Genomic DNA, 144,179 nt, shown 5'->3' with positions numbered 1-144,179 from the left:
GGTTGGCACACGTTTTCTTCTTGACTCTCCGGTAGAAACTTTGGGGCACTCTTTGAAGTTCTTTGTGTTGGTTGAATAGACGAATCTGAGATTGTGTGATGCATATCGTATCATCATACCCACGCATACTTGAGGTGACATTGGAGTATCTAGGTGACATTAGGGTTTTGGTTGATGTATGTCTTAAGGTGTTATTTTACTACGAACTCTAGGGCTGTTTGTGACACTTATAGGAATAACCCAATGGATTGATCAGAAAGAATAACTTTGAGGTGGTTTCGTAACCTACAATAATATCTTCGTTTGTTCTACGCTATTAGTGACTTTGGAGTGACTCTTTGTTGCACGTTGACGGATTGTTATATGATCCAATTATGTTATTATTGTTGAGAGAACTTGCACTAGTGAAAGTATGAACCCCAGGCCTTGTTTCCTAGCATTGCAATACCGCCTACGCTCACTTTTACCACTTGCTACCTTGCTGTTTTTATATTTTTAGATTACAAAAACCTATATCCACCATCCATATTGCACTTGTATCACCATATCTTCGCCGAACTAGTGCACCTATACAATTTACCATTGTATTGGGTGTGTTGGGGACACAAGAGACTCTTTGTTATTTGGTTGCAGGGTTGCTTGAGAGATACCATCTTCATCATATGCCTCCCTTGGATTGATAAACCTTAGGTCATCCACTTGAGGGAAATTTGCTACTGTCCTACAAACCTCTGCACTTGGAGGCCCAACAACGTCTACAAGAAGAAGTTTGTGTAGTAGACATCAATGATCTCTGCTTCCACATAATTTCTTCCTTAATTAGGAGCTCATCCATTTCTGATAGAATTTTCTTACTCTCCATGGACCAGCAGGATATTGAAATGCATATTAAATGGAGGGGGCTCATTGTAAACAAATTTGTGTATGACTTGAGCCAATACGTACCATGGGGCCCATGGCAGGAGGTGCATATGTTTGCCTACGATAAGGATTCTGATGAGGAATGCAGACTGGTTAGCACTAAGAAATTGAGAAGCCATTTAATTGACCATATGTGGGGAGAGGAAGAAAAAGTGAAGATGCTAGTTGAGGTGCATACAAAACCTGCAAAGAAATCCGTCACAAAGAGAGCTAACAAGCCTACTAAGGAACCAACTACTAAGAAACCTAAGAAGGCACTTGTTGAGAAGGCACCTAAAATCCTAAAATCGGCTATGGATGATGTACTATGTAGTGCTACATCATCTGTGGTTGTGGACAATGCCAATGAAAGAACTTGAGGTTGTTCAATCAATGGCAAGTCAAACAAGTGCTTTGTTACAATGATATTAACTTCCCAACATGTGATGTTGTTCAACCAAATATGCCATCGATTTCTGACATTGCTGAAAGCAATGAGCAATGTGGGTCTTCCGTAGTGTTCGATATAGAACCACCAATTGATTGGAGCCTAATTGAGAGTGCTCCTCCAAATGACGATGAAGTAGATGTTCCAGCTACATAGGGGAATATGCGTGATTTTCTAGGTACTAAGGAGGACGAGACAGATTTTGCCACCTAGTAAAGATGTGTATCTCACCGATGAGGAGGACCAACAACTATTGACCGAGGCTGGTATTCTTGTTCGTGACAAGATAGCTCGGGAGGAGGAGGTTGCATAAAGAGAACCCTCATATGTATGTAGGTGCCTTGCTTCCTTCAATGGAATATTTCTGGATGGCAATAAAAAAATATGCCATTAACAATGAAATTGACATATGGGGATCTAAAACAGACAAAAAAAAAGATATCTCGGACAATGCAGAGGCATCAAGTGTCCAGGGAGAATAACTGCTCATTTAAGGGCTGATGAGAAAACAATAAGGGTACTAATAACTTTCTTGCTAACAATAACTTTTGTTTCAAGTACTCCAATTCATATTACTTGTCGGGACTTTAGTACAAGTAATATGGATCGGAGGGAGTGATTAATTTTCTTTTATTGAATGTAGTACTATTTCTCATAGGTCATTTGTTTTGTATGGATGCAGGTCACTAAGATGAGTAAGAAACACAAGTGTTCTTCGAGTAGCAGAGTAAAAAACCACCATGGCAACACAAGGTTGGTGAAGGAAATATGCCCTAGAGGCAATAATATTATTATTATTTTATTTCCTTATATCATGATAAATGTTTATTATTCATGCTAGAATTGTATTATCCAGAAACATAATACTTGTGTGAATACATAGACAAACTAAACGTCACTAGTATGCCTCTACTTGACTAGCTCGTTAATCAAAGATGGTTATGTTTCCTAACCATAGACATGTGTTGTCATTTGATTAACGGGATCACATTATTAGGAGAATGATGTGATTGACATGACCCATTCCATTAGCTTAGCACCCGATCGTTTAGTATGTTTCTATTGCTTTCTTCATGACTTATACATGTTCCTATGACTATGAGATTATGCAACTCCCGTTTGCCAGAGGAACACTTTGTGTGCTACCAAGCGTCACAACATAACTGGGTGATTATAAAGGAGCTCTACAGGTGTCTCCAAAGGTAAATGTTGGGTTGGCATATTTCGAGATTAGGATTTGTCACTCCGATTGTCGGAGAGGTATCTCTGGGCCCTCTCGGTAATGCACATCACATAAGCCTTGCAAGCATTGCAACTAATGAGTTAGTTGCAAGATGATGTATTACGAAACGAGTAAAGAGACTTGCCGGTAACGAGATTGAACTAGGTATTGAGATACCGACGATCGAACCTCGGGCAAGTAATATACCGATGACAAAGGGAACAACGTATGTTGTTATGCGGTCTGGACGATAAAGATCTTCGTAGAATATGTAGGAGCCAATATGAGCATCCAGGTTCCGCTATTGGTTATTGACCGAAGCCGTTTCTCGGTCCTGTTTACATTGTTCTCGAACCCGTAGGGTCTGCACGCTTAAGGTTTCGATGACAGTTATATTATGAGTTTATGAGTTTTGATGTACCGAAATTAGTTCAGAGTCCCGGATGCGATCACGAACATGACGAGGAGTCTCGAAATGGTCGAGACATAAAGATTGATATATTGGACGGCTATATTCGGACACCGGAAGTGTTTCGGGTGATTTCGGAGAAAACTGGAGAGCCGGAGGGTTACCGGAAACCCCCCGGGAGAAGTAATGGGCCATATGGGCCTTAGTGGAGAGAGAGAAGGGCAGCCAGGGTGGGCCGCGCGCCTCCTCCCCCTGGTCCGAATTGGACTAGGAGAGGGGGGCGGCGCCCCCCTTTCCTTCTCCCTCCCCACTTCCTTCCCCCTACTCCTACTAGGAGGAGGACTCCTCCTTGGCGCGCCATAGGGCCGGCCGGCCTTCTCCCCTTGCTCCTTTATATACAGGGGCAGGGGGCACCCCTAGACACACAAGTTGATCCACGTGATCGTTTTCTTAGCCGTGTGCGGTGCCCCCTTCCACCATAATCCTCGATAATATTGTAGTGGTGCTTAGGCGAAGCCCTGCGACAGTTTAGCATCAAGATCGTCACCACGCCGTCGTGCTGACGGAACTCTTCCCCGACACTTTGCTGGATCGGAGTCCGGGGATCGTCATCGAACTGAACGTGTGCTAGAACTCGGAGGTGCCATACGTTCGGTACTTGGATCATTCGGATCGGGAAGACGTATGACTACTTCCTCTACGTTGTGTCAACACTTCCGTTGCCGGTCTACGTGGGTACGTAGACAACACTCTCCCCTCTCGTTGCTATACATCACCATGATCTTGTGTGTGCGTAGGATTTTTTTTGAAATTACTACATTACCCAACAGTGGTATCAGAGCCTAGGTTTTATGTGTTGATGTTATATGCATGAGTGGAACACAAGTGAGTTGTGGGTGATATAAGTCATACTGCTTACCAGCATGTCATACTTTGGTTCGGCGGTATTGTTGGACGAAGCGGCCCGGACGGACATTACGCGTACGCTTACGCGAGACCGGTTCTCCCGACGTGCTTTGCACAAAGGTGGCTAGAGGGTGACAGTTTCTCCAACTTTAGTTGAACCGAGTGTGACTACGCCTGGTCCTTGCGAAGGTTAAAACAGCACCAACTTGACAAACTATCATTGTGGTTTTGATGCGTAGGTAAGATTGGTTCTTGCTTAAGCCCGTAGCAGCCACGTAAAACTTGCAACAACAAAGTAGAGGACGTCTAACTTGTTTTTGCAGGGCATGTTGTGATGTGATATGGTCAATACATTATGCTAAATTTTATTGTATGAGACGATCATGTTTTGTAACCAAGTTCGGCAACTGGCAGGAGCCATATGGTTGTCACTTTATTGTATGCAATGCAATTGCGCTGTAATGCTTTACTTTATCACTAAGCAGTAGCGATAGTCGTGGAAGCATAAGATTGGCGAGACGACAACGATGCTACGATGGTGATCAAGGTGTCGCACCGGTGACGATGGTGATCACCACGGTGCTTCGAAGATGGAGATCACAAGCACAAGATGATGATGGCCATATCATATCACTTATATTGATTGCATGTGATGTTTATCTTTTATGCATCTTATCTTGCTTTGATTGACGGTAGCATTTTAAGATGATCTCTCACTAATTATCAAGAAGTGTTCTCCCTGAGTATGCACCGTTGCGAAAGTTCTTCGTGCTGAGACACCACGTGATGATCGGGTGTGATAGGCTCTACGTTCAAATACAACGGGTACAAAACAGTTGCACACACAGAATACTCAGGTTATACTTGACGATCCAAGCATATACAGATATGGCCTCGGAACACGGAGACCGAAAGGTCGAGCGTGAATCATATAGTAGATCTGATCAACATAGTGATGTTCACCAATGAAAGTACTCCATCTCACGTGATGATCGGACATGGTTTAGTTGATTTGGATCACGTAATCACTTAGAGGATTAGAGGGATGTCTATCTAAGTGGGAGTTCTTTAGTAATATGATTAATTGAACTTAAATTTATCATGAACTTAGTACCTGATAGTATCTTGCTTGTTTATGTTTGATTGTAGATAGATGTCCCGTGCTGTTGTTCCGTTGAATTTTAATGCGTTCCTTGAGAAAGAAAAGTTAAAAGATGATGGTAGCAATTACACGTACTGGGTCCGTAACTTGAGGATTATCCTCATTGCTGCATAGAAGAATTACGTCCTGGAAGCACCGCTGGGTGCCAGGCCTGCTACTGGAGCAACACTAGATGTTATGAACGTCTAGCAGAGCAAAGCTGATGACTACTCGATAGTTCAGTGTGCCATGCTTTACGGCTTAGAATCAGGACTTCAACTACGTTTTGAACGTCATGGAGCATATGAGATGTTTCAGGAGTTGAAGTTAATATTTTAAGCAGATGCCCGGATTGAGAGATATGATGTCTTCAATAAGTTCTATAGCTGCAAGATGGAGGAGAATAGTTCTGTCAGTGAGCATATACTCAAAATGTCTGGGTACAATAATCACTTGATTCAATTGGGAGTTAATCTTCCAGATGATTGTGTCATTGACAGAATTCTCCAATCACTGCCACCAAGCTACAAGAGCTTCGTGATGAACTATAATATGCAAGGGATGAATAAGACTATTCCCGAGCTCTTCGCAATGCTGAAAGTTGCGGAGGTAGAAATCAAGAAGGAGCATCAAGTGTTGATGGTCAACAAGACCACTAGTTTCAAGAAAAAGGGCAAAGGGAAGAAAAAGGGAACTTCAAAAAGAACAGCAAGCAAGTTGCTACTCAAGAGAAGAAACCCAAACCTGGACCTAAGCCTGAAACTGAGTGCTTCTACTGCAAGCAGACTGGTCATTGGAAGCGGAACTGCCCCAAGTATTTGGCGGATAAGAAGGATGGCAAGGTGAACAAAGGTATATGTGATATACATGTTATTGATGTGTACCTTACTAATGCTCGCAGTAGCACCTGGGTATTTGATACTGGTTCTATTGCTAACATTTGCAACTCGAAACAGCGACTACGGATTAAGCGAAGATTGGCTAAGGACGAGGTAACGATGCACATGGGAAATGGTTCCAAAGTCGATGTGATCGCGGTCGGCACGCTACCTCTACATCTATCTTCAGGATTAGTATTAGACCTAAATAATTGTTATTTGGTGCCAGCGTTAAGCATGAACATTATATCTGGATCTTGTTCGATGCGAGACGGTTATTCATTTAAATCAGAGAATAATGGTTGTTCTATTTATATGAGTAATATCTTTTATGGTCATGCACCCTTAAAGAGTGGTCTATTCATATTAAATCTCGATAGTAGTGATACACATATTCATAATGTTGAAGCCAAAATATGCAGAGTTGATAATGATAGTGCAACTTATTTGTGGCACTGCCGTTTGGGTCATATCGGTGTAAAGCGCATGAAGAAACTCCATACTAATGGACTTTTGGAACCACTTGATTATGAATCGCTTGGTACTTGCGAACCGTGCCTTATGGGTAAGATGACAAAAACACCGTTCTCCGGTACTATGGAGAGAGCAACAGATTTGTTGGAAATCATACATACAGATGTATGTGGTCCAATGAATGTTGAGCCTCGTGGCGGATATCGTTATTTCCTCACCTTCACAGATGACTTAAGCAGATATGGGTATATCTACTTAATGAAACATAAGTCTGAAACGTTTGAAAAGTTCAAAGAATTTCAGAGTGAAGTGGAAAATCATCGTAACAAGAAAATAAAATTCCTACGATCTGATCGTGGAGGAGAATATTTGAGTTACGAGTTTGGTGTACATTTGAAACAATGCGGAATAGTTTCGCAACTCACGCCACCCGGAACACCACAGCGTAATGGTGTGTCCGAACGTCGTAATCGTACTTTATTTGATATGGTGCGATCTATGATGTCTCTTACTGATTTATCGCTATCATTTTGGGGTTATGCTCTAGAGATGGCCGCATTCACGTTAAATAGGGCACCATCAAAATCCGTTGAGACGACGCCTTATGAACTATGGTTTGGCAAGAAACGAAAGTTGTCATTTCTGAATGTTTGGGGTTGCGATGCTTATGTGAAAAAGCTTCAACCTGATAAGCTCGAACCCAAATCGGAGAAATGTGTCTTCATAGGATATCCAAAGGAAACTATTGGATACACCTTCTATCACAGATCCGAAGGCAAGACTTTTGTTGCTAAATTCAGAAACTTTCTAGAGAAGGAGTTTCTCTCGAAAGAAGTGAGTGGGAGGAAAGTAGAACTTGATGAGGTAACTGTACCTGCTCCCTTATTGGAAAGTAGTACATCACAGAAACCAGTTTCTATGACACGTACACCAATTAGTGAGGAAGCTAATGATGATGATCATGAAACTTCAGAACAAGATACTAATGAACCTCGTAGATCAACCAGAGTAAGATCCGCACCAGAGTGGTATGGTAATCCTGTTCTGGAAGTCATGCTACTAGATCATGATGAACCTACGAACTATGGAGAAGCGATGGTGAGCCCAGATTCCGCAAAATGGCTTGAAGCCATGAAAGCTGAGATGGGATCCATGTATGGGAACAAAGTATGGACTTTGGTTGACTTGCCCAATGATCGACAAACAATTGAGAATAAATGGATGTTCAAGAAGAAGACTGACGCTGACGGTAATGTTACTATCTACAAAGCTCGACTTGTCGCAAAAGGTTTTTGACAAATTCAAGGGATTGACTACGATGAGACCTTCTCACCCGTAGTGATGCTTAAGTCTGTCCGAATCATGTTAGCAATTGCCGCATTTTATGATTATGAAATTTGGCAAATGGATGTCAAAACTGCATTCCTGAATGGATTTCTGAAAGAAGAGTTGTATATGATGTAGCCGGAAGGTTTTGTCGATCCAAAGGGAGCTAACAAAGTGTGCAAGCTCCAGCGATCCATTTATGGACTGGTGCAAGCCTCTCGGAGTTGGAATAAACGCTTTGATAGTGTAACCAAAGCATTTGGTTTTGTACAGACTTTGGAGAAGCCTGTATTTTCAAGAAAGTGAGTGGGAGCTCTGTAGCATTTCTGATATTATATGTAGATGACATATCACTAATCGGAAATGATATAGAATTTCTAGATAGCATAAAGGGATACTTGAATAAGAGTTTTTCAATGAAAGACCTCGATGAAGCTGCTTACATATTGGGCATTAAGATCTATAGAGACAGATCAAGATGCTTAATTGGACTTTCACAAAGCACATACCTTGACAAAGTTTTCAAAAAGTTCAAAATGGATCAAGCAAAGAAAGGATTCTTGCATGTGTTACAAGGTGTGAAATTGAGTAAGACTCAATGCCCGACCAATGCAGAAGATAGAGAGAAAATGAAAGATGTTCCCTATGCTTCAGCCATAGGCTCTATCATGTATGCAATGTTGTGTACCAGACCTGATGTGTGTCTTGCTATAAGTCTAGCAGGGAGGTACCAAAGTAATCCAGGAGTGGATCATTGGACAGCGGTCAAGAACATCCTGAAATACCTGAAAAGGACTAAGGATATGTTTCTCATATATGGAGGTGACAAAGAGATCATCATAAATGGTTATGTTGATGCAAGCTTTGACACTGATCCAGACGATTCTAAATCGCAAACCGGATACGTGTTTACATTAAACGGTGGAGCTGTCAGTTGGTGCAGTTCTAAACAAAGCATTGTGGCGGGATCTACATGTGAAGTGGAGTACATAGCTGCTTTGGAAGCAGCAAACGAAGGAGTCTGGATGAAGGAGTTCATATCCGATCTAGGTGTCATACCTAGTGCATCGGGTCCAATGAATTTTTTTTGTGACAATACTGGTGCAATTGCCTTGGCAAAGGAATCCAGATTTCACAAGAGAACCAAGCACATCAAGAGATGCTTCAATTCCATCCGGGATCTAGTCCAGGTGGGAGACATAGAGATTTGCAAGATACATACGGATCTGAATGTTGCAGGCCCATTGACTAAGCCTCTTCCACGAGCAAAACATGATCAGCACCAAAGCTCCATGGGTGTTAGAATCATTACCGTGTAATCTAGATTATTGACTCTAGTGCAAGTGGGAGACTGATGGAAATATGCCCTAGAGGCAATAATAACATTATTATTTTATTTCTTTATATCATGATAAATGTTTATTATTCATGCTAGAATTGTATTATACGGAAAAATAATACTTGTGTGAATACATAGACAAACTAAACGTCACTAGTATGCCTCTACTTGACTAGCACGTTAATTAAAGATGGTTATGTTTCCTAACCATAGACATGTGTTGTCATTTGATTAACGGGATCACATTATTAGGAGAATGATGTGATTGACATGACCCATTCCATTAGCTTAGCACCCGATCGTTTAGTATGTTGCTATTGCTTTCTTCTTGACTTATACATGTTCCTATGACAATGAGATTATGCAACTCCTGTTTGCCAGAGGAACACTTTGTGTGCTACCAAACGTAACAACGTAACTGGGTGATTATAAAGGAGCTCTACAGGTGTCTCCAAAGGTAAATGTTGGGTTGGCGTATTTCGAGATTAGGATTTGTCACTCTGATTGTCGGAGAGGTATCTCTGGGCCCTCTCGGTAATGCACATCACATAAGCCTTGCAAGCATTGCAAGTAAAGAGTTAGTTGCGAGATGATGTATTACAAAACGAGTAAAGAGACTTGCCGGTAACGAGATTGAACTAGGTATTGAGATACCGACGATCGAATCTCGGGAAAGTAATATACCGATGACAAAGGGAACAACGTATGTTGTTATGCGGTCTGACCGATAAAGATCTTCGTAGAATATGTAGGAGACAATATGAGCATCCAGTTTCCGCTATTGGTTATTGACCGAAGACGTGTCTCGGTCATGTCTACATTGTTCTCGAACCCGTAGGGTCTACACGCTTAAGGTTTCGATGACAGTTATATTATGAGTTTATGAGTTTTGATGTACCGAAGTTAGTTCAGAGTCCCGGATGCGATCATGGACATGACAAGGAGTCTCGAAATGGTCGAGACATAAAGGTTGATATATTGGACGGCTATATTCGGACACCGGAAGTGTTCCGGGTGATTTCGGAGAAAACCGGAGAGCCGGAGGGTTGCCGGAACCCCCCCCCCCCCCCCCGGGAGAAGTAATGGGCCATATGGGCCTTAGTGGAGAGAGAGAAGGGCAACCAGGGTGGGCCGCGCGCCTCCTAACCCCTGGTAGGAATTGGACTAGGAGAGGGGGGGCGGCACCCCCCTTTCCTTCTCCCTCCCCACTTCCTTCCCCCTCCTAGTAGGAGTCCTACTCCTACTAGGAGGAGGACTCCTCCTTGGCGCGCCATAGGGCCGGCCGGCCTCCTCCCCTTGCTCCTTTATATACGGGGGCAGGGGGCACCCCTAGACACACAAGTTGATCCACGTGATCGTTTTCTTAGCTGTGTGCGGTGCCCCCTTCCACCTTAATCCTCGATAATATTGTAGTGGTGCTTAGGCGAAGCCCTGCGACAGTTGAGCATCAAGATCGTCACCACGCCGTCGTGCTGACGGAACTCTTCCCCGACACTTTGCTGGATCGGAGTCCGGGGATCGTCATCGAGCTGAATGTGTGCTAGAACTCGGAGGTTCCGTACGTTCGGTACTTGGATCGGTCGGATCGGGAAGACGTATGAATACTTCCTCTACGTTGTGTCAACACTTCCGTTGCCGGTCTACGAGGGTGCATAGACAACACTCTCCCCTCTCGTTGCTATGCATCACCATGATCTTGTGTGTGCGTAGGAAATTTTTTGAAATTACTACGTTACCCAACAGTTGGGTTGCAGCCAAGGCAATGAGTATACTCCAGAATGATCCTACCATAGGATGTAAAGAACTACAAGAAAAACTCCAAGAAAATTATGAGATCACCATTTGTTATCATACTGTTTGGACAGGTAAATCTAGAGCCGAAAAAAAGAGTTATGACACTTTGAAGCAGAGTTTTCAGAATTTGCATAACTTCAAAGCAGAAGTTGAGAAGAGATCTCCGTGGAGAATCGTAGAGGTTGATACCAAGGTAGTAGATGGTAAAGTCCACTTTCATAGATTCTTTATGGCTCTTAAACCTTCCATAGATGGTTTTCTCGCTGGTTGTAGACCATATCTTAGCATAGACTCTACGGCATTGAATGGTAGATGGAGAGGACACTTCACTGGTACAACGACGTGCTATACAAATGGTTTTAACCCCTTTCCGCGATAGCGTTTGGAACCGTCACCAAGTGAGTGTGGGCGATAGGGGGGTCCTTCCCAAATGACCCAAAAACCGTTGGGGATAGACCCTCCTAGCTCACAGGCTGGCTCGTCTGCGACCTGGTGGTGCATCGAAACCCAATTGTTTCCGTTCGTATGTACATCCCACACGATGAATCCCAAAAAATCGTTCTCATTCATATGTATATCACACACAGTTCTTTGTGTGGAAACCTTTGAGCAAGGTTGGCTAACGCAAACAGTTCACTGCCAGAAGCTGTGTGTGATTGTCAGTTGATCGAACACGCCTACTTTCTAGAGACCATGCGGGTTGTTTGAGTTCATCACCCACGGTGATGTCTGAGTAACCGTATGTAATAGAAAACCCCAATAAGCAGGGTAATTAGCCTATTATTGATAATCCATGTACTAATAAAATTGATATTTCTTATAAAACACACCAAATATTTCATATCCGTATAACATCAACCAGGATTTCATAATCGAATTACATATGATAGCTTCGGCACTCAGTTACGCCATTACATAGCAGCACCAAGTTTCACATGCAACATCAAAAACCTTTGGAAAGTAGCATCATACACGGTAAATAGACAGATGAATGTCATCTGGGAAACTATAGAAGCGGAAGGAAAATATTGAGCCTTCAGTGATGTTGAATGTCCTTGCAAGTTTAGGCCAGTGGCTATGGATAATTGCCCTCCCAACCTTTGTCCTCTTCAGCAAGACTTCAATATTGTACTGTGGGTGTTGAATGAATACCTTCCTCGCCTCTTGACCATGCAGGTGGTTTGAGAGGTAATCGTCGGTGAACTACTTTGAAAAGTACTGAAAAAAAAAGATATGCATAAATCGCTGTTATAAATTTCGAAATGGCGCAAGGGGTAAAAAGAAGGTAAAAGAGTTAGTACCATCCTATAGTTGACTGATGTCTTCTTCATTGTGCAAACAAAGATCTTGCTGTTATTCGCCGCAAGTTTCTTCATCCTAACAATCTTTCTGAGTTTCTTGGCTTGACTGGTATTCATGGACATCTCATTTCCCCATATGCAAAATGGGTCGAACAGTGGGTCTACGCCTCTGACAGCAGGACCTACATGTGCAAGACCAAATTGTAAGAAACATAAATATCAGAATGATTCCTGCAACTGGACAATAATGTGCTATTAGCCAAAGGACCATCCTTGAACAAACCTCGATGGTAAACCACGGTGTCTCCCATTGTTTCCCTGCAACACACATAAGGAAGATCTTGATCAGGTTAACTGAGAGTTGCCATACTATCAGTAGAATATGTATTGAGTACAACCAAATTCGATTGGTGTCACATGCATAACAATACAAAATTGTACCCACAGCAAATGACAATCAAATTGCAGAACTGAACCAAACAGTTAAATGGACATCAGACCAAATGAACCAAAATAGTTAACTGAGCACGAAATTGCAGAATAGAAATATGTGCTAGAAGATAAGACAGTTAACAAAACAAAGAATGGTTGAGGACAGTACTACGAAATGTAGCAATTGTTGGACCAAAGTGTTAACTGAACATTACATTTCAGAGGACGAAACTATTAACTAAACATTAGATTGCATATTAACATTATAGAGGACAAATCACTACAAGGCACTAGCAGTGGCCTCGAGAAAATAGCACGAACTGTATTTTAAAGTAGACAACCGCGTGGCGGTGTCGACAGTGGCCTCAAAGACAAGGTGCTCCACCAAGATCTGGCGGTCGACACGCATGGCGGCCATAGCAACCTCGTGCGCACGTGCGGCCGCATGCTACTGAGCTCCACGTTATACTACATGCAAAATGGCTGTGGGCGGCGCTTAATTGGAGGAGGGGGCATTGATTTCAGCGAAAGGTGTAGCGCCGTTGTTTTGGGGCATGTGGGACGGGAAAGGAGGAGGATGATGTGGGTGGGGTGTGCATTACCTGAACATATCAACTAGGCCGCACAGCAAGAAGAAGGGCAGGTGGGAGGAGGCCGCGCAGCAAGAAGAAGGGTCGCCGGCGAGGAGGCGGCGCTACAAGAAGAAGGATCACCGGTGAGGAGGCAGCGCTGAAAGAAGAAGGGTCACCGGCGAAGAGGCTAAGCTACCAGTAAGCAGCAGTGAAGGTTTGAACTTGGAAAGCAAGGAGGAATAGTGGAAATGTGTCTTTTGGTGGGAGGGAGGGGCAGGGAGATAGATATTTCCGCGGTGGAAAAAAATTTCGCTCGGTGCCGTGAGAAACTGGCGTGCAAGTGTGCTTCAAGCAGGGGCGGTGGATTGTAGACGAGGAAGCTTCCTACGTAAGCCAGACAAGACGGTGCGCCAAGATATTTTATATCGCATCCCACATGATTCTTTCTAGTAAACTATTTGTGGTATACCTAATTTTTTTCATTATGTTTTGTAAGACAAAATGGTGTTACGGAGGGAAAGGATGGTGTTTGAATTGCTAGAATATTTATGTACAGTGAACATGCAACTAGTACATGATTGTCGTGTTTAAATTTGGAATTATTACGGGTTCATTTGGCATTTTTATGCATTAATTAAGTTTCTGGGCATTTAATGTGCATAATTCAAATTTGAACTACAAGCACATGCTCCAATTCACCAAAGTTTGTTGAAAAATCACATGTGTGTCTTTGGGTGAATTTATAGGTCCAATGCAAGAAATGGGAATGAAATTCAAACATCTGGGCGTCGTGGCTCGGCCAAAAAGATTGAGAAACTTGGTTTTTTAATTCTTGTAAATCCAAAACACGCCTGAAAATCATGAAACTTGGCATGGTGTCATGACATGGCACCAACACGCCGCGGTAAAAATTTTAGGCCGAATTGAGACAAGCTTTGGTGTAAGCTTCTTGCAAACCGGAGCTTCCCTGAAGAAGGCTCGTGGTTCCGAGAGGGAACGTGTCACCTCCGTGTGCGAAACAACATACGTACATTGCCTTCTCCCGCCTTAATTTTTTTTACACAGGCAGATTAGACAAAATAGAAGTATCATGCTAAATTTTGGAATTTTTCCAGGTTCTTTAGGCCTTTTTTACACATTAATTGAGTCTTTGGGCATTTAATGTGCATAATTCAAATTTGTACTACAAGCACATGCTCTAGTGCACCAAAGTTGGCTGAAAAATCACATGTGTGTCCTTGGGGTGAATTTCTAGGTCCAATGCAAGAAATGTGATGGAAATTCAAACATTTGAGAGTCGTGCCTCAGCTGTAAAGATTGAGAAACTTGGTTTTTTAATTCCTGTAAATCCAAAACACGCCTGAAAATGATGAAACTTGGCGCGGTGTCATGACATGGGACAAACATGCTATAGTAATTTTTTTGGCCGGATTGGGACAAGCTTTGGTGTAAGCTTCTTGCGAACTGGAGCTTCCCTCAAGAAGGCTCGTGGTTTCGAGAGGGAATGTGTCACCTCCTTGTGCGAAACAACATACATACACTACCTTCTCCCGCCTTAATTTTTTTACACAGACCGATTAGACCAAATAGAAGTATCGTGCTAAATTTTGGAATTATTCCGGGTTCGTTTGGCCTTTTTTTATACATTAATTCAGTTTCTGGGCATTTGATGTGCATAATTCAAATTTGCACTACAAGCACATGCTCCAGCGCACCAAAGTTGGTTGAAAAATCACATGTGTGTCCTTGGGTGAATTTCTAGGTCATGTTTAAGAAATGGCAATGAAATTCAAAGATCTGGGCGTCGTGGCTCGGCCGGAAAGATTGGGAAACTTGGTTTTTTAATTCCTGTAAATCCAAAACATGCCTGAAAATCATGAAACTTGGCATGGTGTCATGACATGGCACCAACATCCTGTGGTAATTTTTCTGTCCGATTTGCGAAGACGCACACATTAACAATCAACAAAGTCATTTTTGAACAAGTGTTGTCACGTTACGAATCGGAAACACAAGTATTATTGAAACTGTGGGCATTCTACTTACCAATTATGTGCTGCCACGCGTTCCCTTTTCTATTGGCTAGGAGGTGACGTGTGGGGTAGCTATTTGAGTACGGGAGGCGTTCGATCAGACCCCTGTGCGTGCTCATCGGGAGGAGAGCCCTTTAACCACTACCCGCCGCGCACCTCCCTCCCAACGTGTCCATTAATGGCGCCCGAGCCCCTGTTCTACAACGTGGCTATATGTCTCACTAGACTAAGATTTAAGAGAGAAAAATGAAAATCTGAAAAAGAAAGTTTTGCATGGATCTTGATGTATGATCCGACGGACCTATATAGCATCGACTGCGACTTATAGCAAGCATGATGAATATAAGGACGATGATAGTGGATAATAATTGTTTTACATATTTATTAACATAATTAAAAAAGCCACATGCGGCAATGCCCGAAATACACAAGGGCAAAAGAAGAAGGAAGACAATGATCTAGCTCACTGATCTCTACTTTCTTGATGCGTTCTTGCAGGCCGCGGGAACTAGTCTCCGCGGCGATGAGCTCTTTCTTGTCATCAAGATGCTGCTTGAGAGCATCCATCAATTCCTCCACCAGCCTCATGCGCTCGATGCGTAGCATGGCATTCTCATCCATAAGTTTCTCGACGATGACGCCGGTCCTCTTCAACAAGGCAGTGGTCTCCTCCTGCTGCTTCGCACTTCCGACAATCTTCGCCCTCAGTAGGTCGCACTTGCCCAGGAGCTTTGCATTGCTCTCATTTAGTTGCTAGATAACGTCGGTAGCCTGTTCAAAATAGGCTTTCATGTCGTCCTGCAACCTCGCCCAGCCAGAGATCTGATCCATCTCGCTATGGACGATCGCATGCATGCGCCTGTAAGAGTCCTCGCCTGCCCACGAGAAATTTTCCCAGGCCGCTGTGACACGGGAGGACTTCTTTGTTGCATTCGTGGCACAGTGGGACATCTCTTCTGCTTCTGCGGTGCGGCCGGACCAGTCTGCTGCATCGGCGGTACAGCGGGACCTCTGTGCTGCTTCGGCGGCGTGGCGGGACCTCGGTGCTGCCGCGGCCGCACGGAGGGACATGCCGGCTGCGTTCGTAGCGAGGCGGGACATCTCTCGTGCTTCCGCTTCCATGCTCACATCTCCCTGGTGGCAATCTCTCGACCTAGAACTCACGCTGGCCATGGCAGAAGCAAGGGAACAATGATGAATGACTTGTTTGTTTTTGTGTATGAGGAGTTGAGGAGGAATGTGCAGTCATCTTAGAGTAGTAGTTTTTATAACCGAGTACTAATACGCTCCTAAGTGGGAAACCGTTTAGGTTTTGATCGATGTCAACAGGTTTGCAATTTGGAATGTGACAGGACGTAAGCTCAAAATTTATTGATGGTTATAAGTGCGGCACTATTCCCAGAAGACGTAACGTGGGCGGGTACGCCTCCTCAGCCGCGTACGTGGCGTTTGCACCATAGGGGTACACTGCAATAGGCAATGTCAGCACACGTCTTGTTCCAACAACCATGCGCACTCGTTATTACCATCGCACATGCTTCTTTTAATTAGAATGTGTGTGCCCGTCTAGCGCACACACGTTGATCTATCTAACTGTTTGAGTTTGTTGTGGCTAATCGCAAACAGTTCATCTGTGTGAAGTGTATGCCATCAATCCAAGACACTTTGATCTGGCTAACCCATTTCTGTTATGTTGCCTAATCGCAAACAGTTAATGCTTCTAAACGTATGCCCTCAATCGCACACACACTTTATCTAGATGCCTATTTCAATTGTTCCTCCTCATTAGAAACATTTCATCCGAGTAAACCGTATGCTGTATATCGCACACGCCTTCATCTGGCTGCCCGTTTCTTTTGTTCTGCCTTATGGCAAATAGTTCACTGAACTGAACTGTATGCCCTGCATCGCACACGCAGCTAAAATCTGAATCGTGTTTGATGGCTCCGCCATCGCAAACGTTTTGCACCTTTTTGACGGTTATTTTACACCACCGTTTGTGATTATTGCATCGCACATAGTTTCGTCGAAGGGTCTCTGATCGTAGTGTCACGTTAGCAGCATCCTACAGTAGTGCTTGGCAGCTTGTACAACATTAGTGGTCATAACTGGATGTTTCCTGTTGCAATTGGGTTCATTGATGGGGAGACCGAGGAAAACTATACTTGGTTCATGTCACAACTCAATAGAGCTTTAGGTTCATTCCCTAACTTAGATATATGTACAGATGCATGCAAAGGTTTAGAAAATGTTGTCAAAAAGGTTTTTCCTCATGTGGAGTGATACGTCCATTTTGCATCATGCTTTTATATTGATATTTATTGCATTATGGGCTGTTATTGCACATTATGTCACAATACTTATGCCTATTCTCTCTTATTTTACAAGGTTTACATGAAGAGGGAGAATGCCGGCAGCTGGAATTCTGGGCTGGAAAAGGAGCAAATATTAGAGACCTATTATGCACAACTCCAAAAGTCCTGAAACTTCACGGGAGCACGTTTTAGAATATATAAAAAAATTGGGTGAAAGAAGTACCAGAGGGGGGCCACCCACCGTCCACGAGGGTGGGGGCGCGCCCTACCCCCCTGGAAGCGCCCCCTGCCTCGTGGACACCCTGGTGGCCCTCTGGTGCTCATCTTTGGCTATATGGAGTCTTTTGTTGAGGAAAAAATCATAAGCAAGCTTACGAGAGGAAACTCTGCCGCCACGAGGCAGAACCTTGGCGGAACCAATCTAGGGCTCAGGCGAAGCTGTTCTGCTGGGGAAACTTCCCTCCGAGAGGGGGAAATCATCACCATCGTCATCACCAATGATCCTCTCATCGGGAGGGGGTCAATCTCCATCAACATCTTCACCAGCACCATCTCATCTCAAACCCTAGTTCTTCTCTTGTATCCAATCTTTGTCCCAAAGCCTCAGATTGGTACCTCTGGGTTGCTAGTAGTGGTGATTACTCCTTGTAGTTGATGCTAGTTGGTTTACTTGGTGGAAGATCATATGTTCAGATCCATTTTGCATATTAATACCCCTATGATTATGAACATGAATAAGATTTGTGAGTAGTTACGTTTGTTCCTGAGGACATGGGAGAAGTCTTGCTATAAGTAGTCATGTGAATATGGTATTCGTTCGATATTTTGATGAGATGTATGTTGTCTTTCCTCTAGTGGTATCATGTGAACATCGACTACATGACACTTCACCATTGTTTGGGCCTAGAGGAAGGCATTGCGAAGTAATAAGTAGATGATGGGTTGCTAGAGTGATAGAAGCTTAAACCCTAGTTTATACGTTGCTTCGTAAGGGGCTGATTTGGATCCATATGTTTCATGCTATAGTTAGGATTACCTTAATGCTTCTGTTGGAGTTGCGGATGCTTGCAATAGGGGTTAATCATAAGTGGGATGCTTGTCCAAGGAAAGACAGTACCCAAGCACCGGTCCACCCACATATCAAATTATCAAAGTACCAAACAAGAATCATATGAACATGATGAAAACTAGCTTGACGATAATTCCAATGTGTCCTCGGGAGCGCTTTCCTTTATATAAGAATTTGTCCAGGCTTGTCCTTTGCTACAAAAAGTATTGGGCCATCTTGTTGCACCTTATTTACTTTTACTATTTGTTACCCGTTACCAATTACCTTATCACAAACTATCTGTTACCGATATTTTCAGTGCTTGCAGAAAATACCTTGCTGAAAACCGCTTATCATTTCCTTCTGCTCCTCGTTGGGTTCGACACACTTACTTATCGAAAAGGCTATGGTAGACCCCCTACACTTGTGGGTCATCAAGACTCTTTTCTGGTGTCGTTGCCGGTGTCGGGTGGTTGGTGCGACATATGACAATGGATGGCTTATCATTGTGGGAGCCAATAAAACATCGCCAGTGCCTGGAAACAGGATAAGGCGAAGACATGCACGCCGGCGAATCTTACCCAGCTTCAGGGCTCTCCGTGGAGATAACACCCCTAATGCTGCTCTGCGGGGTCTCCGCATGATCACTAGCTCGATGGGTAGCTACAGAATGCTCCTTGAGCTGTTCGGTGAAAGGATGAAGGAGGGCCAGGCCAGCCCGCTCCTCTTCTCCTTGTGGTGTATAAAATCTATCCAAAGAGTGATCTCCCCTGCATGGGAACCCTGGCGGGCTTACATAGGCCTACCCCTAGGGGTACAATGGTAATTCGGCCGGGCGTGGGCCCTGACCGTCTGAGTCTACGCCCGCCGGCTTCTCCTCCGACTGGTGGGGCCTGCCGACTGGTGGGACTGCCGGCTGCCGACCCTTTGGTTGACAGGCCGGCCCCACCGCTCGGGGGTCTTGTCGGGGGCTGGTTACTGTTACCTTGCCCCTGGTGACGATGGCTTTGTCGTGGTAAGCATGGCTACAGTGCCGCTGCGAGGCGGCTCATCACTGTAGCCTTACCTTCTCTTGTCTCCTTAATGAAGCACCTCCTTGGAGGGAGAGAGCTGGTCGGCTGTTGGAAGCCGGCCATACCCTTGGCCGACTGTGGGAAGCCTGGCCGCCTTTGGGATCTCCCTGACCGAGGGGGCCCGCCACCCACGGGGCATACTGACCGCTCGCCATGGGTGACGTCACGATCATCGTGGCAACAGTGCAGCGCCGGACGGGGATGGCTGCCCCGTACGGTGCACTGTGGCCATGCGTGCGCCGGGATTCGGGGGTGGCAGGCTTTACTGTAGCCACGCCCCGTCTTGTCGCTGTTATGTGGGTGCAGACTCTGAGGGCAAGATCTTAGCCGCCTGCTGAGGGGCCGGCTCCTGGGAGTCGGCCCTTCTATGGCCAGCTTTTGGAAGTCGGCCTTCTCGTGGTCTTGTTTCCCAAGGATTTTAGGGCTGGGCCGCCTTTGCGCAGCCGGCTTGAGAGGTAGCCGGCTAGGGGAAGCTGGCCCCGTGTCTTGGACGCTTGGAGGCTTGTTTGGCCTGTAATTTTTCTAATGTGCCAGCGGAAGCCGGCTAGGCTACCTGTGGTCATTTACTCCGACAGTAGTCCCCGAAGCTGGTTGGGCTCCGAGGCAGAAAAAAAGTCGAGGAGCTCATTCAGCTTCCTATCTTGAGGTGCCGGAACTAGGGGCCGGCTTCGACTAGGCGCTCCGTCTCCTAGAGATCTCGAAGCTTGAAGGCGGGTGCCAGTCGGCGCGCGAGTCTGGCTGTGAGCTGACCCTCGTTGTCTACGCGCCACGTGGCATCCTCCGGCTAGAGGGGCCTGCCAGCCCACGCGCGCGACGGGACGCCACCGCAGTTTGGGGCCCGCCACTACAGGGCCTCGGCCCACGCGTGGATCTTCTGCGGCCTGGACGGACCGCGCGTGCCCCAGCGGCTGTTTCCCCATGCTGTAATGGCGCAATAATCACGGGGCGTGGGGGAGTGGGTGTAGTTAATCCCACACCCCCCACGTCCTGCCTCCTCGGCTTCGCCGCACGAGACTATAAGTAGGGGGAGAGGAGGGGAGCGCCAAACGCTCGCGTGCCCTCCCTCGCTCCACCCCTTCTTCTTCCTCCTCTCGTCAAGACAGCTACCTACCACCGCTCGGCCTTCCTGCCAATCTTCTTGTCTCGCCGTCGCTTTATCGCAGGTGGGTTGTGCGCCCTCCTTTCGCCGCACCCTTCTCGCCACCGCGCTGTCCCCATGGCGTTGTCGAGCTCTTGGGATGGCTCCAACGTCCACGATGACCACGTCGACTTTATCCGTCGGACGCGGCGGCTGCCGGGCGCGGATCTCGTGTGGGTCCGCCTCGCGCCGGACAAGGAGATCTCACCGGCGCCAGAAGAGGACGAGCGGGTAATCTTCCGCTCGCACCGCCTGCGCGGCTTCGGTCTGCCGGCGAGCGGGTTCCTCCGCTCATTCCTTGAATTTTATCATCTCCAGCCGCATCACCTCACTCCCAACGTGGTGATGCTGCTGTCATCCTTCGTCACCCTGTGCGAGGGTTTTCTTGGCGTCCTCCCCACTCTTGAACTGTGGGGAGAGTTCTTTCAGTGCAAGCTCGGCACCGTCGTTGTGGGCGTGCCCGCCCCATGCGGTTCCTTCATCGCCATGCGGAGGGCGAGCGACAACAACCAGGTTTCCGCTCATCCCGCTCATCCAGTCGGTGAAGCTCTGGCAGAAGTCCTACTTCTACGTGAAGAATATTGCTCTGCAAGGCAACTTTGTCAACCTGCCGGCTTACATGGCGGGCCCGCCGGCTGGGAGGCAGCCTTCATGGTCCTTCCGGTCCAGGTCGCTGTCTTTGGGCGCGTCCGCCTCCGTTGCCCGGCTCCGGGTGATGATCCGGTCAGAGGGTCTGTCCGGGGCCGACCTAGTGGCCTCCTTCGTGGAGCACCGGGTGCTCCCGCTCTAGGGCCGACCTCATATGATCTGCCAGACGAGTGGCCGCTTCGACCCGTGCCGGCTAAGCTCAGCGAGGACTGGCAGTATGGCAAGGTGTCGTACTCTCACGCCAATCCTCCGCCGGTGGTAAGTTTCTCTTCCTCTTTATCTTTGCTTGTTGCCGATTTCATGGTGGCCGACTCCTGACCAGCCGGCCTTTCTTTGGCAGAACCCCATGCTTCCGCTAGCAGCCAAGGCCGCAGGGGTGGAACGCCAGTTCCTCCCCGACCGTACGATGGACGATGTAGACGACCCAGACCTGGGGGCGGCCGCCATGGAAGACGATGTCGCGGGGGAAGGCAGCGACGCAGGTGGGTCTGGGCTCGGGGCCGGCTTCGAGGACTAGACAGATGACGACGAGGCTTAAGTCATTGCGCGCCGCCGACCGGCGCCCGATCACCATGGTGCGGGCCCATCCGCCGGGCCGACTGCCCAGGGCAGCGCGCAGAAGCGCCGGGCCGCGTCGACCCACTTCGGTAGTCGGCCGAAGAAGCCCAAGAGTACCGCAGCGGCGACCAAGCGGGACGAGGCGGCAGCGAAGGCAGCCCGCTTCCGCAAGGTGGTGAAGCAGCCGCAGGCGGTCTCAGCGTAAGTGTCGCTGTTCTCACGCCTTTCTTTTTTCTTCTTCTTCGATTGATGTTTTTCCAAACCCTTTTTCTCAATTTATCAAACAGGGCCCCTCTTTCCCTTGGGCGAGTCCTGGCCTCCTCCATAGTCGGAGCCGTAGGAGGGTCTTCAAGCTCGCGCCGGGTAGATCCCCGCGCCGACCTCTTAGAGGCGACGGAGCGGAACGCGCGGGAAGTGCGGGAGGAGTGGGAGGCGGAGGAGCAGAGGGTGGCTCGAAAGGCGGACCAGAAGTCGGCGGAGGCACGAGCCGTCGTGGCCGCCAAGGCCCAGGAGGAGGCCGCAGACATGGAGAGGGAGGCGGAGGCCCTGCAGAACCAGCATCCGCAGTTCGTCATTCCCCTCCGCGCCGCGGCTCCCGACACCCTGTGCCCCTGTTGGAGGACGCCGGCCGCGGCCTGCCGAAGATGGAGAGGGAGGCGGCGCCATCGCCGCTGGCTGGAGCGGGCCAAGGATGCCGGCCTGAAGTGCCGCTAGCACAGCCGGCTGGGGGCGAGCCGACCGTGGGAGGGGATCTTGTGATCTCGTCGCCGCTTCGTCGGCGTGCGGGGAAGGCGACTTCAGTGCCGGACGCGCAGAAGACCGTGGACGCCGGCTCGTCGGCCCAGGACCTAGAAGCGGCCAGCGACAGCTCGTCCGGGTGGACGCCGGGCGGCGGGACAGCCATGCTGAATGTGGCGGCACAGGACGTCCGGAACCGGCTTCAGGCCCAAGCCACCGCGCTGAAGCAGTATACCCAGGAGTTTCTCACAACACGGTCAATTATTCGGGTGAGTCCTCCTGCTCCTTGTTGATTGCTTTTAATTTCTTCCGTGGGGGCGCGTCAGCGCACCCCCTGGGTGTAGTCCTCGAGTTCTGAGCCGGCTGCTGAGCAGGCGGCTTGGAACTTATTGGAAAGCTAGACTACCATATTGTTCTTACTCACGTCCCTTCTCTTCTCTGCAGGAGTACCACAACCTCCGCGCGGTCGCCTTCAACTCCCAGGCCCAGGTGTTGAATCAGAAAGCCACTGATCTGACCGAGAGCCGGAGTAAGCGCTTTGTTTTTCTTTTAAGTGGGGGCGCGTCAGCGCACCCACTGGGTGTAGTCCCCGAGATTCGGGCCGACTACCGAGTAGTCAGGTCGGATCTTTTCCTGGCGACTTCTTTCTTTGTATTGCAGCGACCAATGTCGACTTGAGGAGCCAGCTGAGTGGAGCCCAGACCGCCCTTCGTGCCAAGGAGGCCGAGTGCACCACCCTGGCTCAAGAGCGTGACCGCCTGGCCAAGAGGTTGGCCGACCAGGAGGAGAGCCACAAGGCGGCCCTGAAGGCGACGCAGGACAGCGAGGCCGCCCTCAAAGCCGAGTATGAGACCGAGGCGGCAAACTGGGCCGAGATGAGGCAGGCGCTGACCCAAGGCTACAGCCGGGTGGAAGACTTGACTGACGCTAGGCCGCCTTCTTCTTTGCTTCCTTGCCTGCCTTCTACTATCTGATTCATTTTTTGATTTTTGTGTCACTGCTTTCCTCTTTGTGCAGATTACTTCCCTGGCTACTCAGCCGCCGCCACCCAAGCCATCGAGGCCTACCGCGACGCACGACGGCAGGCGGGGGCCGAGATTGCGCCGAATGCCAGCCGGTCACATGAGGAGCAGCTTCTTGGGCTTCAAGCCTGTCGGGACACCGATCCTATGTCACACCAATCTAGCATGTAACACTTCATATCACTTTGCGGCCTCACGCACGGTATTCCCACGGGTGCCACCTTACCTGGCCCGGGACCATTTGTGCCTTTCGGCTCACATATATGATAGTGTCGCTAGCATCCATATGATAGAGAACCCAGGCCGACATGACTAGTCGTGAACCGAAAGTGGCACTAACTTACAGGGACAGGCATACATGAATCAACCACGAGCATGTCGGTCAACAGCGTATGAATCCGGGCTGTAGCACTGGGCTAACAGGACACCGGGAACCCGGGCTGTAGCAGGCTAGGCAAGACTCCGGATGTCACCGCGTGACATTTCCCTAAAGGGACAGACACAAGAACGAAGTGAATCACATGCCGGCCAGCCCAGTGTTCCGGAGCAGTAGTGCTGGGCTAGCAGGACTCCGGTGAACCGGGCTGTAGCAGACTACTATGGCACATTAAAGCACAAGACCACATTTCCCCATAAGAAAGGCTACCAGAGGTAAACAACTAGGTTGACGGATCCCACACATAGAAATACACGTTACACATACGCATAACATGCAAGTATGTGCTGTACAACATGGCATCACAACATAACTCAAACTCATATAGATAAAGGCCCAGAAGAGCCACATAGTATTCAATACAAACAAGGGTCTCATGACCCATCATTCAGAGCATACAAGCAACAGAAGCATTACATGTCTGAGTACAGACAACTACAAAGGAAAAGACTAAGAAGCCTGACTAAACACGAACCTCCCAAGGGTACAAGATCGTAGCTGGGATGCAAGCTACTCGTCGAAGTCACTAGCGTAACCAACTGCAAAACATAAATAAGCAAACGTGAGTACAAAGGTACTCAGCAAGTCTTACATCAGAACTATCTACATATGCAACATTATCAACAAGGGGGTGGTGGAGTTTTAACAGCAGCAAACCAGCTTTGACTCAGTGGCTAATCTATACTACGAGTATCAGAAACTTCTTTGAGGTGAGAAGACGCACACGAGTCCACATATTCACCATAACAATACCCCACTATGGATCCGTTCTCGTCTCCCTACGAGAAGGCCATCCATAGCACTCAGCTTATCTTGCGGATTTTAGGGTATCCACTTCAAGTTGTCTATGTACTACATAAGTTCTCTAAGTTTCCATATCCGAGGAAAACGGCTATTGGAATAGATAATATTGACCCTGCAGGGGTGTACTTCGTCACACACGCTCTCGCCACTTATAGCCCTGTACACGTCATGTACCTCGGCAACCTTCAAGCGGAAGCCGGGCGAGGGTGTCGGCCACGACCTGACTAACCACACAAGTCTCTCGTCCAGGTTTATCGCCTATTCGGGTTCCATCCGCAAGGAGATCCAGATGGGGTGTCGCTCACGGCCCCAAACGATGTGTGCAGGGTTCCCAAGCCCACCATCCGGGTGCCACTTGGTACACCGTGCCACGGTGCCTAGTCTGTCCCAAGCCCGTCCCGTCAGACACCACCTGGTAGACAAGTAGCACTACCTACAAACGCCAAAAACTAGTTGCAACTCATGGACAGAGATCAAGTGGATTAATAAGTCGAGAGGGGCCGGATGACCGGAACCCAATGTGTGGTAGTAACTGGACTTGGATAACATACACAGAACTTAGTGCTTAGGGACGGTTCCAATGAGACAACCCACCATGTACTCCTACATGGCCTCTCATCGCTACCTTTACCAAAACGTGTTCACACACTTAGCCTTTATTGGTAGGACATGTTCACCACTCCGATTCATTCCCGATGAATCAGACCTGGCACAACTCTAAGCATAGCTGGTATAAAGAAAAACAAGCATGGATGAGAAGGCACATCAAGGCTCAACAAACTCCTACTCATGCTAGTGGGTTTCAAATATTTACTGTGGCAATGACAAGTCATGCAGAGGAATGGGTTCAGCTACCGCAGCAGAAAGTAGCCGTTTGAATCGTTGTTGTCCTAATGCAGTAAAAGGAGTAGGAGCGAGAGAGTGGGATTTATCGAGACGCTCAAGGGGGTTTGCTTGCCTGATAGATCCACGAAGAAGCACTGCTCCCCAGACAGGTACTCGGGACACCTTCCGGAGTAGAACCTATCGAGAGGGAATGGTGCCGGCAATCAATAAACAACCATATGCAACAATATGATGCATGAAGATGACATTTCAAAGATGCTATGATTTTCCCTAATGCATGTAGCATCAATTTGGTTGAAGTCCATATAATCAAGGGTTCATATGTAAACCCCAAATTAAGTATATATCATGCCATTATTATTTTTTCATTTATACAGCAAGTATAAGTTGGTTTTTCATGCATGAAACTGGCATAAATGGATTCCTTGCATTTTTCTGATGATTTTTCGTATATAAATTATTTCATTCTGAGCTACGGTTTAAATTCTATGAATTTTTGAAGTTTATATCATTTTCTGGAATTTCCTAATTTATTTTAAATCCAGAAAATAGCTTATTGCATCAGCGTGATGTCACAGAGGCATCAGCAGGGCTGACCAGGTCAAACCTGACGTGTGGGGACCACACGTCAGTGACACTGGGGTTAACCCCGGGTCAAACCCGCACTGACCAGGGTTGACTTGGCTCTGGGGCCCACTGTCAGCGGCTGGTGGGGTGGCTAATGGTGGGGATTAGCGCTAATTAAGCCGCCACGTCAGCCTCGCCGGAGTTCAGCCGGCGACGACCAAACCGCGCGGCGGTGCTTCGCCGGAATGGGCTACAGGCGGCGGAAGAGCGCGCGGAGACCACCAGGGCGTAGCCCGTCGTCGTCCGCATCCAGTGGAGCATGTGGGATGAGCTGGGGAGGCCGGAGCTCACCAGAATGGAGCTCCCGGCGGCTGCCGGAGTTCGGGGCTGGTGCAGGTTAGCACTGTGGTGTGCTAACGAGCGAGGCGAAGGTCTGGCGGGGCGCTACGCGTTGCGGGGAGCTGCGCCAACGACGAGCTCAAGCGGCGGCGGCTACGGTCGTCAAGGGGGCGACGTCTACGGCTCGAAATCGAAGGGGAGAAAGGAGCGGATCCACGTAGGAGCTCACATCGGTTCGTTCGGTGGCCTCAGCGAGCTCGGGGAAGCGTCGGAGCGGGCGCATGGTCACCGGTGATCTCGGTGGCCCAAGGTTGAAGAAGACAGCGGTGAGGGCGTCCGGCAGCGTCCGGCATCGCTTGGCATGGCGAGGAGGTCGAGAATGAGGTAGCGGAGCTACTGGGCACGTCGAGGGGTCGAGGGGGGCGCTCTGGGTGCGGCAACGGTGAGCGGCGCGGCGGCTGCGTTCCGTGCGTGCGAGGGAGAGAGCCAGGGGAGAGGATAGGGACGAGAGAGAGCGAGAGAGAGTCGGGGGATCGCGTGGCGTCCTCAGGGCGACGGGGAGACATGTAGGGAGGCAGGAGGTGGCCGGCGCGCGGCGAGCACGCGCCCCTGCCTTCTGGCGCGAGGATGGAGATGACTGGCGTGGCCAGTCAGCAGGGCCGGCTTGTTGGGCCAGAGCAGGTGGGCCGCCAGGTGAGGCGAGATACGATTCCCTTTCTCTCTTTAATTTGTTTTTGTTTTCTATTTTCTGACATTTGTTTTGTATCTAAAAGAAATGTTAAAACATTTCCATAAATGCTGAAAATAATTGTGGCATCTAGATATAATATTGTAGAGGCCCTCACCAATTCCCAACATTTTTGGAGCCATTAAAATATTTATATAATTTAAACAGCTCCAAATCAAATATTTATGCATTGATTCAAAAATCCAAAATGTGTAGCAAAAATGTGCATCACCTCTGGTAGTTGTTCCCAACATTATCCAAAGAGCATGAACATTTTTGGAGAGCATTTTGGGTTCATTGAAAATCCATTTTAAAGTTGAACCTATTGGAAAAAAACTCTGGTGCTAGGGTTTGCAACTATCCCCATTTCAAATTCATTTGAAATTTGAACATGATGCACAAAGCAAGCCTAGGATCATACCAGAACTAGGGATGTGACAAAGCCCGCCTGCAGCCGGCCCATCGCATGCTCCGCCGTCTTCAGCGCGCCAGACCGCAAGTGGTGGCCGCCCTCTGGCCTGGCGAGGTGATTCCGCGCACCCCAAGTCGGACCGCCGACTGGCTGGAGGTCGTAGTCGGCCGCTTCGAGGCTTGGAAGGCGTCAGCGGCCCGCTCCGGCGCTGGGCGGGCTCTAGAGTTCGTTCGGGCTTGGTATCCTGGGCTGAACTTGGACCAGCTGAGAACCTGGCTGCAGGAGGCTAACGAGGAGCTGGAGGCGGTGCGGCTGGCTATCATCCAGCGCGCCTCGGCGATTGCCGAGTATATCGATACCAGCGCCTTTGCTCCTGAGGTGGATGACGCCGGCGTCGCTCAGCCGGACGAGTGGTTCGGGCTGAACCCGGCCGAAGGTGAGGACTCGGCGGAGGAGATTGCCTCCAGTGACGAGGGCGAAGAGGAAGAGGGAGAGGATGACGAAGACGCTGCGCCGGATGGTGAAGCGACCAGCCCGCCTCAGCCCGATCGTGCTTCTAGCAACGATGCTGAGACTCGCCAGCCGGTCACTCCTCCAGCCGGCACCGCCGACTCCGCCAACCTGCCCAACTCGCCTGTTGTTCCCCTGGCTTAATCTGCCGTCCTAGCTTTCCTCCTTGTTACTTCTTTGAACAATCTTTAAATTTGCGCAGTTCCACCCACTGGGGGTGTATTCGGACTATGTTGAATGCTGACCTTCCGAACGTCTTTTGTGTAAATATTATGCATGTGTTTGGCTTCCGTTTATGTTTTCTTTTTATCCTTTGGCTTTTTCCTCTGCCGCCTTCCCTTGGTCGCCGCCTTCGCAGCCGGACAGCTTCTTTGCAGTCTGTGGCCGGAGAAGGACTTGGTCGTTTTGGGAAGGCAAGTACTTGAGCTTTCTTAGATTTCAGCAAGGTGAGCAGGAAGCCGGCCAGCCGACTGCTCTGGTAGTCGGCTGGCGGGGTGGGAGGCCGGCTCGTGTTATATAAGTTCGTTAGTCCTTAGCCATTTTTCGCGTGGGCATCCTTTCCTGCCCTTGGCTCTTGCCAGTCGGACAGTCGTTTCTTCGAGCTGCGACCTTTGGCAAGAGGGGGCTTGGGTGCCGGCACACTACTTGTCTGGCTGCAGGTGGAACTTCAGATATAACTTGAGGCAGCGAGTCCCCGGGCCGACTGGTCGAACCCGGTGCTGGACGAAGAAAGCAAGTGTAGCAACATAATCATATGCGTGATATTCATCTTTCATAGATAAAAGAGGGTAGTCCCCGAGTACTCCTCGGGGCACCCCTTGTCTCGTACTTAGTACAAAAGGTAGCGTGCTACGTACTGCTTTTTAACTGTAAAATCTTCGGAGGAGATTGAAGTTCCACGGTCGGTCCGACTCCTTGCCGGAATCGTCTCTCTTGCGTGCCTTCGGCTTCTGCGCGTCGATTAGGTAGTAGGAGTCATTGCCTAAAGCTCTGCTGATGATGAAGGGGCCCTCCAAAGGGGCCGAGAGCTTGTGCTGGCCGGCTGTTCGCTGGATCAGCCGGAGCACAAGATCGCCCTCTTGGAAAGATCTTGGCTTGACCTTCCGGCTGTGGTAGCGGCGCAGACCCTGCTGATAGATGGTGGACCGACTGAGAGCTAACAGCCGGCCCTCCTCCAGCAGGTCAATGACGTCTTCTCGTGCTTCCTTGGCTTCCGCCTCCGTGTACATGGTGACCCGAGGCGAGTCGAACTCGATGTCAGTTGGGATGATGGCCTCAACACCATATACAAGGAAAAAAGGGGTGAAGCCAGTCGATTTGTATGGGGTAGTGCGCAAACTCCAAAGGACGGCCAGCAGCTCATCGAGCCAGCAGCTGGCCGAATGCTCCAGTGGCACGACCAGTCGGGGCTTGATGCCGGAGAGGATGAGGCCGTTTGCTCGCTCAACCTGGCCGTTTGACTGCGGGTGGGCAACGGACGCTAGGTCCAGCCGGATGCCGCGTGTTGCGCAGAAACGTGCTAGTGCTCCCTTTGCAAAATTGGTGCCATTGTCGGTGATGATGCTATGTGGTACGACATACCGGGTTATAATATCTACGATGAATGTGACGGCAGTCGGCCCATTCAGCTTTTTGATCGGCTTCGCCTCAATCCAGTTGGTAAATTTGTCCACAGCGACGAGCAGATGCGTCATGCCGCCGCGCGCCGTCTTTAACGGGCCCACCATGTCCAGCCCCCAGATGGCAAAGGGCCAGGTGAGGGGGATGCTCTTGAGTGCAGAAGCCGGCAGGTGTTGCTTGGAGCTGAAAACTTGGCACCCTTTGCAGTTTTTGACTAGTTCCTTGGCATCTTCCAAGGCAGTCGGCCAGAAAAATCTATGGCGAAAAGCCTTGGCGACGAGTGATCTTGAGGCTTCATGGTGGCCGGATTCGCCTTGGTGGATGTCCCTGAGGATTGCTATGCCCTTCTCTGGTTCGACGCAGTGCTGGAAGACTCCAGTGATGATGCCTAACAAGCTCTCTGTTGACGATTGTGTAGGCTCCGGCTCGGCGTTGAACTTGTCTTGCCGAGATCTCGTCGGTTGGCAGCTCTCTGTTTACTAAGAAGTTGAGGATGGGCTGGGCCCAGGATGGAGCTGTGACTTCTTCTATTGTCAGGACTGCCACTGTGAGAGGGGCGGGTGGGCTGGGTAGTGAAGAGTTGGAGTCGGAGTCGGCCATCGCGTGTTGTGTTGATGTAGTCCCCAGGCCGGCTGCAGTAGTCCCCGGGCCGAGTTCCGAATTCCCCGGGCTGGGTGCGACTATGGCAGTCCCCGGGCCGCCTGTTGGAGTCCCCGCGCCACCTGCTTGGTTTCCCAAGTCGGATCCGACTGCGTTGGGGTCAGGCAGCACGAAGATGGAATCATACTCTGGAGACGGCTTGATAGACGGCTTGAGGAGGCGGTGGAGAGAAACGCCGGCTGGTATGGCTTGCTGGGTGGATCCTACTCATGCCAGGGCATCTGCTTGCATGTTGTCGGCACGTGGTATAGGAAGGAACTCACATCCTTCAAAATATCCACAGATTTGCTGGACGAGGAAACGATAGCTTGCCATGTTTGCGTCTTTGGCGTCCCAGTCACCGGATGACTGTTGGACCACCAAATCCGAGTCGCCATAGCACAAGATCCGGCGGATGCCGAGTTCTTTGGCTAGTCGGAGCCCATGTATGAGCGCCTCGTACTCGGCCACATTGTTGGAGGCGGCAAAATGAATTTGGAATGTATACTTGAGATTGTCACCCTTGGGAGAGGTGAGGAGGATGCCGGATCCCAAGCCGGTGTGCATCTTGGACCCATCGAAGTGCATCCGCCAGTGAGTGGAGTTGGGAGCCGGTGGCAGGTATTGGGTTTCGGCCCAATCGACGAGGAAGTCGGCCAGTGCCTGGGATTTAATGGCGGTGCGGGGCTGGTAGAAGATCACGTAGGGGGCCAGCTCAATGGCCTATTTGGCCACTCGGCCGGATGCATCCCGGATGCCTATGATCTCGGCAAGCGGGGCAATACATACGACCGTAATGGGGTGCTCTTGAAAATAGGGCTTGAGCTTCTTGGCAGCGAAGTGCACACCATAGCACATCTTCTGGTAGTGTGGGTAGTTCTGCTTCGAGGTGGATAAGACTTTGCTTAAATAATACACCAGCCTCTGAACCGACTGAGCCCGGCCTTCTTCTGGGCGCTGGACTACGATGACAGTGCTGACCACCCGGCTAGTAGCGGCAATGTAAAGGAGCATGGGCTCCTTTTCAGCCGGTGCCCCCAAGACAGGCGGCGTGGTCAGCATCTTCTTTAGCTCGTGGAAGGCTTGGTCCGCCTGGTCGTTCCACTCGAAATGAGTGGACTTCTTCATGAGTCGGTAGAAGGGGAGGGCTTTCTCTCCGAGCCGGCTGATGAAGCGGTTCAGGGAAGCCAAGCATCCGGTGAACTTCTGGACATCCCGCAGCTTGGTGGGAATCTCCATTCTCTCTATGGCCTTGATCTTCATTGGGTTGCACTCGATGCCGTGTTCGGAGACCAAGAAGCCTAGGAGTTGGCCTGCTGGTACTCCAAAAACGCATTTCTTGGGGTTGAGCTTGATTTGGAATCGGCACAAGTTTTCAAATGTTTGTCTGAGGTCTTCCAACAAGGTTTCGCGCTTCTCCGTCTTCACCACAATATCGTCTACATAGACGTGAGCATTTCTGCCGAGTTGCTTGAGGAGGCATTTCTGCATGCAACACTGAAAAGTGGCACCGGCATTTGTCAAGCCGAATGTCATAGTCAGGTAGCAGAAGGCTCCGAGTGGTGTGATGAAGGCGGTTTTCAGGCGGTTAGCTAGATCTAGCTTTATCTGGTGGTAGCCTGAGTAAGCATCCAAGAAGCTCAACAGCTCGCATCCGGCTGTGGAGTCTATTACTTGATCAATCCTTGGCACGGCGAAGGGATCTTTGGGGCAGGCCTTGTTGAGGCTAGTGTAGTCTATACACATGCGCCACTTATTATTTTTTTTCAGCACGAGGACCGGGTTGGCGAGCCACTCCAGGAAGAAAACTTCCATAATGAATCCGGCTGCCAGAAGCCGGGCTATCTCTTCTCCTACAATCCTTCTCTTCTCCTCCGATAGTCGGCGGAGAGGCTGTTTGACTGGTTTCGCGCCTTCTCAGACATGTAGCTTGTGCTCGGCGAATTCCTTCGGCACACCCGACATGTCCTTGGGGGACCATGCGAAAATGTCCCGATTCTCACAAAGGAAATCGGCGAGCTCGCCTTCCTATTTGCTATCCAGGTTTGCCCCGATGGTGGCAAACCTTTCTGGGTGATCTGCGTCTAGAGGTACCCTCTTTGTTTCTTTGGCCGGCTGAAAGGAACCTTGGGCACCACAATCCTTGGGGTCGAGGGACAGGGCCGGCTGCTTGCCGGTCATGGCCACAACTCGGTCCAGTATCTTCTTCTCTTCAGCAATTACAAGGGACTCGGCGAGCCGGCTGCTGGCAGCTGTGCACTCAGAGGATTTCTTGTAGTCTCCGGCTACGGTGATGATGCCCTTGGAACTTGGTATCTTCATCTTGAGGTAGGCATAATGGGGTACAGCCATAAACTTGGCCAGGGCAGGTCGGCCAAGCAACGCGTGGTAAGGGCTCTCTAGATTCACCACTTCAAACCACACCGCCTCTCGGCGGAAATGATCCTTGTCCCCAAAGAGGACATCTATCTTAATCTTGCCGATTGGGGAGCAGGACAAGCCAGGTACGATGCCATGGAACACAGTCCGACTGGGCATGAGCTGCTTTGTCTTGATGCTCAGCTTCTCCATGGTGTCGCGCTATAGGATATTGATGCTGCTCCCACCATCTATCAGAACACGGGAGAAACGGGCGGCTTGCCTTTCCGTAGCGAGGGTGGCGTCCAGAACCAATGCGTAGGAGCCGGGAGATGGCATCACCTCTGGGTGATCTGTCCGGCTCCAGCTAATAGGCCTTTCGGACCAGTGCATGAATTCTGGGTTGTTGGAGGCGACTGCGTTGACTTCTTGGTGTTGTCGGCGCCGGCTACACCGATCTTCTGGCTGGCTGGTGAAGACGACGTAGGCGGCATGCTCGTCGGGGTACTCGTCTTGAAGTGCCCCGACCGCTGGTCGAGCGGCCGGCTGCGAAGGAGCCGGAGGCGGCTGACTAGCAGGCGGAGGCGGCGCCATCCCCTCACCCTTGGAGATCCGTGTGAGCCAATGGCATTTTCTGGTTGTGTGGTTTGAAGGCTTTGCGCCGCTGTGAAACTTGCAGGGGGCATCAAGTGCTTGCTCGTAGGAGAAAGCCGGCGTGCCGCCCTTCTGCTTCTTGGGTGCGGGCCGCCCTTCGATCGTTCGTCTTTGACTGTGGCCACCTGCCGACTGGTGGAAGGCGACAGGGGAGCCTTGTGCTTGTGGTCATTCTCGTGCGGGCGTCGGCTAGATTCTCCAGCCGGCGTCTTGGGACTCGGAGCGAGCACCTTCCCAGAGGCGTCTACTCGGAGCTCAGTCTTCATTGAGGAATTGGCCATGGCGTATTTACAGCTATGATTAGTAGCTCGTCAAGCGTAGTCGGCTCGTCGCAGAGGAGTCGATGCTTGAGGAGGGCACCTTCTCGACACCCGGCGGTGAAGTACTCTATATCTTGGACCTCGTGCACTCCCTCGCAGGAATTGCGGAGCTCGGCCCAATGCGTGAGGTAGTCGCGAGTCGATTCGTTGGGCCCTTGGACGCACAAGGACAGCTGTCGGGGCTTAGGAGCCCGCTTGTAGGTGCTGGTGAAGTTGCGTACGAAGGCTTCAGTGAAGTCTAGCCAGCTGTTGACACTGTAAGGCTTGAGGCTGTTAAGCCAGGTGCGCGTCGTGCCTTGGAGCATGAGGGGCACATATTTTACGGCAACACGCTTGTTGCCATTTGCGATGCTAACCACGGTGGAGTAGTCGATCAACCAATCTTCCGGCTTCATGGAGCCGTTGTACTTGGGCGTGTCTCTTGGGAGCGAGAACTCTTTGGGGAAGGGCTCGTCGCGGATGCGGGGGCCGAAGCAAGACGGGACGACATCATCTTCTTCTTCCCGGGCCAGGGATCGCGCAAGGCGGTTGATCTGGTGGCGGGCATCATTCTCGCCGACTCCTTCGCGACGACCCAGCTGACCACTGAGAGTCGGATGCGTGACAGGCGGTGGGGTAGGGTATCTCTCCCCACGAGGCGGAGGAGGAGGAGGGTTGCCCCGCCACTCCACGGCTCGAGGGCGGCCCTGGGCATCACGCTCGATGGAGATTCGAGCCCGGCTGTGGCAGGCAGCCGGCTCCTTTTCTTTTCTCACGCGGGTGTTGCCCGCGGTCGGTGTTCAGGACGTCACGCCGTGCTCTCGGCGCGGGGGAGGACTCTCGGCACGGACGTCGGCTTCATGCCGCTCTGTGGCCGCGTTGATAAGTCGCTGGATGCGTCTGGTCATCTAGGGGAGCTCATCAGGCCCCAGCCCATTCAACTCGTCTGCGGCCGCCTGGGCGGCGCGCAAGTTCTCGAGAGGCGTGGCATAGACTGGGCGGTCTGCTCCCAGCATGTGGGCGATAGCCGCGCCGTGTTTCTTGACGATACCGACGCGGCTCGGCCCGTCAGGAGGCGGTGTGCCGAAGGAGGCACGGTCGACCTCGCGCTGGTGAGCCTCGATGAGGCGTCTCATGGTGGCGAGCCTCTGGCCCTCTGCAACGAGGGCGAGGCAGCGCGCCTCCAATGTCTTGGCGTCCGCGTCGGCCGGGACAGGGACGGACAAGTCGTGCAGCGCCGCCTGCAGAGCGTCGTGGGCGTTTTCGCCTAAGGGGGCGCCGTGGCTGATAACTAGTACCTCGGTGATGGCACTGCCGCTGCTGTCGGCTCGAGGAAGAGGGTCGTTCATGACCACCACGTTGGTGGGGAAGGCGTCAAGGGATGCCTTGTCGGAGTCGACAAGCATCGGGTCGGTGGAGCCAACCGACTCCAAGTCCGCGGCAAGCTCGCTGGAGACGTGGAGTTGATCGAGGAGGCTAACGAGGTGGCTCTCAGGGCAGTCTGTGCCTGCGTCGGATGCGGGATCGTCAGAGATGCGAGCCTCGCCAAGAAGATCGGCGAGGCAGCTCGCCGCGCAGGCGCCCAAGACGTCTTGCAGCGCATCGGGGCAAGCGCCATCGCGCGAGCCAGGCTGGCTACGCACGTTGGGAAGGAAGAGGGTTCCCGTCCAGAGCAGGTCTCCGGACGACGGTGCACCTGGCCCCATGGTGGGCGCCAAATGTCGGGTGGTTGGTGCGACATATGCCAATGGATGGCTTATCATTGTGGGAGCCAATAAAACATCGCCGATGCCTGGAAACGGGATAAGGCGAAGACATGCATGCCGGCGAATCTTACCCAGCTTCAGGGCTCTCCGTGGAGATAACACCCCTAATGCTGCTCTGCGGGGTCTCCGCATGATCACTAGCTCGATGGGTAGCTACAGAATGCTCCTTGAGCTATTTGGTGAAAGGATGAAGGAGGGCCAGGCCAGCCCGCTCCTCTTCTCCTTGTGGTGTCTAAAATCTATCCAAAGAGTGATCTCCCCTGCATGGGAACCCTGGGGGGTTTATATAGGCCTACCCCCCAGGGGTACAATGGAAATCCGGTCGGGCATGGGCCCTGACCGTCTGTGTCTACGCCCGCCAGCTTCTCCGCCGACTAGTGGGGCCTGCCGACTGGTGGGCCCGCCGGCTGCCGACCCTTTGGTCGACAGGCCGGCCCCACCGCTCGGGAGTCTTGTCGGGGGCTGGTTATTGTTACCTTGCCCCTGGTGATAATGGCTTTGTCGTGGTAAGCATGGCTACAGTGCCGCTGCGAGGCGGCTCATCACTGTAGCCTTACCTTCTCTTGTCTCCTTAATGAAGCACCTCCTTGGAGGGAGAGAGCTGGCCGGCTGTTGGAAGCCGACCATACCCTTGGCCGACTGTGGGAAGCCTGGCCGCCTTGGGGATCTCCCTAACCGAGGGGGCCTGCCACCCACGGGTCGTACTGACCGCTCGCCGTGGGTGACGTCATGATCATAGTGGCAACAGTGCCGCGCCGGACAGGGATGGCTGCCCCGTATGGTGCACTGTGGTCATGCGTGCGCCGGGATTCGGGGGTGGCAGGCTTTACTCTAGCCACGCCCCGTCTTGTCGCCGTTATGTGGGTGCAGACTCTGAGGGCAAGATCTTAGCCACCTGCTGAGGGGCCGGCTCCTGGGAGTCGGCCCTTCTATGGCCGGCTTCTGGATGTCGGCCTTCTCGTGTTCTTGTTTCCCAAGGATTTCAGGGTTGGGCCGCCTTTGCGCAGCCGGCTTGAGAGGTAGCCAGCTAGGGGAAGGCAGCCCTGTGTCTTGGACGCTTGGTGGCTTGTTTGGCCTATAATTTTCTTGAAGTGCCAGGGGAAGCCGGCTAGGCTACCTGTGGTCATTTACTCTGACAGCCGGAGAGTGAAGCGCCTTTGGTGGGTGGAATTTGGTAAGGAAAATTTTATATATTGTGCTGAAATTTACTATCACTTGTTTCTATGGAACATAATCCTTTGAGGGGCTTGTTCGGGCTATCTTCACCCCGACCAGTAGAGCAAAGAGTTGCTCCTCAACCTACTGAACCAACTGAAAATGTTTGCTTTGAAATTCCTTTGGGTATGATAGAGAAACTGCTAGCTAATCCTTTTACAGGAGATGGAACATTGCATCCCGATTTGCACCTAATCTATGTGGATGAAGTTTGTGGATTATTTAAGCTTGCAGGTATGCACGAGGATGTTATCAAGAAGAAGGTCTTCCCTTTATCTTTGAAGGGAAAGGCATTGACATAGTTTAGGCTGTGTGATGATATGGGATCATGGAACTACAACCGATTGAAATTGGAATTTCATAAGAAGTTTTATCCTATGCATCTTGTTCATCGTGATCGTAATTATATATATAGTTTTTGGACTTGCGAACGATAATGCATCGCTCAAGCTTGGGGGAGGCTTAAGTCAATGTTATATTCATGCCCCAATCATGAGCTCTTAAAAGAAATGATTATTCAAAAAAATTATGCTCGGCTTTCTCCCGGTAATCGCTCCATCCTCGATACTTCTTGTACTGGATCTTTTATGATGAAGACTATTGAATTCAAATGGGATTTATTGGAAAGTATTAAACGCAACTCTGAAGATTGGGATCTTGACGATGGTAAGCAGTCAGGTATAACACCTAAGTTTGGTTGTGTTAAATCTTTTGTGGATACCACTGCTTTCCATGAATTTAGCACTAAATATGGACTTGACTCTGAGAAAGTAGCTTCTTTTGGTGAATCCTTTGCTACTCATGTTGATCTCCCTAAGGAGAAGTGGTTTAAATATAATCCTCCCATTGAAGTAAAAGTAGTTGCACCTATTAAATTTGAAGAAAAGACTATATATTATAATGATCCTGTTGTTCCCACTACTTATATTGAGAAACCACATTTCCCTGTTAGAATAAAGGATTATGCTAAAGCTTCAACTGTGGTTCGTAAGAGCAATACAAGAACACCTACTCCCTCTGAGAAAATTAAAGTTTAACCTAGTGTTGCTATGGTTAAAGATCTCTTGGCCGATAATATTGATGGCCATGTCATTTACTTCTGTAATGAAGCTGCTAGAATTGCTAGACTTGATACTAAAAATAAACATAGACCTGTTGTAGGCATGCCTATTAATTCTGTTAAAATTGGAGATCATTGCTATCATGGCTTATGTGATATGGGTGCTAGTGCAAGTGCAATACCTCATTCCATATATAAATAAATTATGCATGATATTGCACATGCTGAGTTAGAATAAATTGATGTTACAATTAAGCTTGCCATAGAGACACTATTTCACCCATTGGGATTGTTAGAGATGTTGAAGTATTGTGTGGGAAAGTTAAATATCCTGCTGATTTTCTTGTTCTCGGTTCCCCACAAGATGAATTTTGTCCCATTATTTTTGGTAGACCCTTCTTGAATATTGTTAATGCTAAGATAGACTGCAATAAGGATATTGTTTCTGTTGGCTTAGGGGATATGTCTCATGAGTTTAATTTTGCTAAGTTTCGTAGACAACCCCATGATAAAGAATTGCCTAGTAAAGATGAAATTATTGGTCTTGCTTCTATTGCCGTGCCTCCTAATGATCCTTTAGAGCAATATTTGTTAGACCATGAAAATGATATGTTTATGAATGAAAGAAGGGAAATAGATGAAGTATTCTTTAAACAGGGACCTATTTTGAAACACAACTTCCCTGTTGATTTCCTAGGGGATCCTCCTCCACCCAAGGGTGATCCCGTGTTTGAGCTTAAACCTTTACCTGATACTCTTAAATATGCTTATCTTGATGAGAAAGAGATATCCTGTTATTATTAGTGCTAACCTTTCAGAGCATGAAGAAAGGAAATTATTGAAAACTCTAAAGAAGCACCGTGCTGCTATTGGATATACTCTTGATGATCTTAAGGGCATTAGTCCCACTCTCTGCCAGCACAAAATAAAATTGGAGAAAGACGCAAAACCGGTTGTTGATCACCAACGACGGTTAAAACCTAAGATGAAATAAGTGGTAAGAAAAGAAATACTAAAGCTTCTGGAGGCAGGTATAATTTATCCCACTATTGATAGTCAGTGGGTAAGTCATGTCCATTGTGTCCCTAATAAGGGAGGTATTACTGCTGTTCCTAATGATAAAGATGAATTGATTCCATAAAGAATTGTCACTGGTTAGAGAATGGTAATTGATTTCCGCAAATTAAATAGAGCTGCTAAAAAGGATCATTACCCTTTACCCTTTATTGATCAAATGCTAGAGAGATTATACAAAAACACACATCTTTGCTTTCTAGATGGTTATTCTGGTTTCTCTCAAATACCTATGTTAAAAGAGCATCAAGAAAAGACAACTTTTACTTGCCCTTTCGGTACCTTTGCTTACATACGTGTGCCTTTTGGTTTATGCAATGCAACTGCTACCTTTCAAAGATGTACGACTGTTATATTCTCTGACTTTTTTAAAAAGATTGTTGAGGTTTTCATGGATGATTTCTCCATTCGCGGTACTTCTTTTGATGATTGCTTAAGCAACCTTGATCGAGATTTGCAGATATGTGAAGAAACTAATCTTGTCTTGAATTGGGAGAAGTGCCACTTTATGGTTACTGAAGGTATTGTCTTGGGGAATAAAATTTCTGAAAGAGGTATTGAAGTTGATAAAGCTAAGGTTGACGCTATTGAAAAGATGTCGTGTCCTAAGGACATTAAAGGTATAAGAAGCTTCCTTGGTCATGCCAGTTTTTATAGGAGGTTCATTAAGGACTTCTCTAAAATTTCTCGGCCTCTCACTAATCTCTTACAAAAACATGTTCCTTTTTTCTTTGATGATGACTGTGTAGAAGCATTTGAAATACTGAAGAAAGCTTAGGTTTCTGCACCTATTGTTCAGCCTCCTGATTGTAATTTACCATTTGAAATTATGTGTGATGCTAGTGATTATGTTGTAGGGGCTGTTCTACGACAAAGAGTTGATAAGAAATTAAATGTTATTCAATATGCTAGTAAGACTCTAGACAGTGCTCAGAGAAATTATGCTACTACTGGAAGAATTTTTAGCAGTTGTGTTTGCTTGTGATAAGTTCAGACCTTATATTGTTGATTCCAAAGTACCTGTTCACACTGATCATGCTGCTATTAAATATCTTATGGAAAAGAAAGATGCTAAACCTAGACTTATTAGGTGGGTTCTCTTGCTACAAGAATTTGATTTGCATATTATTGATAGAAAGGGAGCTGAGAACCCCGTTGCAGACAACTTGTCTAGGTTAGAGAATGTTCTTGATGACCCACTACCTACTGATGATAGCTTTCCTGATGAACAATTATCTGTGATAAATGCTTCTCGTACTGCTCCCTGGTATGCTTATTATGCTAATTAATTATATTGTTGCTAAGTTTATACCACCTAGTTTCACATACCAGCAAAACAAAAAGTTCTTCTATGATTTAAGACATTACTTTTGGGATGACCCACATGTTTATAAAGAAGGAGTAGATGGTGTTATTAGACGTTGTGCACCTGAGCATGAACAGGAACAGATCCTACGCAAGTGTCACTCCGAGGCTTATGGAGGACACCATGCTGGAGACAGAACTACACATAAGGTATTGCAATCCGGTTTTTATTGGCCTACTCTCTTCAAGGATGCCTGTAAGTTTGTCTTGTCTTGTGATGAATGTCAAAAAATTGGTGATATTAGTAGACATCAAGAAATGCCCATGAATTATTCACTTGTTATTGAACCATTTGATGTTTGGGGCTTTGATTATATGGGACCTTTTCCTTCCTCTAATGGGTAGACACATATTTTAGTTGATGTTGATTACTTTGCTAAGTGGGTAGTGTCAGTGTCAAAACCGGCGGATCTCGGGTAGGGGGTCCCGAACTGTGCGTCTAGGATCGATGGTAACAGGAGACAGGGGACACGATGTTTACCCAGGTTTGCACCCTCTCTATGGAGGTAATACCCTACTTCCTGCTTGATTGATCTTGATGAATATGAGTATTACAAGAGTTGATCTACCACGAGATCGTAATGACTAAACCCTAGAAGTCTAGCCTATGAATATGGTAATGAGTATATGTGGTGTCCTTTCCGGACTATCCCCTTCGGTTTATATATACACCAAGGGGATCTAGGGTTTACATGGAGTCGGTTACATAAAAGGAATCATCGGTCACCAAGCTTACCTTCCACGCCAAGTAGAGTCCAATCCGGACACCGTGCAATCTTCGGTCTTCATGTCTTCACAGCCCATCAGTCCGGCCCATGGATAACAGGCCGGATGCCCGAGGACACCTTAGTCCAGGACTCCCTTAGTAGCCCCCAAACCAGTCTTCAATAGCAAGGTGCTCGGCACGCATATTGTCTTCGGCATTGCAAGGCGGGTTCTTCCTTCAACGATCTCCAAGTAATATATTCGGCATTTGTTCCAATGTCGCCTCCTTGGCTTCTGTGCATTGAATAATCTTTGTCCTCCACATGTCGAGTGAATGTGGAAAGTCAGGGCATTTTTGCGAATAACACCCCATCCATGCAAGGAAGAGCGCCTATTTAAAGAGATTGGATCCCATATCCATTCAGCGCTACGCAGAAGAAATCCCTTGAGACTGCTCAGGAGAAACTATTCTAGCATGGCCAGTGTTCCCAGCTCCTCCGCTCGTCCCGGCCCAGAGAAAGGTGAGTGGGAGAGGTGTTCCGTGTCTCATAGTTGATTGACAAAGTTGCAAATGTAGGGATTCCTTCCCAATGCATATCTAGTCCCTGTTTGAATGGGGCTAGCTTTCTTCAATGAGTGGACTCAGGCAGAGGACTTCCCCAATCCGTCCGAGGGGGAGCGAGTGTGTTTTGTCCCCTACCTGCTAAGGGGTGTCGGATTTCCAATCCATCTGTTCCTTCGAGGGCTTCTGGAATACTGCGGCCTCCAGCTGCACAACTTCACTCCGGCCTCTATTCTGCATATTACGGGTTACGTCGCTTTATGCGAACTTTTCCCGGGCGTCGAGGCTCATTTCGAGTTGTGGAGGAAGTTGTTCTGTCTCGTCCCGCGCAATCAAGAAGGGTCGATATTGGAAGTGGGTGGAGCTGATGTATGGCGCGTCGCCGATACCGGATACCCATCCGGCACACCAAGGAAGGCACTGGATGAATGGCCCTCTGAATGGTTTTATATAGAGGACGTTGCGCTTCCTGGCCTGATTCGAAAGGGTCTCCCTGAAATTGCGCGCGTCTCGCTGAAGAAACGCCACAGTTGGTGTCCCCGGAGTCTTGAAGAGGAAGACGCCGCAGAGGTTCGTCAGCTGATGAGCAGGATAAAAGAGCTCACCCAGTCCAGACTCACAATAATCGAGGTTATGGCGATTTCCATAGCGCGAGGGGTTCAGCCACTCCAATACAGAGGGCTTCCCATGTGGCAATACAATGGGGAGGACGACGCCTCTCGCTGCGGCCGGAAAGGTCCGGATACGCTTGCCGCTTTGGCTAAGATATTAGCCAAACTGTTCAAAGGGGAGGAAAAGGAATTTCTCCATGTCAAATCTAGAGACGGGTACTCTATGTATAACCCTCCCAGCTGGGTAATGTCCAACCCCCCCATTTTTACTTCTTCCATCTCTGAATTGCCTTTGATAAATTTCTAGCTTGTTTGCATATGACAGCACTGGCGAAAGGTCACCGAGGGATTTTATAGTCCCGCCCCACAACTAGAGGACCACAACCGGGAGCTCGATCCCGGGTTCAAAGAGGGTCTGGATATATTTGTGGTGCTTGCGGAGGGGGTGTTTTACCAGACGAGCTATGACGATACAGAAGTGGCCATCATCGCCGACTACCCCGGTCTTCTCCCGGCTTCACACATAAGTGATCCGAACACACATTGTTCAAAAGAGATCTCTCCTTCCTTCTTACCCACTGCACTGCCTTGTGCTCAAAAGGGCAAGGGTTTGGCGCGCCGTACTACTCTAGGGGTACCTCCGAAGAGAGCGTCCCCCACTCCGGGCGAGCCTTCCAAGAGGAAAACAAACAAAGATACAGCCGTGCCCTCATCAAAGAGGTATGAATTCACCAACCTGCACCTGAGCAGTCACGTCCAACCGTGACCCTCCTGTTATTCATGTGTCAGGAGAAAAACGCGTTGGACCGTATCCGGAGGCTCAAGCGGTCGTACTTGTCACAGCCAGGATTCAAATCCTACCATGAGGACGGGGGCCGATATGGAGGCGAAGCCAGACTGTCCTCCGGCCGAGGACTCGGATGATGTATCCGTCACCAACTCGGAAGTGGAAAGTGCGATGAATCATCGGCGCCGCCAGGACATTTTTCAAGACCCTGGCTTTTCAGAAGAGTCTTTTAACACCTTCAACTCGGCCGATGCGTACATCCGAGCTGCTCGAGATGGGATTAACAGGGCCACAAAGCAACATTTAAAAGATGTGTAGGTAAATTTATTTTGTCTGACTGATAACCATATGCCAGTAGCCCCGAGACTTAAAGGAGTTGAAACAACTGATTTAAGGATCATTGTATGACCAGGTGCTTATAGAGAAGAACACCCAGCTAGCTCAGGAGCTGGAAAAGTGTCAGCGCCGGCTGCTTGCTGCCGATGCTAAACTGGGGAAATATAAGGCATCTCCCGGTAATGTTTCCTTCTATCGAAAATTCATAATGATACACCAATAGTGCGAATCTGGGTGCTAATACTTGTGTTCAGCCGTTTAGACCAAGTACAAGAGCAGCTGGACACCGCTCGAAGCGAAGAACGCGGATCCAAAAAGCTACAATCAGCGGGCGAGCCTGTATTGACAAAAATCGTTTAGGAGAAAAAGAAATTTCAGGACTTGTGGGGGATATTACTACTAGACGTAAACTGGCCAGGAGTAGCCGGGTTAACTTTATGAAGATTAGAAGCCCATGAAGACATAAGAATGATGGCGCTTTATGAAGGCCCAAGGCCCAAAGGCGAGTTAAGGCCTGTAGATGTAAACCGACCTTATTATGTAAATTGCATTGTAAGTTAGGGAGTATAGAGACCGAACTGGACACATTTATGATCCGGCTTGGGGACTCTGTAAACCGGGGGTGTCAACCTGTGTATATAAAGGGACGACCCGGCCACGGTTTAAGGACAGGAAACAACAACTCGAGGGCCAGTCAAAGCGGATTCGCTCCTTGGTCATCGAAACCCTAGCAATACCAATCACAACTAGACGTAGGATTTTACCTTCATCGAAGGGGACGAACTAGTATAAAATTCCCCGTGTCCGGTTTAACCTCTTTAAGCTAACCTGTTGTGATGGCTCCATGACTAAGTCCTTTCACAAGGATATCTGCCATGACAAACCCACAACAATTGGCGCCCACCGTGGGGCTATCGCATGAAGGTTTCGAGTTCTTAAAGGCAGCTTTGATGGACTCAAGGGATACGTTGTGGGCCGGATGATAAAGAGTCGTCGTGGCAAGCTCTACATCGACAACGCGGGATGGGGCCCCGAGGCCTATTTAATCGAATACGGGTACCGGGTCCCCTTTGGTGGGATTCATGTCTTCATCGGCCAGATTGGCGAACCGGGCCCTGAGCCGGACACCTGCACCGACATCATCGAGACGGCTCAGCGTGCAAGCCCTTCTCTGTTTCAGCCCGTGGCGAAGCATGTTTTCATAGGTGTCATTCATGGAGCAGAATATGAGGACGGACTGGCATCCGATGGAGAAACCGTTGTCTGCTCCGACGACGAGTCTTCTAGAGAGACCGAATCGTTCTATCAGTTGCAGGATGGTCGGATTGGTGGAGGTTCCGAGGGCAATAGTATTCCGGACTCCCCTGATCTGCCAAACTGGGCTGCTATCTTCATGGTCGGTACACAATCAGTGCCCCACTCATCAACCGCTGTAGCAATGCTCTCTGGTTCAGCGCCAACCACGCCGGCGGGGGCAGGGAGCTCTGCGCCACCTCTAGCTCAAGTTATGTCTGACTTGTTCGACGGTTTGGCACCGTTGATGGCCACAGAGGTGGATGCAGCAGCCCGGGATCAACACTGCAGAGATCGCATAGGTGAAAGATCAGATAACTCAGGCTAAGGCGGAAGTAGCGGCAGAGAACGCTAGGATGGCTACAGAATGGGCCGAGTTGGAAGCTCAGGCCTACCGGCTTAGGCTAGATCAGAACGCTTCAGAGGAAGTCATGAGAAGAAGATACCGATCACATCTCCCGCCGAGTTATGAGCCAAGAAATCTGAAAGCACAAGTGCTCCCTAGGTGGTTTTGGTAATTGATGACAACATATCTCTTGTTGGACTAATGTTTCTATCTAGTATGTTTCAGATAAGTTCAACAATGGAGTGGCATGGACTAAAGGTTGTGGGAACTCCTTCAAGATGCTAAGGACAAAGGATTGGCTAAATCTTAAAGCTCAAGACTCTTCATTTTACATTTTAGTGATCCAAGATCACATTGAGTCCATAAGAAAAGCCAATACTATCAAGGAGGGATGAGGTGTTGCTTAATGAGCCTCTTGCTCAAGTGCTTAATGATATGCTCCAAAATCCTCAGCTACTTTCCCACTTCCACATATGACCTAAACCCAAAGCCAAACTTGGACCTACCGATTCTTTCTATCCGGCGCCACCGAGTTTCACATGTCATAAGCCTCTGCCAAACCCTAATCAGTTCGGTCTCACCGATGGGATCTCGGTCTCACCGAGATGGGCTTGCAAACTCTCTGTTACCTATTGCAATATTCTCGGTCCCACCGAGATATTCAATCGGTCCCACCGAGTTCGCTTGGCCAACTATCTGTTTCACTTATTACCCAAATCGGTCCCACCGAGTTTGAGTAATCGGTCAAACCGAGTTTTGGATTTACCCTAACCCTAGCCCATCGGTCCCACCGAGTTGATCCAGTCAGTCCCACCGAAATCTCTAACGGTCACTAGGTTTACCTTTTCAGTCCGACCGAGTTTGTTGATTCGGTCCCACCGAGATTGGTAAATTGTGTGTAACGGTTGGATTTTGTGTGGAGGCTATATATACCCCTCCACCTCCTCTTCATTCGTAAAGAGAGCCATCCGACTAAGCCTACACTTCCAGCATCCTATTTCTGAGAGAGAACTACCTACTCATGTGTTGAGGCCAAGATATTCCATTCCTACCATATGAGTCTTGATCTCAAGCCTTCCCCAAGTTGCTTTCCACTCAAACCTTCTTTCCACCAGATCTAAATCCTATGAGAGAGAGTTGAGTGTTGGGGAGACTATCATTTGAAGCACAAGAGCAAGGAGTTCATTACCTACACACCATTTGTTACTTCTTGGAGAGTGGTGTCTCCTAGATTGGCTAGGTGTCCCTTGGGAGCCTCCGACAAGATCGTGGAGTTGAACCAAGGAGTTTGTAAGGGCAAGGAGATCGCCTACTTCGTGAAGATCTACCGCTAGTGAGGCAAGTCCTTCGTGGGCGATGGCCATGGTGGAATAGACAAGGTTGCTTCTTCGTGGACCCTTTGTGGGTGGAGCCCTCCGTGGACTCGCGCAACCGTTACCCTTCGTGGGTTGAAGTCTCCATCAACGTGGATGTAGGATAGCACCACCTATCCGAACCACGGGAAAAACATCCGTGTCTCCAACTACATTTGAATTCTCCAAACCCTTCCCCTTACATTCTTGCAAGTTGCATGCTTTACTTTCCGCTGCCTATACACTCTTTGCGTACTTGCTTGATATGTATTGTGAATGTTGAAATTATGCCTAAACTCCATTGAAACTGAAAAATCTTAAAAATTGCAACTTTAGCATGATGTGTCTAATCACCCCCCTCTAGACACATCTACTTCAAGGTCCTACAAGTGGTATCAGAGCTTTGGTCTCCATTGCCTTGGTTTAATCACCATTGGAGGAAGATGGATGTGTCTACTTTAGGGAGTCTTAGACATAGAGTGCCTATTCTTGATGGAGAGTATTTTCATGAGTGGAAAAATGAGATGCTTGTAATTTTCAATCAATATCATTTAAACAAGTATATTGCTAATCCTTGTGCACCTCATATTGATCCTTTGCATCCTACCCTAGATGAAGATATTGACATGATTCACAATCTTAGAACTATTGAGCTCATCATTAGAGGATTGCCCAAAAAATTGATTGCTAGTTTTCCTACTCTTAATTGTGCCTATACTATATGGAAATTTCTTGAGGAACGATTTCCCAATCATTCCTTGAAAAATTTGGATGAAATTCTCCATAAATCTATTGCCTTGAGTAAGATGAACTCTAGTGATCCTAGTTTTGGTGATTGTCTATTTGAGCTTACCAATCTCAAGCATGCTAAAGGAGATGTTGGAATCATTAGTGATATCGTATTCGAAGCTATAAGAATTCATAAAAGTGACCACTTTGATGATCATTTATCTAATGAATTACCCTCTCTAGGAAATGATGAGTCACAAGATCATGGTGAACATGGATACTATGATGATGATGATAGTGACTTCGATCTTGATGATGCAATGAGACACTTCGGTCTTACGGCAAATCTTCGAGGATATGCGTCAGGAGGAAAGGAATGGGTTCTTGATAGTGGATGTACTGATCATATGACCGGAGACGAAGAGATGTTCCATGAGCTTGCTGAAAATGACGGCCCTGAAAATATGTCACCTTTGGTGATAATTCAAAGGGTAAAGTGGTTGTCCTTGGTAAGGTGGCCACCTCACAGGATAGTTCCATTCGAAATGTCATGCTCGTTGAATCTCTCGGTTACAACTTACTTTCAGTATCTAGACTTGCTGATTTCGGTTTGAATGTCCTATTTACTGAGGTAGATTGCCAAGTATTTCGTCGAGACAACCATAAAATGGTCTTTACCGGTATGCATAGAGGTGATCTTTACATTGTCGATTTCTCTAAAAAGGCACAACCTAAAACTTGCTTTATTGCTAAATCCTCAAAAGGTTGGTTGTGGCATAGACGACTAGGTCACGTTGGCATGAGAAACCTTGACAAGCTTATAAAAGGAAATCATATCCTTGGAGTTAACGATGTCATATTTGATAAGGATAGACTTTGCAGTGCTTGTCAAGCAGGTAAACAGGTTGGAGGAAGGCATCCCGTGAAGAACATCATGACCACAAGGAGGCCACTCGAGCTACTTCATATGGATCTTTTTGGTCCCAGCGCCTACAAGAGTCTCGGTGGAAATTCTTTTGGTCTAGTTATAGTTGATGATTTTTCAAGATTTACGTGGGTGTTCTTTCTTAATGACAAGTTGCAGGTCCAGAAGATCTTCAAAATCTTCGCTAGGAAGGCCCAAAATCAGTTTGACGTGAAGATCAAGAAGGATCGGAGTGACAACGGAACTGAGTTCAAGAATGCAAATGTGGACACCTTTCTTGACGAAGAAGGGATTTCACACGAGTTCTCGGCTACGTACACACCTCAACAAAATGGAGTTGTTGAGAGGAAGAACCAGACGCTCATCGAAATGGCAAGAACGATGCTTGATGAATACAAGATGCCGAAGCACTTTTGGGCAGAAGCGGTTGAGACAGCTTGTCACGCAACAAATCGCTTGTATCTTCACAAGCTACTCGGCAAGAAGGCATACGAGCTCCTCACCGGTAACAAACCCCAAGTTGGATACTTTCGAGTATTTGGCTCAAAGTGCTACATTCTTGATAAGCATCGTCGTTCAAAGTTTGCTCCTAAATCTCATGAAGGTTTCCTACTCAGTTATGGCTCAAACTCTCACACTTACCGTGTCTACAACAATTTCACCCGAAAGGTTGAAGAGACGGTAGATGTGAAGTTTGATGAATCTAATGGCCCGCAAGTAGAGCAATTGCCAATTGATGTAGGAGACAAAAACCCTTCAGAAGCAACCCAAGACTTGTCCATTCGCAAAGTTCGTCCAACGGAGGTGAAGGAGAGTACTTCATCCGTCCAAGTGGAAGCTTCTACCTCACGACAAGGTGAACCAAGAATTGATACGGAAGCATCCACAAGTGGGACACACCAAGATGAAGAAGACGAGGAAGTACATCAAGACGAACATCAACAACCTCCTTCTCCACCACGACAAGAGAATGACAACGTGAACAATGAAGAAGGCCAAGAAGAAGAACAAGATGAAGAAGATGTTCAACAAAGACCCAAGCAAAAGCTCTCACGAGTTCGAGCAAGAATTGCCAAAGATCATCCCGTCGAGCAAATCGTCAATGATATACAAACCGGGAGAATCACTCGCTCAAAGACTCGTTTAGCTAACTTTTGTGAAAACTATTCATTCATCTCTAGCATTGAACCTATGAAGGTTGAAGAAGCATTGGAAGATCCGGATTGGATAAACGCTATGCATGAAGAGCTACACAACTTTGAGAGAAACCAAGTTTGGACATTGGTTGAGAAGCCCGACAACAACCACAACATCATTGGTACCAAATGGGTATTTCGCAACAAGAAAGATGAAGATGGACAAGTGGTCCGCAACAAAGCACGTCTCGTCGCCCAAGGGTACACACAAGTCGAAGGTATGGACTATGGTGAGACATATGCTCCCGTTGCTAGACTTGAGTCCATTCGCATCTTACTTGCCTATGCTAATCACCATAATATCACCTTGTACCAAATGGACATTAAAAGTGCTTTTCTAAATGGTGAAATAGAGGAGGAAGTTTATGTCAAACAACCTCCCAGCTTTATCAATCCTAAGAAACCAAATCATGTTTACAAACTTCACAAAGCTCTTTATGGTCTTAAACAAGCTCCTAGAGCATGGTATAAATGCTTGACCAAGTTCCTTATTGCAAGTGGTTTTGAAATTGGTAAAATTGATTCTACTCTTTTTACTAAAAGGGTTAATAGAGAACTACTTGTATGCCAAATTTATGTTGATGATATCATATTTGGTTCAACTAACCCTCTCTTTAGTGAAAAGTTTGGAAAGCTAATGTCAGAGAAGTTTGAGATGTCTATGATGAGTGAACTCAAATTCTTTCTCGGTTTGCAAATCAAGCAAACTAAGGAAGGTACATTTGTCTCTCAAACGAAGTACACCAAGGACTTATTCAAGAAGTTCAATATGCAAGAATGCAAAGGTATGTCTACACCCATGCCTAGTAGTGGACATAATGATTTGACCAAAGATGGTGAACCGGTTGATCAAAAGGTTTATCGCTCTATGATTGGTTCATTGTTATACCTATGTGCTTCACGTCCCTATATTATGCTAAGTGTGTGCATGTGTGCACGATATCAAGCTGCTCCTAAAGAATGTCATCTTAAGGCCGTGAAAAGGATAGTTAGATACTTAATTCATACACCAAACTTTGGCATTTGGTATCCTAAGAGATCTTCTTTGATCTCATTGGCTATTCCGACTCGGATTATGCCGGAGACAAGGTTGATGGAAAGTCCACTTCGGGTACTTGTCAATTTCTTGGTAGATCTCTTGTGTCTTGGTCTTCCAAGAAACAAAACTTGGTGTCCTTATCCACCGCCGAAGCGGAATACATTGCCGCTGGTTCATGTTGTGCTCAATTACATTGGATGACCCAAACTCTTAAAGATTATGGGATCTATGTGAAACATGTTCCACTGCTTTGTGACAATGAAAGTGCTATCAAAATTGGTCATAATCCCGTACAACATTCTCGAACTAAGCATATTGAAGTTCGTCATCATTTCATTCGAGACCATGTTGCTAAGGGTGACATTGATCTTAAGCATGTTCGCACAGATAAGCAATTAGCGGATATATTCACTAAACCACTTGATGAGAAAGTGTTTTGCAGGTTGAGAGGAGAATTGAACATCATTGATGCTTCGAACTTGGAGTAGGAACTCCATTGGATACATGCGAGACATGAGCTTATGACTAATCCATGATATATCTCTTATGATGACTATCTTATGCCTTGGATATATTTGTACCTTGCATGTTGTCTAACCCATGTAGGTGCTTGGTTGAATCTAATTCCATGAGATTGCGACTCACTCACATCTTGACCAATCTCTACATCACCGAGTCTCTACACAACGGTGGTTGAAGACAAGGAAGCACAAAACCATTCAAACATATCCTTTGACAAATTCTATGTTGAGCTTCATGATTGTCATTTTTGGATACACAAGTGCTCTCCCTTGCAAGAACTAACCCATGTAGGTAGATGAACTCAAACCCCAAGTGGTGCTCCCAACTCTTGATGAGCTACATCAACCTTGAGCACCCACACAAGTTCAACTACATGAGCAAGAACCACACCACCACCCAAGGTATGTTACTCCATCTTAGAGAAGCTTTACTCCAAGACATGAGTCAAAGCAACTCAACAAGATGTGAATACATCAAGATGCTTAAACGAAAAATGGTAACCCCATTTTGAGCTTAAACGATGAGTATGACCTATGATCAAGTGTTCTCACTTGACTCCTAAGTCAATATACTCTAACATAGGTGACTATGTCACCGCCCAACTCTAGATGAAGTTCTCCTATGTTCTTTCTTTGTGTTGTTGCATTTATCTCATGCTTGTTTATTTTCTTTCTCTTTTTCAAAAACAAAAAAACTTCTTCATCTAGATCTTTCAGTTTCTTCTCATTTCTTTTTGTTTTGTTCCGCATTTCCTGCATTTAATTCATTGCAAATCTTTGTGAGATCCTACATGTCTAGTGAGCTGAGGTGACAAGTGTTTTTCTCTGTGCAAACTCGGTTTCACCGACTTGTAATTTTCGGTCCAACCGAATCTTTTCGGTACCACCGAAACATGCCACTCGGTGCCACCGACTTTGCCACAGGAAAAACAGTTTGCCACTTGTTCAATATTTCTTCTAATCCAGCTCTACTCAATGAATCTTGTCCTCTACAAGCATCACAGTTTTATCCATTGCTTTGTGCTGAGTCTCAAGGACCAAACCTATACGACGGATTCCAGAAAACCCTTCTTGGAAATTGATGTCAAAGGGGGAGAGAGAGATCACATCAAAGCTTGTGGGAGAGAGAGAACACATCAAAGCTAAAGGGGGAGAGAAAGTCTCAAGGATCCCAGATGTCCCAGATAAAGTATTAAGGGGGAGAAAGAGATTTCTAGGGGGAGAGAAAATACTCAAGGATCCCAGATGCTTGATGTTCAAGAGGAGAGATGTCACATGTCTTTTTGGGGGAAAAACATGTTCGTTAGTGCTACTCATTTGTATCTTTCAGCTCTGATTTGCTGTTCCCTATCTTCTCCAAATATCCCATGTAAGATTCAGGGGGAGCAAGACACCTAAGGGAAAGAAATCAGTCAAATTCATTGCATATCTTTACTCTTGGGGACATGTTAAATTCAATGTAGTACCTAGTACTTACTCTCTACATGTCATCCCAGTCTTGGTATTCTTGTGGTTTCTTTTGTTTGCTCTGGCTAGTGGATGTACCTATGTTATCTAACTTTGTTTTTGCAGGTTCATTCTATCCTAAGCCAACTCAAAGACTACAAGGTAAGTGTATGCATCAAAATCATGAGTATGAGGAGTTCTTGCTTATGTACATACTGTTTGCAAGAAGGACTCATGAGCATGAAGGTATTTTCCTTGATAATCTTTTACTCTGATGCATATGGCCAAGATACATGTAACACCTTGCCTACTCTGTCATGATTATGCTCTCACGTGCTTCTGTATTTTATATTCATATGATTGCATACATGTAAGGGGAGCCTATGCGTGTTACATGTCCTTCCAAAGCTTTACTTGCTGTTCTTTATATCCTTATCTAAAGCTTTGATGTATGTTGCCATCAATTACCAAAAAGGGGGAGATTGAAAGCACAAGTGCTCCCTAGGTGGTTTTGGTAATTGATGACAACATATCTCTTGTTGGACTAATGTTTCTATCTAGTATGTTTCAGATAAGTTCAACAATGGAGTGGCATGGACTAAAGGTTGTGGGAACTCCTTCAAGATGCTAAGGACAAAGGATTGGCTAAAGCTTAAAGCTCAAGACTCTTCATTTTACATTTTAGTGATCCAAGATCACATTGAGTCCATAGGAAAAGCCAATACTATCAAGGAGGGATGAGGTGTTGCTTAATGAGCCTCTTGCTCAAGTGCTTAATGATATGCTCCAAAATCCTCAGCTACTTTCCCACTTCCACATATGACCTAAACCCAAAGCCAAACTCGGACCTACCGATTCTTTCTATCTGGCGCCACCACATGTCATAAGCCTCTGCCAAACCCTAATCAGTTCGGTCTCACCGATGGGATCTCGGTCTCACCGAGATGGGCTTGCAAACTCTCTGTTACCTATTGCAATATTCTCGGTCCCACCGAGATATGCAATCGGTTCCACCGAGTTCGCTTGGCCAACTCTCTGTTTCACTTATTACCCAAATCGGTCCCACCGAGTTTGAGTAATCGGTCAAACCGAGTTTTGGATTTACCCTAACCATAGCACATCGGTCCCACCGAGTTGATCCAGACGGTCCCACCGAAATCTCTAATGGTCACTAGGTTTACCTTTTCGGTCCAACCGAGTTTGTTGATTCGGTCCCACCGAGATTGGTAAATTGTATGTAACGGTTGGATTTTGTGTGGAGGCTATATATACCCCTCCACCTCCTCTTCATTCGTAAAGAGAGCCATCAGACTAAGCCTACACTTCCCGCATCCTATTTCTGAGAGAGAACTACCTACTCATGTGTTGAGGCCAAGATATTCCATTCCTACCATATGAATCTTGATCTCTAGCCTTCCCCAAGTTGCTTTCCACTCAAACCTTCTTTCCACCAGATCCAAATCCTATGAGAGAGAGTTGAGTGTTGGGGAGACTATCATTTGAAGCACAAGAGCAAGGAGTTCATTACCTACACACCATTTGTTACTTTTTGGAGAGTGGTGTCTCCTAGATTGGCTAGGTGTCACTTGGGAGCCTCCGACAAGATTGTGGAGTTGAACCAAGGAGTTTGTAAGGGCAAGGAGATCGCCTACTTCGTGAAGATCTACCGCTAGTGAGGCAAGTCCTTCATGGGCGATGGCCTAGTGGAATAGACAAGGTTGCTTCTTCGTGGACCCTTCGTGGGTGGAGCCCTCCGTGGACTCGCGCAACTGTTACCCTTCGTGGGTTGAAGTCTCCATCAACGTGGATGTAGGATAGCACCACCTATCCGAACCACGGGAAAAACATCCGTGTCTCCAACTGCGTTTGAATTCTCCAAACCCTTCCCCTTACATTCTTACAAGTTGCATGCTTTACTTTCCGCTGCCTATACACTCTTTGCGTACTTGCTTGATATGTATTGTGAATGTTCAAATTATGCCTAAACTCCACTTAAACTGAAAAAGCTAAAAAATTGCAACTTTAGCATGATGTGTCTAATCACCCCCCTCTAGACACATCTACTTCAAGGTCCTACAAAATCACTTCAATATGCCAGGAGCAGGAACGAGTAACCAGCCAATATTAAACCGGGCGGAGGTGCCAGGAACAGGAGCGCCGGTTCAGTCACGCGCGACGGACCCGCCTCATCAGAACAACATTGTGCCACAGTATGTCTCAACACCTCCCAGGCATTACTCCAACCCGTTGGACAACATTGTGGCCGCCGCTTCATGATTGGCAGCCCTCCCAACCGACGGCGAATCACCAGTTGCGATTGAGGAACGACGGGCCAGGGATCTCCTTCAAACAGCTCTAAACCAGCAGCAGGCATATTCGCACAGTCGTGAGACGATTCATTCCACCCCCCGTCCAAGCCGGAGCTACAACAGGCACGTTGAGGATGAACCGGCCGTATCGAGCAGTGCACGTCACCGTAATCCGCCGCGAGGGCACAACCCGGCACGGGGAGGTGCTAATGCGCAGGATGTGGTGGACCATGGTCGCGTGCGTCGAGAGGCCGAGTTAGCAGCTCTGCACGAAGCCCGTCAACCTACTCCGGTTCACCCTACCGCTTCAGTAGAGCCAGGTGTGGTATTCAGTTCCTTAGGGGTGCCGTGTCTTACCCCCGCTTTGCATAATGTGAGACTGCCCAACAATTTCAAAGGACCTCGTAAGGTACCCAATTATACCGCCGATCTGCAACCAGAGGCATGGGTTGAAAGCTACGAGATGGCAATGGAGATGTTAGATGTGGATGAAGCAGTATGTGCTAAATACATCACCATGATGTTGGAAGGAACAGCTCGTGCTTGGTTGAAAAATTACCAACTAACTCTGTCGGATCATGGGCTGAATTGAAGCACCGGTTTATCCAGAACTTCAAATAAACTTGTAAGCAGCCCATGTCAATTGTGGATCTGGCCGCTTGTGTCCAAGAAGATGGGGAGTCCACAACCCATTGGGTAAAGCGGGTCTCAGCTATTTTGCGTTCATCAGATCGTATCAATGCAGATACTGCAATGCTAACGTTGGAGGACAATTGCCGTTTTCTGCCGCTCAAACAGAAGTAAGGAAGGCTCAAACGTCACTTCAATGATATGTCAACGCTTATGGCCGCTTTGGTTAAATACGCCGATTCAGATAATACCAAAGTACCTGACTCAGAGGAGGACAAACCGGGGAAAGGGAAAAAGAACAACAACACCAAGGGTCAGCAGCATAATCCGGCAGGCCATGGGAACAATGGTAAGCGCAAGGTCGACAATAGTTTGGACTTTGTGCCTAACACCAATGCTCAGGAGAATGGTCAGCGCCGTAAGGGCAAGCAACCCTAGAGGGGTGGAGGTTCAGGCCCCAATTTGGAGCGCCTGTTAAATCAACCCCGTCCAAAGCATGGATCAATGGAAAAGCCAGCATCGCATCATTGGAATGATTGTTATATCATGCGAGATTTCAAGAACTCCAATATGTTTTAGTATGATAATGGCCCGCCCGGCGGTTCAGGAGGTGGTTTCCACGGTCCAGGTTATGAAGGCGGCAGCTCCGGTTTAGGATTTCAGGGCAATCAAACCGGGCACAACAATCAAGGGAACCAGGGCAACCAGGGAGGTTACAACCATCAGGGGAACCGGCAGCAGCAGCAGTCGGGTTATCAGAGCAATCCTAAGCAGTTAAATAGTGGGCAGTACCATGTCTTCACCACTAGCTTGTGTAAGCGTGATCAGAAGTTTCACAAGAGGGCAGTAAACTCTGTTGAACCGGCGGTACCTCAATACTTACGCTGGTTTGAGCAACCCATTCTGTGGAGTAGAAAGGATCACCCCCTCCAGGTTGACAATCGGGGTCACCTGGCCTTAGTGGTGGCCCCTCAAGTTGGGGGATATAAGTTCACTAAGGTACTCATGGATGGGGGAAGTAGTATCAACATCCTATATTATGATACCTTCCGTCGTATGGGGTTGACAGATAAGAATCTTAAACCATCAAATACCATTTTCCATGGTGTGGTGCCTGGTAAGTCTGCATATCCAGTGGGCAAGATAGCCTTAGAGGTGGCTTTTTGAGATGATCATGATTCAAGATTAGAAACATTGACTTTTGAGGTGGTAAAAATCAAATGTTCGTATCATGCTTTGTTTGGGCGACCGGCTTATGCTAAATTCATGGCGAGGCCGTGTTATGTTTATCTACAGCTTAAAATGCCAGGTCATAAGGGTACCATCACAGTACACGGGAGCAGGAAGATCGCTTGGAATGTGAGGAACGTGATGCGGCTTATGCTGAGTCGGTTTGTGCCACGGAGGAGCTGAAGTTTTATAAAGACCAAGTTGATCCGGCAGATATGACTTCTTTGAAAAAGCCAACTATGGAACACAATCCGGCATTGAAGTTTAAATTAGCCACAGATACTAAGATGGATGATTTTGTTCCTGGCGATACATCAAGCAGTTCAGCATCAGCGCTAGCCTGGATCCCAAATAAGAAAGCGCGCTCATCGAGTTCATCCGTGAGAACTGGGACATCTTTGCATGGAAACCTTCTGACATGCCAGGTGTACCGAGGGAACTCGCTGACCACACACTTAACATTGATCCTATGTTTAAACTGGTCCGGTAGTTTCTCCGCCGCTTCAATGAAGAAAGGCGCAAGGCTATTGGTGAAGAGGTAGCTCGGTTGTTGGCCACAGGATTTATCGTGGAGGTCTTTCACCCGGAGTGGTTGGCTAATTCGGTGCTGGTTCTTAAGAAAAACGACACTTGGCGTATGTGTGTCGATTGCACATACTTGAACAAGGCTTGCCCTGTAGATCCCTTTGCCCTCCCTCGTATTGATCAGATCATTGATGCTACGGCGGGTTGTTACCGTTTGTGTTTTCTGGATGCTTATTCTGGCTATCATCAGATCAAAATGGCAGTTAAGGACCAGGAGAAGACAACTTTCATCACTCCCTTTGGAGCCTTCTCCTATGTCTCCATGCCCTTTGGGCTTAAGAGTGCCCAGGCGACTTATCAACGCTGTGTTCAGAATTGTCTTCATAAGCAAATTGGGCATAATGTTCATGCATATGTGGATGATATTGTGATAAAATCCAGGAAGGAGGAAACATTGATAGATGATTTGAGAGAAACCTTTGACAACCTCCGGGTTTACAAGATGATGCTCAATCCGGAAAAGTGTGTCTTTGGTGTCCCAGCAGGGAAACTCTTGGGTTTTCTGGTATCAAACAGAGGTATTGAGGCTAAATCGGAAAAAATCTCATCAATTACATCTTTGGCTAAACCGGCGTGTCTCAATGACGCTCAATGTTTAGCCGTCCGGATTGCGGCTTTGAGCCGGTTTATCAGTCGTCTTGGGGAGAAGGCTATCCCTTTATATCAGATGCTGAAGAAAACAGATGATTTTGTCTGGAGCGAGGCGGCTAATAAAGCGTTTGAGGATCTGAAGAGGCAGTTAGCTGAACCGCCTGTGCTTGTAGCCCCGATCAATAAAGAGCCGTTATTGCTATATGTGGTTGCTAATGCCCGAGTTGTTAGCATGGCTATTGTGGTGGAGCGCAAGGAAGCTGGAAAGGAGTACCGGTTCAACGGCCGGTTTATTACATCAGTGAGGTGCTCATTGAATCAAAGCAGAGGTATCCACATTGGCAAAAGCTGGTGTATGGAGTGTTTATGGCAAGCTAGAATCTTAAACATTATTTTCAGGGCCATCCTATCACAGTGGTCAGTTCAGCCCCTCTAGGAGATATCATTCAAAATAGAGAAGCAACTGGCCGGATTGCCAAGTGGGGTATTGAGCTTGGACCTCACGGGCTCAAATACATACCTCGCACAGCGATCAAATCCCAAGCACTCGTGGACTACATCAATGATTGGAAGGAATTGCAGGCACCAGAGGAAAAGCTAGATAATACGTATTGGACCATTCACTTTGATGGATCCAGACAGTTGGAGGGCTCGGGGTTGGAGTCAAATTAACTTCCCCACAAGGTGATAAATTTTGTTATGTCCTTTGTACTAACAATGCAGCTGAGTATGAGGCCTTACTCCACGGTCTCCGGATGGCTAAGGAGATGAACTTAAGCCGGGTTAAGTGCTTTGGGGATTCAGATCTGGTGGCTCAACAGGTGTCTGGCACTTGGGATTCTAAAGACCCACTCATGGTTGCATATCGACGAGAGGTGGACACAGTAGATGGTCACTTCAAGGGTTATCAGGTGGACCATACAGACTGGCGAAAGAACGAAGCGGCGGACTCTTTAAGCCGCCTTGGTTCTCAGCGTAAACCAGTCCCACCAAATGTTTTTCTTGACGTGCTGCACAATCCGTCGATCAAGGTACCAACAGAGGAGGAGTTGGCTATTCCTGACCCGGAGGCTCAATTGGTGGCAGCTTTGCATGTCATACTGGATTGGACAATCCCGTACCTGGCTTACATGAACCGGGGCAGTTACCGGAAGATGAAACATCGGCCCGACAGATAATCCGGCGTTCCAAGTCAATGACCATACTCAACGGAGAGTTACATCGTTACAGCTTCTGAGGGGCAATTCAGCGTTGTGTCTCTCCTCAAGAGGGTTGTGAGATTTTGCGAGAAATCCAAGAAGGGGATTGTGGTCATCACGCCGGTTCAAAGTCTTTGGTGGCTAAAGCTTTTCGCCATGGTTTCTATTGGTTAGCAGCTCATGCTGATGCTGAGGATTTAGTTAAACGATCCGACGGTTGTCAAAAGTTTGCACGCCGTGCTCATATTCTGGTTCAGGAGTTGAGGATGGTTCCAATAACATGGCCGTTTGCGACTTGGGGTCTTAATATGGTTGGACCCTTCAAGCGATCCAAGGACAAAAAGACCCACTTGTTAGTGGCAGTTGACAAATTCACCAAATGGGTGGAAGCAGAACCAGTCAGTAAGTGTGATGCGGCCACGGCGGTTCAGTTCATCAAAAAGGTGATATTCCGGTTTGGCTTTCCACACAGTATTATAACTGATAATGGTACTAATCTGTCAAAGGGAGAGATGGTGGAATTTTTCCAACGTGAGCACATCCGGCTTGATATAGCATCGGTGGCTCACCCCCAATCTAATGGTCAAGCAGAGAGGGCAAATCAAGAAATTTTGCGAGGTATTAAACCCCGGCTTATGGTTCCTTTGAAACGGACACCGGGTTGTTGGGTTGAGGAGTTACCTTCTGTGTTATGGAGCATCAACACCACACCCAACAGATCTACGGGGTACACGCCTTTCTTCATGGTTTATGGAGCAGAGGCAGTTCTTCCTAGTGATATTCGTCACGACTCACCCCGTGTGACAGCTTACGTTGAACCTGATAATGAGAAGGCACGTCGGGATTCTCTGGACCTGTTAGATGAGGAGCGTGATCTTGCAGCAGCACGTTCGGCGATTTATCAACAAGATCCCCGACGTTATCACAGCCGCCGGGTTAAAACCAGAACTTTTCAAGAAGGCGATCTGGTGCTCCGGCTCATCCAGGATCAGACTGATATGCACAAGTTATCCCCACCTTGGGAAGGACCTTTTGTGGTCAGCAAGAATCTGCACAATGGGTCATACTACCTCATTGATGTTCGAGAGCACAAAGACTCACGTAAATCAGAGGAGGAGACCAAGCGGCCGTGGAATATAGCTCTTCTTCGGCCTTACTAGACTTGAGCCACATATTTATGACAATGTATATATTATACAATAAACCGGAGCCTCGAATAAAGCGGGGTCTCTGTTCTTTTTACATCATGTGTGTGCTTACAAGAATTTCTATTGACAAAGCGGAGTTTTGTTAAACCGGTCCCTGCAGCTTCATAGATATAAAGATAATCACTATGGGGCTTTGTCATATCTGAACCATAGCTACACCTCTTGATCGGTTTGAAACCACAAAGGGATATCACTAGGGGGCTTGGTTGTTGTCACACCGTAGCCACACCTCTTGATCGGTTTGAAATGACAAAGGGATATCACTAGGGGGCTTGGTTGATATCACACCATAGCTACACCTCTTGATAGGCGTTAAGCCAAAAGGAAATTATGTGGAGCCAAAGAGAGTTTGTTGCATTAAGCACAGCTCAAACATAGGTAACCACCGAGCACAGCTCACATATTACCTGGGGGCTCTTTGCTTCTCAAAGAACAATGAGTTTTGAACCCTTGTAATAGGCTATCAAGAAAGGCTTGGAAGCCAGGTGTATTCACCGAAAACCCTAGGTTATCCTGCCTCTTTAAGTAAGTCACTCCGTCGAGGTAAACCTGGTATGACCCATCGAACGTTTGACAAGTCAATCCCATGGACCCTGAACTGTCACAGTTAAATCTGTGATTGGTTAAAGATTGAGGTCCATCTAAAAATGGCTTTGTAAAATGGTTTAACTCAGTGGCCTGGCAGCCCATGAAAATCCTCGGTTTGGAGCCTGGCAGCTCGTAAAAAGCCTCGCATGTTCTTTTTGAGTTCTATTTGCTAAGGTTTTCGCCTTTGTTGAGGTTCATAATATCTTTTGCTAAACCGGCGTCCTTGACCCGGCTTGGCTTTCAACTACAAGTTGTCAGTACATGATCAGTCATAATCCGGCGTTCAATAACCCGATCTGGTTTTGACTAACAAGTCGCCAGTGTTATAAGGAAAACACGATGCTTATTATATCCCGGTACGGTTTATTATCATAATCCGGCAAATTAAGGATGGAGTTATCAATGCTCCGGATTGGTGTTTACACCTTTACCATACAATTAGTTGGTCAGCCAACGGGGTATGTTGCAGCCATTATTTTTTATACAAACGTTGATTGTCCATCCAAGTATTGTATATTTTTGGGCATCATGACCCGTCCAGTGGTAAACCACTAGGACACTTTCAAAGTTCCTGTATCCAGGAACACAAATCATCATGGGCTATGCATAAGTAAATCCCAAAAAGTGGAGCAAATTTCACAATATCAAAGCGCAACAAAACATGCTCAGTGGCATGACAGATAAAGGAGTTTTTGCTATCCTATTACAAGAAGCTTCAAAACGGCTCCAATTGAATAGTTGTTTTTAAGCATTGGCGCACAATAGCTGGTAAATCGGCTTCCGGTTTAAGATGCTTCGTCAGGACGGTTTGACGGTTAAGGGTCATTTGGTGCAATTACTTCTTCTTCATCCCTCCCCAGACGCTGGAAATCAACCATTGACCAATCGATTCCGGTTAAAGCTTGAAACATGGCTTCTTCATGGATAAGGCTGGAGGGGTTAATGTCAGGAGCGTAAGTATGCTTACGGATTGGAGGCACAAGTTCTTCGACTTCATGGATTTCGGCAGGCTGTCTCTTCCCTTCAGTGTCGTAAGCCGGCTGGAAATGAGATAAGTCTGTGTCTTCTGCCAGTTTGCTGGCTATTGGCCGCATCTCCTTTGTCAGCCTTCGGAGATCATCATTGCCGAAGTTTGAACTGTCCTCCTTCACACCTGGATATCCTTTTATAATATCATCCGCTTCAAGGTCCGGAATCCATGCCTTGGCCCGGATTAGCGCGGTTAATGCTCCTGCTCTTGCGGCTGCCTTCTTCAGTTCAGTAATCCGGGCTGGTAACATGGCCAACTTCTCAAGAGTTTCTTTTATCAGTGATGGCGCAGGTTTATTGTCAGCTGCAGTGCAAATAGCACGCTGGTATCCAGAGTACAGCTGTTCAATCAAGGTATAAGCCGCTTTAAGCTTCATCCACATATCCGTGCCCAGATGAGCAATACGAGTGCCTGTCATGGTTTAAAATCGGCAAACTGGTAAATGATAAGATCTCATGAATTGGATAAACTCCATAAGGAGCTACTTACCAAAAATAGCAGACGTCATGGCGTTGATTTGCTGCTTCAAACCAGTTAGTTCATCTACAACTGGCTTCAGGGCTACTTCGCCATCCTCAACTCTTTTGGTTAAACCGGCCTTCTCGGTTTCCCAATCAGCACGTTCTTTTTTAAAAGACTCCTTTAGCTTTTCCATAGCTGTGAGGGCTTTGTTCAGCTCCTCCTTGGATTTCACAGCCTCTGCTTATTGGGACTTCATGTTCTCTTGCAAATCAGCAGTTTGGGCATCTCTATTGCTTAGCTCGGCCTGTAACAGCAAAGATATGTCAACAACAGAATATGTATTTTATAAGTACAAAGCGTATAACAAGTTATGCACTTCGTACTTGGGGGCTAATGCCTACTTGTTCTGATTCACTACATCTTTTTTAAGTCTCCAGAACAATGCAAGCATTATCCTTGACACTTGGGGGCTAATGTACATCTGTTCAAAACGGACGCATGGATTAAAGACCCGGATTACCTCGCAAAGCTAAACCGGCCTTTGGGGGCTACACTGAGGAAAGCGATATAATTACATTGGTAAAGTATGGGTTTTGGTTTTCACTAAGGACCTGACATTTTGAGGGTCAGTAGGAGAGGATTAAAGTGTTACAAAGACCCGGTTTAAGATTAACATCATAAAACGTCCCTTGGGGGCTACTTGGGCTAGCATTTCAACTTTGGAATCAAGAAGTAAAGGGAGATGAAAATACCTCATAGTGTTCCTTCATCAAGTTCACCAAACCGGCTTCATAGTCACGGTTAGGGTGCAGACGGTTTAAGAAACTGGAGTGAAGTTCTTCAGCACTGAGATGGGCATAGCTTGATAAGTTAGTGCTCCATTTACCCTTTTCCCTAGCAGCACGCTCTTCTTTGGCACTATGTTGAGCCAAGATTATGGGATGGCCAAGAGAGCTGTGGCACATGCTAGTAATGATAACATCATCTCCTTGGCCTTCAGTGGTTTTTGCTGGTGATGACGGTGTATCAGTACCTCTCACCGGACTAGCCCGGTTTGGAGCTGTCGGTTCAGTGTCAGGCACAGCAGGATCTACTTCTGGTTGTTCATCAATATTCCGGTCTTGAAGGGGCAGTTCATCAAAGGTAGCATCAGGATGAGGACCCTGCGGCTCACGAGTTTGGTCCGGCTCACCTATTGGCTCTTCTTAAAAAACCGCCTGTTCTTCTGACGGATTGTTGACACGAGCTTTCTTGCTGGGTCTGGCTTTGGCCCTGAAAACAAAATTAAAAGAGGTTTAGCATCTTATTCAAGATTTGCAACGCATTTGAAGAAATGGTTTGAAAGCTTACCCAGCTATAGTTTTAAGAGGGAGTTGGTTGTTGCTGACTCGCCAGAAGATGAGGGTGGTGTCACCTGATAATTTGAATCAGACAGATTAAGAGGTTTTCTGAAATAACCTGCCTTGGGATAAGAATTGTCAGAAGTGGGAGAGACCTCAGACCGGTGCTTCCGAACCGGGGTATCAGGTAAACCGGCTGAAGTGACCTGTTGACCAGTGTGCCGGGTTGTCCGGCGAGCTTCATGCTGTTGCGTCTTCAAAATAAATGTTGGATCCAAGTAAGCAAGAGGATGACAAAAGCTTACTTCCCAGACTTCTTGACAGGTTTTTTGTGTTGGCATAGAGTCTAAACCTTAGGAAAGGGTAATTACCTCTACAACATTAGCCTGGCTGCCTTCTACATCCTCCTGATAAAGATCATTGTTAATGAGGTGCATGAAAAGGGAGCCAAGTGAGTCAAGTTCTACCTCAACTTCCGGATCATATGCATCTTCATCAAGTTCAATCCTGATTCGGTCAGCCGTTTTCCGCTTTGAGGTACGCTTGACGGCTTTGGTTTTGGGACGGGATGGCTTGGCCGCTTTATCTACGGACTTCCGCTTCCAGAATGGATCATCACCCTGTTCATACACAAACAGAGGAAAGTTCACAAGTTGAACAATTTAAAAGATATCAAAGATAAAAAGGAAGCATAGTGCTTACAACAGGCGGTTTATTTTGAGTGTAGAAGGGGTTCAAGCCGGTTTGGCGACAGACTGATTCCGGTTCATTCAAAATTTTCTTAACGCCTTCAGTGACCTCTTCATCTGTTATCTGAATGTTGATGTGGCGTTGGGGGTCTTCAACTTCACCGGTATACTCACACATTAAACCGGGGCAGCGGCTTAGTGGTAAGACGCTCCAAGATATCCAGCAACGCACACAATCAACGCCTGTTAAACCGTTGGCCATAAAGGCCCGGAGCTTGGCGAGTTGAGGGGCATATTTGGCCTGTTCTACAGAACTCAAACGTTGCGGCATTGGATGAGTGTTGGAAAGCAGGTGATCACAGTATCCTGGAAGAGGATTCTCATCTTCAGAAGAGGTATCTCTGCAGTAGAACCAAGTCTGGTTCCATTCCTTAGGGTGACTGTGCAGTTTGGCATGAGGGAATTCAACTTCCTTCCGCTTTTGAATAGAGACACCGCCAAGTTCAGTTTTGGGACCATTTACAAACTTTGTACGCCGGTTCAGATGAAAAAAGTCTCGGAACAGCTCAGCAGTTGGTTCTTCTTGTAAGTATACTTCATAGAAGACTTGGAAGTTGCATAGATTGGACACCGAGTTGGGTCCGATATCTTGAGGATGGAGTTGGAAACTGGCAAGAACATCTCGGAAAAACTTCGACCCGGGCGGTTTGAAACCATGGCCTATGTGGTCGACAAAGACTACTACCTCACCCTGCCTCGGGGTAGGAGGATTCCCTGTTCGTGGAATACGCCACCGCATTTCCTTTTTCTTCGGCAAGGTGCCGATAGTGACCATTCCGTTCAATTGTTCTTCGGTGATCCAGGAAGGAGCCCAGTTGCAAGCGGCAAACTGTTTGGCCATTGTGAAACGAAAAGCTGAAAAAGAAATGCCAGTTTACGAATCATTCATGGTGGTGCGCAAGATACAATGGAATAAACATATACAGATGTGTGAAATTGCGTAAACCGGAGGCTGATACAATAATGAATGACAAGACAATATCAGAACAAAGGTATGCACATGTTGTTAAACCGGAGTATAACAATGGAGGTAAAAAGGGTTTGCCGGTTCACCAGGGGACTAATGGTATGTGTTAGGTTGCTTTTACAAAGGTAAACCGCCTATGTGGTAAAAAGATACAGATCCAAGGTAAGAATGACTAAGTAAGGTAAAACAGGTTCCACAAAGGGACATGGGAATTTTTGATCTACCGAAGACAGAAAAGCAAAAATATTTTGACCTAAAAAGGGTTGGACCCAAAGCATGTTGTAAAGGTTCAGATCAGTTTTTCGCATGCAAAAGGTTTGTTGTGGTAGCGGAAGGTAAACCATTACGCGGAATATATAAAGATTGAGATTTTCTATCCATAGACTAAGGAGGAACGGAGAAGAGTAGCACCGAAGCTCTGAGGAACTTTGATGAACTGCGAAGAACGAGGAAACCCTAGACATATCTACAAAGGGGGAAAAGAACAGACTTACAGCGACTGATTGAAGCAACGGAAGAACACCGCATGTCTCTGGTAACGGTCAGGTTGATGCAGCGGCCTTTGTCGAAGCAGAGGAGAAGCTCGGTGACGGCGGTGGCGCTCAGGGGCAGAGATGTCGCGAGGAGGAAGAAGAAGTGAAGGAAACGAAGGGGAAAAATGAGAAGGACCTATGGTCCTATTTATAAGGCGAAGCGATAAAGCGACAAGTGCGGGAATCGAGGAGCTCAAAAATGGATAGTTAATAATGGTGTCGCCTCGATGATTGGATATGCATTAATGAAGGTAATCTTCGGCTTCAACGAATAGATGACGTCAGGGCGGTTTATTATGATCCTGGAGTATGATGTCACGGCGGTTTACAAGATCAAGGTGAAGATGCGAAGGAGGTGATTTTCTAAGTGTTGAAGATTGACATGAACAAGTTCAAACCAATCTGGGGCCTAATGTGGGGGATATTACTACTGGACATAAACCAGCCAGGAGTAGCCGGGTTAACTTTATGAAGATTAGAAGCCCATGAAGACATAAGAATGATGGCGCTTTATGAAGGCCCAAGGCCCAAAGGCGAGTTAAGGCATGTAGATGTAAACCGACCTTATTATGTAACTTGCATTGTAAGTTAGGGAGTATAGAGACCGAACTGGACAAGTTTATGATCCGGCTTCGGGAATCTGTAAACCGGCGGGCGTCAACCTGTGTATATAAAGGGACGACCCGGCCACGGTTTAAGGACATGAAACAACAACTCGAGGGCCAGTCAAAGCGGATTCTCTCCCTGGTCATCGAAACCCTAGCAATACCAATCACAACTAGACGTAGGCTTTTACCTTCATCGAAGGGGCCAAACTAGTATAAAATTCCCCGTGTCCCCTTGTCCGGTTTAAGCTCTTTAAGCTAACCCATTGCGATGGCCCCACGACTAAGGCCTTTCACAAGGACATCTGCCATGACAAACCCATGACAGGACTCGAACTCCAAACTGGGCGAAGAACTGAAAGATGTGCGAGCTCAGCTAGCTGACTCCGTGAAGGACAACAAGAAGCTGTGAGGCGGCATATTCTGTATGTAGCCACTTTTGTTTTATAACAGTTTTGGAGGTAATGGTAGCTGATATAGCTGTAATTGCAGGTGTTTTGACGAACCGCCCCGAAGAGGAGGTGTCTGGATCCTCGAGTGATCTTCTGCAAGGGTTGTCGCAGTTGCACGAGCAACCTCGACAGGCGATGCGGAGTGTAGCCAAGGCTATATGGCCATCCGACCCCCCCCTCCAGGAAGCATGGAGCAGCTGGTAGAGCTGTTCAAGGGAGTGCGGTGGCGTATCCGGCTGTGGAAGATATCGGCATGCCGAGAGGGTGCGCGAGAGGCTTGGGCCATGGCGAAGACGCGATATACCAAGCTGGATCCTAATCACATGGCTCGAGTCAGACTGGTAGGGTCGATTGGGGAAGAAATTCCCGTTAGTTTAGTATATAACCAAGTAGAGGTGGCCACCAAATATTCCCAACAGGATTGTAAGTTAGACTGCATATTGGAAGGTGTAGAGGAGGAGGTTTTCGAGTCCAAGTGACTGTGTACTTTCCTCATCTAGCTGAATTGTATATTATTTGTCATGGCAGACCTTTTCGCTTCAGCCTCCGATCCCGAAGGTGCGGAGTGTTTCTGAATACCATCGCAGCCGAATAGGCCGGGGTATGCCTGGAAAACTAGGCGTAGGAGTCATAATGGCTTGAACAGACAAGTTGTATCCGACTAGCTATGTTATATTACATTGATATCGTAAGAAACATCTTCCAGAGAGAATAGTTCCGTTAAGGGTTCCTTTCCCTGTGTGTGCATGCATTTAATGCGCATGTCCGAGTTGTGATGTGAGCACCACGGTTTGTATAACTTCTGGGGGTGCATGATGAAGTGAGCTTAAAAACATCTTTAATTCGCTGACCGAATATTCCCTTAAGAACGCTAGCTTTTGGCTTCACCCAGTATGAGGTACACATTCAGATGATCCGGCGGTAACAATCGCAGAGGTGCTCCCTTTATGCCCTGGCCGAACTAACAGGAATGTAGGGCATAAGCACAGGAGTCAGGCTACCCATCTTGGCCAAAACTTAAGTCATATCGATGCATATAATGGCAAAGAAAAGGTACATATGCAAAAACTCATATGTGAGGAGCTTGATGCTCAAGGAATGACAAGAACTTCTGTCCGAGAAGCCCCCAGGTACAAGTGGCGTAAATGTTTGAAGATGTATGTGCCAATGGTGTGCGGTCTAGCCGCACTAAAGCTTTAAAGTGAGAAAGAAGAAAGTAATCGGAGAAGAGAGAAAAACAATGGAAATTATAGGGGAGGAAGAGACGAACAAGGGGTTCAGCGCTAGTCGTAGAATCTCCGGAGTCTGGCCGCGTTCTAGGGGTTCGGCTCGAGGTGATTGTCTGATGCATCCCGAAGATGGTACGCTCCTCCGGTGAGAGCTTCGTCAATTATGAAGGGACCCTCCCATTTGGGCTTGAGTTTGTCCTTTTTATACTTCGGGAGCCGTAGAACGAGTTTGCCAACATTGTAAGTCTTGGCTTGTAATTCTCTGCTTTGATATCTTCGAGCCTGGTGTTGGTAAACTGCTGAACAGGCTTTTGCGACATCGCGTTCCTCCTCCAGGGCATCTAGGTTGTCCTGCCGATCGAGCTCGGCTTCTCTCTCTTCGTACATACGCACTCTAGGTGACTCATGAATAATATAGAAGGGCAATTTCGGTGGGAACGACACCTATGGGATCACAAGAATCCCTACTACGGTTGCGGGGCGCGGGGTCGTGAGAAGAGCGGATCAAACAGATAGCACACGGTTCGTTTATCCAGGTTCGGGCCATGGGGATGCGTAAAACCCTACTCCTGGTTTGGTGGATTGTATATTTGTGTTCTTGAGCTAGCTATGGGGCATGAGGAGCTCCAAAAAGCCGAATCCTCCTCCTGGTCGCCTCAGGCCTCCTTCTATAGGAAAGGGGTTGCCACAGTGGCACACAGGAGGCGGAAAGGGAACAGTGATGTGAGGTTATCCCTCGCATTACATGACAAGGCGCATTTAATGCGTCTGGCCTAGGTGTCCTTGCTTTATCGGGGATGGGGGAGAGCCCTGTCTCGTCCATCGCCGCTCCCTCTCGAGTTGACACGCGCCCTGGCCAGCGGCGCCCATGGTGCCATGTAGGCAGGCAGGCAGCTGAGGTGGCGCAGTGGTGGGTCTCCACGAAGATCTGCATGCCGCCACGCAGGTGCCTGCCCAGCTGGTTTGGTCGGCAGCTGCATGTGAACGGCAGTGGAGGTTTGACTGGCGTGGGCATGATGGTGGCCCTACGGGTGTTCTTGGCAAGGGCCTTGCCGGGGCCGCGGCAAGGGTCTTGCCGTGGCGCCTGCTGTCATCCTCGGCAAGGCTCTTGCCGGGGGCCTTGTGGTCTTCCTTGGCTGGGATCCCGCCAGGGATCATCATATTCTAAAGGGTGTATCTGATCTTGAATGTCTTCACAAAGATCTTCAAGCCACCACGGGGATGTCTCCCGAATCCTTGCCCCATGGGGGCAGTGGACTCAAGGGTGACTCACTCCGTAGGTGTGAGGCGAGCTACCACGGCAAGGGTCTTTCCGGGTTTGCTAAAACCGCCTCCCGACAAGGATCTTGCCGGGGGGGAGGTCCGCTTCGTCCCCTTTGCTCTTTATGGTCTTGGTCTTGGTGTCGTTCTGCTTCTCCTGAGCTTCGGCCTTACCTTGGCTCACCTCCCTTGCCTTGCTCAGTGTGGTGATGCCCATGGCTTAGACTTCCCGTGCATAGTTATAGGGGTACAAAAAGTGTGCCCCTCTTTTTGTACACCGACAGGAGCCCCCGGGCCTGGGCCACACGTAAGCGCAATCGCGTCGTTGGGCGAGGCCTAAAAACGGTGTGCGAGCAGGCGGTGCGGTTTTTACCGCGGTAAGTCTCTTCGCGCCCTGCGCTTCCCATGCTTCCCGCGCGTGGCACGGCGTGGGGAGGCGTGTGTGACGTGGGTGGCATGCGTGGGGTTGCTTCCCGCGGGCATGCATCACATCACAGTTAATGTGAAAGGAGGCGGCCCGTATTTTTTCCCCATAAGAAGGAATAACCGTGGGCGTGCTACTCACTTTCTCCTCTTCCCTTGTGCCTTTTCCAATCCTAGAGCCGCCGTTCCCTCTCTTCCTTCCTTCCTAAGCTTTCATTGTCGCCCACCGCCGCTGCTTTGCCATCCCCCTTCCTCAGCCCTCTGAACTTCTTGGTCGCCATGGCTCCCAAATTCGCCAAGGGCAAGGAGGTGGCTAAGGGCGCCGGGACGGTGGAGCCACCGGAGAGCGCGCTGTCGGGGGACCGGACGAAGTCCGCCTTCTTCTTCCCCTCGACGTTTGATGTTCAAGAGCTCCGGGCCTCCTTCAAGACCCTATGGGGAGTGAAGACGGGGGGAGAGGATTCGGGATACCCGGCGACGCGCATCATTCCTGCTGCTTGCGCTGATCCTGCCTCGAATCGGTACCCCTTCTTCGTTGATTACTTTTCTTGCGGGTTATGCCCTCCTTTCTCCGATTTCTTCTGCGACGTTATGCGCACCTTCGGCTTTCTCCTCTTGGATTTTACTCCAAATGTGGTGGCGTGCATGGCTTTCTTCGCGCATCTTTGGGAAGGCTTTGCCGGGGTGCAGCCCAACATGGCGCTCTTCCGCCATTACTTCTTCCCTCGAATCCAGCCGGGAGGAGCCGTCTCTGGTTGCGTCACCTGGATCCCAAGATCCAAGGGGGCGTGCCCGGACGGTGCCGTGAAGGAGAGGTGGGAGGAATGGCATGGCCGGTGGTGCTGGATTGAAGATGAAAACCCGCCGGAATTCTGCAAGGTCCGCCGAGTGCCGCAGGTCCGCGGCAGCGATTGGAGCGATGTCGACGCCGCCGACGGGAGGCTCACCGTCGCCACCACCAGGATTCTCCGGCTCACCCAGGCCAGACTCACCCTTGAGATGATTGGGGCGGAGTTCATTCGCCGCCGGATCGCCCCGTTCCACAGCAAGGGGAGGCCAGCTTGGCTCTTTACGAACCCGGCTGACATTATGCGACTCCGCCCCGGCCTTGATCACAACTTCACAGTGCTGGCGCATGCCCACTTCTGCCAGCGGCTTTTCCAGCTTGATGTGTGTCGCGATGGCGAGGTCGAGCGGACCGGCAAGGCCGCGAGGGCTGCCGCAAAGGTTGGCAAGGCCCTCAAGGGGCCATTCTTCAAGCTGCCAGCGGGGGTGGTCTCGTTGTGCAACAATTCGCGTCGGTCCGAGATCATGGCCATGATGCCGGACTGTAATGCGCACGGCCCTATCCCGAGCTGGGAGGAGCCGAAGGACGAGGATGTGCAGCAATTCTTCGACACCCTGATCGAGGTGTACGTCAATGCCGACGCCGAGCGGTGGCTTATCATGGACACCACCCAGGCAGAGCTGGACTACATCGACACTAGGGCGAGGGAGGCACAACTTGCCATGGAGGCCGGCAGCGCCAGGGGCATGGAGGACAAGGCCGCAATGGCGGCGGAGGAAGAGGAGCTCACCCGGTGGGCGGCGGCCTCCGGGGAGGTCAGCAGCGCCAACACCAGAGCTCCGCTTGTCGAGGACGCGGCCAACGAGTTGTCGGAGGAGGAGGGCGTGGCGGCGGGCTCGACGCCAACCATGGGAAGAGGGCGAGTCCCGCGGCGGGCTGGCTCCGGCGAGCCGGTCCGGCCCGGCGGGGCTACGCGGCCTCAATTGACCCTCGAGGGGTCCGGGCGCCACATGAGGGCCACGGCAGCGAAGAGGCTGATGAGGGCCGCTGAGAAGAAGAAGGCGATAGCCCCTTCCTCATCCGGGCGCGCTCAAACCCCGCCACCTCCTTCGCCTCCTCCGGCAGGCGTCGACTCGGATGATGATGTGGAGTTCCCTTTTGATCTCGGGCCTCTCAGCTCGGAGAGGAAAAGGAAACTGGTGGAAGAGGACGAGACGGATGACGAGTAAGTTCTCCGTTCCTTACTGTCATTTCCATTTCCTCGAATTGGGTCGCTTTTCTTGATCCATTTTTTCTTCCGTAGGGAGACAGAGACGTTGGCCAGAGGGTGAAGAGGGCGAGGACCTCGGCGAGCAGCCAGCCCCCGGCTGGGGCTTCAACGACACCACTGGTGGTGCTGAGCAGCCCGGACAGCAGCCCCCGGCGCAGCCCCCAGCGTAAGTTCATCACCCTCTTCTTACTCGACATGTGGTAGGCGCTCGATGCTATGATGCTGACCTTGCCGGGTTTGCAGGAGGGGAGCGGCAGTAGGAGGAGCCACAGAGGGCCACTCCTAACACAGAGGCCTCCATCGAGGAAGAGGTGGTGGGTGACCAGCCTCCCTCCTCCTTAACCTCGGGCCCCGGCAGATATCTGAAGGTGGGCGACGATCTCTTCGTCCACCTCCCAGGGGCGTTGTAACACCCTCGATGCGACTATATCTCCCACGTGTCGAGGCACGACTTAGAGGCATAATCGCATTGAAGGCATATGTCGCAAGTTAGGCAATCTTCACAACATCCCGTGTAATATATATGTAATAAAAGGGGAGATAACATAGTTGGCTTACACTCGCCAGGTCAATCAAGTATATAAATAACATTACATCATCCAAACACTCATGGCCCAACTACGGCGCCAAAATAAAAGATAACCCAACATGCGACACGGTCCCGATCACCCCAAACTGGGCACCACTACTGATCATCAGGAAAGGAAACATAGTATCATTGAGAGTCCTCGTCGAACTCCCACTTGAGCTCGAGCGCGTCACCTGGAGCGGAATCATCAGGTCCTGCATCTGGTTTAATAGTAATCTGTGAGCCACAGGGACTCAGCAATCTCGCACCCTCGCGATCAAGACTATTTAAGCTTATAGGTAAGGCAAGGTAAAATATGTGTGGAGCTGCGGCAAGCGACTAGCAAATATGGTGGCCATCCTGTTCGCAAAAGAGAGCAAGAAGAGGAGGCAAAGCGCGAGCGAGAAACTAGAGAGCAACCTACGCAAACATTACTCCAACACCGTGTCCACTTCCCGGACTCCGCTGAGAAGAGGCCATCACGGTAACACACTCAGTTGATTCATTTTAATCGCGGGCATGGCTTTCGAAAGTTCAAGTTATCTACAACCGGACATTAACAAATTCCCATCTGCCCATAACCGCGGGCACGGCTTTCGAAAGTTCAAATCCCTGCAGGGGAGTCCCAACTTAGCCCATGACAAGCTCTCACGGTCAACGAAGGAATAGACCTCCTCCCGAGACGTTCCGATCAGACTCGGTACCTCGGTTCTTCAAGACACTTCGATAGGTTAAAACAAGACCAGCAACACTGCCCAAATGTGCCGACAAATCCCGATAGGAGCTGCACATATCTCTTTCTCAGGGCACACTCAGATTGTCCTAGGTACGGGTAGGCCAGCCCAGAGTTGCCCCTGGTGGCCACCGGCAGCTGATAGGTGGACCAACACTCAGAGGAGCACTGGCCCGGGGGGATTTAAAATAAGATGACCCTCGGGCTCCGGAAACCCAAGGGAAAAAGAGGCTAGGTGGCAAATGGTAAAACCAAGGTTGGGCATTGCTGGAAAATCTTTAATCAAGGCGAACTATCAAGGGGTTCCCATTATAACCCAACCGCGTAAGGAACGCAAAATCCAGGAACATAACACCGATATGATGGAAACTAGGGCGGCAAGAGTGGAACAAAACACTAGGCGAGAGGCCGAGCCTTCCACCCTTTACCAAGTATATAGATGCATTAAGATAACAAGATAATATAATGATATCCAACAAGTAAAAAAATGTTCCAACAAGGAACGGCCTCCAATCTTCACCTGCAACTAGCAACGCTATAAGTGGGGCTGAGCAAAGCGATAACATAGCCAATCAACGGTTTGCTAGGACATGGTGGGTTAGAGGTTTGACATGGCAATTTGAGAGGCTTGAAAGCAAGTGGTAGGCATCGTAGCATTGGCATAGCAAAAGAGCGAGCATCTAGCAAAGCAAAGATAGTAGTGATTTCGAGGGTATGATCATCTTGCCTGCAAAGTTATCAGAGTTGACTGGATCCTCGAAAGCAAACTCAACGGGCTCCTCGTTAGCGAACTCGTCTCTCGGCTCTACCCAAACAAGACAAACAAGCAACAAGGACACAATCAACCACGTGCAAGGATCAAACAATATGATGCAAGGATTGTATGCGATGCGGGATGCATATGCAAGATTTGACAAGGGATGCATGAACATGGCCTCAACTTGGAAATCCAAGTCTGCCACTGGAAAGATGAGATGAAATCGCTTGAAAACGATATAAAGAACGCCGGAATCAGAGTTACGGTTTGGAAATGGCAAGCGATTCAAATATGACACCGGTCTGCGATTTACAGCAAGTAGCCGTCTAAATGCAACGAGATGAACATGATACAGCACCCAAACATGAAAACAAAATACATGGTAGGGATGCACTCAAGATGCTTAACAAAAGTCTAGCACTGAGCTACGTCCAAATCATCCATTAACAGGTTCAAACAAGCATGGCAAAAATGCATATGGTAAACAGATTTCAGACTTAGTGAAATTAACACTTGTCTGAAATTTCAGATCAGGTAGCAATCTTCAGAACAACAAAACTATATGCTACAGGACCTGAACATGGCAAATTAAAGCATGTAATGGAAATACTCAAGGAGCTTATCAAAAGTCCCTTAGTGACCTTGAGCCAAAAGGGATCAGAAAATACAATTGCAAGCATGTGAACATGGCAAAAACATAATCAGATCTCAGACTTAGTGAAAAACTGGAGCATGCTGAAAACAAATATCAAGTAGGCATGTTTGCGAGCTCGATGCACTCAGTACAGAGCAAGTCATGATAATCTAAGCATACACCCATAAATAATACACAAAATGCAAGCTATACATGGCAAGAACAAGAACATAGCATGCACGGATCAACTACAACATCATCGGCAAAATCGCTAACAAGTAGACAATCTACCCAGATTCACGAAGTAGCAAAAGTAGAGCTCGATTGACTCAAGCTAGGGTGCTCCATAATTTCAAACAAAGACATGGATGGATAGAGCACTACAATATTAACAAAACATCCTTACTGATCATCCTCAAAAGAGGCATGTATCACTAGGAAACAACATGAACATATGGCCATATGAGATAAACAGGTCAAGGACTTAGTGGAAATGCTAAGTCCCTGAAATCAGCATTACCAAGTGCCTCACTTTGCAAGCTTGTGCTAGTCACCACACACATCACAAAAATACCTGGGTTGCACCTCTGGAAAGATGGCAAAACCCTTAACAAAACATATGTAGAGCTCATGGGCATATCATGCACACAAAAATCATGGCAAGAATGACAAATATCATAAATGGAGTAGCAGATCTGACAATTATCTCAAGTAGCACTCTTCTAACAGCATCTCGGGCATCAAGATGAACTCAAATGAAAATGATGCAATGGAATGAAATGATGTACTCTTTGAGACGAACATTTTGATATGCTATAAGTCCAAAACGGAGCTACGGATGCGGAGTTATAGCACGATGAACATGGCAAGATAATTAGGGTTTCCGGCAGAAAAGTCAACCGAGGAGGGGATCTAGATCTGGATCGGATCCGGCTGGCACAGAAAACGAGGTTCACCGGACTCGGAGCTCGAGCTCGCCGGAGTCGTCGGGGCGGCGTCGGACTTGCCGCGGAGGACGAGGGGGCCGGTCGGAGTCACGGACGGGCGCCGGAGCGAGGCGGCGGCATCGGCCGGCAGGAGCAGTGCGGAGGGGCGGCGCCGGAGCGAGGCGGCGGCGTCGGGCGTCGATGGCGGCGCCCAGACCCGGCGAGGCGCGCGGCAGCGCCGGCGAGCCGGAGTGGAGGAGGGCGAAGCGGCGGCGGATCCGGATGGGCCTCGAGGGCCGGATGCGGGCTCCCCAGGCCGGCGGCGCGACGAGCGGCTCCGTGCCACGTGGCGGAGCGTGGTTGGCGGCGGCGGGACGTTCGGTCAGGGCGGTTGTTGTCCGGCGGCGGAGAGGGGATTTTTTTAGGGTTAGGGGGGAGAGGATCCGCGAATTTTGAGGAGGGGGTCAATATATAGGCATAGGAGGAGTTAGGAGAGTCCAAATGAGGTGCAGTTTTCGGCCACGTGATTGTGATCGAATGCTCTAGATGATGGAGAGGGTTTAGGTTGGTTTTGGGCCAAATTGGAGGGGTGTTGGGCTGCAACACACACGAGGCCTTTTCGGTCCCTCGGTTAACCGTTGGAGTATCAAACGAAGTCCAAATGGCACGAAACTTGACAGGCGGTCTACCGGTAGTAAACCAAGGTCGCTTGGCAAGTCTCAGTCCAATCCGGAAATGTTTAATCCCCACACACGAAAGAAAGGTAGAAATGACCACCGGAGGAGAACGAAGCGCCGGAATGCAAAACGGACAACGGGGAAAATGCTCGAATGCATGAGACGAACACGTATGCAAATGCAATGCACATGATGACATGATATGAGATGCATGACAACGACAACAACACACGGAGACAAAAACCCGAACCCGAGAAAATAAAATAACTTAACGCCGGAAACGGCAAGAGTTGGAGTACAAATTGGGAAAGTTACATCCGTGGTGTTACAACACTCCACCACTATGAAAGGATCTCGTCCCGAGATCTAGGACTGAAAGAACGCCGGGTACTCGGAATGGAGGTGATCCTCGCATTCCCAGGTAGCTTCGCGGTCGGAATGGTGTGACCACTTGATTTTGAGTAATTTGATTGACTTGTTGCGAGTCTTGCGTTCAGTCTCTTCAAGAGTAACAACGGGGTGCTCACGATAGGATAGATCTTCTTGGAGCTCAATGTCCTCGAAGTTGACGGTGCGGTCAGGAGTCTTGAAGCACTTTCGAAGCTGAGAGACATGGAACACATCATGAACATTTGCAAAGTTTAAAGGAAGCTCGAGTTGATAGGCGAGGTCGCCTCTCTTGCTGACAATCTTGAAAGGTCCCACGTATCTGGGGGCAAGCTTCCCTTTGATACCGAAGCGACGAGTACCTTTCATTGGAGAGACGCGGAGGTAAACATGATCTCCGATCTCGAAAGCTAAATCACGGTGCTTACTATCATAGTAGCTCTTCTGGCGGGATTGGGCTGCTTTGAGGTTATCTCGAATGAATTTGCACATTTCCTCTGCCTCTGTGATTAAGTCATTACCCAAAAGCTGACGTTCACCGGTTTCAGACCAGTTGAGAGGGGTACGACACTTCCTACCATAGAGAATTTCAAATGGGGCCTTGCCCGAACTTGCTTGAAAACTGTTGTTGTAGGAGAATTCAGCATAAGGAAGACAATCCTCCCACTTCATGCCGAAGGAGATCACACAAGCCCTGAGCATACCTTCAAGAATCTGGTTGACACGCTCGACTTGACCGCTAGTTTGAGGATGGAAAGCTGTGCTGAAGCGGATGTTGGTGCCCATGGCCTTCTGAAAAGAATCCCAAAACTTGGAGGTAAAGATGCTGCCACGGTTTGAAGAGCTCACTTGTGGAATACCGTGCAGAGAGACAATTCGAGAGGTATAGAGTTCCGCCAATTGAGCTGCAGTGATTGACTGTTTGATAGGCAGAAAGTGAGCCACTTTGGTGAGTTTGTCGATGACAACGAATATAGCATCATTGCCACGCTTGGACTTTGGAAACCCAGTCACGAAGTCCATCTCAATGTGGTCAAACTTCCATTATGGAATGGCAAGAGGTTGGAGGAGACCAGCTGGCCTTTGGTGTTCTGCCTTCACTCTTCTGCAGACATCACATTCATTCACGAACTGAGCAATCTCGCGCTTGATTCAAGTCCACCAATAAGCCTGCTTGAGGTCCTGATACATCTTCATGCTCCCAGGGTGGATGGAGAGGAGAGAATTGTGAGCCTCGTTCATGATCACTTTACGAAGTTCACCTTTGGGCACAACAATACGATCCTCAAAGAAGAGAGTATACTTGTCATCAAGGAGGTAGCACTTGTACTTGGGTTGACACTTGGCCATCCCAATCTTCATCTTTTTCACCATAGCATCAAGAAGCTAGGCTTGGCGAATCTGGTCTTCCAAGGTAGGAGAGACTTGAAGGTTGGCGAGGAAACCTTGAGGAACAACTTGCAGGTTAAGTTTGCGGAAAGCTTCACAAAGCTCGGGTTGATAAGGCTTGAGAATCAGGCTGTTACAATAAGCCTTTCTGCTCAATGCGTCAGCAATCACATTGGCCTTGCCTGGAGTATACTCGATTATCGGATTATACTCTTGAATCATTTCGACCCATCGAGTCTGCCTGAGGTTGAGATTAGGCTGAGTGAAGATGTACTTGAGACTCTTGTGGTCAGTGAAAATGTCCACTTTTCTTCCCAATAAGAGATGTCTCCAAGTCAAAAGAGCATGCACAACTGCCGCCAACTCGAGATCATGAGTGGGGTAGTTCTTCTCATTGGGCTTCAACTAGCGACAGGTATAAGCAACAACTTTCTTCTCTTGCATCAATACTGCGCCAAGACCTTGGAGAGAGGCATCACAAAAGACCTCATACGGCTTGGACTCATCAGGCGGAGTCAGAACTGGAGCAGTGATCAATTTCTATTTCAAAGTGTTGAAAGCAATGTCACACTCCGGAGACCAAACGTATTTGACGTGCTTCTGGAGAAGATTTGAGAGAGGCTTCGCGATCTTAGAAAAGTTTTCAACGAATCTTCGGCAATAACTTGCGAGACCGAGGAAGCTACGGAGTTGCTTCACGTTCTGAGGAGGTTCCCAATTCACAATTGCAGACACCTTCTCAGGATTCACCGCAATGCCCTTGGCAGAGATGATATGACCAAGATAAAGAACCTCATTGAGCCAAAATTCACACTTGGAGAACTTGGCATAGAACTGGTGTTCCCTCAGCTTATCGAGTACCAAACGCAAGTGCTTGGCATGATCTTCCTTGTTCTTCGAGAAAACCAGAATGTCGTCGAGATAGACCAAAACGAAGTCATTGGTGTAGGCGTTGAAGCTGAAGTTCATCATGTGAGAGAACGTCGGAGGAGCGTTGACAAGGCCAAAAGACATGACAGTGTATTCATATGAACCATAGCTTGTCCTGAAAGCCGTCTTGGGAATATCTTGCTCCCGGATTCAAATCTGATGATAACCCATACGGAGATCAAGCTTGGAGAATACTTGGGCACCTTTGAGTTGTTCGAATAGCTCGTTGATGTTGGGAAGTGGGTATTTGTTCTTGATGGTCTTCTTGTTCAATGGACGGTAATCAACACAAAGTCAGTCCGTTCCATCCTTCTTCTTCACAAAAAGAACACCACAACCCCGCGGAGAGGAACTAGGCCGGATGAGACCCATTCTTTCTTGAATATCGAGTTGCTTCTTCATCTCCTTCAACTCTTCAGGTCCGAGCTTGTAAGGACGCTTGCACACAGGTTCCGTACCAGGCTCAAGATCAATAACGAATTCAACTGGCCGGTGCAGAGGCATTCCTGGAAGCTCTTCTGGAAAGACGTCTTGATATTCGCAAACGACTGGAATTTGCGAGATGGCATCCAGTTCACCCTTCTCATTGAGAGAAAAAAGGCAGATGGTATCATCATGAGCGGCAATGACAATTACATCTTCAGACAAATGAGTCAATTGAATCTGCCTGGCTGCACAATCAAGATGCGCCTTGTGCTTAGTAAGCCAATCCATTCCGAGAATAAGATCAATATCCGAGTTGCCAAGAACCACCGAAGAAGAGAGAAACTTTTAATCGCCCAACGTGATAGAGACGTCCAGGACACAATTGTTAGAAGTCATTTGCTTGCTCGGAGACACAATCTTCAACAGAACAGGAATCCTTTTGGTCACAAAATCATGCTTGGCCACAAATGGTGTTGAAATAAAAGAAAGCGATGCACCAGTGTCAAAAAGAACTTTTGCAGGAATATCGTTAACTGGAAGGTTACCCATGATGACATCTGACGTATCCTCTGCCTGAGCTGCATTCACCATATTGACCTTGTCGTACTTGGGGTTATGCTTGACCACAGCTGTACTTGCCGATCTGATAGGAGGAGGAGGAGGAAGACGCCTCTGGTTGAAACACTTGTTGGCATAGTGACCCTTCTGTTGGCACTTGTTGCACGTGACCTCTGAAAGCGGACGGTGATACGGAGCACTCGATCTTGGAGATTGGGACGAAGTCTTATTCTGAAAGCCAGGGTTGGGTGGGTGGGAAGATCCACTGCCACCTTTGCTCTTCTGCTAATACGGCTGACGGAATGGAGGAGGAGGAAGCCAAAACTTCTGCTGCTTGGCCACCTGAGTAGAGGAAGAAGGAGTAGCATCTCTAACTCACCTCTTGGAAGCATCACACCTCAGTTGAGCAGCCTCTTGCTTCAGTGCCATGTTGTAGAACTCATCGTACCCCAAGGGCTCAAAGAGAACAAGAGCTAGCTGAATTTCTTCTCTGAGACCACCCCTGAACTGGTATATCATGCTCTTCTCATCAGGCACGTCCTGCTTAGCAAAGCGGGCGAGCTTCTGAAACAACTTGTTGTAGTCATAGACAGACAAAGAGCCTTGCTTCAGGTTGCGGAATTCCTCACGCTTGCTTTCAACCATGCTCTGAGGGATATGGTGAGCTCTGAAATCTTGACGGAATTCATCCCAGGTAATTACACGTCCACCTCTGGAATCCTTGTACTGCTGGAACCATTCTGCAGCTTGATCTTTGAGTTGGAAAGAAGCGAACTTGACAAAGTCCTCAGGCCTGACGTTACTGCACTCGAAATGCTTGCACAGATCCACAAGCCAATCGTCAGCATCGGTTGCCTCAACACAATTGCTAAAAGTCTTTGGCCCGTTAGCAAGGAACTGGTTGAGTGTAGCAAAGTGATTCTGATTGTTGCCTTGGTTCCCTTGGTTGCCTTGATTACGCTCTTGAAGAATTTGCATGATCAACTGTGTGTTTGCATTGGTTGCGGCCATCACAGCTTGCCATGCCTCCGGGGGAGGTGGAGGTGGTGGCGGATCAGGATTCGGAGTCGTGTGCGTTGGAGGAGCCATCCTGAAGAGGTTGACATCCATTAGCACATTGATAGACAAATATTGAAGCTGAATCCAACGGAATGAAAATTGCAACATATAGTCTTCGCATCCGAACAAAATGAACGAATGCATTCCTCTTGAAATGGTCACATATCCATAAATTGAGAAGCCACTTAGAATTTAGGTAGAGAAATAAATCAACAAGGTATGGATCAAGAACGAATAATCGGTAAGAAATCCCAATCTCAAACCAATATCCGTGGAAGAAGAACTAGAGCTACGTGAATTCCCACCTATGAAACTCCCGAACCTTTCCGGTTATGCAATCAGGTGTTGGGGATACAGGGGAAGCATAATATCTCACCCAAATCTAGCAAATCCTACATCCAGCTGTATCCATCCTTCAACACATAACCGAGAAAAACTTCGGAAACCATCTACCTCAACCTTCGAAAAGCATCCGTTATACAAGTTATGGCGATACTCCCGAACTCCCGCCCCAGTACTGGGTGGCGTCGAGGTTATCTCACCAACAAACTGCATAAAAGAGATTTTCGATGTCGGCGCACTAAACTCAGGTATTCCAGAACTGCAACAATAAAATTATGACGACAACACCTCAGAGCTCAACTCCCTGGGAAACTTCCACAAAACCCCTGACAGGAGGCACCAAGACAATGTTCTCATCATAAAACCATCAGAACGATTCCAAGATACCCGCGTGATCCTAAAAAAAATTTAGTGAAATTTGAGAAGAGAAGAGTCAAAACTCTACGTCAGGATGCCTTACCAGAGCGATGAGGAGACTGGGAAGTAAAAAAGAATTCCTAAACTCTCCGATATATAATTCCTAAATGACTCAAAACATTTTTCTAGACACAACTCGGCCGCTAATAACGATCAAGTAATGGGGCTCCTAAGGTCGGGGAAGGCTCTGATTACCAACTTGTAACACCCTCGATGCGACTATATCTCCCACGTGTCGAGGCACGACTTAGAGGCATAATCGCATTGAAGGCATATGTCGCAAGTTAGGCAATCTTCACGACATCCCGTGTAATATATATGTAATAAAAGGGGAGATAACATAGTTGGCTTACACTTGCCACGTCAATAAAGTACATAAATAACATTACATCATCCAAACATTCATGGCCCGACTACGGCGCCAAAATAAAAGATAACCCAACATGTGACACGGTCCCGATCACCCCCAACTGGGCACCACTACTGATCATCAGGAAAGGAAACATAGTATCATTGAGAGTCCTCGTCGAACTCCCACTTGAGCTCGAGCGCGTCACCTGGAGCGGAATCATCAGGCCCTGCATCTGGTTTAATAGTAATCTGTGAGCCACAGGGACTCAGCAATCTCGCACCCTCGCGATCAAGACTATTTAAGCTTATAGGTAAGGCAAGGTAAAATATGTGTGGAGCTGCGGCAAGCGACTAGCAAATATGGTGGCTATCCTGTTCACAAAAGAGAGCGAGAAGAGGAGGCAAAGCGCGAGCGAGAAACTAGAGAGCAACCTACGCAAACATTACTCCAACACCGTGTCCACTTCCCGGACTCTGCCGAGAAGAGGCCATCACGGTAACACACTCAGTTGATTCATTTTGATTAAGTTAAGGTTCAAGTTATCTACAACCGGACATTAGCAAATTCCCATCTGGCCATAACCGCGCGCACGGCTTTCGAAAGTTCAAATCCCTGCAGGGGAGTCCCAACTTAGCCCATGACAAGCTCTCATGGTCAACGAAGGAATAGACCTCCTCCCGAGACGTTCCGATCAGACTCGGTACCTCGGTTCCTCAAGACACTTCGACAGGTTAAAACAAGACCAGCAACACCGCCCGAATGCGCCGACAAATCCCGATAGGAGCTGCACATATATCTTTCTCAGGGCACACTCAGATTGTTCTAGGTACGGGTAGGCCAGCCCAGAGTTGCCCCTGGTGGCCACCGGCAGCTGACAGGTGAACCAACACTCAGAGGAGCACTGGCCCGGGGGGGTTTAAAATAAGATGACCCTCGGGCTCCGGAAACCCAAGGGAAAAAGAGGCTAGGTGGAAAATGGTAAAACCAAGGTTGGGCATTGCTGGAAAAGCTTTAATAAAGGCAAACTATCAAGGGGTTCCCATTATAACCCAACCGCGTAAGGAACGCAAAATTCGGGAACATAACACCGATATGACGGAAACTAGGGCGGCAAGAGTGGAACAAAACACTAGGCGAGAGGCCGAGCCTTCCACCCTTTACCAAGTATATAGATGCATTAAGATAACAAGATAATATAATGATATCCCAACAAGTAAAAAAATGTTCCAACAAGGAATGGCCTCTAATCTTCACCTACAACTAGCAACGTTATAAGTGGGGCTGAGCAAAGCAGTAACATAGCCAATCAATGATTTGCTAGGACATGGTGGGTTAGAGGTTTGACATGGAAATTTGGGAGGCTTGAAAGCAAGTGGTAGGCATTGTAGCATTGGCATAGCAAAAGAGCGAGCATCTAGCAAAACAAAGATAGTAGTGATTTCGAGGGTATGATCATCTTGCCTGCAAAGTTGTCAGAGTTGACTGGATCCTCGAAAGCAAACTCAACGGGCTCCTCATTAGCGAACTCGTCTCTCGGCTCTACCCAAAAAAGACAAACAATCAACAAGGACACAATCAACCACGTGGAAGGATCAAACAATATGATGCAAGGATGGTATGCTATGCGGGATGCGATGCGGGATACATATGCAAGATTTGACAAGGGATGCATGAACCTGGCCTCAACTTGGAAATCCAAGTCTTCCACTGGAAAGATGAGATGAAATCGCTTGAAAACGATATAAAGAACGCCGGAATCGGAGTTACGGTTTGGAAATGGCAAGCGATTCAAATATGACACCGGTCTGCGATTTACAGCAAGTAGCCGTCTAAATGCAATGAGATGAACATGATACAGCACCCAAACATGACAACAAAATACATGGCAGGGATGCATTCAAGATGCTTAACAAAAGTCTAGCACTGAGCTACGGCTAAATCATCCATTAACGGGTTCAAACAAGCATGGCAAAAATGCATGTGGTAAACAGATTTCAGACTTAGTGAAATTAACACTTGTCTGAAATTTCAGATCAGGTAGCAATATTCGGAGCAACAAAACTATACTCTAAAGGACCTGAACATGGCAAATTAAAGCATGGAATGGAGCTACTCAAAGAACTTATCAAAAGTCCCTTAGTGACCTTGAGCCAAAAGGGATCAGAAAATACAATTGCAAGCATGTGAACATGGCAAAAACATAATCAGATCTCAGACTTAGTGAAAAACTGGAGCATGCTGAAAAAGATATCAAGTAGGCATGTTTACAAGCTCGATGCACTCACTAAAGAGCAAGTCATGATAATCTAAGCATACACCCATCAAGAATACACAAAATGCAAGCTAGACATGGCAAGACCAATAACATAGCATGCACGGATCAACTACAACATCATCGGCAAGATCGCTAACAAGTAGACAATCTACCCAGATTCACGAAGTAGCAAAAGTAGAGCTCGATTGACTCAAGCTAGGGTGCTCCATAATTGCAAACAAAGATATGTATGGATAGGGCACTAAAAGATTAACAAAACATCCTTACTGATCATCCTCAAAAGAGACACGGATCACTAGGAAACCACATGAACATATGGCCATATGAGATAAACAGGTCAAGGACTTAGTGGAAATGCTAAGTCCCTGAAATCAGCATTACCAAGTGCCTCACTTTGCAAGCTTGTGCTAGTCACCACAAACATCACAAAAATACCTGGGGTGCACCTCTAGAAAGATGGCAAACCCTTAACAAAACATATGTAGAGCTCATGCGCATATCATGCACACAAAAATCATGGCAAAAATGACAAATATCATAAATGGAGTAGCAGATCTGACAATTATCTCAAGTAGCACTCTTCTAACAGCATTTCGGGCATCAAGATGAACTCAAATGAAAATTATGCAATGGAATGAAATGATGTACTCTATGAGACGAACATTTTGATATGCTATAAGTCCAAAACGGAGCTACGGATGCGGAGTTATAGCACGATGAACATGGCAAGATAATTAGGGTTTCGGGCAGAAAAGTCAACAGAGGAGGGGATCGATATCTAGATCGGATCCGACTGGCATGGAAAACGAGGTTTGCCGGACTCGGAGCTCGAGCTCACCGGAGTCGTCGGGGCGGCGTCGGACTTGCCGCGGAGGATGAGGGGGGCGGTCGGAGTCGTGGACGGGCGCCGGAGCGAGGCGGCGGCGTCGGTCGGTGGGAGCAGCGCGGCGGGGCGGCGCCAGAGCGAGGCGGCGGCATCGGGCGTCGATGGCAGCGCGAAGACCAGGCGAGGCGCGCGGCGGCGCCGGCGAGCCGGAGTGGAGGAGGGCGAAGGCGGGCGGCGGCGGATCCGGATGGGCCTCGTGGGCCGGATGCGGGCTCCCCGGGCCGACAGCGGGACGAGCGGCTCCGCGCCACGTGGCGGAGCATGGTTGGCGGCGGCGGGACGTCCGGTCAGGGCGGACGTTGTCCGGCGGTGGAGAGGGGATTTTTTAGGGTTAGGGGGGAGAGGATCCGCGAATTTTGAGGAGCGGGTCTATATATAGGCATAGGAGGAGTTAGGAGAGTCCAAATGAGGTGCGGTTTTCGGCCAGGCGATCGTGGTCGAACGCTCTAGATGATGGAGAGGGTTTAGGTGGGTTTTGGGCCAAATTGGAGGGGTGTTGGGCTGCAACACACACGAGGCCTTTTCGGTCCCTCGGTTAACCGTTGGAGTATCAAACGAAGTTCAAATGGCACGAAACTTGACAGGCGGTCTACCGGTAGTAAACCAAAGCCGCTTGGCAAGTCTCGGTCCAATCCGGAAATGTTTAATCCCCACACACGAAAGAAAGTTAGAAATGACCACCGGAGGAGAACGAAGCGTCGGAATGCAAAACGGACAACGGGGAAAATGCTCGAATGCATGAGACGAACACGTATGCAAATGCAATGCACATGATGACATGATATGAGATGCATGACAACGACAACAACACACGGAGACAAAAACCCGAACCCGAGAAAATAAAATAACTTAACGCCGGAAACGGCAAGAGTTGGAGTACAAATTGGGAAAATTACATCCGGGGTGTTACAGGCGTCAAGCCGGGCGCCCACCGAAGGGGAAGTTTTCGATGGCGAGGTGCTTGCTGCCACCGGGCTCGAGGTGGTTGATGAGCCGGGCGTTGGTGGCGTCGGTTCTCCAGAAGAGCAGCTTTTTCGTGCCATGGGGGGCAATTTCCGGAAGCTCCAAGTGCTCTACCGTGCTCCCCTGGACAAGGTCAAGTCCAGGATGGCAACGGTGGACAACACGGAGGTGGACTTCAAGGCGTGCGTTGCCGAGACGCAGACATGGTTCCACCAGGCTCGCGAGGAGCAGAGGGCCTTTCAGGAGAAATTGGCCGAGCGCGATGTGGAGCTCACCATGAAGATGGCCGACATCGAGAAGGCCCAGGAAAAGGCGGCGAACTTGGCTGCCGCAGCCGCGGCCGCCCGGATCCAGCATCAAGCCACCTTGGATTCCCAGGAAGAGGACCTCACCGCGCGTGAGGCAAAGCTTGCCGCAGCGCTCCGTGGCAAGGATGAGGAGCTCAAGGCCCTTGTCGCGCGGCGGACTCGTGAGCTGGAGCAGAGGCACAAGGAAGCACTCGATGCCCAGGCTCTGGCCCATGCCGGCAAGGTAAGGGAGTTGGAGGTGGCGCCGGACGAGCTGAAGGAGCAGGCCCTCAAGCTGTCCAACGAGAAGAGCACGCTCAACAGCGCCTTGGTGGAGCGCAAGGAACGGTCATCAGCAGGGCTGCGGAGCTCTCCGAAGCGCAAAACTCCGTCAGAGACCTCAAGCTGAAGATGGGGGATCTCGAGAAGATGATGTCGGAGAGCAGGGCTCGGGAGGAGATCTTGACCAGGAGCCTGGAGGAGGAGAAGCAGCTGCGGGCGAACGAGGCCGCCTCCCACCAGGATTATGTGGCGGGCGAGAACAGATGGATCAGCCGTCTGGAGGAGGTCGCCAGTAGGGTCACCTCGCAGTTGGCCACCATGGGGATGCCAAACGTGAGATACGCCCCTGAGCGCAGCGGGACCATCAACACCAAGTTGACCCTGTTCTTCGAGGGCGTCCTCGGAGCCTTGGCTTATCTCCACTCCAACAGGACGGCCACGATGGCCGAGGAGGCCCGGCGACTTTGCCGGGGGGTCGTGACCAAGGTCCTCACCAAGATGGCGTACTGGAATCCCGATCTTGACTTCGCGGCCGTGATGAAGAGCTTGCCGGATGGTGCTGACCTCACGGTGCTCAAGGAGCGCATCAAGCCCATCACCGACTGCATCGATGAAATCAAGAGGGTGGAAGGCCAGCGCCGGGATTCGGCATCCCGTTCTTCTTCGCCGCTGCGGGTTCCCGACCAAGACAAATTGTATCTTTAGTTAGAACCGCAGCTATGATGTGATGTAATATAACTTTGAAGTACTCTTAATTTTCAAGCATGTTATTTCCCCGTTCAATTCCTCTTTGTATGCGCGCCCTACGCCGATCGGGAAGGCTTGCCGGCGCGGAAGCCCCTAGCGGCGTTTTGGGGACGGATCCCCATGGCCAGCCAGGTACGCATGCTGCCGGACGAGCCACCTTTCCGTTCTGAACGCGGCCGCTCGAACTGTCGAGCTTGACTCGAGTCAGAATCGCGGAAGGCTACTCTGCCATTCTCGACACAGCCGCTTGAGCTGTTGAGCGGACTGGAAACAGGGCAAGGGCGTTGCCGATCGTGGTAGAGCCCCCTGGCGTGCAGGTTTCTCATACTAAGCAAATATCTCCGGGGGGAATAACCTCAAATAAGAAGGGTAGCACAAATAAGGGTTCAGTGCAACTTAGCTTCTGTTTGTAGTCACTTGAGCGCTGATCTTCTGGCCTCCGTCCTTCTCCAAGAGCCACGAAGGCAAAGGAGTGCTGAGCTGATTGCTAGAGCCAATTCTCACAACTACGCCCCCTACCTGGCGCGCCAAAGATGTCGGTGGGAACGACACCTATGGGATCACAAGAATCCCTACTACGGTTGCAGGGCGCGGGGTCGTGAGAAGAGCGGATCAAACAAATAGCACACGGTTCGTTTATCCAGGTTTGGGCCGCGGGGATGCGTAAAACCCTACTCATGCTTTGGTGGATTGTATATCTGTGTTCTTGAGCTAGCTATGGGGCATGAGGAGCTCCAAAAAGCCGAATCCTCCTCCTGGTCGCCTCGGGCCTCCTTTTATAGGAAAGGGGTTGCCACAGTGGCACACAGGAGGCGGAAAGGGAACAGTGATGTGAGGTTATCCCTCGCATTACATGACAAGGCGCATTTAATGCGTCTGGCCCAGGTGTCCTTGCTTTATCGGGGATGGGGGAGAGCCCTGTCTCGTCCGTCGCCGCTCTCTCTCGCGTCGACACGCGCCCTGGCCAGCGGCACCTGCGGTGCCATGTAGGCAGGCAGGCAGCTGAGGTGGCGCAGTGGTGGGTCTCTACGAAGATCTGCATGCCGCCACGCAGGTGCCTGCCCAGCTAGTTGGGTCGGCAGCTGCATGTGAATGGCGGTGGAGGTTTGACTGGCGTGGGCCTGATGGTGGCCCTACGGGTGTTCTTGGCAAGGGCCTTGCCGCGGCCTCGGCAAGGGTCTTGCCGTGGCGCCTGCTGTCATCCCTAGCAAGGCTCTTGCCGGGGGCCTTGTGGTCCTCCTTGGCTGGGATCCCGCCAGGGATCATCATCTTCTAAAGGGTGTATCTGATCTTGAATGTCTTCACAAAGATCTGCAAGCCACCACGGGGATGTCTCCTGAATCCTTGCCCCATGGGGGCAGTGGACTCAAGGGTGACTCACTCCATAGGTGTGGGGCGAGCTGCCACGCCAAGGGTCTTGTTGGGTTTGTTAAAACCGCCTCCCGGCAAGGATCTTGCCGGGGGCGAGGTCTGCTTCGTCCCCTTCGCTCTTTGTGGTCTTGGTCTTGGTGTCGTTCTGCTTCTCTTGAGCTTTGGCCTTAACTTGGCTCACCTCCCTTGCCTTGCTCAGTGTGGTGATGCCCATGGCTCAGACTGCTCGTGCACAGTTATAGGGGTACAAAAAGTGTACCCCTCTTTTTGTACACCGACAGGCAATACGGCCTCTGCACCATACACCATGAAGGAAGGTGTGTACCCGGTAGTACGGTTGGGCGTGGTCCGCAGCCCCCAGAGTACGGAGTCGAGCTCCTCAACCCAGTTCTTGTCTGATTCTTTTAAAGACCGCACTAGTCTGGGCTTGATGCCGCTCATAATAAGACCGTTGGCGCGTTCGACTTGACCGTTGGTTTGTGGGTGGTAGACGGAGGCGTAATCAAGTTTAATACCCAGATTAGTACACCAGGTTTTTACCTCATCGGCTGTGAAATTAGAGCTGTTGTCCGTGATGATGTTGTGTGGGACACCATAACGGTGCACAACATGGGATATGAAGTCTATCACTGGGCCGGACTCAGCCGTTTTAACCAGTTTAGCCTCTATCCACTTAGTGAATTTGTCCACCATAACCAGCATATATTTTTTCTTATGGCTTCCCCCTTTAAGGGGTCCAACCATGTCAAGTCCCCATACCGCGAAAGGCCAAGTGATGGGGATTGTTTGTAGGGCAGTGGGCGGCATATGGCTTTGATTGGCAAAGAGTTGGCATCCGACGCAATGTTGGACAAGGTCCTGTGCGTCCGCTTGGGCCGTCGGCCAATAAAACCCTGTACGGAAAGCCTTGCTAACAAGGGCCCAAGCTGCGGCGTGGTGCCCGCCGAGTCCAGCATGAATTTTAGCCAAGAGCTGCCACCCCTCTTCCTCGGATATACATCGTTGAAGGACTCCGGTGGCGCTTTTCTTGTAGAGCTCTCCATCATGAACCTTATAGGCCTTCGAGCGCTGGACAATGCAGCGGACCTCATTCTGGTCCTCAGGAAGCTCCTTCCTATTAAGGTAGGCTAGGAAGGGTTCGGTCCATGGGGCAATGACTGCCATGATGAGATGCGTCGATGGTGTTATGTCGATGTTTCCGGGATCTGGGGTTATGTTTGGGTCCGGACTAGTGTTTCCATTTTCCCCCTGCCACACCACGGATGGCTTAAAGAGCCTTTCCAGGAAGATATTAGGTGGGTCAGGGTCACGCTTAGCGCCAATACGAGCAACAACATCCGCCGCTTGATTACTTTCTCGAGCCACATGATGGAACTCAAGCCCCTCGAACTGGGCCGACATTTTTATGACTGCGTTACGATACGCTGCCATCTTTGGATCTTTAGCGTCGAAATCTCACTTTATTTGAGATATTGCAAGGTTTGAGTCCCTGCGCACTTCTAGGCGTTGTATGCCGGTGGAGACAGCCATCCGGAGACCATGCAATAAGGCCTCGTATTCGGCTGCATTATTGGAGTCTGTGTATAGTATTTGGAGAACATACTGGACGATGTCTCCGGTAGGGGACGTTAAGACGACACCCGCTCCTAACCCTGCTAGCATTTTGGAGCTGTTGAAGTGCATGACCCAATTGGAGTATGTGCCGTACTCTTTAGGGAGTTCGGCCTCTGTCCATTTGGCGATGAAGTCGGCCAGTACCTGGGATTTGATAGCTCGACGTGGTTTGTATGTAATGTCAAATGGCAGGAGCTCAATGGCCCATTTGGAAATCCGTCCCGTAGCATCGCGGTTATTTATAATGTCGTTGAGTGGTACTTCGAAGGCCACCGTGATCGAACACTCCTGGAAGTAGTGACGGAGCTTTTGGGATGCCATAAAGACTGTGTATGCTATTTTTTTATAATGAGGGTACCGGGCTTTGCATGGTGTAAGGACAGTAGATACGTAGTATACTGGCTTTTGAAGTAGGAATTTATGTCCGTCCTATTCTAGTTCAACAACGAGTATGGCGCTCACCACCTGATGTGTTGCCGATATGTATAATAACATCAGTTCGCTGGAGTTAGGTGCGGCCAGCATTAGATTGGATTGCTCGCAAGAAGGGTTTTTATTTCTTTCAATCTGGCTATTGCCGCGTCCGTCCACTCGAAGTGGTCGGTTCGCCGTAGAAGGTTATAGAGAAGCAGTGTCTTTTCTCCTAATCTGGAGATAAAGCAGCTTAGAGCTGCCACGCAACCTGCAAGTTTTTGAACTTGCTTACACTACTAGGAAAAGTCCTACTAATGGCGCACCTAATTTGGCCATTAATGGTGCATTAGTGGTGCGCCATTAGTGTGCGCCATTAGTATCTGGTCTACTAATGGCGCACCTCAGATGCGCCATTAGTATATACAACAGTGCGCCATTAGTATGCCTCCCAGGGGGCCATGTATACCCAGGTGCTTTGGCATACTAATGGCGCACAACAACAAGATGCGCCCTTAGTAACTTCGGCATACTAATGGCGCACTATTTAATGATGCGCCATTAGTATCCTTTGGCATACTAATGGCGCACTGTGATGTGATGCGCCATTAGTATGAATATTAGGTTTTTTTATTTTTTTAATTTTCTGTTTTTTGCACAGGTTACAAAATGTATAACTGGACAAAATATAGACAGCACACATCAACAACAGATTCATCGAATACAATAGAAGATTAGTCTCTGAATACAATTCATCATATTAGTCTCCGAATACAATTCATCATATTAGTCTCCGAATTGACAGGCCGAAGAAAGATAGAACATTATATTACAAGTCTCGAGACCGCGAGTAGCGAGTTTGTCTTCACATTACAAGTCGATATCGATCATCTAAACTACCATCACATAGAAGAGACCTGCAGTCATCACGATGAGCATCATCACGATGAAACTCGTCTTCATCCGGTTCCTCCAGCGCTCCCTCCCCTCTCCCGCTAGATAGCGGGCGTATCTATATTCGGCCTCGGCCCTAGTGGTGTACCCTTTGTAACTGTTACCGCTGAATCGGTGAACCTGTCTCCGACACTCCTCCCAGTCGTCGTAGACTCCGGGAACCTTACCCTTGTACACGACATACGACGGCATTGCTATGCAGTAGCCAAACGAAACGTTAGTACCAATTCACAGACAATACATAAGCAATATATAAGTATGCAACAGAACAATCGGAAGAGAAAAGCAAGACATTAATAGCATCGATTACATCTAAGTTGAACGACTCTCGAAACCAAAGAGACATACTACAAGTTCATTAAAGTTTAATTACAACATGAGCCAATCGATGTTTCAGAACTAGACACAGCATCACTGCTTTCGACTCGACTCAAGGGACCGGAGCGTGGATGAAGCCGCCGTCTATCATGGGAGTCATGAAACAACGGTCGTTGTCAGCCTGCATTTGTAGCATTGTGTCGATGTCACTGTTGGACGGTTGATTTCTGAGGTAGAACTGCCTCGAGGTACGAAGGACATCTTGATGGATGATTTCCGCAAACTCCGACTAGATGTGAAAGAATTCTTGTCTGATGTCCGTGTCCTGGATTGCCGACACGCTCGCGGCCCAATATTTGAGTTTACTCGGTAGCAGAAGTTGATGATGGTCCCGTACGATCGCCCGCATGTGATGGATGGCGTAGTAGGCACCCTTCTGACGCCAGGCAGCTGCTTGACGCAGCAGAACGTCGTATTGTGGGAGAACACGTGCTTGCTGTACTTACAAATAGGCCTGGTGAAGGTGCTTCCATATTTGACGTAGCCGGGGAGAACATCATCAAGAACCTTCTTGACATTTGTGTAGTCTACGTTCGACTGACGGTCCGGGTCGAAATACGTGGCCATGGAATATTTGGGGCTTAGGAGGATGAGCGTGCAATGTGTGTCACTTCAGAAAACACGGAATGTTAAAAGAAAAATGATCGAAATCTAAGAATTCATATGTTACGGGGCGGTTGAGGGGAGGACTTACTCGGGAAAGTAAGGCACGAGGAAGTTATCCTTATCTTGATTTGCCAGAATGACGCCTTCGAGGTAAGAAGTCGCGACTTGCCGGTCCCCAGCGCTGCCCATGATCTTGGCACGCATGTAGAAGGGGTCGACTATCACGATGTCCGGGGTCTTGTCGCGAATGATCCGCATCTCCATACTCAGCGAAAATAGCCGAACGAAGGTGTGGTGCAGCGGATGAAGGTTCAACATAGCGTGGATGTCATCAAACCGCAGGACGATCGTACCCTCGATGGAGTTATCCACAAAGCCCTTGCCCTCTGGCACCTTGGCCGCAAAAACCGGGTATGCCACATCCTTCTCTCCGAGACGCCACTTCTCCAAAGAAAGAACACTATCATGCAGACTCCGCATAGCACCGGTTGCAGCATCGAGCATATTTCTCGGTAGCATTGGCCTACCCGCCACATGCACCCTCCTCGAGATATCCTCAGGTGAAGATGGCCCGTCCTGAGCACGGATCGTACTCGGTGCCGGCTGGCCCGCACCCTTATTAGTCTTTCTTTTGCGTGCCTTCTTCTTCTCCTGTAATGGGACCGAGTTCTGCTCACAGACCGCCTTCTTGAGTGTGTTGGGGCTGATAATATTTCGCACCTCGCCTATCTGAGGCTCGGTGAAGTCGGCAGCTGGAGGCGTCTCCTAAGAGCTGAACGGCACACGACGCCTGTTGCAACTTGGCTTCTCCGCGGTACCAGCTAAATCGCGCACGTCTTTTGTTGGGTTGGGTTCTTGAGAAGGAGGCCCCATGAAGTCGCCACCGTACCCATGATCGGCAAAGTACTGATCGACGTTGGCAAATGTATCGTCGTCATCGTCGTTCTGATCCTGTGCCATATGCATGTTTGGATCCAGTGGCATAGGGATGTCCGGCACCGTTGCGGCGTTCTTGCCATGGGGCCGACTTGGCACCGGCACGACTGGCGGTGTTGTCTTTGGGGTGGTGTCCCCCTCCCCCAAACGAATCTGGCTCTTCGGCCAAAGCAGGGGCCAGCTCAGGCAGGTGCTGAGGGTCATCACGTCATCATCGTCGGCCCCGACGGGTCGAATCGGAGGTAACAACTTGTCGCAGCCTGGCAGCACCCGAACCAGTTGAACCCTAAACAAGTTGGGTGGCATCTGGGTACCGTGGAACAAGGGGTTGCTCGGTTGAACGATTTTGCCCTTGGCGACATCGACCAACTCGTTGTTCACGAAGTGCAGGAGAGTGCAAGGAACGTCGGCGGCGCCCTGCGAAAACATGTAGGGCGTCAGGGATGCCCAGTCAACGGCAAGGAGATGAAGTCCTCGGCCGAGAGAGGCTTAATTAGTTACCGTGATGATGGCGTCGAGCTCGGCTAATGTCGAGGCACCGCCAACGGCGGGCGTGCAGTTGACGGAGGGGCCGCTTGCTGCAGAGGTGCCGGCCGGCGTACACCCGGGTGCATTAAGCTCCCGTGCCGGCGTCGGAGACACCAATGGCCCCGCCATCGCATTCTGCGAGTTGCTGGCCGTGAAGCTAGGAATCGGGGGCGGCCCCTGTTGGCCGCCCGCAATCCACGCACTAATCCCCTGGATCAAGGTAGGCACAATGGCGGTGATCGTCCTTCCGAGTTGTTGTTCCACTTGCTCTTGGACAATCTCCGGAATCCGCACCACCTGTGCCCTGAGTTCTTGAACCTCGCGTGCCTGGCTTTCCGAGCTGGTCTTTTTCTCCTTTCGCCCACCAGTGTTATAGTATGACGACCATTTTGTCGACAAGCCTTTGCCTGCCACACGACCAGCTGACGTCGGCTTACTGAGCTTATCCTTGTTCTTCATTACATTCAACGCCCTATTTAGAGTGGTGTCCCAAGGGTTGCTCTTAGTCGACCCCGCGCTACTGCTTTCAGTCGCCTGCGGAAGGAATGTGAACCATTTAGAAATTTGGCTTCATTAATTAGAATGCAACCATATGGAGCTAATTACGCGGGGGTGTATTCCTTACCAGAAGAAGCTCAAGCGCCCGGGTCTTCGGATCCGTGGTAAGCTCCTTTGTTTTCGGGTCCTTCTTGTACCGGGCCCTGACAAAGTTCCTGGTCTGCTTGTCACCGTATTTATCGAAGAGGGGCCGTAGGCCTTGCTCGGCACGGTCCGCCTCCTCCTTGTCCCATATAGGCTCCGCCACACTGTAACCGCCGGGACCGAGTGTGTGTTCCCCTAAGTTCAGCTCCCGCATTTCTTTCGCCCACTTACTTGATTCGGAGTTTGCGGTGCTCGAGCAATTGATCTTGAAGTCGTTGTAGTCATCTTCGGTGATCGAAGGATTTTTCTCCTTGATCTTCTCATAACTCTCACCTTTCTTGATCATTCTCTTCACATTACTTTTCCAAGTAGACAGGGCCTTGCTCATCTTCGTGAGGGCAGCATTGTTCACTTTATTCCTTTTGAGGCTTGTGTTCTCAAATTCAGCGGGGAACTTGTATCGTTCGTGCAACTTCGTGAAGAGGAGGTTGCACAAATTCCCTCGGTCAGGATGCCTCAGGTTCTCGGTGTTGATCGAGACTGTGCTCCGGAGAATGCACCTGAGCTGAAGCGAGTACCCCTTGACTATTCGTTCGGGCACCGTTGGATTCCCGTCGGAGTCCACTTCAGTAACTTCCTCCTTGAGGGTGCGGAGCACGGTCGGGCGCCGGTCCTTCCGTTGCCTCTTCGGTTGGCTGCCATCTGTGCGTGCGCCGCCATCATCAGCGGTGGCATCCTCGGCGGCACCATCAGTGGTGGCATCAGTGGGGTCATACTCGGCGGTACCATCAGTGGTCTCAGGATCGGTGGGGAAGGCGGCGTCCTCATACAAGTGAGGTTGTTCCTCCATCTCCTGGGACAGCTCCCAGAATGCCTTGACGCCCGAACCCCCGGCCTCATCGTTGTTGGCCATGTTTCTCTCTAAATAGGAACAAAGTTTGGTCAAAAAGTTGGTTATTGTCAAGGAACAAGATCATGGTCTCATCATTTAGGGTTTGTCGACACCGAGGCATCCTAAAAGCTCAGCTTTTATCATTGAGGGTTTTTCGACGCTGAGGCACCCTAAAAGCCTAAGCTTTCATCATTTCGGTTTTTATCGACACCGAGGCACCCTAAAAGCCATGCATTAGTCACAAGTACGCCGGGGCACTTGATCCTACTTAATTAACTACTAAGATACCCCGGCCCATGCATTAGTCACAAGTACCCCATATGTCCTATTTTTAGCAAAGTCATGCTAAAATTCACGGAAAATTTCAGCATGACCTTTGCTGAAAATAGGACATATGGAGTACCCGAATTTGCCGGAACGGAAGTTAATCGACATTCCAGCAAACTCAAGGGCCTCTCGGGTGGACAAGGCAAAAAAGGCCTCCATCACAACATGGAAAATATATTGGCATGTGAAGAGGTGAAACAATATATGCATCTCCAAGCAGTATCTTCTGTGTCGCCAACTGGACTAAAAGATGAGTGTTTTTTTTATGGTTCTTAGTTAGGCATGAAAACTAAAGCAGCAGCAGCCTGCAGAAAAGCAAGCACCAGCAGGGAATAATGGCCAACCAAAAAAAGGAAGAACTTAATTGCATTCATCACCGGCGGCTTAAATATTGATAAGATGACAGTGAAGCAGTTTCAGTTTCCGTGTAAAGGTGCTGGATCAGAAAATACTAAAAACAGAGCAATGACTTTCCCTATATATATAGCAAGCAAATAACCCCCCCCCCTAAATAACTACACCGAGAATCTAAAAATACTTTGCGCGTAGATCATGGAGAAAACACTCATAAGATTTTACAATTAACCAAACCGATAAAAGCCTTACAAAAAATACGAATGGACCAGGAGAGGTCCATGTGAGTTATCACAAAAAAAGAAGAAGAGATAAGACCATGTGTTGGGTATTTTGTATGAAACACCCTATGCCCAAAACAAAGCTACTGAAGAAACCTGTACCTGTAGTGCTGCACAAGTGCCTACACACAAACTGCCCAGAAATCAGTATGAACCAACTCAGAGAACATGGTAATAAATTCCCAACAAGTACCATCCCAGCAGCACAAATTGGGCAAAAAATGAATGCTTTCTCTCCGTAAGATCGTCGCGTACACCCTACCCATGAGAACAATAGTGCTATCTGAACTCTGAAGTCCTTCCTTCCTTCTCTATAGAAGCAAGAGAACATGCTAGTACTAATACTAACTGTACCACTCTACCAAGTGGAGTCCATTGCTTAGGATGCACTGCCACTGAAGCATTGGGTACAAGACTGTTACATGAAAGTAAATGCAGCAGTTGAAGCAGAGATTGGTGTACAAGCAAGAACAGAGCAAGTTCTTCTTATCCTCTGCAATTATAATAGGAGCCAATCAAATGGATAAAAGGAGAATTGGTTGATTGGGCATGAAAACTAAAGCAGCAGTAGCAGCAGCCCTGCAGAAAAGCGAGCACTAGCTAGGGAATAATGGGCAGCCAAAAAAGGAAGAAGTTAATTGCATTCATCACCGGCGTCTTAAAGAGTGTATCATCATCGCTTTGATGCGCCTGCCTTTTGACACGGAGGTTAAAGGAGGGAGGAATGAGGATGAAGCCCATGCGCAATGACACAAAGGAGGCTACAAAGGTGGCGCTGCTGGCTATCTTTTTCTCACGCAAGCACACAAAGGCTTGACTTGCTTTGCAGCAGCAGCCGCCAAATCTTCTCTAATTTCAGAAAAAGAAGAAGTAGAAGAAGAGAACATATGCACTTTCCGACAGGTGCGCCATTACTAGTTACAACTAGTAATGGCGCACTGTGTCTGGTGCGCCATTAGTATGTTTGGACAGGCGCACTAGTTAAAAAAATTGATACTAATGGCGCACCCTGGGCCAGGTGCGCCATTAGTAGTTTCAACTCTAATGGCGTATCAGAAGGTGGTGCACCATTAGTATATACTAATGGCACACCGCTTGACTGGTGCGCCCTTAGTGTCAATCCCATCTATAGCCATTTTTCTAGTAGTGTTAAGGTCTGTTGGCTTAGCCAATTGTGACAAAGCTCAGATTTTGGCTGGGTTTGCTTTGATTCCTCTATTGGAAACGATAAAGCCCAGCAGTTTTCCAGCGGGGCGCCGAAGACACACTTTTCCGGGTTGAGCTTAATGTCATACGCCCTGAGGTTGTCAAATGTAAGACGTAAGTCGTCTATTAGTGTTTCCACGTGCCTGGTTTTGATGACAATGTCATCAAAGTAAGCTTCTACTATTTTGCCAATCTGTTTCTCCAAGCATGTTTGAATCATGCGTTGGTATGTGGCGCCGGCATTCTTGAGCCCAAAGGGCATGGTATTGAAGCAGAATGGCCCATATGGGGTAATAAATGCTGTTGCAACTTGATCGGATTCCTTCATTTTGATTTGATGGTATCCGGAGTATGCATCGAGGAAACACAGTGAGTTGTGTCCTGCGGTGGCGTCAATGATTTGATCAATGTGGGGAGGGGGAAGGGATCCTTAGGGAAGGCTTTGTTGAGGTCTTTGAAATCGACACACAGGCGCCAGGATTTGTCCTACTTTGGTACCATCACCAGGTTTGCCAGCCAGTCCGGATGTTTGATTTCTCTAATGAATCCGGCCTCGATGAGTTTGGCCAGCTCCTCCCCCATGGCTTGTCGCTTAGGTTCGGAAAAGTGCCGCAGTGCCTGCTTAAGTGGTTTAAACCCCTTTAATATATTGAGGCTATGTTCGGCCAGCTTGCGTGGGATCCCTGGCATATGCGAAGGGTGCCAGGCAAATATGTCCCAGTTTTCACGCAGGAATTCTCGTAGTGCGGTGTCAACTGTTGGGTTTAGTTGAGCTCCGATGGATACCGTCTTCTTGGGGTCTGTTGGGTGGACCTTGAATTTGATTATTTCTTCTGTTGGTTTAAACGAGGTGGATTTGGGGCGTTTGTCGAGGATCACATCATCCTTGTCCACTGTGGAGCGTAGTGCGGTTAATTCTTTGGCCGTGGGTGCTTCAGATAGCGCCTCTAGGGCCAGGGATGCGGTTAATTCTTCGGCTGCACAATTTTTGCAGAACGCTGATATTGTGTCCTCGTCACGGCAATATTTTACCTTGTTCCTGACAAGGAGGAATCTGGCCCAAAAGTGGTGGACCTTCTCCTAAGACTGTTGTTTTATGCTCATGAGATCCTCTATGTTCGGGTGGGTGGGTGGAATTAAATCCGAACCCTGACCTAACCGGTTGTCCGGGGTCCGACGACCTTTCGGACTAGACAGTCCGGGTTCAGGAACATCTTCTGATTGTTGGGACCCGCCGTCCGATGCTATGTTCGGAGGGCTGGTTGTGTCCTTTCGCGGGTGAGTATCCGGCTCTTTATGAACGGTGACCCAAACATAGTCCGCCTTCGATATAGAAGAAGACTCGCCGTCCTGCTCCAGGACTGTCGTGATCTGGTGGGTGATAAGTGGAGCTTCGGTTTCTCCCTGATCGGTTTTAGGCCCGATCTGATCGTAATCAATGGCGATTCCTAAAGCGGCCATGCAATCTAGCAGCTCGTTTAAGGACAAAAACTCGACCAGATCCATCCGCTTGGAGTGCTCGGAGTTGATGCGAAGGGGATTTTTGATGGCCCGAGAGGTCATCGTCGGCTCCGTGGCCGAACGGGCGATCATAGTAAAATCGCCCTGTGACACTCCAAAATTTTTATTTTGTTTTCAGAAAAAACTTTGTGGTTTTTGAAAAGAGGACATTCAAAATTTTCCAGAAAACCTTCCTCTTAAAGACTTCTTTGGCAAGGATTTTTATTTTTGTATCTTCTTCAAACTATGGTGTTTGATCATTTAAAACTCTTACTCTGATGGTTCCCTTCTCAAAATATATTTTTGGAAATTATTCTTTTCTTACAAAAAGAACTCTGTGAATTTTGAGGATTTTCTTATCTTGAAAACCACCCATGGTTTTACCATGTCTCCTATAGTAAATCTTCTCAAAATCCCTCCCTCCACCTTTGAACAATCTAATCTCTCCATCGCAACAAGTCCAAACTAGTTTTGGATTTTTATTTCAATTATTTTATCCCCCAAAACATTTCTGCCAATTATTTTGAGCCTAAGTGATTTTCAAAGCAAGTACCTTATTGCCTTTGAATTTTTACCTCAAACCAACTCCCCGGGATTGTCTTTAGAACCCACAACTCACTGCAAGTTTGGACCAGATTTGACAAATTTGATGAAATTCATATCTACACTTCTCCAAAAAATCCACCAAAATTAAGGCAGCCTCCTGGTGCATTGAGAGGCCACCCCACCAAGTTTCAGCTCAAGCAGAGCCTCCCTCATACCAAAAACATTCTGTCGAACACCTGAGCTGCACTGTTCCTTTGCATTTTCAGAAAAATTCAGAGTTCAGTGTCGTTTCTCTTCATCAGGGTTCAGTCACGCGTCGACAGTGCGATGTGGCGTGATGCGCGCAGCCCCTCCTTGCTGTCCAGAGCGCCGCACGCGCACTTGGCTGGTTCCTGGCGTCGGAGGCGGCGAGCATCGCTGGAGCTGGCGGCTTCCGCGGTGGCCACGCCACCCGTAGCGGCCAACAGTGGCAGCCCCAGCTTTGCAACGCCGTTCCGCGCCGCCCTTTGCTCCCTAGCCCTACGCGTGGCTCATGCATGCCAGCGCAGCCCCGCTACACCGTCGCCGTGGCCGACAAGCGCTGGGCGCGCTCACTGCCGCCAACGGACCCGCGCCGTCCCGTTCCGACAAAACCTGCCCTAAGCTTCTAATCCTGGTCCGTTGAGCGTCGGAGTGGAGCCAGTGGACCTCCACATTGATGGCCAACCCCCTAAAATTCCCGACCTAGCACTGCACCGCCGTAATCCATCGCCGGAGAACTCCGTTGACGGCCACCGCCTCGGGTCGCCTATAAAAGGGGACCCCGAGCTCGCCCTCGAGCACGCACCCCCTCTGCATCTCACCAGCACACCGCCAGGGCAACAGGGGGACCTCAAGGAGGTCTCCTCCCCCGACTCCGGCCGCCCCGTTCCGCCTCGTCCTCCACCTCGATTCGCTCCAGTGAGGCCATCTCCGGCGCCCAAGCCACGTCAGTTACCCCCTCTAGCTACCAGAAGCCTAACCCCCTCCTCAATTTGATCTCCGCAGCTCTCTCCGACGAGGCCCTCGATCACCCGAACCATCGTCCGCCGAAGCAAGGCTCGCCGTCGACGTGGTACTCGCCGGCGACCACCACCACCACCAACCGACGCGGAATGGCACCCTGAACACGGAGGTACTCTCCGATTCCCCTACCTCGTCGTGGATCGGCGCCGGCGACCACCGCGGCTCTCGGGCTCCGGCGAAATCTGCCGCCCCGTTTGAATATTCAAACCTGACGGGCGGGACCCGCCGTCAGCCTCTTTGTCCTTTCTATGAGAAGCGTTTTCTGAAAACGCCTTCTGCCAAATGCGCTTTCCCTCTGGGCTGGCGTAGTCGTACCGAAGCGTTTTCTGTTTTTACAAGCTAGCCCCTGGGAACTTTCTGTTTCATTACAGATGGGTCCTTGGGTTAAAACCCTTATAAATTTTTAACAGAAAATAATTTTTGAGTGATTCTTTTTCTGACCTCTTCAGATTTTTGTCTAGTTTTTTATCATATTTATTTGAAAAATATTTGGTATAATTTTTGTGCACCTCGCGGTATTCACGATAGCGCGTATATTTTCTTTATACCGTAGATACCGAAGGAGATGACGGGACCGCAAACTTCACCGAGCTAGGCTCCGACTACTCCGAACCAGGCAAGCATGTTTGAACTTTTGATATGATGATTGTTTTGGCATGTTTGCATGGTTTATGGCATGTTGATGAACATACCGACGAAAGTCATGTTACTTGCAACGATGAGGCAAGTGAGTTTCGAAAATCCATGAGTGGATGGATGTGAGTATGCATGGCCATGTGTTGGCATGTAGATGGGTAAGATGGCAGTGTTGTAGGATGCCAGGCTTATGCCAGACTATGTGACTTCAATGTCAACTCGTACCATTCCAGTTCCTTCCATTCTTCCTTCCCTGTACTACCACATGTTTTCCGCAAGGAATATGGCTTAGTAAGTTGTAAACCGCTTTCCTGGTACACACCAAAAAGGAGAGGCCGTGATGATGGTTCCATGGCCCTGGATTAAAGCCAGTCATCCGGTCAGGGGGCATGGGTGTTTCCGGTTGGGACCGAGAGGGGGGCACCCCTTAGAGCGTGCGTATATAAATTTGATCCCATGCTATTCGAGATTGTGATCTCCCCGTCTCAAAGTTTTTCTTGGACGATGTCTAGGGTGATTCCTAGCAACGAGAGGTAGGATGGGTGTGTACTGGTTAGCTGTGTTTTCTTCCGAAATACCGTAAACGGAACTAGTCCTTCGTGACTACGGAAATCCGTTGGCTGTGGGAAAAACTTTGTACAAACTCTGCAGAGTCATATATTCCTTCGAATCATCTATTCCATGTCCAAGTTCGATATTATCTTATCCTAACCAAATGTCAGTTTTGATGACAGAGACTCCGGTGAATCGCATGAGTGCTATGTCCGGTTAAATGATTATTCTTGTGGATGGACTAACCCGTTTATTTTCATGAATTGAATGTTTGTTATGAGTATTATTTACTTGTGAATAAAAGCCCTTTCTGTGATGTCGCTCAGACGTCCGACTGTGGCGTTTCTTTTAAAGCCCTTTATGTGGCGTCGCTTAGACGCCCGACTGTGGCATTTCTTTTAAAGCCCTGTATGTGGCGTCGCTCAGACGCCCGACTGTGGCATTTCTTTTAAAGCCCTTTATGTGGCGTCGCTCAGACGCCCGACTGTGGCATTTCTTTTAAAGTCCTGTATGTGGCGTCGCTCAGACGCCCGACTGTGGCATTTCTTTTAAAGCCCTTTATGTGACGTTGCTCAGACGCCCGACTGTGGCATTTCTTTTAAAGCCCTTTATGTGACATCGCCTAGATGCCCGACTGCGGCGTGATTTATTTATTTATCTTCCTATCGAGGTGTCGTTTCAGACCCCGGTTGTGTTTACCGTTATTTTGTTGGGTTTTCGAGCGGACTACCGCCGACTCCCTTTTTACCTGTCTTGTTTTTACGAATTAATGTGCCACTGTTAAAAGTTAAACATGTCGCATCCATGCTTGCATTTGTTATATCTCACGTCCGAACTGTCTTGCGAGTACATTCAAAGTACTCACCTGGCTTGTTGATTTGGCCAGATGCTGACGAAGGCGATCTCATGGATGAAGATTTTGATAGCGAGTCCGACGCCTAGAGGAATCCCAGTCAGTCTCGCGCGACCCTGGGTTTGGTCACTGTATCATATCCCCTTCCGCTACCAAATAAATTCATCGAGCCTCACCTCGACGCTCGATGAGATGCCAGTTTTAGAGTCTTGCATCTCTCTCCCCGCTGTGTTTTTCCACCACCGCCCTATCCTCGAGTCAGTAGTATGCCTCCACACCAGTGTGTCATGTCCGCCATTATGTATAATTATTGGCGTGCTTGTAATAATTTGGTTGAGAAAAACGTAGTTCGATCCTGTAATATATTTTATGCTACTGGCTTATTGTATCAAGAATTTGTCTACCGGTAAGGAGGATTTTTCTCATACTGGACTCAAAAGATTGGTTTCTCAATAAATATTTTTATTGGAAAACCGGTCGTGACAAGCTTGGTACCAGAGCCAGGCTGACTGTAGGAAGCCACTAGGTGCGATCGCTAATTGGTTATTAGCATGATTGAGCCTTTTCATATTTTCTTGATTGTAGTCATTTTCTGTCAGTCAGCATAAATTTATGATCTGACCATGCAGAATTTTTGCCTACTTTTGTAGATGGCCGACAACAGCTGCGAGTCTCAGACCTTCGCCAACGTGCCCGATGGGTTCGTCAAGCTTCTTTCCTTCATCGTTCAGGTCGCGATGGGGCCATCTGTGCGCCCAGTCTTCACACTCTGCCAGCACCGGGTCAACGACAGTCTGAACATGCACCAGGCCGCGGTGTAGTTCAAGGGAGGGCGTGGTGAGTTACGCCGCTTCCGGTTCTTGGGAAGAGCCATGCCTACGGAGAGGCATGCTATGCAGATGCCAGCCCGCGAGGCGATAGCTCGTCTCAGGGATGTCCTCCCCGTGATGAAGACTCATCGTTACCGTTATCTTCCACGCCATGTGCCTTATACCTGTCACTACGCATTCTCCTGCCCCAGAGGAGAACGAGACGAGGCTTTTGAGATGCTTATTGAGTATCTCCGGGCCCTGGAGGCAGCCTTCGACAACCTGGTGGACGACTTCGTGGCTGCGTGCATGGACTCAGTCCATGGCTGTGCTGCCAATAGGAGGGAGCTCCTACCCACCGCACCGCCACTGACTTTGGTCTCATCCTCAGCATCTCATGCACCTACTCGTCGCCTGCCTTCTACCGAAGAATTCAACCAAGTCATTGCGCCCACTCCAGCGCGCACTGCACCACCCTTCGCGCCCACTCCTATTCGTGTTGTTCCGCCCCTGGCGCCCGCTCCGTCCACCCAGCGCAACTCTACTCGTATGGAGCCTATCAGGGAGGAGGAAGTCGAGTCTCCAGCCTCGCTACGCCTCACCCTCGGCAGGGCAAAGGAGGTCGTCAACATCTCCGCCTGAGTACGCTTAGCCGCCATGCAATGTACCGCTTTGTATGATATGTTTATATGTACATAGGTTGTGAGAAGTAGCCTGTTTGCGCATCATGTAGGATCTGGAGGAGTGCACTAGCCTAAATAACATGTCAGGATTATGTACGCATATCCTGAGTGATATATTGTATAATTACCGCCCGCGTGTAAAATATGTAATGAGCAGTCCTTCTCCGTGCGCAAATCGATATGTTTTTCTTAAGTAAGCTTGTTTATCTAATTTTAATTGCCAACTTTATGCATTCTGGAATTGTTTTTGCGACTCTTTTTCGCTTTTCTTATGGGTTTTACAAAATATATCCCCAGAGTGAAAAATGTCTCGTCCTTGGACTCGCTCCATGCCAACTCCACCAGAGGAAAATTAAGATACACAACCCAGCAACAAGTTCACACAGGGACAGTCAAGCCAACAGGACAGTGAATCGGCACTTTCACAAATGTGTCGCCTTTATGAGCAGAGTCAGCAACAACATCGGGAAATGATGAACCAAGTCATCAACATGGGAAATCACCATGGACAATATCAGCAGCATTCCGAGTTATCTGAGCTACAGAAGACACGTCCCCAAACATTTTCTCATACTGACAAGCCTCTGGAGGCTGAGGATTTGCTTCGAGATATGGAAAGAAAATTAATTATTTCAAAATGTTCAGATCTCGAGAAAGTACTATATGCTCCGCACTATCTCGCAGGAGCAGCTGCATCATGGTGGGAGAACTTTCTGCACATGCACCCCAACGAAAATGATATAACCTGGGATGATTTCAAGGATGGTTTCCGTGGTGCACACATTCCCAAAAGTATTATGAAAATCAAGAAGAGAGAGTTCGATGACCTCAAGCAAAGGAACATGACAGTGTCAGAATACAACGGTCAATTTACTCTATTGTCTCGCTACGCCAACGAAGAACGTATGACTGAAAGCAAGAAGATGGAGAAATTCCTTGACGGTCTGGCGCCCGCGCTTAAATGCCAACTGGTCGTGCACACTTTTCCAGATTTTAAGACACTAGTGGACAAAGCCATTACTCTGGAAAATGAGAGACGTAGCTTGGAGGATTTCCGCAAGCGAAAAAGAGACCAGACTACTCTTGCACGCAACCACCGAAGCAAGACAGATTTTCAGAAAGGTGGGACACACAAACCTATGACAAACATCTCACGCCCAACCAAGAATGTCCATGCAAGGGACAAAGAGTTCACATATCACCCAGGCGTTACTTGCTACGCTTGTGGAGAAGAAGGGCACTATGCCAAATAGTGCCCCAAGCCAAGGAACTCAACCCCAAAGCCAAACAACGGTGGAAATAATTCCGCACCCAAGCGCAACAATTTCAACCCCAACAACAACCACAGGAAGGGTCATCTAAACCACGTGACCAAAGAAGAAGCACAAAACGCTCCGGATATCGTACTCGGTACGTTTCCTGTCAACACAATACCTGCAATGGTTTTGTTTGATTTTGGAGCTTCTCACTCATTCATTTCGAAAAGTTTTGCTTTGCAAAATAATTTTTCGATGTTTCCCTTGGAAAAATCCATGATCATCAAGTCCCCTGGGATTCAGCAAGTTACTCAGAGTTACTGTCAGAATGTGGTTATTGAGTTCGAAGGATTGAAATTTTACGCCAATCTTATTGTGTTGGAAAATAAAGGACTGGATGTCATCCTAGGGATGGACTGGTTAACCACCAACAAAGGTTTTATTGACTGTTTCAACCGGACCGCAATTCTCACGCACCACCATGGGAAGACAATAAAAGTATCGGCCAAGGAAAGAAAAATACCCCGGCAGCCGAGATTGAATAAGGTGGACATTTCTGAGTTAAGCAAGGTTCCAGTGGTATGTGAATTTCCAGATGTATTTCCCGAAGAACTACCAGGCATGCCACCAGACCGAGAAATAGAATTCAGCATTGAGCTAGCACCAGGAACCACCCCCATATACAAGAAACCATACAGAATGGCACCATCCGAGTTGATTGAGTTGAAGAAACAAATAAAGGAATTACTGGACAAGGGATACATTCGAGCCAGCTCCTCACCTTGGGGATCACCAATTTTATTTGCCAAAAAGAAGGATGGAACACTAAGATTGTGCATAGACTACCGAGCACTTAACATGGTCACAGTCAAGAACAAATACCCGATGCCACGAATAAATGATTTATTTGATCAGCTCGCTCAGGCCAAGGTATTCTCAAAGATTGACTTAAGGTCAGGATACCATCAATTAAAAGTGCGAACAGAAGATATCCCCAAAACAGCCTTCACCTCCAGATATGGACTATATGAGTTCACAGTTATGCCTTTTGGATTAACAAATGCCCCCGCATATTTTGTTCACCTCATGAACAAAGTATTTATGAAGTTTATGGACAAGTTCGTTGTGGTATTTATCGACGATATTCTGATATACTCCAAGACACCAGAAGAGCATGCGGAACATCTCAGGATTGTGCTAGGAGAACTCAGGAAACATCAATTGTATGCCAAGTTCAGCAAGTGCGAATTTTGGCTAAGACAAGTAGGCTTTCTAGGCCACGTGCTGACCCAAGAAGGTATCGCAGTGGACCCGGAGAAAGTTAGGGCCATACTTGGCTGGAAGTCACCAGCCAACGTAACGGACATACGAAGTTTCTTGGGAATGGCAGGATATTACCGCAGATTTATTGAAGGACTCTCCACCCTAGCCAAGCCAATGACGCAGTTACTCAAGAAGGACAAGAAGTTTGAATGGACAGAAGCCTGCGAAAAAAGTTTCCAAGAGTTAAAACGGAAATTAACCACAGCACCGGTATTAATTGTGCCAGACATACACAAGAACTTTGAGGTGTATTGTGACGCATCCCGAAAAGGTCTCGTGTTCGTGTTGATGCAAGAAGGTAAGGTTGTCGCATACGCTTCACGGCAACTCCGCAAACATGAGGAAAATTATCCCACTCATGACTTAGAAATGGCAGCAGTCATTCATGCACTTAAGGAATGGAGGCATTTCTTACTTGGAAATCGATGTGAAATATACACGGACCATAAAAGCCTCAAATATATTTTCACACAGCCAGAACTAAACTTACGGCAACGACGTTGGTTGGAATTGGTAAAGGATTATGATGTTGGTATCCACTATCATCCAGGAAAGGCAAATGTAGTGGCCGATGCTCTTAGTCGGAACCCCAGCTCCGACGAAAATAGTCTGCAAAGTTTGAGACCTGAATTCCAACAAGAATTTGCCAAACTCAACTTATTGATGATCGCGGGAGGCACCATATCAAACTTGGAAATAAAGCCCGACCTTGTGGAAAGAATTAAAGAAGCTCAGCCTGGTCACCCCAGCATTGAAGGTATTAAAAGAAAGGTGAGTATGGGCAAGGCCCCGGACTTAGTCATAGGCGATGATGGAATATTACGGTACGGAGACAGACTCTGCGTGCCAAACATAGAGGACCTCAAACAGAAAATTCTAGCTGAAGCACACACCACCCCATATTCGATCCACCCTGGAGGAACCAAAATGTATAAGGATATTCAGGAAAGATTTTGGTGGCACGGTATGAAGAGGGACATAGCCACATTCGTTGCATGTTGCGATTCCTGTCAACGCATAAAAGTTGAGCATCAAAAACCAGCCGGACTACTGCAACCAAACAAAATACCTGAGTGGAAATGGGATGAAATAGGGATGGATTTTATTGTCGGACTACCTCGGTCACGACACGGGAATGATGCCATATGGGTCATCACCGATAGATTAACCAAGGTAACACATTTCATTCCAGTAAAGACAACCTACAACACTCAGAAGCTTGCCAGGATTTACCTCTCCCGTATAGTTTGTCTGCATGGAGTCCCGAAGACTATAATATCCGACAGAGGCACTCAGTTCGTCTCGAGATTCTGGGATCATTTACAACAGGCTCTGGGGACTCAATTGGCCTTCAGTACAGCCTACCACCCCCAGACTGATGGACAGACTGAACGCGTAAACCAAATTTTAGAAGACATGCTGAGAGCATGTGTCCTCACCTATGGAGCCAGTTGGGAAGAAAGCCTGCCATATGCCGAATTCGCATACAACAACAGCTACCAGGCCAGCCTGCAAATGGCACCTTTTGAAGCCCTATACGGACGGAGATGTCGTACCCCGCTAAATTGGTCAGAGACCGGAGACAGCCGTATTTTCGGCCCAGACATGCTCAAAGAAGCCGAGGAAAAAGTCAAGCTAATCAGGGACCGACTCAAGACCGCTCAAAGCCGAACGGGCGATCATAGTAAAATCGCCCTGTGACACTCCAAAATTTTTTTTTGTTTTCAGCAAAAACTTTGTGGTTTTTGAAAAGAGGCCATTTAAAATTTTCCAGAAAACCTTCCTCTTAAAGACTTCTTTGGCAAGGATTTTTATTTTTGTATCTTCTTCAAACTATGGTGTTTGATCATTTAAAACTCTTACTCTGATGGTTCCCTTCTCAAAATATATTTTTGGAAATTATTCTTTTCTTACAAAAAGAACTCTGTGAATTTTGAGGATTTTCTTATCTTGAAAACCACCCATGGTTTTACCATGTCTCCTATAGTAAATCTTCTCAAAATCCCTCCCTCCACCTTTGAACAATCTAATCTCTCCATCTCAACAAGTCCAAACTAGTTTTGGATTTTTATTTCAATTATTTTATCCCCCAAAACATTTCTGCCAATTATTTTGAGCCTAAGTGATTTTCAAAGCAAGTACCTTATTGCCTTTGAATTTTTACCTCAAACCAACTCCCCGGGATTGTCTTTAGAACCCACAACCTAGAACCATCTTGTTCCACTCTTCATCTTTTCAAAAATTTCAAATTTCACTCACTGCAAGTTTGGACCAGATTTGACAAATTTGATGAAATTCATATCTACACTTCTCCAAAAATTCCACCAAAATTAAGGCAGCCTCCTGGTGCATTGAGAGGCCACCCCACCAAGTTTCAGCTCAAGCAGAGCCTCCCTCATACCAAAAACATTCTGTCGAACACCTGAGCTGCACTGTTCCTTTGCACTTTCAGAAAAATTCAGAGTTTAGTGTCGTTTCTCTTCGTCAGGGTTCAGTCACGCATCGACAGTGCGCTGTGGCGTGATGCGCGCAGCCCCTCCTCGCTGTCCAGAGCGCCGCATGCGCACTTGGCTGGTTCCTGGCGTCGGAGGCGGCGAGCATCGCCGGAGCTGGCGGCTTCCGCGATGGCCACGCCACCCGTAGCAGCCAACAGTGGCAGCCCCAGCTTTGCAACGCTGTTCCGCGCCGCCCTTTGCTCCCTAGCCCTACGCGTGGCTCATGCATGCCAGCGCAGCCCCGCTGCACCGTCGCCGTGGCCCGACAAGCGCTGGGCGCGCTCTCTGCCGCCAACGGACCCGCGCCGTCCCGTTCCGACAAAACCTGCCCTAAGCTTCTAATCCTGGTCCGTTGAGCGTCGGAGTGGATCCAATGGATCTCCACGTTGATGGCCAACCCCCTAAAATTCCCGACCTAGCACTTCACCGCCGTAATCCATCGCCGGAGAACTCCGTTCACGGCCACCGCCTCGGGTCGCCTATAAAAGGGGACCCCGAGCTCGCCCTCGAGCACGCACCCCCTCTGCATCTCACCAGCACCCCGCCAGGGCAACAGGGGGACCTCAAGGAGGTCTCCTCCCCCGACTCCGGCCGCCCCGTTCCGCCTCGGCCTCCACCTCGATTCGCTCCGGTGAGGCCGTCTCCGGCGCCCAAGCCCCGTCAGTTACCCCCTCTAGCTACCAGAAGCCTAACCCCCTCCTCAATTTGATCTCCGCAGCTCTCTCCGACGAGGCCCTCGATCACCCGAACCACCGTCCGCCGGAGCAAGGCTCGCCGTCGACGTGGTACTCGCCGGCGACCACCACCACCACCAACCGACGCGGAATGGCACCCTGAACACGGAGGTACTCTCCGATTCACCTACCTCGCCGTGGATCGCCGCCGGCGACCACCGCGGCTCTCGGGCTCCGGCGAAATCTGCCGCCCCGTTTGAATATTCAAACCTGACGGGCGGGACCCGCCGTCAGCCTCTTTGTCCTTTCTATGCGAAGCGTTTTCTGAAAACGCCTTCTGCCAAATGCGCTTTCCCTCTGGGCTGGCATAGTCGCTACCGAAGCATTTTCTGTTTTTACAAGCTAGCCCCTAGGAACTTTCTGTTTCATTACAGATGGGTCCTTGGGTTAAAACCCTTATAACTTTTTAACAGAAAAGAATTTTTGAGTGATTCTTTTTCTGTCCTCTTCAGATTTTTGTCTAGTTTTTTATCATATTTATTTGAAAAATATTTGGTATAATTTTTTGCACCTCGCGGTATTCACGATAGCGCGTATATTTTATTTATACCGTAGATACCGAAGGAGGTGACGGGACCGCAAACTTCACCGAGCTAGGCTCCGACTACTCCGAACCAGGCAAGCATGTTTGAACTTTTGATATGATGATTGTTTTGGCATGTTTGCATTAAGTGGTTTATGGCATGTTGATGAACATACCGACGAAAGTCATGTTACTTGCAACGATGAGGCAAGTGAGTTTCGAAAATCCATGAGTGGATGGATGTGAGTATGCATGGCCATGTGTTGGCATGTAGATGGGTAAGATGGCAGTGTTGTAGCATGCCAGGCTTATGCCAGACTATGTGACTTCAATGTCAACTCGTACCATTCCAGTTCCTTCCATTCTTCCTTCCCTGTACTACCACATGTTTTCCGCAAGGAATATGGCTTAGTAAGTTGTAAACCGCTTTCCTGGTACACACCAAAAAGGAGAGGCCGTGATGATGGTTCCATGGCCCTGGATTAAAGCCAGTCATCCGGTCAGGGGGCATGGGTGTTTCCGGTTGGGACCGAGAGGGGGGCACCCCTTAGAGCGTGCGTATATAAATTTGATCCCATGCTATTCGAGATTGTGATCTCCCCGTCTCAAAGTTTTTCTTGGACGATGTCTAGGGTGATTCCTAGCAACGAGAGGTAGGATGGGTGTGTACTGGTTAGCTGTGTTTTCTTCCGAAATATCGTAAACGGAACTAGTCCTTCGTGACTCTGGAAATCCGTTGGCTGTGGGAAAAACATTGTACAAACTCTGCAGAGTCATATATTCCTTCGAATCATCTATTCCATGTCCAAGTTCGATATTATCTTATCCTGACCAAATGTCAGTTTTGATGACAGAGACTCCGGTGAATCGCATGAGTGCTAAGTCCGGTTAAATGATTATTCCTGTGGATGGACTAACCCGTTTATTTTGATGAATTGAATGTTTGTTATGAGTATTATTTACTTGTGAATAAAAGCCCTTTCTGTGATGTCGCTCAGACGTCCGACTGTGGCGTTTCTTTTAAAGCCCTTTATGTGGCGTCGCTCAGACGCCTGACTGTGGCATTTCTTTTAAAGCCCTGTATGTGGCGTCGCTCAGACGCCCGACTGTGGCATTTCTTTTAAAGCCCTTTATGTGGCGTCGCTCAGACGCCCAACTGTGGCATTTCTTTTAAAGTCCTGTATGTGGCGTCGCTGAGACGCCCGACTGTGGCATTTCTTTTAAAGCCCTTTATGTGACGTTGCTCAGATGCCCGACTGTGGCATTTCTTTTAAAGCCCTTTATGTGACATCGCCTAGACGCCCGACTGCGGCGTGATTTATTTATTTATCTTCCTATCGAGGTGTCGTTTCAGACCCCGGTTGTGTTTACCGTTATTTTGTTGGGCTTTCGAGCGGACTACCGCCGACTCCCTTTTTACCTGTCTTGTTTTTACGAATTAATGTGCCACTGTTAAAAGTTAAACATGTCGCATCCATGCTTGCATTTGTTATATCTCACGTCCGAACTGTCTTGCGAGTACATTCAAAGTACTCACCTGGCTTGTTGATTTGGCCAGATGCTGACGAAGGCGATCTCATGGATGAAGATTTTGATAGCGATTCCGACGCCTAGAGGAATCCCAGTCAGTCTCGCGCGACCCTGGATTTGGTCACTGTATCATATCCGCTTCCGCTACCAAATAAATTCATCAAGCCTCACCTCGACGCTCGATGAGATGCCAGTTTTAGAGTCTTGCATCTCTCTCCCCGCTGTGTTTTTCCACCACCGCCCTATCCTCGAGTCAGTAGTATGCCTCCACACCACTGTGTCATGTCCGCCATTATGTATAATTATTGGCGTGCTTGTAATAATTTGGTTGAGCAACCGTAGTTCGATCCTGTAATATATTTTATGCTACTGGCTTATTGTATCAAGAATTTGTCTACCGGTAAGGAGGATTTTTCTCATACTGGACTCAAAAGATTGGTTTCTCAATAAATATTTTTATTGGAAAACCGGTCGTGACACGCCCAGCCGGAGGGTTTGGCCCGGGGCCAAAACTACCCCCGCGGTAACGTTGTATTTAGCGACAAGGAGAGCCATCGAGCCTTTCATCGACGACACAGTGGAACTCTCAATGAAAGCACCAATGTCAGTGTCAAAACCAGTGGATCTTGGGTAGGGGGTCCCGAACTGTGCGTCTAGGATCGATGGTAACAGGAGACAGGGGACACGATGTTTACCCAGGTTCGGGCCCTCTCTATGGAGGTAAAACCCTACTTCCTGCTTGATTGATCTTGATGAATATGAGTATTACAAGAGTTGATCTACCACGAGATCGTAATGACTAAACCATAGAAGTCTAGCCTATGAATATGGTAATTAGTATATGTGGTGTCCTTTCCGGACTATCCCCTTCGGTTTATATAGACACCGAGGGGATCTAGGGTTTACATGGAGTCGGTTACAGAAAAAGGAATCTTCGGTCGCCAAGCTTGCCTTCCACGCCAAGTAGAGTCCAATCTGGACACGGTGCAATCTTCGGTCTTCATGTCTTCACAGCCCATCAGTCTGGCCCATGGATAACAGGTCGGACGCCCGAGGACCCCTTAGTCCAGGACTCCCTCAGGTAGAAGCTATTCCAACTAGTAGTGCTGATCATAACACCTCTATTAATATGCTTAAAGAAGTTATTTTTCTGAGGTTTGGAGTCCCTAGATACTTAATGACTGATGGCGGTTCACATTTTATTCATGGTGGTTTTCGTAAAATTCTTGCTAAGTATGATGTTAATCATAGAATTGCATCTTCATATCATCCACAGTCTAGTGGTCAAGTAGAATTGAGTAATAGAGAGCTTAAATTAATTTTGCAAAATACTGTTAATAGGTCTAGAAAGAATTGGTCCAAGAAACTTGATGATGCATTATGGGCCTATAAAACTGCATATAAAAATCCTATGGGTATGTCTCCGTATAAAATGGTTTATGGAAAGGCATGTCACTTACCTCTTGAACTAGAACATAAGGCATATTGGGCCATCAAAGAGCTCAATTATGATTTCAAACATGCCGGTGAGAAGAGGCTTTTTGACATTACCTCACTTGATGAATGGAGAACCCAGGCTTATGAGAATGCCAAACTGTTTAAAGAAAAGGTTAAAAGATGGCATGACAAAAGGATACAAAAACGTGAGTTTAATGTAGGTGACTATGTATTGTTATACAACTGTTGTTTAAGATTTTTTGCAGGCAAACTTCTCTCTAAATGGGAGGGTCCTTACGTTATCGAGGAGGTCTACCGTTTTGGTTCAATAAATATCAACAACTTCGAAGGCACAAACCCGAGGGTGGTGAACGGTCAAAGAATCAAACATTATATCTCAGGTAATCCCATAAATGTTGAAACTAATGTTATTGAAACTGTAACCCCGGAGGAATACATAAGGGACACTTTCCAGAATGTTTCAGACTCCGAAAAGGAATAGTACGTGGTACGGTAAGTAAACCGACTTCAAAACAGTTCCAATGGCAATTTTTTATCCGTTTTGGAATATTTAAGAAAATAGGAAAATAAGAAGTAGTCCGGAAAGGACACGAGGCTTCCACGAGGGTGGAAGGCGCGCCCCTGCCTCGTGGGCACCTCGTGTGCCCTATGGACTCCGTTTTCTTGCACGATGCTTCTTTTGGTCGGTAAAAATTCATTATATAATCTCCTGAAGGTTTTGACCACCGTATCACGCAAATATCTCATGTTTTGTTTCGAGCTGTTTCTGCTGGAGATTAGAGCAATATGTCATCCCAAGATTCAGAGGGAGAAAGCTATGTGGATGATTACCTTGCAGATCATAAGGTCTATGGGGACTTGGAGCATTGCGGTTGGACCACGGAGGAAGAAGAAGACTATGAGCCTAAGGGAAAAGAGGAGACGAGCTCAGATGAAGAGGAAGTCCCATTACCTCAACCTGGGGACATGCATCTGGAGTTCAAAAATTCAAGTCTCCCCAATAGAGCAAAGAAACCTAAGATCGAGTTTATCCCTTTTCGTCTCTTGAAGGAGAACAAATAAGAACTATGCAAAAAGTTATTAAGCCTTGAGCGGGAGATCGAGGACCTAAGGGAGCAAAATTCTATCCTCAAGCGCAAATTAAGGAAGAAGCATCCATCATTGCCAACACCTTCTTCACCAACAAAAAAGAACTGAGTATTGGGTATGGGCATTCCCCTTGGCAACTGCCAAGCTTGGGGGAGTGCCCCGGTATCGTATCACCATCACTTTTATCTTTACCGTTTTCTTAGTTCGATCCTTTTGGTAATATCTTGATCTAGTAGAATAAAGTTTTACTATGATCTAGTTCTTTAGTTTTGCTTTATGATCCTTCTATGTAATCGAGCCCGTGGGCTATATATAATAAAGATTAGTGTTGAGTCAAGGGCTTGATTATCTTACTATGATCTTGAGGAAATAAAATAAAAAAAATAAAGAGATCATATGGATCTTATGGAGAGTAATGACTTCACATATAAAGAGTATCTTATATTTACTAATCGGAGGCACTAAACGAGCTTCCACGTTAATCCTGGTGGTTAGAAAATTTTGACCATTAGATTTACTAATGATACACCGATGGCCGTCAGATAATACCCTGATGCGCACCTTCATGTATGGGAGACAATCTCTCTATTTGCACCTCCTCACGTGATAAAAAAAGAAATAGAGACCAACGGGGATGCACCTCTTTACGTGCTGGAGACAGACTCCTTTCTTTCCACCTTTTTATACATGATAAAAAAACTGAAATAGAAGCCAACGAAAGAAAACACGGCTGGGTAATCCTCGCATCCTGCCTCCCACCACCGTTTCTTCTCCACAAGCGCGTCCCCTCGATCTGCTGACCTCCGATCTCCCTCATCTGGTCATCAAGGCCGCTCCGACACCATCTGTCTCCTACTCTCCTTACTCAGGCAAACTTCGAGATTGCCTCCTCAATTTATTGAGGTGTCAGCTCCTCTCTATGCTCGCCATGTACTTAAGTAGGTCAGGCAGATTGGCCACACGTACATCGGAATTCATCAGCATGTGTTGCATTGGAGATGCACGAGAAGAATCGATCTCCCTACCCCTTTTTTCTGCAGAGGTAGGTATACGTTTTCTATCTGATGTACTATTTTGTATCTATATAACAAGGGACACTAGCAGCAAAGTAGCGTTAAATCCTATAATTTTTACCAATTCAACTACTATCCATGCAGTTGGCCATCCTTAGATTTGAGTGGAACAAAAAATTGATACCAATCCGCTGCTATAGTATGCAATTTACTAAGATTAGATGGTAGTGGAACTAATCAGGTTTTTATTCAATCTGATTTCTACTATATACACCCAGTTTTGTTCCAATGTCAATGGAATAAAATATTGAACAAATTAATGTAAGAATAATTTTATACAAAGACTAAAAAATATTCTCTCCTTGATTTTTTTATTTTGTTTCCATATCACACTGGACTGAAGATAAACAGCGGTGTTAATCGGAGGCACTAAACGAGCTTCCATGTTAATCCTGGTGGTTAGAAAATTTTGACCATTAGATTTACTAATGATACACCGATGGCCGTCAGATAATACCCTGATGCGCACCTTCATGTATGGGAGACAATCTCTCTATTTGCACCTCCTCACGTGATAAAAAAAGAAATAGAGACCAACGGGGATGCACCTCTTTACGTGCTGGAGACAGACTCCTTTCTTTCCACCTTTTTATACATGATAAAAAAAACTGAAATAGAAGCCAACAAAAGAAAACACGGCTGGGTAATCCTCGCTTCCTGCCTCCCACCACCGTTTCTTCTCCACAAGCGCGTCCCCTCGATCTGCTGACCTCCGATCTCCCTCATCTGGTCATCAAGGCCGCTCCGACACCATCTGTCTCCTACTCTCCTTACTCAGGCAAACTTCGAGATTGCCTCCTCAATTTATTGAGGTGTCAGCTCCTCTCTATGCTCGCCATGTACTTAAGTAGGTCAGGCAGATTGGCCACGCGTACATCGGAATTCATCAGCATGCGTTGCATTGGAGATGCACGAGGAGAATCGATCTCCCTACCCCTTTTTTCTGCAGAGGTAGGTATACGTTTTCTATCTGATCTACTATTTTGTATCTATATAACAAGGGACACTAGCAGCAAAGTAGCGTTAAATCCTATAATTTTTACCAATTCAACTACTATCCATGAAGTGAGCAGCCGTGGAATGGGAAAAAAGTTCAGGAAGGACAACACCAACATTCTAGGAGGTATAGAGTTCTGTATTATTTTTATTTTTGTAAAACTATGAGATACAGAGGCCGGATGCGGAAGTGAAAGTATTTTTCGCGATTGTATCACCTACATACATAATAAAATCACTAAAAGCCGCAAAACATGATATTAGTTCATTGGCGCTAAATCTTAGGTTGCTCAAACGGAACTAATATATCTGAGATATATGACGCTAAACTCTGATAGATCAAACTGAGTTGATACTTTTTTATATATGGTGCTGCACTCATTCTCTTCTATGAACATTAAATTCAAAATTTCCTTTCTTAAATTCTGTACACATGGCTATGAACACATGGTTTTCAAAACAAACTAAATTACCAACTCTGTTTTGGAGTACGCTTCAGGTGGTTTGTGTATGGTCTGTGTGTGCGGTGATATTCCAGAGAATATTAGAAATAACATAATGTGTGTCCGAAAAGCAATAGTCGCTTTATAATTTCTATTGTAATTATTTCAGTAAAACATACTTTAATTTTCACCAAAATTGTGTGTACTGTTATCAACATAACTACGTAGAGATTAAATTATATATTTATCTATGTTACAAAAAATTCTTATTAACAGATCGAGCGAAGTCCTCTTGGTGTACATAATTTTATGTAATGCATGATGTGCTGCCAGGTTATTGGTTTCTACAACATATCAGTGTCATTTTTCTTTTTTAATATGTTGAAAACCCTATAATTATTTTTAATATTACATTGTACTTAAGTATTATTTTTCTCACATATGTACTGACCTCCATGCTATACTCTTTTCTCTGATATTTCTTGAAGGCATATGGCAAATATGGGGAGAAAAAAGATTTGTTTATTGCCTAACCAAAACTAAATTCAAGAAGGTAATAATGTCAACATGTCGAAGCTTTATACTATTAAATTAGGAACTTGTAGATGGTCGCAAGTTAGTGTATTTGTAATTTACTACTGAGTGAAGCACTAAACAGTAAACTTTTCGCCAAAAAATGGTTGTAAACATGTGTAAACTTAATCCTATTACTTATTGATCCTCCAGCAAACGTTAGAATTCCAAGAAAGTACCGCCATAGAAATAGTGTGCAATTTCTCTTTATTTAAAACAAATTATTTCCTACTTTCTCAGTTGTTATAATATTCCAATTACTTCCATATTAAATCATTGTTTGGTGTAGAAACATGGCAATCTTGAAACCGGTGAGATTTGTATCAAAAAGAAATGAAGCAGATATTGCTACTTCTGCATTTCCTTGATTAATTTAATATCAATTGTGATTAATTCGATATGTTTACATTATATATATGTTTTAAAAGGCCCTGTCTTGATGATGTTCAAATCTAAAATGAAACATCCATATGGATACTCCTACAATTTTAGTCATGCATAAGGAATCCATATTCTAAAGGTTTGTTTCTAACGACATATGTATTTTCTCTTTGTAGTTCCATTATTTAGATTTTAGATCCTCCATTCTAGAAAACATAAGAAATTAATTAAGACGCGTTATCATTTCTTAATTATACCATACCATCAATATTTATCACTAGTAGAAAACAGGGCTATGGTCCAGGCCGGCTCAGCCCATTAGTCCCGGTTCAGTGTAGAACCGGGACCAATTCATGAGCCCAGGGGGCCGGCCGGGCCACGTGGGCCATTGGTCCCGGTTCGTCTGAACCTTTTGGTCCCGGTTGGTGGGACGAACCGGGACCAATGGGCCTCGCTCCTGGCCCACCACCATTGGTCCCGGTTGGTGGCTTGAACCGGGACCAAAGGCTCCCCTTTAGTCCCGGTTCAGGCCACCAACCGGGACCAATGAGGTGCCTATATATACCCCCTCGCGCAAGAGCAGAGCATAGTGCTCTATTTTTTCTGGCCGAGGGGGAGAGGGCTTTGTGGTGCTCTAGCTCACCTCCTATGTACATGAGGTGTTCGATGGAATGCCCGAGCCACACTACTTAAGCTTTCTCCTCTCGAAGCTCGACCTCCAAGCTCCATTTTCCTCGAGATTTGTACACTTCTATTAATTTGGACACTTAATTATATATAATGCACGCAGATGAACCGGCAATGGATGTACGGTGACAGACACACCCGCGAGTACATTAAGGGCGTGCATGAGTTTCTCGATGCAGCTGAGGCAAACAAGCAGAATGGTTTTATGTGTTGTCCATGCACTGAATGTGGGAATACGAGGTCTTACTCTAACCGGAAAATCCTTCACTCCCACCTGCTTTACAAGGGTTTCATGCCACACTATAATGTTTGGACGAGGCACGGAGAAATAGGGGTTATGATGGAAGACGGCGAAGAAGAAGAGTATGATGACAACTATGTGCCCCCTGAATACGGTGATGCTGCAATGGGGGGAGCTGGTGAAGATCAAGAGGAACCAGACGATGTGCCCAATGATGCTGCCACGGGTGAAGCTGCTGAAGATCAAGAGGAACCAGACGATGTGCCCGATGATGATGATCTCCTCCGGGTCATTGTCGATGCAAGGACGCAATGCATTAGTCAAAAGGAGAAGCTGAAGTTCGATCGCATGTTAGAGGATCACAAAAAAGGGTTATACCCCAATTGTGAAGATGGCAACACAAAGCTCGGTACCGTACTGGAATTGCTGTAGTGGAAGGCAGAGAATGCTGTGGCTGACAAAGGATTTGAGAAGCTACTGAAAATATTGAAGAAGAAGCTTCCAAAGGATAACGAATTGCCCGACAGTACATACGCAGCAAAGAAGGTCGTATGCCCTCTAGGGTTGGAGGTGGAGAAGATCCACGCATGCCCGGTATGCGGTGCGTTGCGGTATAAGATCAGACGAGATGACCCTGGTGATGTTGACGGCGAGCCCCTCAGGAAGAGGGTTCCTGCGAAGGTGATGTGGTATGCTCCTATAATACCACGGTTGAAACGTCTGTTCAGAAACGAAGAGCATGCCAAGTTGATGCGAAGGCACAGTGAGAACCGAAAGAAAGATGGGAAGTTGAGAGCACCCGCTGACGGGTCGCAGTGGAGAAAAATCGAGAGAAAGTACTGGGATGAGTTTGCAAAGGACCCAAGGAATGTATGGTTTGCTTTAAGCGCGGATGGCATTAATCCTTTCGGGGAGCAGAGCAGCAATCACAGCACCTGGCCCGTGACTCTATGTATGTATAACCTTCCTCCTTGGATGTGCATGAAGCGGAAGTTCATTATGATGCCAGTTCTCATCCAAGGCCCTAAGCAACCCGGCAACGAAATTGATGTGTACCTAAGGCCATTAGTTGAAGAACTTTTACAGCTATGGAATGGAAACGGTGTACGTACGTGGGATGAGCACAGACAGGAGGAATTTAACCTTAAGGTGTTGCTATTCGTGACCATCAACGATTGGCCCGCTCTCAGTAACCTTTCAGGACAGACAAACAAAGGATACCACGCATGCACGCACTGTTTAGATGACACTGAAAGTATATACCTGGACAAATGCAGGAAGAATGTGTACCTAGGCCATCGTCGATTTCTTCCGACAAACCATCAATGTCGAAAGAAAGGCAAGCATTTCAAAGGCGAGGCAGATCACCAGAAGAAGCCCGCCATGCGCACCGGTGATCACGTGCTTGCTATGGTCAGTGATTTACACTAGGTAATCTTTGGAAAGGGTCCCGGTGGACTAGCTGTTCCGAATGACGCTGAGGGACACGCACCCATGTGGAAGAAGAAATCTGTATTTTGGGACCTACCCTACTAGAAAGACCTAGAGGTCCGCTCCTCAATCGACGTGATGCACGTGACGAAGAACCTTTGTGTGAACCTGCTAGGCTTCTTGGGCGTGTATGGGAAGACAAAAGATACACCTGAGGCACGAGAGGACCTGCAACATTTGCACGAAAAAGACGGCATGCCTCTGAAGCAGTATAAAGGTCCTGCTAGCTACGCTCTTACAAAAGAAGAGAAAGAAATCTTCTTTGAATGCGTGCTCAGTATGAAGGTCACGACTGGCTTCTCGTCGAATATAAAGGGAATGATAAATATGCCAGAGAAAAAGTTTCAGAACCTAAAGTCTCATGACTGCCACGTGATTATGACGCAACTGCTTCCGGTTGCATTGAGGGGGCTTCTACCGGAAAACGTCCGATTAGCCATTGTGAAGCTATGTGCATTTCTCAATGCAATCTCTCAGAAGGTGATCGATCCAGAAATCGTACCAAGGCTAAGGAGTGATGTGGCGCAATGTCTTGTCAGTTTCGAGCTGGTGTTCCCACCATCCTTCTTCAATATCATGACGCACGTCCTAGTTCATCTAGTCGACGAGATTGTCATCCTGGGGCCCGTATTTCTACACAATATGTTCCCCTTTGAGAGGTTCATGGGAGTCCTAAATAAAAATGTCCGTAACCGCGCTAGGCCAGAAGGAAGCATCTCCATGGGCCATCAAACAGAGGATGTTATCTGGTTTTGTGTGGACTTCATTCCTGGCCTTAACAAGATAGGTCTCCCTAAATCGCGGCATGAGGGGAGACTGACTGGAAAAGGCACTCTTGGAAGAGACTCAATAATATGCAGGGACGGATATTCTTGGTCTCAAGCACACTACACAGTTCTACAGAACTCTACCTTGGTGACCCCGTATGTCGATGAACACAAGAACAGTCTGCGCTCCAAACACCCGGAGCAGTGCGACGACTGGATTACATGTGAACACATCAGGACTTTCAGCAGTTGGTTGGAAACACGTCTCAGAGGTGACAACACTGTTTGTGATGAGTTGTACTTGTTGTCCAGGGGACCATCTTCGACTGTATTGACTTACAAAGGATACGAGATAAATGGGAATACATTTTACACGATCGCCCAAGATCAAAAGAGCACCAACCAAAACAGCGGTGTCCGCTTTGATGCAGCAACCGAGAGCGGAAAGGACACATATTATGGTTACATAGTGGACATATGGGAACTTGACTACGGACCTGATTTTAAGGTCCCTTTGTTTAAGTGCAAATGGGTCAATCTGTTAGGCGGCGGGGTACAGGTAGACCCACAATACGGAATGACAACAGTGGATCTGAAAAATCTTGGGTACACTGACGAACCATTCGTCCTAGCCAATGATGTGGCACAGGTTATCTATGTGAAGGACATGTCTACCAAACCGAGAAAAAGAAAAGATAAGGAATCGAATACATCATACGATGAGCCAAAGCGCCACATAGTTCTTTCAGGAAAAAGGGACATCCTGGGAGTGGACGGCAAGACAGACATGTCTGAAGATTATGAAAAGTTTCATGAAATTCCTCCCTTCAATGTCAAGGCTGACCCAAGCATCCTGAAAAACAATGAAGATTATCCATGGTTACGGCGCAATAAGCAAATGACACAAGCGAAGAAAAAGTAAAGACTTTCTCCCGCAATAAGCAAATGCTATGTGGGTGAAATTATGATACCATCCCAACTTTCAACTTTTTAAGAGTTCATTTGAAATGCTTTCATGTCTTATGGTTCGAAACTTTGATACTTCGAAAGTGATTGTCCATTTTGTACACGAAGTGCATCAAGTTTTTGTCGTAACCCTCTCTACTTTTTGGAACATGCTATGTGGGTGAAATGATGAGACCATGCCAACTTTCAACCTTTTCAGAGTTCATTTTGAAATGCTTTCCAATTTCAGAGTCATTTAGCTCAAAGAATGAATTAATAGCAAACAGAATGAACTACAAAACTTTTATGAAAATAAAAACAATCAATTAAAATATTATGTTATGATCAACTAAAATAAAACTATAATATTGTTCAATAGCAAAAAGAATATAATTTGTGTGACCTAAAATCAAACTATAATTTGTGTGACCTAAAATAAAAAATAAATAGCAAAGAAGAAAAAAATTAATAGAAAAAAATTCTAATTTTATAGTAAAGTTATTCATAAACTAGTGATTTACACAAATTTTTAAAAATTCAAATTTAAACTATTTAAAATTTAAAACTAATGGCACTAACAGAAAGCTTATAATTTTTGTGACCTAAAAGCAAAAAGAAATCACTAAAAAACTGTAAGTATTTAGTTGTAAGTAGAAATAAAAAATAAATAGAAAAAAATTCTAATTTTATAGTAAAGTTATTCATAAACTAGTGATTCACACAAATTTTTAAAAATTCAAATTTAAACTATTTAAAATTTAAAACTAATGGCACTACCAGAAAGTTTATAATTTTTGTGACCTAAAAGCAAAAAGAAATAAAAAAATAAAAAACCAAAAAAATGTAGAAATAAAAAAGAAAAAACCAAAAAAAATGCCACCTACTGGGCCTCCACGGCCTGAATACGACTGGAAACCCTACATGGGCCAGGATTCAGGCCCGTAGAAGGCCCAATAGGCCCACAGGCAAAGCAGTGTCAAATTAGGCCCATAGGCCTGCAGTTCAGAGGAGTTCGAGAGGGAGGAGGCAGCAGAGCTTATAAACTGGTGTTGGGCGCTGTCAACTAGTGATGTGGGACTAAACTTTTGGGCGCGGGGCGCACAAGGGCATTGGTCCCGGTTGGTGGCACCAACCGGGACTAAAGGGTGCATTGGTCACGGTTCGTGGCACCAACCATGACCATTTCCCCCTTTTAGTCCCGGTTGGTGCCACCAACCGGGACCAATGGGCTTCGCTTCCTGCCCTTTGGGCTGCCGAAAAGAGGCCATTGGTCTCGGTTCGTGGCAGCAACCGGGACTAATGCCCACCTTTAGTCCCGGTTGCTGCCACAAACCGAGACTAAAGCCTCTGCTATATAAGGCCACACTTTGGAATTTTTCATTCTCATTTTGCAGTTGCAGTTGCCGACGCCGCCAGGCTGCCCTGACGCCGCCCACCCCCATCGTCGCCGTCGCCCGCGCCCATCGTCGCCGTCGCCCTCGTCCCTGCCCCGATGCGCACCGCCCCGTCCCGCCCTCGCCGTCGCCCGCGCCGGCCGGCCCCTTGCCCGACGCCCGCCGCCCCGGCCCGCCGTCGCCGTCGCCCGCGTCTCCTACCCCAAGTGCGCGCCCACTGCCCCGTCGCCATCCTCGCCGCCGACTCCGCGGTCCTCCTCTGGTCCGGCCGGCGCCCTAGCTAGCATTTTTTTCATATATATGCTTTTTTTCATATATATATATGCTTGTTTTTTATATATATATGTAGACATATGTTCTCTGTGTATATATCTATGTTCATGTATATATGCAAAAGATTAGGATTAGAAGAGGGAGAAGAATATTAGGATTTTTTATATATATGTATACATATGTTCTCTGTACGTATATATCTATGTTCATGTATATATGCAAAAGATTAGGATTAGAAAAATTAGGATTTTTTTCTGTTCATAGATTTTTTTGGTGATATTAATTATTGTAAATATGAAAATGTTTGTATATTCATATGAACAAATGAATTAGAAGAGGGAAAAGAAGAGGGGTTCGAGGGTCGTCGAACATGAGAGGAGGAAGAGGATAAAAAAAGAAGAGGAATAAGAAAAGAAAAAAAGAGGAGAAGAAAGAATAGAGGAGATGATCTTCTCCTCTATTCTTTCTTCTCCTCTTTTTTTCTTCTTCTTCCTATTTTTTTATCGGTAACGAGGGTTGTCGAGGGTCGCCGAGCGGTAGAGGAAGAAGAGGATAAAATAGAAGAGGAAGAAAAAAAAGAGAGGGGTCGACGGTCGCCTAGGGGTCGAGGGTCGAGAGGGGGTCTAGGGTCGCCGAGAGGGTAGAGGAAGACGAGGAGAAATAAATAAGAAGAAGAAAAAAGAAGAAAACTTCTCCACTATTCCTTTCTTCTTCTCCTCTTCTTTTTCTTCTTTTTTTTCTTCGACACGTGGGGGGGGTCGAGAACGTCGGACATTCATGAGAGAGGTGAGGAAGAAGGGGAAGAAGAGGGAGAAGAAGAGGAGAGGAAGAAGAGGAAGTCTTCTCCTCTATTCTTTCTTTTCTTCTTTTTTCTTCTTCTTCTTCCTCTTTATTTTATCGGGAACGAGGGTCGTCGAGAGGTCGAGGAGCGGTAGAGGAGAAACCCTAAATAGAAAGTATCGTCGGTGTGAGATACATGTACCGTCGGTGTCGGACACTACACCCACATCCCACAAGTGGCGCGGGCTTCGACGCCCACGTCACTTGTGGGACGTGGATGTAGTGTCCGACACCGAAGGCCACATGTATCTCACACCCACGATACATGCTAGCTATTTAGGGTTTCCTCTACCGAAAAGAAGAGGAGAAATAAATAAGAAGAAGAAAAAAGAAGAAAAAGAAGAGGAGAAGAAGAAAGGAATAGTGGAGAAAAGAGAAAATAGAATATTATTCTATTTTCTCTTCTTCTCCTCTATTCCTTTCTTCTTCTCCACTTTTTTTTCTTCTTTTCTTCTTCTTCTTCTTCTTCTTATTAGCCGGAAGTAGAGAGAGGTTTCCTAGTGTCAAAGTATTGAAGAAATCCATGCCTTCATCATTAGCCGGAAGTAACCAGGGCATGTTGGTACGAAGTTCTGCAAAGTTATTCTGGAATGGAGTCCCGGATAGAATAATCCGCTTTTTGGTACGAATTCAGCAAAGGCCTTCCAAATAGAAAGCGAATTATCCTATCTGGGACTCCGTTCCAGAACAACTTTGAAGAGCTTCGTACCATCATGCACATGTTACTTTCGCCTAATGATGAAGACATGGTTTTGTTGAATCCTTTGACACTAGGCAACCTCCCGACCCCTCGGCGATCCTCTCGAACATGATGTAGTGTCGTCGTTGTCGATATATACCCCCTCCCGGTAGCTTACTATGATTAGGTAGCTAGTTCTACGTTTGGCACTAATATATCCATCTGTCATGTTTGAATAATAATTGCCATGTTGTAAATATTTGTAGAAACTATGGACACCGCCCTAGACGAAGCAACAAAAGAAGCGTTGTTGAGGGACATAATCGCAGAAGGAAGTGATGCCATCTCGTTGTTTCTCAACGAAACCGATGGTCTGGAAGGAGAGGGTGAACAAGCTGGCTACGGTGACCTAATGCCGGTGCAAGAAGAAGAACATGAGGACGGCTCCGGTGACCCAATGCCGGTGCAAGAAGGAGACCGTGATGACGGCTCCGGTGACCGAACCGAGTCCGGCCAGGTATATATATTAGTTAAGCCTATGCTGACTAGCTGATTGATGCATTCATTGTTTTGGTATGTATACATATTAATTAAGTCTTTGTTCTTTTTTCTAGCCCTCCGAATCGAGCACAACTTCGGTAAAGAGACGAGGCCCGAAGAAAAAGTTGAGCTCGGATGAAAAGTTTGAGATCATAGCAATCGCGCCCGACGGCCAACCTATTGAACCCCTCCGGACAAAGACCGCATTTGTTGCTCAGTGCGGGGTTCTGGTTAGGGACAAGATCCCGATAAGCATCCAGCAATGGTTTAAGCCGGCTAAAGAAGACCCTGAGGTGTCTTATGTCAATGATATGCAGAAAAATGATCTTTGGACTGAGCTGAAGTCAAATTTCACCCTACCGCCTGAGGATAATCCAGAGAACCCAGTTAAAGAGAAATTAATCAAGTCTTTTGCTTTGAAGAGGATGGCAGAACTATTCAGGAGGTGGAAGAAAGAGCTGAATAAGTTTGTTGAAAATAATGAGACACCAGAATTCAAGGGCAGATATGAGAAGATCAGAGATCACTGGCCCGCATTTGTGGCCCACAAGACATCAGAAAAGAGTAAGAAGATGTCGGCGACAAACAAGCAAAATGCTGCGAAGAAGAAGCTTCACCATCACATGGGGTCAGGTGGCTACCTCGTAGCCCGGCCTAAGTGGTCCAAGAGTGAGAATGATCTGGTTCATAAAGGGATCGAACCAGAGAAAAATAACTGGCCAGACCGTTGCCGGACTTGGTTCTTCGGGGCTGGCGGAACCCTGGACCCTGAAACAGGGAAGTGCATTTGGACGAACGATCAAATGGACATACCAGTCAGTAAGCTTAAGCAGTATATCGAAGCAGCGCAGGAAGGGACGTTCTTTCCAGACAGAGAGAACGACGAGCTCACAATGGCCCTCGGGAATCCTGAGCACCCTGGACGGACACGAGGCACGCCAGGCTCCGTTCCGTGGAAGGTTGGGTTTCCGGACGCAAGCGGTTACAAATCCCATGAGAGGAGGAAAAAAGTGCAGCAGACCCAAATGCAGGCGCTGCAAGCAAGGGTGGACGCGATAGAGGAACGAGAAGCAAATCGCAGCAAACGTACTGCCGAAGCCTCCCCCGAAGCTACCCCGCCATCTCAGCGCAGAAGCAGCGTGGCTTCCACCGAGCTGCTTCAGTCAGAGCATGCCTTGACGGCTCCTGCCAGCTATCTCGTGGATGCTATCACGGAGTCTCAAAATTGCCACCTTATGACGCAATGGATGAATTTGAAGGTCAAAGTGGCTGTTGGCTCTGTTTATCCTACTGAACCCGGCGCAACTTTTCACTGCCGGCCGATTCCAGAAGGATATGCTAGGGTGATGGTGGATGAGATAACAGAGGGATTTGAGGACCTCCAGCTTGACCACCCTACCGGTGAAGGGGAGACTCGGCTGGGGTCTGCTTTGAAGACTCCATGCCTATGGTGGAAGGAGCTCATCAACCTTCCGAACTGGACGCCTCCGCCTCCTCCTCCGGCGAGTCAGGGCACTCCGCCTCCACCGCCTCCTCCTCCGACGAGTGACGATCAGGGCCCTCGGCCGGCTCCTTCTTCGACGCGTGGCGGCACTCCGCCTCCTTCTCCGCCTGCGCCGACGCGCCCGAGCAGCCAGCCTCCTCCTTCTCCGCCTCGTCAGCAAGGGCGGAAGAGACCTGCCGTCGCTCCAGCTACTCCGGCGCGTCGTAGTCCTTCTCCTCCGCCGCTTAAGCAAGTAAAGAAGACAACCGCTACGTCTGCTCGGTCGGCGTCTAGCAGTACAACCAGAGGCGGGAGGACATACAGATTCGGTCCTTCTCTGAAGACTCCAGAGAAGTTACCATACGAGAGGACCCAGGAGGACAACGCCGAGATCGCGCGAGAAGAAGTGAAGAAATTCTTTGAAGGGGTGAAAGCAAAGAAACATCCACCTCCGAAGGAGAAGGTAGATCGGGTGAAAGTGAAGCGCACTTTGGCTGCCCTGACAAAACCACCGAAGTCTGATCCGCAGAAAGGAAACTATGACCGCATTATTAGAAAAGAATTTGCCGAAGCGGAGCGGTCGGGAAGTACTGTCAGTGATCAAAGGCTGAAAGAACGACAAGCTGGGAAACAAATTGCCCAGCTCGGCGAACAAGCGAAGCAATCGTGCCCCCCGCTCAAGGTGCCTAGCCACAACGTCAATAATGATCTGAGGATGGTGCCCGGTTATAGCAATCTTGCAGATTACCTGCCCGACGAAGTACATTATGAACCCATGGACATGCAGATACAAAGATACGAGTACGGGAAGCCTCTCGTCAAAGATGAAAGATCTCTATCAACGATGATGCGAAGATTACATGATTGGTACTTGAAAATCTGCAGAGACTCTGGGGGGAGGAGTACTTTGTATGCGAGAGTTAAACCGGAGCATGACCTCGTTGGAATTGATCTGTTGCCTGTTCCATTTGAGGAGTTCTATCAGTTTTTCAATCAATTGGCCCTCGATAAAACAACAGTCGCTTGCTACTGTCTGTAAGTAGTACTACTTCTGTCATTAAGTTTCTCTATATAGCTTAGCTCTTTCATTGCATGTATTTATAATCATCCTCACTATATTATGTAGATTGAAGATCGTCGAATTGAAGAAAAGACAAGTCAGTGATATTGGGTTCATTAACACATATCTCATAGATGCAACTCAGGTTAAACTTCATGCCGCAGCTACCGAGGCCAGCTTGCTACGATCGTTCGTAATAAATCAAAACAAAGATATAATACTCTTTCCTTACAACTTCAGGTGAGTGTTAATGTCTTGTGCGTATTCGGTTTCCCTTATATATTAGTCAAGGTTATAGTAATGTAATTGATGAGTTATGCATGTGTGTGCAGTTACCACTATATTCTCCTAGAGATTAAGCTTGAGCAGGGAGTAGTAACCGTCTTGGACTCTAAACGAAAAGATCCCAAGGAGTATGCGGACATGACTGAAATCCTCAAGAAGTAAGTTAAATCGATCATTATCCACCATATCAGCAACTTTGTTCATTTGCTGATATCAAGTAATTGTTTTCTTTGTCCGGCAGGGTTTGGAGAAAATTCACCAAAACAGTTCCGGGACTGCCGAAGGAGCTGGAATTTAGACACCCGAAAGTAAGTACTATAGTAGCATGTTCCGCGCATCTCCTAGTGATTCAAGTGCTAGTTTCATCAATACCATTTAGCATTCTTGCTTATCAATTTGATTGACCTCTATTTCTTGTAAAGTGGTTGTGGCAGGAACAAGGGAATGATTTCTGTGGATACTACATCTGCGAGTCCATCCGCCACACGACCTGTGAGCGGGGTGGGTACTCTAACGAACAATATGAAGTACGTAAGTAACAACATTCACAATTTTATTTTATTACCATCATTTGTGTTGAGTTTCATTCATTTATATATATATATGTATTGACCCCCTTCTTCAAATTAGATGTTTCGGAAGCGGGATGAACTCCTAGCACCAGCTCGCATGCGAGCAATTCAAGAGGAATTGGCGGCATTCTTTCTTGACCACGTGATCCCTGAAGACGGAGAATTCTATGTGGACCCTGAGTCCGTATGATTATATTTGTAAGTGATAATTATTGTATATATGTAGCCGGTAGTGTCAGATAGATATACGAAAACTTGTTGTTCGACCAATCTCTCGGAGAAGGAGAGGTGGTCGATATCACTTCTCTCTGTATATATGCATATATGTTCATGACGATGTTCTGTTTCCTTCGTTTGCTTACTAGCTAGCTAGCGTGTCTAGTCCTCTCTATATACGTATGTATAGTACGTAGCGTCGACCAAGCACGGACATAAGAGAGGACACTTCTCTCTATTAATTATAACTAGCTAACACAATATATGAAACACCTAAATTAACCCCGCAAAACCCCCAACCCCCCCCTTTCAAAAAAAAACAAAAACCCCAGCCACAGAAGTGCTGACGCGTGGATGCCTATTGGTCCCGGTTGGTGCCACCAACCGGGACCAAAGGGTCTCCTGACTGGGCTCTGCGCACTGCCCACGTGGAGGGCCTTTAGTAGGTATTAGTACCGACACTTTAGTCCTGGTTCCGGAACCGGGACTAAAGGCCCTTACGAACCGGGACTATAGGCCCTTTTTCTACCAGTGTATTAATGTCTCAACATATATCTCCATTCAAAATAATAATAATTGAGGGATCATCCTTCACATAAAGTTAAAAGTTATATGAGTGCCCACAAAGTATATATGCATGTTGTTTAACCCACAAAGTACATATGCATGTTGTTTAACAATACCATAGATTTCAAAATAGCGGTAGAACCCCTAGCCCGTGCAGGTGCACGGGTTGATGACTAGTGATGAATAAAAATTGTTGAGAGTTGACAAGCATAGTTTTGGTCACCATTGCAATTAATAGGAAGTAATAAAGAAAGAGAGGTTTTCACATATAAATATACTATCTTGGACATCTTTTATGATTATGAGCACTCATTAAAATATGACATGCTAAAGAGTTGTTGTTGGACAAGGAAGGCAATGTAATGGGTTATGTTTTCTTACATCTAAAATAAATTATATTGTCATGGATCATCCAACATGTTGAGCTTGCCTTTCCCTCTCATGCTATCCAAATTCTTTGCACCAAGTAGAGATACTACTTGTGCTTCCAAATATATTTAAACCTAGTTTTGCCATGAGAGTCTGCCATATCTACCTATGAATTGAGTAAGATCCTTCAAGTAAGTTGTCATCGTTGCAAGCAATAAAAATTGCTCTCTAAATATGTATGATTTATTAGTGTGGAAAAAATAAGCTTTATACGATCTTGTGATGTGGAAGAAATAAAAGCGACGGACTACATAATAAAGGTCCATATCACAAGTGGCAATATAAAGTGACGTTCTTTCTCATTAAGATTTTGTGCATCCAACCATAAAAGCAGATGACAACCTCTGCTTCCCTCTGCGAAGGGCCTGTCTTTTATTCTTGTCTTATACTTCATGCAAAGAGTCACGGTGATCTTCACCTTTCATTTTTACATTTTATCCTTTGGCATGCACAATGTGTTGGAAAGATCATGATATATATAGCTAATTGGATGTGAGTTTTCATGAACTATTATTGTTGACATTACCCTTGAGGTCAAAGGTTGGGAGGCAAAACTATAAGCCCCTATCTTTCTCTGTGTCTGATTAAAACTCCATAACCATAAATATCTCGTGACTGTTAGCAATTGTGAAAGGCTAAATAATGGTTGAGTATGTGGACTTGATGAAAAGGTCTTATTGACTCTTTCTGATGTTATGATAAATTGCAATTGCCTCAGTCACTGAGATTAGAGTTTGTTGGTTCTCAATGAAGTTTATGTTTCATACTTGAAATTGTGATTGAATTGTTACTTTAGCATAAGATATCATATGCCAATATATATGTGTGTGTTGCTATTCCAAGAATGATCATGATGCCCTCATGTCCGTATTTTATTTCTATCGACACCTCTATCTCTAAACATGTGGACATATTTTTCGATTTCGGCTTTCGCTTGAGGACAAGCGACGTCTAAGCTTGGGGGAGTTGATACGTCCATTTTGCATCATGCTTTTATATCAATATTTATTGCATTGTGGGCTGTTATTGCACATTATGTCACAATACTTATGCCTATTCTCTCTTATTTTACAAGGTTTACATGAAGAGGGAGAATGCCGGCAGCTGGAATTCTGGGCTAGAAAAGGAGAAAATATTAGAGACCTATTCTGCACAACTCCAAAAGTCCTGAAACTTCACGGGAGCACGTTTCAGAATATATAAAAAATATTGGGTGAAAGAAGTAGCAGAGGGGGGCCACCCACCGTCCAAGAGGGTGGGGTGCGCGCCCTACCCCCCTGGGTGTGCCCCCTGCCTCGTGGGCCCCCTGGTGGCCCTCTGATGCTCATATTTGGCTATATGGAGTCTTTCGTTGAGGATAAATCATAAGCAAGCTTACGGGACGAAACTCCGCCGCCACGAGACAGAACCTTGGCGGAACCAATTTAGGGCTCCGGCGGAGCTGTTCTGCCGGGGAAACATCCCTCCGGGAGGGGGAAATCATCACCATCGTCATCACCAACGATCCTCTCATCGGGAGGGGGTCAATATCCATCAACATCTTCACCAGCACCATCTCATCTCAAACCCTAGTTTATCTCTTGTATCCAATCTTTGTCCCAAAGCCTCAGATTGGTACCTGTGGGTTGCTAGTAGTGTTGCTTACTCCTTGTAGTTGATGCTAGTTGGTTTACTTGGTGGAAGATCATATGTTCAGATCCATTATGCATATTAATACCCCTCTGATTATGAACATGAATATGATTTGTGAGTAGTTACGTTTGTCCCTGAGGACATGGGAGAAGTCTTGTTATAAGTAGTCATGTGAATTTGGTATTCGTTCGATATTTTGATGAGATGTATGTTGTCTTTCCTCTAGTGGTGTCATGTGAACGTCGACTACATGACACTTAACCATTGTTTGGGCCTAGAGGAAGGCATTGGGAAGTAATAAGTAGATGATGGGTTGCTAGAGTGATAGAAGCTTAAACCCTAATTTATGTGTTGCTTCGTAAGGGGCTGATTTGGATCCATATGTTTCATGCTATGGTTAGAATTACCTTAATACTTCTGTTGTAGTTGCGGATGCTTGCAATAGGGGTTAATGATAAGTGGGATGCTTGTCCAAGGAAGGACAGTACTCAAGCACCGGTCCACCCGCATATCAAATTATCAAAGTACCGAACGTGAATCATATGAACGTGCTGAAAACTAGTTTGACGATAATTTGCATGTGTCCTCGAGACTGCTTTCCTTTATATAAGACTTTGTCCAGGCTTGTCCTTTGCTACAAAAAGGATTGGGCCATCTTGTTGCACCTTATTTACTTTTACTATTTGTTATCCTTTACCAATTACCTTATCACAAAACTATCTGTTACCGATAATTTCAGTGCTTGCAGAAAATACCTTGCTGAAAACCGCTTATCATTTCCTTCTGCTCCTCGTTGGGTTCGACACTCTTACTTATCGAAAAGGCTACGATAGATCCCCTACACTTGTGGGTCATCATGGAGCAGAGAGGGTATTTTAGGCACTTGATGGCGAACTTCACAAAAAAATTCAAAGATGATGTGTTTGGTAGGATGTGGCCTACTGCTAGGGCATATAGGCCTAAAGTTTTCTCCCATCATATGCAGAAAGTCTTGGCAGCTTGTAGCTGTGTGCATGAATATTTGTCAACCTATCACAGTATGAAGTGGATGAGATGTAGTTTCAATGCAGACATCAAGTGTGATTATATAGACAATAATATGGTTGAGTCTTTTAATAACTGGATAAAGGACTATAAAGACTTGCCATTTGATGAGCTTGTTGACACATATAGAGAGTTGTTGATGAAACTAGTATACAAAAGAAGGAGAATTGGGGAGAAATTGAGGGGAAAGATCATTCCTGCTGTTATTTAACAGATTTTCAATAGGACTAGAGGGCTTGGTCATCTAAAAGTTGGAAAACCATGTAATGGTAGTTTTGAAGTCAGGGACACAAGCAAAAATAGTCTTAGGCATGTTGTGAAGGTTGAGAAACATGAACGAACTTGTTTGGAGTGGCAGCACACTGGAAAGCCATGTGAGCATGCTCTAGTATTTTTGATGCGGTTGAGAAACCCAAAATGGGTATACTATGCTCATAATTATTTCTCCTTGGACAAGTTTAGGGCAGCTTATGCAGGTGAGATCAATGCCCTCATGTGGATGTTGGTTTCGACATGGATGCACCGATTCACAAAGGAAGACCGCCTGGAAGGCCTAGAAAGAAGAGGTACAAGAGTGCCCTCGAAGGTGGAAAGGGTGGTCCAAAAAAGAAAGAACCTAAACAATTGGGCAGCCAAAACAGATGCAAAAGATGCAATGAACTAGGTCACATACAACCTGGTTGCCCTTTAAATGGTCCTCAAAAAAGGTAACTATATAACCAACTATATTTTGCATTACTTTTGTCATGTTATGAATTTTTTCCAGTTATATGCATTTTGTATCATGTTGTAGGAAGAGAAAACAGAGAGCAAGAACATATCCTGCTAAAGATGATGAGCCAGAACCTCAAATTTGTGGTGCTCCTGTTGGCGCACCCAATAGGTAAATGTTTACTATTCCTGCCAGTCTCCGTGATAGTCCTGGGCTAGTGACAAGAAGGTAATATGCAGTAAAATAATTATTTCATTGCAGTGCAAAGTTGATCTCTCATGTTTACTATTCCACTCTTTATAGGATGTTGTCTATGGCCTCGGCTGATGAATCATCAGAGCCAATAGAGATGCCTTCAACCTTGCATGCCAGAAAGTTAACCCCTAAGAGAAAAGGAACGTAGATCGTGTCGTGCTTCTGTGGTGAACTAGATGTTGTGCCATGTGACTTTTTTGGGCTAAACATGCTAAGTCGTGTCCTTTTGTGTCGAACTATGTTTTCTGATTCTTATGTATGGATGTCATACTATCTATTATTGTAACCAAATGTTTGCACTTGCCATGGTTTGTGAAGAAAAGTTGTCCAAGTGGTAGCCTAATGATGCACAAGTTTTTTGGCCAAAAAATCAAACTACCTGGAAAAAGTTGAAACAATTCCAGAAAATAAAGAGTTTTAAATTGAGAATTATGGGAAAATTTCAGCTCATTTGGCCGAACAGAAATTGAGAAAATTAAAAACATATCATTTCTAGCCTATTTTTGGGTCAAATTTGTCCTAAAATTGAAATTATGCAAGAAACATTGAAACAATTACTGAAAACCATGAATATTACACTGAGCATCATTTGGCTCAACAGAAAATGAGGAACTAAAAAAATCATTTTCAGCCTTATTTCAGGTCAAATTTGGTCTAAAATTGAAATTATCCAGAAAATTTGACATAATTCCTGAAAATTACGATATTGCATTGAGTATTCTGGGAGAATTTGAGATCATTTGGCAGAGCAGAAATTAGAATCTTAAGAAGTACCCAGAATGACAAATCTGAAGTTCACAACTTTAGAAAGTACACAAAACGACAAATCCGAAGTTCCTTAGATTTGGGAGAGCACGGACCTGTTGCTACTTCTTGAGCTTGCGTTGGTTTTTTCCTTGAAGAGGAATGGGTGATACAGTAAAGTAGAGATAAGTATTTCCCTCAGTTAAGAACCAAGGTACCAATTCAGTAGGAGAAGAACGCGCAAATCACCAATACCTGCACAAACAATCAAACGCTTGCACCCAACGCGATAAATGGGTTGTCAATCCCTTCACGGTCACTTGCAAAGGTGAGATCTGATAGAGATAGATAAATAAAAGGTAAATATTTTTGGGTTTTTTGGTTTATAGATCAGAAAGTAAAAGATTGCAAAATAGTAGATTAGAAACTAATATGATGGAAAATAGACTCGGGGCAATAGGTTTCACTAGAGGCTTCTCTCATGATAGAAAATAATACGATGGGTGAACAAATTACTGTCGAGCAATTAATAGAAAAGTGCAAAGTTATGACGATATCCAAGACAATGATTATAAAATATAGGCATCATGTCCGTGTCAAGTAGACCGACTCCTGCCTGCATCTACTACTATTACTCCACACATTGACCGACTCCTGCCTGCATCTAGAGTATTAAGTTCATGAAGAACAAAGTAATGCTATAAGTAAGATGACATGATGTAGAGGAATAAACTCAAGCAATATGATGTAAACCTCATCTTTTTATCCTCAATGGCAACAATACAATACGTGCCTCGCTACCCCTACTTTGTCACTGGGTGAGGTCACTTCAAGATTGAACCCAAAGCTAAGCACTTGTCCCATTGCAAGAAAAACCAATCTAGTTGGTCAAACCAAAATGATAGTCTAAAGAGAATTACAAAGATATCAAATCATGCATATAAGAATTCAGAGAAGATTCAAATAATATTCATAGATAAGCTGATCATAAATCCACAATTCATCGGATCTCGACAAACACACCGCAAAAGAATATTACATCAAATAGATCTCCAAGAACATCAAGGAGCACATGGTATTGAGAATCAAAGAGAGAGAGAGAGAGAGAAGAAGCCATATAGCTACTAGCTATGGACCCGTAGGTTTGTGGTAAACTACTCATGCTTCACCAGAAGGGCAATAGAGTTGATGCAGATGCCCTCCGTGATTGAATCCCCCTCCGACATGATGCCGGAAAAGGCCCCAAGATGGGATCTCATGGGAACAGAATGTTGCGGCGGTGGAAAAGTGCTTTCTTGGAGGCTTCTGGTGGTTTGGGAATATATGTGAATATATAGGAGGCAGAACTAGGTCAGGGGGTCACCGAGGGGCCCACAAGGTAGGGGCGCTCCCTACCCCCCTAGGCGCGCCATCCCCCCTTGTCACTACCTCATGGCTCTTCTGACTTGAACTCCAAGTCTCCGGGGTGTCTTTTGGTCCAAGAAAAATCATCGCGACAGTTTTATTCCGTTTGATATTCCTTTTCTGAGAAGCTAAAAACAAGGAAAAAACAGAAACTGGCATTGGGCTCTAGGTTAATAAGTTAGTCCCAAAAATAATATAAAATAGCATATTAATCTATACCAATATAAAAAGACCCAAATGGGAAGATCCAAACCATCTCGACCGTCAAATCATGTTATCTAGCGGTTCAAATCGCTCCAATGTTGAGCACCAAACACGTTTAATGCTCTAATTACCCACCATTGCCGTTGGTTATAAACACGTTTTGAGTCAACGCTATCCCTTGAAATCTGCCATGAAATTAATATCCTACCATTCCCGTGAAAAAGTAATTGATATCTTACCAAATACCAACATGCAACAGATATATCTTACCTAATATAACGTGCAACTAATATCCTACCTAATATAAACGTGCATTGCACGTAAATTATTACTAGTGCATATAAAACATACAAAACAGATAATATAATAGCATGGAACAATAAAAAATTATAGATACGTTGGAGTCATATCAAGCATCCCCAAGCTTAATTCCTGCTCGTCCTCGAGTAGGTAAATGATAAAAACAAAAGTGTTGATGTGGAATGCTACCTAACATATTTATCCATGTAATTTTCTTTGTTGTGGCATGAATGTTCAGATCCACAAGATTCAAAACAAAAGTTTAATATTGACATAAAAACGATAATACTTCAAGCATACTAACAAAGCAATCATGTCTTCTCAAAATAACATGGCCAAAGAAAGCTATCTCTACAAAATCATATAGTCTGGCTATGCTTCATCACACAAAATATTCAAATCATGCACAACTCCGATGACAAGCCAAGCAATTGTTTCATACTTTTGGTGTTCTCAAACTTTTTCAACTTTCACACAATACATGAGCGTGATCCATGGACATAGCACTATAGGTGGAATAGAATATGGTGGTTGTGAGAAGACAAAAAGAAGGAGATAGTCTCAACTAGGCGTACAGGCTATAGAGATGCCCATCAATAGATGTCAATGTGAGTGAGTAGGGATTGCCATGCAACAGATGCACCAGAGCTATAAGTTTATGAAAGCTTAAAAAGAAACTAAGTGGGTGTGCATCCAACTTGCTTGCTCACGAAGACCTAGGGCAATTTGAGGATGCCCATCATTGGAATATACAAGCCAAGTTCTATAATGAAAAATTCCCACTTGTATATGAAAGTGACAATATTGGAGACTCTCTATCATGAAGATCATGGTGCTACTTTAAAGCACAAGTGTGGAAAGGATAGTAACATTGCCCCTTCTCTCTTTTCTCTCATTTTTTATGTGGGCTTCTTTGGCCTCTTTTTTTATTTTATTTTTATTTTCCGTCCGGAGTCTCGTCCCGACTAGTGGGGGAATCGTACTCTCCATCATCCTTTCCTCACATGGGACAATGCTCTAATAATGATGATCATCGCACTTTTATTTACTTACAACTCAAAAATTAAAAGTCGATACTTAGAACAAAATATGACTCTATATGACTGCCTCCGGTGGTGTACCGGGACGTGCAATGAATCAAGAGCTACATGTATAAAAAATGATGAATGGTAGCGTTGCCACAAATACGATGTCAACTACATGATCATGCAAAGCAATATGACAATGATGAGACATGTCATAATAAACGGAACAGTGGAAAGTTGCATGGCAATATATCTCGGAATGGCTATGAAGATGCCATAATAGGTAGGTATGGTGCCTGTTTTGAGAAAGGTATATGGTGGGTGTATGGCACCGGAGAAAGTTGCACGGTACTAGAGAGGCTAGCAACGGTGAAGGGTGAGAGCGCGCATAACCGATGGACTCAACATTAGTCATAAAGAACTCACATGCCTATTACAAAAATATATTAGTCATTGATACGTCCATTTTGCATCATGTTTTCCTACTGTTATTTATGATGTTTTTATGGATAATAATGCTTTTTGGAGTAATTCTAATGCCTTCTCTCTCATAAAATGCAAGGTACACACAAACAGGGAGAATTCCGGCAGCTGGAAATATGGACCTAGAAAAGCTATGACAGGCTACCTATTCCACACAACTCCAAACAAGCTGAAACTTTACCGAGAATTTTTATGGAATATATTAAGAATATTGGAGCCAATAAGTACCAGCGGGGGCCCACCATGTGGGCACAACCCACCTGGGCACACTAGGGAGCCCAGGCGCGCCCTGGTGGGTTGTGCTCACCCAGGCGCACCCCCGGTGCCCATCTTCTAGTATATAAGTCATTTTGACCTAGAAAAAAACTAAGGAGAGGACTTTCGGGACGGAGCGCCGCCGTCTCGAGGCGGAACTTGGGCGGGAGAACTTTTGCCCTCCGGCGGAGCGATTCCGCCGGGAAAACTTCCTTCCCGGAGGGGGAAATCATCGTCATCATCATCACCAACAACTCTCCCATCTTGGGGACGGAAATCTCCATCAACATCTTCAACAGCACCATCTCATCTCAAACTGTAGTTCATCTCTTGTGTTCAATCTTGTTACCGGAACTATAGATTGGTGCTTGTGGGTGACTAGTAGTGTTGATTACATCTTGTAGTTGATTACTATATGGTTTATTTGGTGGAAGATTATATGTTCAGATCCAATATGCTATTTAATACCCCTATGATCTTGAGAATGATTATCATTTGTGAGTGGTTACTTTTCTTCTTGAGGTCACGGGAGAAATCATGTTGCAAGTAATCATGTGAACTTGATATGTGTTCAATATTTTGATAGTTTGTATGTTGTGATTCCATTAGTGGTGTCATGTGAACGTCGACTACATGACACTTCACCATATTTGGGCCTAAGGGAATGCATTGTGGTGTAGTTATTAGATGATGGGTTGCGAGAGTGACAGAAGCTTAAACCCTAGTTTATGCGCTATTCCGTAAGGGGCCGATTGGATCCAAAAGTTTAATGCTATGGTTAGAATTTATTCTTAATACTTTTCTCGTAGTTGCGGATGCTTGCAAGAGGGTTATCATAAGTAGGAGGTTGTTCAAGTAAGAACAACACCTAAGCACCGGTCCACCCACATATCAAATTATCAAAGTAGCGAACACGAATTGAATCAACATGATGAAAGTGACTAGATGAAATTCCCGTGTACTCTCAAGAACGCTTTGCTTACTATAAGAGACCATTTTGGCATGTCCTTTGCCTCAAAAGGATTGGGCTACCTTGCTGGACTTTTTTTTACTACGATCGTTACTTGGTCGATACAAATTATCTTGCTATCAAACTACTCTGTTACTTACAATTTCAGTAATTGCAGACATTACCTTGGTGAAAACCACTAGTCATTTCCTTTTGCTCCTTGTTGGTTTTGACACTCTTATCAAAAAGAGCTACAATTGATCCTATATACTTGTGGGTCATCAAGTCCATTTTCTGGTGTCGTTGCTGGGGAGTGAAGCGCCTTTGGTAAGTGGAATTTGGTAAGGAAACATTTATATAGTGTGCTGAAATTTACTGTCACTTGTTACTATGGCAAACAATCCTTTGAGGGGTTTGTTCGGGGTATCTTCACCTTGACTGGAACCACAATTATCTACCCCGCAACCTACTGCACCTACTGAAAATATTGAATATGAAATTCCTTCGGGTATGATAGAAGAACTGCTAGCTAATCCTTATGCAGAAGATGGAACCGAACATCCTGATATGCACTTGATATATGTGGAAAAAATTTGTGGATTGTTTAGGCTTGCAGGTTTACCCAGATATGAAGTGAAGAAGAAAGTTTTCCCTTTATCTTCGAATGGAAAAGCATTGGCATGGTGTAGGCTATGCGATGATATTGGATCTAGGAATCGGAATTGATTGAAATTGGAGTTTCACCAAAAAAAATATCCTATGCATCTAGTTCATTGTGATCGGAATTACATATATAATTTTTGGCCTCGTGAACGAGAAACTATCGCTCTAGCTTGAGGGAGGCTTAAGTCAATGTTATACTCATGTCTCAATCATGACAATAGTAGAAAATAGGGCTTCGGTTGGAGCCTGCCAAGACCATTAGTCCCAGTTCAGTCAAGAACCAGAACCCATGGGGGGCATACGCCCCAGTTCGTGCGCCCAGGGGCCCGGCCGGGCCTCGAGAGGCATTTGTCCCGGTTCATGTGGACCTATTTGTCCCGGTTCTAGACACGAATTGGGACCAATGGCCATTGGTCCCGGTTCGTGGCTAGAACCGGGACAGAAGGGGGTTCTTTAGTCCCGGTTCCAGCCATGAACCAGGACCAATGAGGTGGTGATACGTCTCCATCGTATCTACTTTTCCAAACACTTTTGCCCTTGTTTTGGACTCTAACTTACATGATTTGAATGGAACTAACCCGGACTGACGTTGTTTTCAGCAGAATTGCCATGGTGTTATTTTCATGCAGAAATAAAAGTTCTCGGAATGACCTGAAAATCAACAGAGATTATTTTTTGGAATATATAAAAAATAATAGAAAAAGAATCCATGACAGGGGGCCCACACCCTGTCCACGAGGGTGGGGGCACGCCTACCCGCCTGGGCGCGCTCCCCTGCCTCGTGGGCCCCCTAACGCTCCACCGACCTCAACTCCAACTCCATATATTCATGTTTGGGGAGAAAAAAATCAGAGAGAAGGATTCATCATGTTTTACGATACGGAGCCGCCGCCAAGCCCTAAACTCTCTCGGGAGGGCTGATCTGGAGTCCGTTCGGGGCTCCGGAGAGGGGAATCCATCGCCATCATCATCATCAACCTTCCTCCATCATCAATTTCATGATGCTCACCACCGTGCGTGAGTAATTCCATCGTAGGCTTGCTGGATGGTGATGGGTTGGATGAGATTTATCATGTAATCGAGTTAGTTTTGTTAGGGTTTGATCCCTAGTATCCACTATGTTCTGAGATTGATGTTGCTATGACTTTGCTATGCTTAATGCTTGTCACTAGGGCCCGAGTGCCATGATTTCAGATCTGAACCTATTATGTTTTCATGAATATATGTGAGTTCTTGATCCTATCTTGCAAGTCTATAGTCACCTATTATGTGTTATGATCTGTTAACCCCGAAGTGACAATAATCGGGATACTTACCGGTGATGACCGTAGTTTGAGGAGTTCATGTATTCACTATGTGTTAATGCTTTGGTTCGGTACTCTATTAAAAGGAGGCCTTAATATCCCTTAGTTTCCAATAGGACCCCGCTACCACGGGAGGGTAGGACAAAAGATGGCATGCAAGTTCTTTTCCATAAGCACCTATGACTATATTCGGAATACATGCCTACATTACATTGATGAATTGGAGCTAGTTCTGTGTCACCCTATGTTATAACTGTTGCATGATCGATCGCATCCGGCATAATTCTCCATCACCGATCCAATGCCTACGAGATTTTCCATATATTGTTCTTCGCTTATTTACTTTTCCGCTGCTACTGTTACAATCACTACAAAACCCAAAAACATTACTTTTGCTACCATTACTTTTTTCCACCGTTACCACTACTATCATATTACTTTGCTACTAAATACCTTGCTTCAGATATTAAGTTTCCAGGCGTGGTTGAGTTGACAACTCAGCTGCTAATACTTGAGAATATTCTTTGGCTCCCCTTGTGTCACTTGGGATTTTATATCTACTTATCGCTATGAAGAACTTGAAAGATCAAAGAACCAAGATTTTTCCCTCAACTACGAGGGGAGGTAAGGAACTGCCATCTAGCTCTCCACTTGATTCACCTTCTGTTTTGAGTAAGCTTGCGACACCTAAACCTGCTTCTGCTATTAATTCTGATATGTCGCATGTTATTGATGATGCCACTTCTGCTTTGCATGATACTTATGATGAAACTACTTCTATGCTTGATACTATTGTGCCACTAGGTGAATTTCTTGATGAACAACTTGCTAGGGCTAGAGAGAATGAAATTATTGAAACTGATAATATTGATGAAAGTGATGATGAAGATTCTCCCCCTAGATATGAATTGCCTGTTGTTCCTGAGGGTTATGTTATGGATGAAGAAACTGCTAGAGACTTCTTAGCTTGCAATGATAGATCTGATCTTAAGAAACTATTAGCTAAACTGAAAGAAAAATCTCTGAATGCTAGAATGAAATATGATCCTACTTATGCTACTTCACCTATCTTTATTACTGATAAGGATTATGGTTTCTCAGTTGATCCTGATATAATTACTTTGGTTGAATCTGATCCTTTTTATGGCTATGAATCTGAAACTGTTGTGGCACATCTTACTAAATTAAATGATATAGCTACCCTGTTCACTAATGATGAGAAAACTCACTACTAGTATATCCTTAAATTATGTCCATTCTCATTAAAGGGTGATGCTAAGATATGGTTTAATTCTCTTGATCCTGGTTGTGTGCGTAGTCCCCAGGATATGATTTATTACTTCTCTGCTAAATATTTCCCATCTCATAAGAAACAAGTTGCTTTAAGGGACATATATAATTTTGTGCAAATTGAAGAAGAGAGTCTCCCACAAGCTTGGGGGAGGCTTCTCCAATTACTTAATGCTTTGCCTGATCATCCTCTCAAGAAAAATGAAATACTTGGTATCTTTTATAATGGACTAACCGATGCTTCCAGAGATTACCTGGATAGTTGTGCTGGTTGTGTTTTCAGGGAAAGAACAGTTGATCAAGCTGAATTGCTATTGAATAATATGTTGACTAATGAAAATAATTGGAAACTTCCTGAACCAGCTCCTAAGCCAACTCTAAAGAAAAGGGGTATTCTATTTCTCAGTCCTGAAGATATGCAAGAGGCAAAGAAATCAATGAAACAAAAAGGTATAAAAGCTGAAGATGTTAAGAATTTACCTCCTATTGAAGAAATACATGGTCTTAATTCATCACCTATTGAAGAAATACACGGTCTCGATAACCCGACACAGGTAGTAAAGGTAAAGTCTCCCTATAGATATGATAAAGCTGAAATCCCTCCTGCTAAGTTTGCTAGCCAATGCTTAGATGAATTTGATAACTTTATGGTTAAGCAAGAAGATTTTAATGCTTATTTTGGTAGACAACTGAAACACAATGCTTATATGATTGAACACTTGAGTGATTATATTGCTAGTGTTAAATGTGAACTTAAACTTATTAGTAAACATGCTTCTATGGTTACCACTCAAGTAGAACAAGTACTTAAAGCTCAGATTGATTTGTTCAATGAATTGAATAGTAAGAATAATGACTTTGTTGTTAGAGTTGCAACTAGAGGAGGTAAAGTGACTTGGGAACCTTTGTATCCTGAGGGACACCCTAAGAGAATTGAGCAAGATTCTTAGAGAAATAACGTTGATTCACCTAGTCCTTCTAAGAGGAAGAAAAAGAAAAATGAGAGGACTTTGCATGCTTCTAGTGAACCTGTTGTAGACACACCTGAGTATCCTAATGATATTTCTATCTCTGATGTTGAAACACAATCTGGTAATGAACATGAACTTAGTGATAATGTTAATGATGATGTTCATGTTGATGCTCAACCTAG

At 47.0% G+C, this 144,179-nt stretch overlaps 1 protein-coding gene across 1 annotated transcript; it reads left to right on the top strand.

Moving 5' to 3' along the window:
- The first annotated feature begins 22,599 nt into the window (after positions 1-22,599).
- On the top strand, positions 22,600-23,667 carry LOC147991755 (uncharacterized). The gene is made up of 3 exons (XM_087538796.1): positions 22,600-22,962; positions 23,138-23,222; positions 23,354-23,667. The coding sequence occupies exons 1-3, from the start codon at positions 22,600-22,602 to the stop codon at positions 23,665-23,667; spliced, it is 762 nt and encodes a 253-aa protein (XP_087394922.1).
- Positions 23,668-144,179: the final 120,512 nt, after the last annotated feature.

Source organism: Triticum urartu, chromosome 1A (genome assembly GCF_056163025.1).
Source record: "Triticum urartu cultivar PI428250 chromosome 1A, HENAU_Tu73, whole genome shotgun sequence".
Classification (NCBI taxonomy): domain Eukaryota; kingdom Viridiplantae; phylum Streptophyta; class Magnoliopsida; order Poales; family Poaceae; genus Triticum; species Triticum urartu.
This window is presented reverse-complemented; position numbering and strand designations above follow the sequence as displayed.

Bases quoted from the DNA above. Each gene is read 5' to 3' on its own strand.
- LOC147991755 (XM_087538796.1), top strand. From the start codon at position 22,600: ATGGAGAGGGAGGCGGCGCCATCGCCGCTGGCTGGAGCGGGCCAAGGA. The intron at 22,963-23,137 runs GTGAGTCCTCCT...TCTTCTCTGCAG, and splicing joins CAACACGGTCAATTATTCGG to GAGTACCACAACCTCCGCGC. The intron at 23,223-23,353 runs GTAAGCGCTTTG...TTTGTATTGCAG, and splicing joins TGATCTGACCGAGAGCCGGA to CGACCAATGTCGACTTGAGG.